The sequence below is a fragment of the Spea bombifrons genome, chromosome 3, assembly GCF_027358695.1.
Source record: "Spea bombifrons isolate aSpeBom1 chromosome 3, aSpeBom1.2.pri, whole genome shotgun sequence".
Taxonomy (NCBI): domain Eukaryota; kingdom Metazoa; phylum Chordata; class Amphibia; order Anura; family Pelobatidae; genus Spea; species Spea bombifrons.
The window spans coordinates 100,051,759-100,195,937 of record NC_071089.1 but is presented as its reverse complement, the minus strand read 5'-3'; the positions used below and the strand labels follow the sequence as shown (position 1 = coordinate 100,195,937).

The following is a 144,179-nucleotide window of genomic DNA, read 5'->3' as shown; positions in this document are numbered from 1 at the left end:
TACTTTCTGCTAGAGCTGTTCTTTATGTTTCTGTGTATAACTGGAATGTTTCCAAACTTGACTACTAAATCACGGTCACTCTATGACATTTGCTTCGAGAAGTGTTTGGAATACAGCACACAGCGTTCCATAGTTTACTATTTCATGTATTTTCCCTTGAGGTTTTGCTAACTGGAATTTCCCCCCATTTTTGTTTCCATTTTTTAAATCACTAAACTATTTTGTTACTCTTTGTTGTGTATGGTGTGGTATTGTAAAAAATAAAGCATTCTGTATATTTGTAGAGTTCAGTTATTTGCATTTCATGGCTTAAAAGACTCAGCATCTATACATTTCCAGATATTTGATATGTGGGACAAGCAAACAACATGAATATAAGTGGTAAGAATTAAGGCGCTTGCACCCAAAAACCTCCACTTTGTGTCAATTACAATATTTGAAAAACTTCGAGCCGCTCACTTATTCAATAAAAGTCTAAATGTATATATTAAATAACATAATATATTTATATTTATTTTCTATAAGGTATTAGACGTTATCATGGTGATTGATTGTGTTTAGGTTACTTTGTTAATACTAATCACTATTGATTTATATTAATTTATTCCACAAATCATGTAAGAAGGTAAAATTAATATTTCAGATATGAAATTACTTGATTGAATGAATTCATTATCATGCAGAGTATAATGGCAAAGTTCTTTAATAACTGGTTATTTAATAAAAACATGAAGACTATTTTATTGGATAATTGAGCAGCTCAACGTTTTTTTTTTCAAATACAACTGTGTTTAGATTACTTACATTTTTACAGGTATTCTATTTTTTTTTTCAAGGCTTAGTGATTTACTGACAGTCCTGTGATGAAATGCATTTTTATCAGCATTTAAAACGTCAATTCAAATTTAACTTTTTGTTAAAAAAAAAGGTATTTTGTGATTTTTACACTCTTCTGCTTGATCAAAAAACAAAGGTCCTGTGACAGACAGGAATACCCTACTACTAATCCCCCCCTCCGTTGCAGACACTTTACACTCATGGAGTAAATGCACTGAGAGCATGCGAGTGCTTGTTCCCAGTATCTACGCACAGCAGAACATGCCTATGGAGAGTCCAAGTAGTCGTGATGGGTAACCATGACTACGCCTTTAAAGAATACGGCATCTCCCTCACTCAAGAACAAAATAAAGTATCCGTTTTCTACCAGAAGACACAGGTGAGTGTGGCCACTACTACAAAATAATTCTGTGTCACCAGAAGTCAAGGTGTCACCATTCTCCAAGGCAAACCCCATTAAAAACCACTAACCACAATGTGAGCAGTAACTGTTGTTTTGCACCATAAGGTAAGCTTAGACAGAGATATTTGTTGAAGTCTTAATGCCAAGCCATCACAACCACAAAAGCAGTAATTTTATACATATTAGTATCTCTCCGAGATGAAAAACTCAATGATCTTGGGCATCTGTTCAATGTAATCAAGATAATGTTTGGATGATTGCCTTCATTTACAAGGAATACCTTTGCGTTTGTCAGTGAAGTGTTAGATAGAAAACGTGAATGTCACATATACTTTCATAAATGGTTAGGTATTAGCTTTCTGATGGCAAAGACTTAAGACGAATGTATAATTTATGTGACAGGCACAGGTACATTTCCAAACTCCCACACATTTCTATTAGTAAAGGTTTATAAATATAAATCTGGAAAGCACAATACTAAAATAGAACACTTTGCGGTAAGAGAGACAAACAAGTTGGTGACGACAGCATTCTACTGCCAGAACTTCTACCTGCAACCTTCCTTTGTACACTTTCTCGCAGCAGCTAAACTAATTGTTTACTTGTTGACTTTGGCAATGCTTTTTTTAATATAAATATATAAACTATAAAGACAAATTACAGAGCAATGAAGGTGCATATAAATTATTATGACATTATACATTTATTATACATCATATCATTTTTTCCATTTTCCTAATGGAGAAGAAGCCTAGAGTACAGTTAAGAAAGAAGAACAGAATAGTAGGGAGGGAAATGAGCTTAAAAATGTATGGTAGATAAGTCCTTAGAGTCCTGAACGACACCAACAATTGGCAAACGTTTTCATGTACATAATAAGAGAATTTTGTCCATAATAAGAGAATTGCGGAGCTCATGTTTCACTATATCAATACTGGGTTGCATGCAATGAACCAAATGCAAAAACCTGTCATAGTAATTTTAGCTAAAATCCTATTCTTGTAGCATCCCATGGAGTCCAGAATTGTAGACAATAGACATTAAAAATATGATATATACAAGTGAGATCAACCATTGTAATGAGTCCCAAACTCATATTACGTCACATAATTTCCTGTCGTGATTACATTTGTAACTAGTTAGGCCTAAAGTTCCATTCATACTTAAGATTCAACCTTCTTCATAGTAGGTACATGTCTTTTGTTGCTAACCTACATACTCTGAGGTCATCCAGCATAGTAATATAAAAAAAATAATTAATTATTATTATAAGTAGCCATTAGATTTCTAGTTCACATACAATTCTTTTAATATTATAGTGACATTCTAAGGATTTTACATTGGTGGCAAAATAGAGCGGGATCCAGAAATCCATGAAACTTAATTCCAGATAATACATTCCAACTGCAATGTTACACGTCAGATAAAAAATCTTAACATCTCACTTAACATCCATAATGAATATTATCGTCATGCCCTTAAGACTGTCAACTTTCAATATGTATTCTGAAGGATTATGAAGGTGCAATAACTCAATAAATATTATGGATAAAGCAAATGCCATCTTACTGTAGTGCAAAACACTATAACATATATCTAGTATAACCTGGCAGCCACTTGCCATATTAAATCTTAGATAGAACTTCTAGTAACCTCAGCACAAAAATATATGGCTCTACTTCATCCTTTGGAATCCAAATAAATTGTTAACTACAAATGTGCTTTTCTAAACCCCTATGAAGTCTCTCAAATTCTAGTACTACATACAGTATAAAGCAATGGTCCAGTATGTGACATTTAAATGGCAACATATTTTTGGCAGAAAGTGGTATCCAAAATAAGTGAATGAAAAGACATATTAACACGTAGGCTGCTAGCAGGTACAATGCATTCATGCGATCATTAACACAGCCACAGGTATGTTTAAAATGGTTACCTGTGGACATAAAGGCCATAAAGATATAGAACCATAGAATCTGACAGCAGATAATAACTATTCTGGCCATTTCGTCTGCCCATTCTTCCTGATGTAAAGTCTCAAACCTCAGACAATTTATTTAGACTCCGAAGGTGAGGTAGAGCTATACATTGATCTTGTCTTAGATTCAGGATAGCTTTATGCCTATCCAATTCGTGCTTACATTCCATAACTGTTTTACTCTCTACTTCTGATTCAAGGCTACTATCCTCTCTAAAAAGTAAAACCTCCTTACATTACATGTAAACCTCCGACCTTCTCGTTTTAGACTATAACCTGTTGTTATATATATATATATATATATATATATATATATATATATATATAGAAAACATGCACCGACTGGCGTTTCTATTGGCTAATGGTCTAGCTTAAGATGGCCCTACCACAACCGCAGTTGCCTAGGGTGCATTAGGGTGGTCTCCTACCTCGGCAAACAAGTTCATGCAGTAGGGGGCACCAAAAATACACCTCTCCTAGAGTGCCAGACAGCCTACGGCCAACCCTTGTAATAGTTAACATTCTGTGTCTCTGAGTGATTGCATTTTATTTATGCTACATATATTGATCTGCCAATCACGCCGAAACTATCATATCAATGCTGTATGCAATAAAAGTGAATGGACTTGTAACAAAAGGAGGATGTGACTCATACAGGCTCACCTGCCATTTAATATTATCCCATCAGCTGGCAGCTTTTTAACTACCAAATAATAAAAAATCAATATCACATTAAGTTAATATGTCTTGTTAGCTTCAAATTAAAAATTATTAAATCAATAATGCTCTGGCACCACTGACGAGATTAAATCTTTGTGCTGTTAAATCCTTTGTTCTAACTGTGTTCATGTTCTGTTAGCACCTCTATGTACTAATAGGATGAGCACACTGACCTTTAACGCCCTCACGTCTTTAACACATGGGACGTGACCAACGATGTCTCACAACAGCATGAAAAACTTTGCTATGTCTCCTTTCCATGTCTTGTAGCACACAGCATGGGGTCTATAATTAATATCTTAATTCACAGTTTATTGTATGCTTAGAGTACTAACAATATTTATGCGATTCTGGGTTCAGAATACCATCAATTTATCTCATACATGGTGACACTCTAACTCGTTCTCTAAGCGATCACTAAAAGCACTCGCTTAAATTACCTTTTAGTGTTTAATGCAAGACTTCAATTATTTTCATTCAGGTGTAGGCAGCAACATTGCTCATGGTGGACATTTACTGGGACTGTGGTGGACAACTGAATGATGTTCTATGGACCTTCACAAACCTTGCCATGGACACCGGTGTCCTCATACAGACACTTTGCCTGTCCCTCTTTTCATTTAAATGCAAAGGCTTCAGTAGAGGAAGGGGAAATTGTGTTCATTAATCAGTGACCCATAGGCGGCTTCTCTTAAATGTTAAAAAAAACCCTCCAATCCTTGCCTGTGGTTATCCATTAATATAATATAGTATATAGAAACAACAGCTTTGTGATTGCCATGGTAACAAATGAAGATACCTGTGTGCTAGCATCTTATCTTTCTTTTTTTTGTGGGTTTACGATTATATCGTGTGCATGCGTAGATGCACGGCTTCCCTTAAATTAGGCATCTATGAAATTCTTAACTTGTCCTGGAAAAAATGTGTCTGGGCCACTAGCAGTCAAAGTATTAAAGGATAACATTTTAGGGGCAGCTAGTATTTAATGCTAAAATTTTTATTCTGGTTCCTGAATCACATAGAGATTAAACTATCTGCCCAAACTCAGAAGCTCCTAAGAATAAACCAAGTCTTGAGAGTAAAGCTATTCCCTGTCTTTCCCTGTATAGAAACACATCTCTTTGCTACACACAGCTGTCTGATACCTACTCCATCTTCTAAAAGCCTTCATTCCTCCTAAACCCTGGCAGTTCCTAGTCCCTTCTGTATTCTCGATCATTCCCACCAGCAATCAGAGGCTGTATATTCACACGCTCATCCTACCCGTATTTTCAGCTCAAGGTACTAGACACAGCCTGGACAAGTATACCCTTTCAAATCTTGATGATATTAACCTTTAAATGCCAAAATAAATGGCATTAGCATGGAGATCTGATTAAATACAATATTATTTCTTGTTTCAAAATAATATTGAGACAATGTTGTGTGAATGTTGGGCTTTTTAATGATAGTGTCTGATATCATAGATTACCGTATAAACCCACCGTGTGTAAGCCGACCCTAAACACTTTAACCAAACTACCAACCATGATGAAAAATGTGTTTCCTGCAGATAAGCCAATTGTGGAAATGTAAACACACACCTAGAAACCCACACAATCAGACACTGACAGTAACACAACCAGACACACATGCATACACCCACTCTCACACACACTCACACTTACACATATACTAACATACACAGACACAGTAACATACACAGACACGCAAACACTAACACACCCAGGCACACATAGACACACATGCTATTCACTTACAATCTGAAGCCTATCTTCAATGCAACTCGATAGTAAACCTTTGTCTTTCCCATTGCCCACCCCACTGTAGTTTGTGTGTGAGGGCCCTCAGCGCACGTTTACAGTCTAGAGGTTTGTCACGTTTATTGAAGCCCTCATTTAGTCCGTTATGGAAACCTTGCTAAGGTAGTACTCTGTGAGTGCTTTAATATGAATTCATTTAAAACCCACAGAATTTGCTGCCATTCTACAAACTCTTGTTTCTTCCTCCAGTGGCAATATAGTACTTATAATAAAATCAGTGGGAGTATTCCTGTTGTCTGATGGACAGCTTAAGCAGCCAATCAATGGAAAGAAAGTGCTTCAGCGGAGCCAGTGAGAGAACTGACTGGAGGCGAAAACGTCATGTGCCAGGTATGTGCCAGTATTGAGCTGGAGGGTGGGGAAAGGGGCAAATGCATTTGGAGGGATTCTGCAGAATTCCCCAATGGATTTGCAAAATGGACTACATGAAAATTTAAAGAGACTACGAACTTATCATATGTAACAAAGCTGGAGTGTTACTTTAGGAATTAACTAATGAATACAGAGAAATGGAAGTTAAGATATTTTTGCCCATGGTTATACATATCAGAGGGGTTTATAATATGCATACTTATGTAGGTTTACCCCATTATATACTATGTAGGTGAACCCCAATATGTAAGATTTCGGAAAAATGGCAGATCCACTTGCAACAATAGCAATGCCACGTTAAAACCAACTGTTGCAGACTGTTTATTAATGAACCTATTAACGTTCATGTATGACAGCGACAACTCGGTCACGTGACTTCATGGTCCACAGATACATTTTGTGCTTCCCACGTATCTTGTCTGTGACAAGATTGTCCTCTGTAGTGCTTCTGGGATGACGCATTTGAATAGTGCACTGTTTACTAAATGCAAGGAAACAAGTGTTCTATTGAGACAGATGATGCAAACAGAATCTAAAACTATTGAACAATATGTCACCGAGTTAAAAATGAGGAGCAAATCCTGTATTTAAGATACATTTGGCATCTCATTAATAAAAGACCAGTGAGCCAAGGGCTAATTCCGATGACTCATAGGAAGACGGCTTGTAGAAGTCAGACTGCCAGACTGCAAAAAGGAAAGGCAGCAAATTTGTGAATGTTTAGCCATACTGAAGAAAGTGAACAGAATTAGTCAGAGCACAGCTACGCTAAGACACCACTAAAGGCTTGGTTAGAATATGAAATAAGAATGGCATTGATTAGAATGCAGCCCTATAGCATACATCTTGCATTTAAACTGGGTGTCTGATCGCCCCAGGAAAAAAAACAGTCAATGTAGGTATAGACTTTGGAGCTTGATCCCACTGATTGATAAATATACCGTTAAATTAAAGCCACAAAATGATTTCATGTCTCTATAGGCATTCCCTAGAGAACACAAAACGGAATAAATAATTAAGGAAATGGCACTATATAAATAACTCTAGCTTCTTTCCATCCATGAGCGGATGGCATGAGAGGTGTATCCATTGCTCTAAAAGAACACCTTAGAAACTAAGTTTAAAGAATGGACAACAAGTAATAAACAAAATCAAGGCTGTGCTGCTGATTGGAACAACAATTTTACCTTTAACTCTCTGTAGACCTGTACAGAAAAATATGTTGTTCTATACATCAACAAAGCCAAAAAGCTTGGAGCTACATGAAGACACTGAGTTCAGCAAAGTTGATGCAGATCCCATTACAAGAGGACATTAAAAAGCTTGTACTTTTTATGCTCATTAATGGAGGTATTCTGTACCAACTACAGATGATGTACCCATGGCACACAAGAGCAGACGCTGTCTATTGCAACCCTGCCCAACATATAACATATTGTGATGGAGCAGTGTTGCTTTATTTTCCAGAAGCCTTCTGCCACCCATCATTTGGTCTTTCATTGGCCTATCCACATTGCACAAGGATCATCAGAGCTTACAGCCACTGAGCATCCATGCAGAAACACATACACATTGTGCATTAAATCACCCTGTTCAGAAAGAAGCCATCTGCTCCACAGTAAAAATAAACATTATCTTTTTATATAGCTGTTTAATAATCATTACTGTGTGTTTCCTTCTCCAGAGGCTCAATGCCAGTATTGTGTTTACAGTATCAAAGTCTTGATTAACCACATTAATGCTGCATAAGAACAAAGGAAGCATTATGAGAATGGCATGGGGTCATAAAAGCTTATGGATATCCAAACACAGCTCCAAATCGAATAGATCAGTGAAGTATTAAAAATGTGATCATTTCGGAGCACTTGTTTGTTAAAAAAAAACCCTCATCACCAAATAAGTAAAAAAATCAAGATATCTCTGATAAAAATAAAAACACATATCCCCCAAAATGTATAAGAGGATCTGATGGTGAAGATGGACCATGATGTACAATATGTCAACTTGGGTTTTAAAATGAATATGGTTTCAAACCTGCATTTAGTGAATAAACCCCCAAAAGTAGGGAAAAGACAGAGGCAAAGAAAATAATTTATTAGGTGGATATTTTTATACCAGGTGACCCTGCCACTGAAGTGCGGCTAGCACAATTTGGTGGGATCTGCAGTCCAACAGCTTTCCATTTATTGTTGTGTCACCAGCTGGCACAAGCTGGCAACCCAGTCTCTTCGGGCAGATACTGTTGGAGGAGCCCCTGTGACACACAACAGGAGACAAGCCCAAGACGCGCAGCAAGAGGCAGGGCAGAGCAGGTGCCAGATTTTAAAATGTGGAACTGCTAAGCAACGGTACCCTAGTGCGGTCCTGCTGTGATTCCTGATATTCAGGTTTGGATCCTTGGCTTACCTGACTACCCTTCTGCCTAATTATTCTGTACCCGACTGTCCCGATTTGTGTACTATACCTGGCTTGCCTGACTACCTGCTCCATATACCAACCTTGGCTTGTATGGCTATCCATTTAGTGTACCGAATTCAGCTGTGTCTGACCATCTATTCTACATTGCTACCAGGCATCCAGTACTACCTGTCCTGGAATTCTACCTACAATGTTACCTATCCAGGTATCCAGCTATCCTTCAGTGCTTTGCCTTCAATACTCAGCGCCTTCTATACCTGCCTATACCTAAGCCTCCACACTGTTGGCATCATGCAAATACCTGTCCGCTTATCTTGGGGCTCAATTCCTTACTAGATAGTAGAAGACTTCATTGGTATGCGGGTCCTGCGGGTCCGGACGGTTTTTCAGGTGTTGCGGGCGGGAGCGAGCTCTCCCACAAGGCACTCCCGCAAGGCTGCCTTCGCATTGCTCCCTCACAGCATCTCTTATCTTGTTCCGCCCAGGAAACCAGCGGAGTCATGTGATTTTATGTCACTTCCCGTGACTCCGCTCAGTTCCTGGGCGGAACAAGAGAAGAGACGCTGTGAGGGAGCAACGCGAAGGCAGCCCTGCGGGACTGCATGGGAAATCTGCAGTTCAGGTAAGGGGGTGGTGGCATTGACCACATATGTGGCAGGAGCAGGCGGGATTGGACACATATGTTGCGGGATGGGCAGTATTGACCAGTTCATCTTCATTCAAGAATAAAATATGAAATTTAAATTCCTATTAAAATTGTGTTGACATTATGTGTTTTTTCCATTTTGTTTATGTATTGCTTTACTATAGTTTCAGTCATTACAATCAATCACAAGGACATGAAACAAAGTATCAACGTTTAAATATATTCAAAAATATTAATTTACAGAAAAGGTGGTATATACTTGAAAGAACTCTTCAGCAGAAGTGGAATTACCGTAAGTTAAAACTGATGAAAGGTTATTAATAAAGATCAATTCTGGGCAAATTGGTAAAAAAAATGTAAACATTATAGTAACCAATAGAACCCTCAGCCCCCCATATGTTTACATTAGGAAAAACAGGCAGACTAGATGGGTCACATTCTATGTTCCTATACTTTACAGAGAGCTGGGAAGCGGATGGGGAGTAGGCAGACGTGAGCAGAGCCTTGGCAGGTAGCGGCTGTGACCAAATGCCAGTCCCCAGCCAGCAGACTGAAGAAGCCGTTGAGCCCCACGCAAGCAATGTTTCATTGCAGGTTCTCAGTTCTGATTACCATACAGTATAATCCACTAGTACATGTGACATATGAGACATTCACTGTGCTGGCAATCATCGTCTCCTTTACACATCGATCTGACAGAGCACTGAAGCAGCAAAACACGGACAAATTGTATAAAAACGTGTGAGATATTTAAAGGAACAGTAAACATTAAACTGCAATGTGTCTTTTTATCTGCTTGTACATCTTGGTCAGCTACAAGGTCAAACAAACTTGTTTGGATCTTTGTAGACATGTGAAATTATATTGTGCAAATAAATGCAAAATTCTACGTTATAGAATAGATCTATAACAAACACTTTGCAGTGCCTGGTAATAAATAATTACAAAAGTAACTCGCAGTTGATGCCAATGGCGCTAGCCTCAAAAGGCCTATTTGTGCACCGAATAGCATTGAGAAGACCTTGCCTGTTTTACCCTGATTACGCCACTGTATACCAGTTACTACATTTTCAATGTGTTTTAATTAATAACATGAAGGTACATTTTTAAGAAAACCTTCAAAGTGTAATTGCTGATTTTTGTTAGGGATAATGTAATTAATTACAAGTAACAATTACTTGTATTGTGTTTCGGTTAATGCTTTCGCCAAAGATCAGCCAGCGTTATTACGCCTTCAAACAGCTCCTCATTGTGAGGTTGATAAGGTGTTAAGATGGATAAAAGGAAGGCATAGAACCTGCGTCAGCCGTCTCATATTAAAGTCCAGTCATTCGGAGGCACAGGCAATAACAGTATGACTAATGCCTGACTCATACACCGCAGCAAGCCAAATAGATTAGGAATAGGGTGGGGGAGAGTCGTTTACTCCAGTGTTGGTACTTAGGGGGTTGTTATTAAGGATGTCACTTACCATGCGTATATATATATATTCACTAATGGGTTTAGTTAGGGATTGAGAAATAATTGCAAAACCATGTATTTGTTGTTACACTGTTCTCCTTGAATACAATGGGTTAATACTCATGTTAAAGTTCAAGCCTTTGGAGAAGGAGAGAAAACATCAACTCTAAAGCTGTAGTGGACTATAATTCCTAACAACCTCCACCAATATCTACTCAGCACTATTTGGGGCTACAGGAAATTTTAGCTAGCCGTTTCATCCTTTGGCTGACTCCGCATGATGAGACTTGTAGTTCACAACAACAGAGGTGTCATAGTCTTCTTATCACTATTCAATTAAGATGATTTATTTATTTACCTGCTTAGTTAGTTACAGTGATACACTTTGATTTATGATTCTTTTCCCTTTAATTAAGCTCCCTGCAGTGGCCATTGAGTTTTGAAATTGAGTTTTATTTTAATGGATTTGACTCTTAATGAACAAAAATACATTAACTCTTTCCTTTTCCGTATAAAAGCCAATTCTCAACTCTTCTGTCCGCAATAGAACAGGGTAAAGTAACAAGTAAAATGTAATTTCCGTCCTATAGTCGTTGGTGTTTATTCACTAAACTGTAAGTTCTAGGTGAGCCGAAAAATTCGATCTTATCAATTTTGAACAGATGTAAATTTTTTTCAAATACTTTATTTTGTAGTTCAGTGCACTGAAATTAACCTATATTAACGATGTTTGGGAGCAGTCATGTCAACTTGTTTTTGGGGATTTGGATGATTATTCCTTCTCATTGTTACCTCGTTTTATTTAGTCACAGTATGTATTTAGTGGAATCCTATTTATTTTGGTACGCGGTATAAAATCATACTCATAAAGAGAACTGCATAGACATATTATGAGATAATAAACACAAAATTCCAAAAGCCATTGGCTTTCAAGTTAAACCAATAAACTTTAAGCTTTGCCCCTCTCCAATCCAAAAATATAAGTTCTAATATAAGCCCCATCAAATGTATGGTCTGCCTCTTAATAATAATATTAAGGGTAATATAAAGAAATATGTTTGTTTTTTTGCATGGCTATTAGTTGAGAATTCATAAATGATTGCCAGGATATGACCTGTAATTATACATATTTGCCTTAAGACACTCAGCATTCCATCTTCATATACGTCGATGAAGGTAGGAGAATGGACTTTCGACCATATCGCCACAGGAAATATCCCATAGGACGTCAGCCCATTTGGTCATCCTATTTTTGTTTAATCATAGCTCAGTAGTCTCCTAATTAGAGAATGTAAGACAATAGTCTTGTGCCAATTAGCCTGACATGACATAAGACCCAAAGGTCTTAGAATCATGTTGGAAGGATGTGTCGATCCTACGAACCCCTTTTTGTCCGCTTGTTGAAAAAGGGAACGATTCTTCACCCTTTTGGAAGGAGTGATGATTAAGAAAGGACTAATACTCACTAGGTTGAATATGTAAGTCATGCCTGTTTACCAACATCATTTATCCCAATCACTAGTTTATTTTTAACATGTGTTCTACCAGGATATATACACTTACATATTCAATGCTGGTGATAAAATGTTAATGGTTACCCATCTTCTGTTCCATTTAAACTCGTTTGAGCAGGGCCCTCCTCACCTGTTGTTTTTGTAAACCAAATTGATATGGAATATACTACTTGTTATGTTCTGTCTACCCATTGTACGGCGCAATGGAATATGATGGCACTGTATAAAACAAGAAATAATAATAAAGATGCAAGGGGCTCCTTATTTTCATCATGCACTTTTGCATATTCAAATGTCTTGTGATATTCACGCTACATTTTGGGGCATTTGGTCCAGTGCAGGTCCTAAAACCTTTGGCCACATTTCCCAGCGAGCAGAGACCCAGGGTCATGGATTCCCTGCGGCGGAAAATGCTAAATACCTCCATTCAGTGACTGAAGGGTGTTATACGCTCTGGAGAAGTATACTAGCTGTCAGGCCTTGCTCTTTAAAACCTTCTCACTTCTTGATGCTGCTGTCATAATTATTTGATATTTCATGTCCCAGATGTGTGCGTCTTGACAACAGCTTCTTCTTGGTTTGGTAACCATAGAAACAGGCAGAGTAAAGCTGCAAGCTTGTGTCTGTAATGCTTCCTTCATGTGGGTCTCTTGCACTTTGTCAATTTGTCACATTTCACATTTGATTTTACTTACTCCTGCAGAATATGTCAATTGTAAGGTAGTTTGAGAAATGAAATGAAAAACGAAAGCGTTAACACATTATAAAATGTAATATATATATATAACACAATAATCAATATTTAAATTGTGCCTTTACTATAAAATTTATTTTGCTGCTTGTTGGAAATTCTTGCGCAAAACTTGTTATGACCATCATTGACAGCTCTGCGGGTTTGGGGGAGATTTTTAATTGCAACGTATGTAGAAACTTCTCAGCTTCAAAGTCTGTACATCCATGATTTCATGCATATGTAACATGAATTAGCATTTCTAATTAAATAACCTTATTCATTTAATTTCCATATTAAGGCTGGTGAAACAGATGTAGTAATCAAAATAAGTAAATAAGGAAAATAAATAATTTTTATTCCTGTACCATGCTAATTTGTGTCCCTCTAATCTTAATACAGGAAGAGGATAACCTGGTATAGCCAGTGCACTGCCCAGGGGCTCAGGGGTTAATTGCAAAGGTATAGGCAATGGTACCATCTTGGACACAAGCCTACACATGAAGAAAGTATTAGTGCAAGCTACAGCTGAGCCAAGCAAGCCAACTCACTTGGATTTGACTCCTCATAAACAATAGGTTGAGTTTGGCTTGGCACAACAAGCTGACCCCAGCATCAGGCTTGACCCTGGTTTGATCTGTGCTGCACTGAGAAAACAGTTTAAAGGGTAAAATAGATGAAATTCCAGCTGATATCACCCCATGTGGTGTGGCAGATCAGGTAATACTGTATGCAACTGCTGCCTGGATAACATACGGCCACGAATATCCAGCTGGTGGCCACACATACATCAGTTGGCGGACATTGGCCTTAAAGTGCTAATGGGGGCCCAACCCTCCTTGCCTGCTTTTCCACTCAGTCAACAACAGTCGTGGCTAACTTTACTTAGCTATACTTTGGCTAACACTCATAAGCAGGCACTTCATTTACCTATTTTACCTTTTTGCTGTAAATTCAATAGTTGATGTTTTTCTTGTACGCTATAACAGGCAATTTTGTGAAATAATCTAGCATGCCACTGGCATATAACATTTCCAGCATTTTGTTTGATAAATACAGGCTGTGGAACACAAAACTATGATTAAGCAAATAGCAGTAAATAACAGTGTAGCGCGGTATTAGGTCTTAATACCATGTGCTGTCACAACAGCTGTCAAATGTCAGCGTATAGAGAGAATTATGTGTGCCACAGTAAAGCAACAGGGTTGAACAAGCCATGTATAACAATATTTGGGGGAAAGGGTTGTATCCATTTGTGGCATGGCATCCATTCTGCGGCATGCTATGCTGATTTGCAGGAATGCTGCTAGTACTTGCTTTACCAACCCAGCGTGAAATAATTAATCTTAGTGAGGTTACCGGTTTTATGACAGTTTTGCTACATATGAAGCGGACCCTTCAGGAATTTAAGCAGGTATCAAAAAATAAATGGTATGCATGGTCCTAGTTATGTTTCCATATTATTTACTAATTCATATAGAACCATCACATTTCACAGCACTGTATAATGGGTAAACAGGACCCTTATTTCACAGTTCCTCATCTTTTATAAGTATAATTAAGAGAGGAATCACTCGGATATAATGCCTTTGGTAGTAAGGATGGCGGCTGTGGAGGGGCCTGAATGTAGCTTGACAGCGCACAGCTGTGTCTAGGACCAGAAGATACACGTTCTTCTTCCTTGTTGCTAAGAAGAATCATGGAGACAATGCAGTGGAGCCGGAAGCCTACTCTTTGTGAAGGCTCCATCGTTAAGGATTGAAGTGGCTTCTTCACAGACACAGTCGCCATGGTAATAGCTGCTCCCTTAAGCCTCTGGCCTATGTTTCCAGGCATTTTTTATTGACATGTTAACTTGGCTGTACAGAGCATCTCCGAAAGGAACAATCCTGTGATGAAGAGGTGAATAGGATAGAACTGAAAGGAAAAGCCATTTAGTTTTTTAATTTAATTTTTTTAATTTACTCTGACATTGCTGTCTTAGATATTTTGCCTAAACCCATAAGAAGAGGCACACTACAGTGAGGGAGCTTAAACACACATGGGATAGGCATATGGCTATCCTGAAGCTAAGACGAGCCAAGAAACTGATTAAGGTTTGAGTCTTTAATGAATAGATACACTTTAGTTGCTTCACTATAATTTTGATACAAAACAGAATTTATGGTTCCTTAAGTCCCGATAGGTTTCCAGGTACTGATGCCGCAAAGTAACCCCAAACCATGGTTTTGCTACTACCCACTCTTGATCATTGATTTCAGGTTCTCATTGTAGAATGCAAAATTAGTTTTTTGCAAAATCTAATGGGACCTATGTCACCCTAAGAGTTCTACTTTTCACTCTTCTATCCTTAAGAAGGCTCCATTTGTGTGATTTTTCACAAACTTGAAAACAGGTCTGTTTACCAAGGTCTAATCTTTTAATCTAATTACACCAAAACTATAAAACTCCATCAATGGGCTTATTTTAATCATGGGGCAATGATTTTCTCATGTCTAAAGACCATGGTTGATTACCTAGCACATCAAACAAGAACCAACCTTGGTGCACTTTGTTCTCTCCGCTACTTTGACTCCTGCTACATATAACTACAAACCACAAAATGATCAGTGCAAAATCAACATAAAAAATCAAGAAACAAAATCATACAGGGGCAAATATTTATTTTTAAATGAGGGTATTAAGTAGCTGCCTATTGAGCATACACAGTAGAACCATCTATGCTGAAATATGAATCAATAGAAAAATTTAAGATCTACAGAAGAACAGATGATGTTGTGACAGACTGTTACATTGCTGCATTATGTATGGACGATTGGATGCTTTTTGGCAGCCACATCATATATTTCTATTATAAACTAGATAAATAAAATATTAACTACCATTCAAAAACAAGCAACTATAAAGAACAGTCCCGGGAATGAAGACAGGTGGCAGGAATACATAATGTGGTAAAAACAATTACTCTTCCAGGGTACTACGTTAAGATCATCTGTAGAGCATCTTGTTCCTTCTTAAAGGTAGCAGATAAGGAACATATTAGCGCACTGAAACCTTTTTTATTCTAAAGAACATTTAGCATCAATTTCCATTTATTTTTGTTTAGAATTACATTTTCTTTAAAAAAAAATGGAATGCAGACTCGTTTCCACAGTCCAAATGCTTGGTACACAGTTTTAGTGTACTAAGTATGGTCAATGTTTTAAAGGATAAAAACCATGTGTCCTTTTTTCATTTCAGGGGCAGATTAACAATACAGCAAATGAGGCAATTGCCCCAGAGCCCATGATGGCAAGGGACCCCCACTTGCTGCTTGCTTGCTGCAATGTAATTGAGGTATAAGTCCTCCAGTAAGTGGTGAATATTGTCACTATATATTTGCACCAAATGTATGCAGACAACACAGTCGCACTCATTGCTAAAAGGTCTATAAAGCCAGGCACATAGACAGCCATCTCCACAGACAAACACTGGCAGTAGACAGGGTCGTACTGAAGAGCTCAGTGACTTTAAACATGACACTTTTATAGGATACCACCTTTGGCACAAATTAGTTAAAATGTCTGCCCTGCTAGGCCTGTCACATTCACTGTTGTGAAGTGGAAGCATTTAGGAATAACAGAAGCTCAGCCAAAGTGGTAGACCTTGCGGCGCCTCTGTAGCATCATTAACTACAGAGTTTCAAACTGCCTCTGTAAGTAGCACAAGCACTTTATGAAAAGGGTGCACATGGCCGAGCAGCTACATACAAGCCAACATCACCATGTACGATGCCTGGTCGGCTAGAGAGGCTGAAAAGGCACAGATTCCCAGATACACTGTCCAAAATCGTATGTAAAGTCTCCCCAGAGTGAAGGCTCTTATAGCCACAAAGGGGAGGGGAATTTGGTCCATATTAATGCCTATGGTTTTGAAGTGGGGTGTCCAACAAGCTCATATAGGTGTGATGGTCAGGTGTCCACATACTTCTGGTCATTTATTGTGTATACATAATTATTCCGGAGGGGTTCCTTGTAACAGTATTGCCCCAGCGCCCCACCTCATCGTGATCCTCCACTGTTCCATCTTGTAGCTTGTCAGAACTGCTTGCATTGAGCTATGGAAATACTGTATTGTATAAAATAATAATAGTGCTTTCAGATTGTACTTTATTTATAATTTGATCAAGGTTATCTAGGTTTACCGCACAATTAGTCTAACAAAAACTCACTATGACAAACTAAAGTATATTTGATATTTTTCATAGATATTATGTTTATATAGTAAGGGAAGGCAAAAAGAGGATGTGCTCTGTATTGCTGTTTCCATAGTGACATCAATTATCTGTCAATTAGTATTCTCAAAGCCAACATAAAAAGGCAGTTTACTGTTCACAAGTAACCTGAAAGTTTTGGCTTAAAATTATAACAATTATTACTTTATATAATTACTATTGGACTTGGCGGTAGAACTGGATGGAAAAGAGAACCAAAACAAAGGGCCTTGGTTTCTGGGACAGGGATGTAGAAACGGGAGAACTGCTGCTGGGTGGTTCGAGTGTGCCCCTCGCCCTATAGCCTGATGGGCAGCTCCGCATGTTATGGCCCTGGATTGCTTAGATTTCCATTTTAAGTCAGCATGGTAGAATAACTGGGCCGTACCAGGTTCTGTAGAATTGTGCAGCTCTCTATCAGTGTTATTACTGAACTCATAGGAAGTGACGTGGTCTGTTTAAAGAGGAACTCCTAGCATTTTTGGGGAGCGTCTTTATTTTGTCAGCAGGGTACACAGCAGTGTTTGCAGCATGTACAGTTATTAGTATTACCTGATGTAGTAGAGCTATGCGAGTACTTACATATTTAGTGGACCATTTGTACATATACAAACTATATATACCTCACAGAAACATTGTGCTACTGGTGTATGCACATCCCATATACACAGCACAGCAGGGTCCTGTTTATCTGAGGGTTCTCTCATGTTCCATATCTACTTTTCCACTGTGATTCTGTATTTCCACTGTAAAATCTGTTTTAATTCCATATTAAAATAGGAGAAAAATGTATTATTTACAGATTGAAAACACTATTTTAGATTTTCTTTTTCTGCAACCAAAGCGATAAGCCCCTAATATTTTTAACTCACTTTGTGACCTGTTCTCACATTCTACAGCAGGAGTAATAATTTAATTTGCTTAACTCAATTAACCTGCTAGGCATGGATAGTCCGTCCAGCCACAAGCTAGAAGACCATTATGGGATCATCAGTCCAGAGCAGACAGAGGCAATAGTTGCATTTTCTTGCCATTAGGTGCCATTACATGAATAAGCGCATGAGATAAGACTAAACCTCTTATTTCCTTTGCGTCACCGTGTGTTTTGATTCCAGTCCATTAGTTGTGGCCTTGACTTTTAGTGTTGTTTGCAGCAGACTCTCCAGAGACTCTACAAATTCTTAGACCTCCCATATTATCAACAGCCAACGTGGGACCAGAGAGTGATAAATCACCTACTAATGCTTATACTTAACCCTCATTTTAATTCTCTCATGTATAAGGTAATAGGCAGGAAAAAACACATCCAAAGTATAATGGATTTATAGACTCAGATGTAGATGACACATGGATCCACTTAAACTGGTGCCTAGGGACAGCTCTAGAATCCCATTTATAGGAATGGACAGAAACTACAGGATGGGCCTGGACAGCTGTTGTGTTCACAGGTATTTTCCAATCCCATTCGTAATTAAGTGAACGGTCTAGTTCCCAAAATCACTTTTGTATTTTTTAATGCATGTTGGGGGTCTACAGTAGTGTGCACCCATGCAGGGTACTACTCTCTCCAGCAGGACAGGACACAGAGGGTTTAACATAAAGTCAGTTTTATTTTTACTCTGCAGCCAAGATCACGATCAAAAACACTTCTTTTCATACATAGGAGGGAATACAACTCACTTCTGTAAGTGTTCTATAGGCGATCCATCACGTAGCATCCAACCTGGAGACATCTTGCACCGGCCTCTCCCTTAGGCTCAAAACGGCAGCACCTTTTAAAACCCAAGCAAATTAAAACCCAGGCAAATTGGGAAATGGATCATTGATACCAAAATTAAACAGATACAATTGGAAACATATTTTGGTGCAAAATATATAATTCAATTAAATTTCTTCACGGTTACATCAGACGGCTGCTCAAAAAATTACAAATATTATAACACCCAACACAAGATTATAGTCATGGACAAAGTAGGGAGTGTTACCTATCAACTCTCCTTGGGAAGTCATTTCTAGAAAGTGAAGCAAAACTAAACCGCATTGCATGCAAGTGACTATTAGAATGTTCAAATAAATTTGTCCAATAAGTTCTATATTTCTATATTTTCTAATGCTTTTTATGAATTCAGAGCCTAAGTGGTGCCGCCAGCATATTCTGCACTTTTTGCATTGCACTGACCTCTAGTGTATAAAGAAAGTTATACGTAAAAGTAAATCCTATCTACATTGATATTAGTGCTAATAAGTACGTACCATTCAATGATATACCGTATATTATATATTTTCATTTTCTAAAGAGAAATAATATTTTGAAAGGGAAATTATGTTATGTCTCCTTCGAGGCAACTAATTCAGTATAGTAACACTATATTTGGAAAACAGTGAGCAATCTCCATTACAAAAAATTAAATTCTTCACAAAATTTGATCCATGCAAAATTTAAAGGGACACTGCAGCCATCACATGCACTTTAATGCATATACTAGGTGTGTGGTCCCTTTAAATTTATGCGTGACCGTTTTGCAAATGCATGGGGGGGATTCCCTTTCCCCATCCCCAGATACATCCCTGCACATGATCTGCTCAGCCCACTCTATTTCTGGCTCTGCTGAACACTCCAGACAGGGGTCTGTCCTGACCCCAGTGTGAATGTGTAAAGTCTTCAAATAAATTCAATTGGAAGCACATTTCTGCCACTGCTTACGCTGCCAATCAGTAACTGTCACATACTCCCATTAATGCTATTGGAATTACTTCCACTGATTGCCTACTTGGACAGTGGCAATAAAGATTGGATCATAGGGAAAAAGACCCTTCTTTCCAGAATGGCTGCAAATTTTGTTTGTGGTTTATTTACTTTCATTTTGGAAAAATGCATATTAACCCCATTCAGAACCAGGACTTTATTTGTTTACCATGTTTGTGCTAAAGGACCAGAGCAGTTTTTGTATTGTTTGCTATGCCTTTATTCAACTTTATTTTGGAAAACTCTCATATGCCTGGTATTTTCATTTGGTAGTCTCTAAACAAGTATTTTTTCATAGAGTTTGTAGGGTCATGTGCATTTCAATATTTAAACTTGGAATTTTGACCGTTTACTTTACTGGGTCCATGTCTCATTTGAGACGCACTAAGGTTCCCAAACACACCATACTTACCTTTCTAGGTGGCCCACTGCAACCACAAATCTAACAGGAGCACAGAATTTCAATGTTTTTGTTCTACTTTTTCACATGCCAGGCTTATTTGGGGATATATGCTTCACATTGGGTTACCTGGAATAAAGTAAGAAAACAGAAAACATAATCTCCTACCTGGCATGTAGATACCACATATGTGTGGTATGTCAGCATTACACACAAGAGACCGCGAAATAGTTTTCAGCATTTTTACATTTAAACCACGAAGATGCACCTCATGTTTTGGAAGGGGTTAATACTACACATAAGCAAAAAATAACCACAGAAATATATTTCCTGAAAGCACTTCTCTTGAGGATTTCAAAGACACACCACCTATCTTTGTATATTCACCACAAACACAAATATAATGGGAAAAGAGAATTTTGGACGGTTATCTGTACCTTTTCACATATCAGGTACATTTTTGGACAAAAGGTGCATGCTGAGATATCGGTAACTAGAAATAAGCACAAAAAATAATCCCCCGCTCCTCCCGAGAACGTAGGTATCAAATATGGTATGTCAGTGTTACACGACACCCCAAAGAGGTTTAATTCTATTTACAGCTGAACCAGGAAGGTGCACCTATTGATTTTGTGGGTAAAACTACCCCTCCCCAAACTATATATTCCCTGACGACACAAGGCCCTCAAAATCACCCCACTTACCAGTCTATGTATACTGGCATGACCACAAATTTCATGGGAATACAGGAGAATACAAGATTTTCCTTCTACCTTTTCACATTTCTTGTATGTATCTGGATCATGATTTTTCTTCATGCACATACAGCAAATGTTTTTTGTGTTGAAATTCATTCCCAGGGTTTTGGGGCAGTTTCTTATGTTTTTGGTGTCTCTCAGCTCCCTGGGTTTGGGGGTTATTGTGTCTCTCCTTCCCTTGGTTTGGGGACATTTTATAAATTCTGTTTTTGGTATCTCTGCTTCCTTGGGTTTAGGGCTAAATTTTCAACTGTATTTTTTAGTGCCTCAGAACCAACTAGCACACAAAAAGCTAACCTAATAGCTTAATGAACACCTAAGGGTTAGCTTAGCTGTTAGCGGATAGCATAATGGGTAACACCAGGGTTCTGTTAGTAGATAGTGATAGGTACAGTTACGGTATAGTGTTAGTTATAGGGATGATGATCAGAGTAGGTCACTGGCTATTGACCAAGAGTGATCAATGATTAGTGACCTAAATGATCATTAATATATAGAATTAATAGCATAGCATTTTATCAGGTTAAATAAACATTTACAAATAAATTGTAAAAAAAAAAAACATATTGCTATCAGATAACATGTAACTGAAAGGACCAAGAACAATTGGGTTGTGTTTCTTTAGAAGATCTCCATTTTTTAGGGTATCCCTAAAAAAATGTATGTTTAAGAACTTAGATATAGAGAATGAAGAACATTTATAATGTACAGATACCCATGCTTAAAAGGTAGATATACATGTCATCCCACAGATGCCGGCATGCACTGAAAGATCTACATTTACAATTTTTGTAGTACAAAGTTCCCATGGAAATGGCCTCCAACTCACATATGTCTAGATATATGTTGAAGGGCAGTATCTTCTTAACTCTTAAATTAACCTTAATTACATAAGTAGTAAGGATTTCAAAATTGCTATATTATGATATTGATATACGATACTTTAAAAAGCCAGCTAACGTACCTTCCAGTGATCACATCCATCAGCATGGAACTCAGATGTCTGGTAGCGGCCCTCACAAGCAGTTTAGACATCTACAATGTCTCTGTGCAATGGTGGATCCTTTGAAAATGAACATCGCAAGAAACTATTTTACTTTTAATATAAAGATTATATCCAGTAATATAAAGATTACTGTAAAGAGATTCCCTTTATAATTTTTGTTATATATTTGGAACATGGTTGAGGACACAGCTAGAGGCAGAGCTATTACTAAAACCGCAGATTTTTTATTGAACCCTTATCCTGAACGTTAAGGCTTAAAAACGTCTTCGAAATGTGACAAAATCAAATGGGATGACAGGTACATTTTCCATGTTGTTACTTCGTGTCGGTAACAAGGTTACTTTGGTCATAGTAATGTTGTAACATGCCACATTATGATCTAAATAAAAGCCATGTTGCCCTCACAAGTAAACTCCAAAGTGTCACTGTGCACTGCGAGTGTCTACAAACTACTGTGCTGAGTCCAAGGGACTTATGCTTTGAAAAATCACTATTATAGGCTGGATGAACTAAGAATACTAAGAATACTGTATTAGACACTACATACTACACAATGAGGATTTCTAATTTTTTTGTATTTAAGTGCTATGCAAAAAACCAAGAACTTGCAAGAAAAGTGTTGAGTTTAAACATGTATGCGCACCCTCATTTTCCCACTTGTTTTATTGAATATTATTTTAGTGTGTTTGGCGGGTACCCACACCAGATTTCATACCATGTCAATGGGCAGTTGTTTGACCAACGCCACTTACCATTTAGCATTAGAAGCCATCTAACTGCTATAAATCTGATGGCGTCTCCACTCCTCCGGTGTATTTCTCCATGACTTGGCTTGCACCTACCAATGAATTGCTTCACTAGTGATTAAGTGTATGGATATAAATACCCTATATAATCTGGGAAATTACATTATTATAGTTTATAAAAACATTTAAAATGTTTCCACTTAAACAATAATGCTTAAAGCTCATCCTAGCTAAACTCTATGGGGCAGGGACCTTCTTTGCAAATGTACTTGTATCCACTGGACCATGATGAAAGTTTCTGCACACTGCTGTGCTTATAAAATGACTGCAGTTATTGTACCTGGTGTTGATTTCTTACACTCCTCTCATACAGTAAAGCGTGTTCTTTAACTACCGTATTTGCTCGATTATAAGACGAGGTTTTTTCCAGAGCCAAAGCTCTGAAAAATACCCCTCGTCTTATAATCGGGGTCGTCTTCTAATGAGACCCCAAAAAAATGGCTGGGGCCATGCTGCTTACCGGTCGCGAGCAGCGTCTCTTCCGTTAGAAGCAGGAGGACAGGAAGCTTGTAGCTTCCTCACAGAACTCTATCTCCCCCTCCCTCCTCTGGGGGCGGGGCCAGAGAAGTTGCTGGTACAGCCGGTCCCCTGCAGAAGTCTTCGAGTGAGAGATCTGCAGTTCAGGTAAGGGGGTGGGGGAGGGTTTTTGGGTAAGTATGTGTGATTAATGTGTGAAGTATGTGTGATTAATGGAATGAATGAGTATTTAAATGTTTGTGAATGTGTGTTTGTGTGTGATAGCATGGATGTGTAAGGGGGGGTGGGGGTTGTAGCATGGCATAGGGAGGCTGTAATCCCACTACTATCATCCCCAGGTTCCAGCATGTACTGGCTGCCTTGGCTTGATAGGAGTGTGATTGCTGTTAGCAGCAATCACACTCCTATCAAGCCAAGGCAGCCAGTACATGCTGGGTTAAAAGGCATATCATGGGGCTGAGTGGCATATAGGGGGTTAAAATGCATTTCTGGACCTCCAGAAATGCATTTTAACCCCCTATATGCCACTCAGCCCCATGATATGCATATATACCTCCAGAAATGCATTTTAACCCCCTATATGCCACTCAGCCCCATGATATGCCTTTTAACCCCCTATATGCCAGAGTGGCATATAGGGGTATAAGGCATATCATGGGGCAGAGTGGCAAATAGGGGGGGTATAAAGCATTTCTGGGGGCAGAGTGGCATAACTGGGGGGGGGCAGGTTGGCAAATAAAAGGAAATTTAAAAAATATATTTACATGAATTAATATTTACTGGTAAAACTTTTTTTCCTATAGGGTCGTCTTATATTCAGGCTTTTTGTTTTTTTCCTAAATTAATATTTTGATTTTGGGGGGTCGCCTTATAATCGGGGTCATCTTATAATCGAGCAAATACGGTAGTTATCTTCTGCCATCAGTGTTATTTGTAAAATAGTAATCAATATAAATGTTTAAATTACTAAAATAAAGCCTTTATTATAAATAGATAAAGATAAACTATTAATATCATTTTTAATGTATATATTTGAATGAATTATAACAGTGTATATGATTGTGGAATATAATATTTCAAAATATTAAAATATATCTTAAAACAATGTATGCAAAAATTATGTACATATTTATGAATTTTTAGAATTATATTATTATAATTTAACATAAGTTATTAATTATTCAATGTTGCAAATGTATGTTACACCAACATAATAAAATCTTCTCTCATAATAACTTACCTAAAAACAATAGAAAGAGAGTACAAAATAGTTAAAATAATATTTATAAAAAGTGGACAGTTTTTATAAACATTATTTTAATTAATTTGTACTCTCTAGCTGTTTCACCTGTTCTGTTGAACATAACACTTTCTTAACTTAATTTGGCTTTAAAAAAATCACTAGTAGTTCAATTGAATTCCCAAACCCTACCCAAAAGTAATTCTTTTTTGCTTGTCATGTGGCACAAAAGCAGGAACAAATTGGCTCTTTTTTTGTATTTTTTTATATGGTTACACCATCAGAGGAAAGAATAAACAGGCAGATCTGCTAAGCTTTATTACCTTATAAGATTGAAGTGTTCAAATAATATTTTACACAAATTGAACAGCTCCATTAACTGCTTTATGAATGGGCTACCATTTTACCCCACAATTTCTTAGTAGTAGCAGCACAACCTCAACTTGCCTTTTTGTAATTTACTGTACCATGCATCTGATACATGGCTTGGCACACATTTTGATACATGTATAAATGTAATTTATCATTTAATCTGAATAAAACATAAAGCAAATGTAAGAAATCCAGAAAAATAAATGATTTTTTCCACAGTTTTTTTAGATACTAATTTCCACACATTAAGTAACTGAAATATTACCCCAAAGTATATTGAATAACTTATATGCATACAATTTCCATGTATTCTGGGAACAATAGTGAAAATACACACATCAGCCTTTTCAAGATATAAAGTTTTTTTAAATCTGGTATGCAGGTACTATAACCTCTAGAGTGCTTGCAGAATTTAAAAAGTTTTGAAGCTTTGCAGACCTTCCAATCGTGGGGGAGAGGACATCTCCAGAAGTTCCGCCATTTTGGAGGTTATTGTAGCGCAAATTGGCGGGGTTCTCCTTAAGAATGTACTTTCTTGATCTACCCGCATTTTTTTGCCAGAATGAGATCAAGGGAGTTAAAGCCCAAGAGGCTTCCGGATAATACTTTTCAATATTAGGCAAACCTAACCATTGCAGACTTGGGGGACTGCAGAATATCCACTCTCACCCTCACTTTACCCTGGATTATGACAAATTGGTGGAAAGTATTTTGAATTAATTGCAGGACTATACACTCAGTAGGGGAAGAGGACTTGTCTTAAATATATAGAGAAGCATTGGAAGTACAGGAATCTTAATAGCGGCCACCAAGCCAAGTTACGATAATTCGTACTTATCCCACTTATAAATCATTACATGATGTTGTGGGCCACAGTGATATGAACAACTGCATTTACATATGTATCTTATTGATGTTATTATTAACTTAATTTCTCTAAATATACTTTATAATGCATGGTTTCTCCCTATTCTGAATGGAAAAATGGTCTGGAACCCCACGCATGTGCTGTCTGCACACTAATGGCTGTTATTTTGTTTTTTTCCAGGGCCGGTTTTAATTCCCAGTCTGGTTTTGGGGCTGTGCAGGTGGCCCAGAATTGTTCTCTCAATGTGCATGTGTTTGAGAATTCCATAAACCCAGGTTCCATCTTCCTGTTAATTTCATGTGTTATCGATTAGTGCTAGACGGTTTCCCTCAAAGGAAATAGACAAAGAAACTTTGATTTTATATTAGATATTTATAAAAAAAAAACATATAACACACCCTATCTCATCACTAAAAACGTAAATGTTATGCAAACAGCCCAATGTTTTCTACTGAAGCCACTAGGAGGCAGTGACATACAATCCTTGAAGAGGACCAGTTACATTCCCAGACCTTTCATTCTACAGCTGACTATTTCTAACCATTTATGTTCCCATTGGTGGCCGGGCCAATTTTCATATTTTTGCTGTAGTTCCATTTCAGTGGTAACCATAGTAACAGCTTACACTATAACTAGGGAAACCAGTAAAACAGGACAAGTTATTCATAGATACGTAGTTTAATGTCACCAACAGGTTCACTAAAAAAGAATACATATTAAAGTATTCTGTGAGCACATTAATAGAAATTCTTCCAAAAGCCAGGGAGTTGTTGGGCATGTGACGATATGAACGTGTGAGGATGTCGTGTAACTGTAGGAGTGGAACTGCCGCAGAAATGCTGGCGTATGAGAGGGGGCACCTTATTAAAACAGCTCTTACCGGTTAATGAAGGTTGTCGAATGCTGTCCCGCTAGACGCTGAGGTGGACGTTTACTAGCCGTATGTGTTCACCATAGAGAAGGACTGAGCTCATCACAATATTGCTTTGACCTGAAGTCCTTAAAGAGAGGATGTGAGGAGATTAAGTAGATCAGGAAACATGTGGATACATGATTTTGTATTTACATGCCTAAAACTGGATGAGAAACTTATATTATATACATAAAACGGCTATGGATTACGGCTATATAATTTACTCCAGAGAAAGAAGGGTGGATAGCGGTACTGTGAGAACACCTATGGAGTCTTTCTACAGATTTTATTTATGTTTACTTGGGATCTCTAAAAATGATACGTATGATTTCTGACTCTTATATACATATGACTTCTGACTCTTATATAATAACTATAAGCTGCTTATTAGTTAGTTACTTATTATCTCTGTTTGCTGGACTTTGCATTAGGAATATCTAATTCTATCGAACTACTGGTATTGAACCATTGATCTGTTTATCGGTATTCCAACTTTCACATTTTTTTGTCTCTGCATTTTGATACATTGCGGCAGATGATACATAACTGCTTCACCTACTTTTATTGAAATCTTGTTTAGACGTGGTCATATGAAGAATATTCAAACTTTCGAGATTACTAATATTGCATGAGTATTGATTCTCCGTATGAATTTAATTACTCACTTTGAGTCTAATTAAATTAATTAAAAGCAATTGATTTTTCAATAACAATTCCCTTTTCCCTTTTGAGTTGATCTGAACAAAATATTAACTCATTTACTCCTTTAAAATGAAATGGAACAAATGAATTGACATTCTACTGATAAAATTGTTTATTTTCTTAAAACATAGAACTGTGTCTGCTTTAACATGGATATGGAAATTAATAATTAATTACACCTAATTACAATCACATGTCTATTTATGCCTGGAAAGGTAAATATAACCAAGTTGAATGATATCTGATAAATGATCATGCCCACGGATTTATTTATTTATTTATTTATGTGATCCGGAAGAAATAATGCATTTACTCATTTTGATTAATTTTCTTTGAACTGAACTCTTTATCTATCTTATTGAATATTGAATATCTTGAATATAGTGAATATCTATTGAATTGAGAAGATTGAATTAAATAATCTCATTACTACTTGTAACTAGTTGTTGAAGGAGTTGTTGAAATGATTTAAATGTATACCATGGACCCAACAAGATTCATTTACAACAAATATATTTATTCATACAAATACATGGGTTCTGATTTAAAACTTAATATTCTCATCATGCTTAAATGATCTAAAAGGTGAAATAAAAATTAGTTAAAAATACTGTATAAATAGTTGAATTATCGCAGAGGGGCCCCTTGTTAGTGCATAGACCTAAGGCCCCACCTGAATTTGATCCTCCCCTGTTCCATCACTTAGATTGTCAGAACAGCTTGCATTCAGCTATGGAAACACAGTATTGTTAATTATAACAATAACAACAATAATAATAGATAAGATTATCTAGATTTACAGCGCAATTAGTCTGGCAATAACTAACTGAAATAAACTAAAGTATATTTGTTAAATTATATTCCAGAGAGATTACGTTTATAAGGGAAGGCAAAATGAGAATGTGCTCTCTTGTCAAACGTTTCTTAATCTAGTATTGCTGTTTCCACAGTGACATCAATTATATGTCAATTATTATTATCAAAGACAACAAAACAAATCATCAGAAAAAGGCAGTTTACTGTTAACAAACTGAAAGTCTGAAAGTTAATTTATAGCAATCATTAGTTTGTATAATTACTCTTGGACTTGGCAGTAGAATTGAATGGATCAGAGATACTTAATTAAGGCTCTTGCCATCTTGGACAAGGATGGACATCATTTCCGCTTCCAGAACCTGAAGGAAGAAGAAGAAAATTCCTGTCACCATATAATTTACGGCCCTGGATGGTACTCTTCCAAATTCAGACCTTATTTGCATGCGGCTACCCAGAATACCTTGTGGTTGTGGCAGCACCATGAGATTTCCGTGTTTAATAATGCTTCTAAATTCAGAGGAGAGAGACCTAACACACTTAGCCCAGGTTCCATTGTACTATCAATACCATGTGTTATGTATTAATGCTATATGCTTGGCCTTCAAATGAAATAGACATAGAAATTATGATTTTGACATATATTTTTTAAAACAAATATATACCATATAGCAAGTAGCAACCACTATATCTTTAGAAAGCGTATGACACCACTAAAATGCCAACGTTATAGCAAACAATCCAATTTTTTCTACTGAAACCACCAGGAGGCAGTAACATATAATCCTTGGAATGGATCTGTTACGGCCAGGGACTGTTTAATTCCATGACAGCCCCACTTAAGAATAATGCATATTACAGTACTTTAGTATGCCTTCTTCCAAAGGGAAATAAAACATTTCCCTGCGGTCTGACACTTACTCCCACTGATTAGCATCTTCTGTTCCTAGTGATGTCATGGAGAATTTTTTTTAGCAAAAAGGAAATACCTTGTTTTCCCCTCATCTCACTCTAGCCTTTTCATAGCTTTGCATTTGCTGATTGAAACGTGTGTGATTAGCCATCAGAAAGAGCAATTAAAGATGCCACCAGGGTCTGGACAGTGACCTTCTGGAGGGTATCACCAGTGCTTCACACAGTAACCAGCAGTGGTGCTGAGTACCAGATTTGTCTCTGGTTGTTGAAAAGGCCTGGATGTACTGGTAGGTCCCAAGGACCATCTTGGCACCCTTTTTCAGACGTATCAGTTCATCTATAGAGATAGCAAAGTGTTAAACTAAACATCTTAAAAACTACCATATTTCCCCATGTATAAAATGTATTTGAAAATTGTGGGGTGTAAAAACTAGGTGTGTGTTATACAGTGGTTGTAGATTGCAGTTATGACTTCCCAGTCCCTCCCTGCAGTCACACTGACAATCGGCCCCGCCCCTTTCTGGTTAACAGTCCCTTCCTGCAGTCACACTGATGAGTGGCCCCGCCCCTTTCTGGTTAACAGTCCCTCCCTGCAGTCACACTGATGAGTGGCCCCGCCCCTTTCTTGATAGCATTCACCTGGCTAAGCAACTCATCTAACAGTAAGCAAAAAATTAATATTTGGGCTGTTGAAAGTTAGGGAAGGTGGGGGTTAATTGAGGGGCAGTTATGGTTGATGGGGTCTTAAAGGTTAATTTAGGGGCAGTTATGGTTAATGGGGTCTTTAGGGTTCATTTAGGGGCAGTTATGGTTGATGGGGTCTTTAGGTTTCATTTAGGGGCAGTTATGGTTGATGGGGTCTTTAGGGTTAATTTAGGGGTAGTTATGGTTGATGGGGTCTTTAGGGTTAATTTAGGGGCAGTTAATGGATGGGAGTGATAAGGATGATGAGTATGAATTTTATGATAAATAAAACTTGAGTTCAATAACTACGTAATACATTTTTTTTCAAATGTCGGGCCCCAAATTTAAGGTGCGTCTTATACATGGGAGCGTCTTATACATGGGCAAATACGGTATATTGATTGATAAACAAAACTCACATACTATATGTAGTCTAAATCCATTAGTTTACTTATTCAAAGAATTCTGACGATGATTGTTTCTCTTTAAACCTATGCATATGAACCCCATGACCACGAGGCAAAACAAAAAGCAGTAGGGACTGGTGTTTGGACAGACAATATAAGTAAGGATCATACTGTGGGCACTCCTCTTTTGGACAGCCCACAGCTTAGACGTACTGCACTCCCACCCTATGTGTGTTGGTCATTTTAAGACAGTGTTTTCTCTCTCTTTCGCCCACATGTAATTTGCAGAATCCCCCAAATGTATTTGCCCATCCCCACGATAAATGAACTGCAGGAGATGTATCTGGCCAAATGAATTTCCCTGAATGTGATGTACTGACATGTAGTCAGACACAGCTCTACCTGTTTAAACTGTCAATCAAGCACATGCATATTCCCCCATTGATTTCATTGGAATTACTTCCTGTCAGTGACTGACAACTTAAGAAGCCAATCAGTGGCAAGAACCTTTGGATCATAGAGAAAGGTCTTTGCTTAATGGCTGCAAATTCTGTGTCTAGATACTAGATACCACCTGTTTATGATTTTATAAAATGTTTCCAATAAGTTTATACTTGTGCAACTCTATTTATTGGCATTATCTAATTTGCCTGCACATGATGGCAAGGCTGGGAAATCTTTGTTATCCTTAAGGCTTTACATAAATTAGGCACATTAAAACAAAGAAATATGTCCTGATTGGAAAGCAAAGACTCTAATCTAATCAATTAACCATTGTGGTCCGAGTTTGAGTGCTTGGATAGTTAAAAATGAATCTGTCCAGAAGGAAAAAATACCGTATTGGCTCGGATATAGGCCGCCCCCGTATATAGGCCGCACCCTAAAAGTTTGGTGCTTTTTTAAAGAAAAAGTTTTTTTCTTTAAAAAAGCACCAAAAAAACATGCTGCCACTCTGTCCCCCCCCGAGATATGCTGCCACTGTCCTCCCCCCGAGATATGCTGCCACTGTCCTCCCCCCGAGATATGCTGCCACTGTCGTCCCCCCCGAGATATGCTGCCACTGTCCCCCCCCGAGATATGCTGCCACTGTCCTCCTCCCCCCCCCCCGAGATATGCTGCCACTGTCCTCCTCCTCCCCCCCGAGATATGCTGCCACTCTGCCCCCCCCCGACTTACCGGAGCAGACTCCCGGGTGTCTTGCGGGGCCGGCGGGGGACATCTACGCAATACGTGTATACAACTTCCGGAAGACACCCCGCAAGACACCCGGGAGTCTGCTCCGGTAAGTCTTGGGGGCAGAGGTAAAACGCATCGTGCGGACGGTCACCGGCTGCAGCGATGCGGGTAAACAACCCGGAGGCTGTTTACCCGCATCGCCGCAGCCGGTGACCGTCCGGACGATGCGCTTAGACAACCTCCCGTGCCAGCACCCGCCCCCGTGGAAAGTGCTGGCAGGGGAGGCTGTCTGATCGTATCGGAGAGTAGGATACAGGTCCCCTGCACCGCTGCGGGGGATCTGTATCCTAACCCCACTGCCTGCCCGGCGCCCGGGACTGCATGTCCCGGGCGTCGGGCGCTAGACCCCGAATATAGGCCGCACCCCCACTTTAAAGACTTAAAGTGGGGGGAAAAAGTGCGGCCTATATTCGAGCCAATACGGTATTAGTCTGTAATCGAGAAAGTGGGTTACAGGAATTATTGTCTTTAATGACTATGATACCCTTATTAACCCACTCACTGATGCTCAAGTACTCAATATCTAGCATTAAGAACTTTAATTTACTTAAAGCGATAAAAAATTTTCTATTTGAGTCTTCAATTTATACGAGTAGCCTATAATGTAGTAAATAATCTTTTATTTTATTTTGCTTTAGCCACAATAGGATAGTCAGGGGTGGAGAGGTTTTGGAGAGCTCCAATTCCAACAAGCACCAACCTTCTGTTATTGCTATTGTATTAAATCATAAAAAAATTATCTCGTCATCCGGACTAGAAATACAATATCTGAATAACAATAACAATTATACCCAGAACTTGCAGTATTAAATATTTTAGGAATTTAGGACACCTCCATTCAAATATTAACCCGACCAGAAGTCGATTATTCGGGATGTTCTGTTCTTTCTGAAAACCACAAGAGACAAAAATAGTTTTTCAGTCTCCTAGCAATAAACGTCCCACTGACAACTTCAGATTTATTACATTACATTAATCTTTGTTGTACATTCTTTGTAAGCTGTGAGGGCCTGGTAGTCCCATTTTTTTCTCATACATGTACAGTAAACATTTTATGAGGTTAATCATAGCAAGGAAACATAAGTATATCTCCCTTTCCAAAGTGAAACCAAGAAAGCTTCCAGCATCCCATGCACCAGAACCTATGTGCATTCCAGGCTTGTCTTTATTAATAATGAGGCCATTAAGACTCACTTGTTGGTGGTGCTGTCAGTGACTGGAGTATCCAACGGAGTAGACTCTTGTCTTATCTTTCTAGTTTTTATTTGGAATTTTGCTGTTTTCCCCTGTCTATTGGATTGTAACCGCTCAAATAAAGATCACCTGTTTTCTCGAAATTTTATGATGAATTCTTGAAGCGCAGCCCACATTCTTTCTAACTTGTTTCCGATTGACCAAATTCTAATTTTTTAAGCATCGCCTCCTTAACCCTTCTGACTTCCTTTACAGCTATTGTTTGATTGCTAAGGTTCTTCATAAGGGAGTAAAACTTAAAGACAGTGAATGTTGGGCACATGAGTAAGCCCTGTGAGCCATTAAGGAATGTATGGGTCGGGTCCTGAGCAGTTGGCTTCTTTGCAGTGCATTAAAGACAGCCCTGGTGGATTCTTAGTTGAATAGAATTCATGTGAATAGTGCACAATACATTTTAGTAGAATATTTTTAGTAGAACAGTAACAGATTTCCTGCACTTGATGATGATGGCTTGAAAAAAACCCATCACAAAATACTGGGAGCCAAATTTATAATGCTCCTTCGGACACACTAGAAGACCTTAGCAGACTGGGAAATCAAGGAGTCTCTTTATTAATGAATGTATGTAGAAACAGGACAGGTCCATATTGTGGTCTAGGTGCTTGTCTGGGGCACTAAGTTGGTAGGGGCATCACCATGAGCATTTCTTCTATCTTGATAAGTGCTTTAACAAGCAGGTACCAGATATGTTCTTCATCTAGGACACTAGCCAGAAACCTTGGAGCCAGCCTTGTGTATGAGGTAGATTTCACTGAGCTTATAACAAACTTTGTGAAAATGTTTTAATGGATTAAGACTGTGCAGAAGCGTTATACAGCTAGCCCTATAAGCAAATAAAGTAACGCAATTTATCTGCACTGTCATACCTTCCATTCCAATAGAGAGTGCATGCTCTATATACCAACAAAGATACCTGGAGTTATATAAGTATGAAGATAAACTAGATATATGTTTATATATTTGTAGAGATATGTACCAGACAAGGAAGGACATTTTAATTAATTCTACACTAACCAGGATTAGGCGAATAAAACTTTATTTCCTTTCCAGGAGCAACTCAAAATTGTTTTATTTTGCAGCTCGGCAGAAACATGGAAAACGTTTAACTTTTCAGTAAGATAATTTTTAATATAAGCTTGTTGCCGAGCAGAGAAACAACGAGAAGTCTTTGACTTAGTAAATACATTCAATAGCACTTAGTTAACTTTGCTAAAAGTCCTGCCATGGCTTTAGACTTTACGCCCTTGTCATTATATTGAGCGACCTTGTAGAGAATACGATTCTCCTTAGTCTGGGCATATGACAGAGTAAAAACATGCTATTGAGTCATACATTTGACGTTGTTGAAATCTGTGTTATGTGTCAACGAGTCATGAAGCAGGATAGACCTTTACTGCTAAAAGCATCCCTTATTTCCCTCATCACTGAAGTGAGTCCACTGTGCAGTTGTTGACAGAAGCTAAAATTATAAAGAAAATGACAGCGGGTTCTTAATGAGGCCAAGCAGCTGATGGTCGAAGACCTTGCACTAACCTTGCTTGGGTCCAAGTCTAAACTGATAAGATTTGGTTACCTGATTCAAGCATTAGAATTTCCTCTAAGCCCCTTCACTGCGATATGGTGAACAAATGTCCAATTTTTAGTGGACAATATCTTCTGATTGATGTTTCCAATCCAAAATGTCAGTTTATCTCAGGCATAGTTTCTTGAAATCCTGTTATGTCTAAATACAAACATAGATTTTTCTTTTATGTCTTTATTGATTTTACATTTTAAAGTAGCATGCACATATCATGAATGGACTTTGTATTAGCTAGTGCACAGACATTTGTGGAATTTTGACTAAATATCTCTAGAAGCATTGTACATCTAGTAAAATGCTGGTTTTGGACCAAAACTCTCATTACTCTCAGAGAAATCAGATATGAGGTTGGAACTATTGCAGTTGTAGTAAAAAAACCAAGTGGCACACACACATACACACACACACATATACACACACATATATACGCAGACATGCCCCTTTTTCTCCTGTGTTACGAGACAAAAGCTATATATAAATAGCTATATATAGATATTTCATATACATACATATGATTTATATTTGGAAAAAACACCAGTAGTGTTTACATTGTCAGTTTTTTATTACTATGAAGCAAGCTCAGAAAATTCCTTATGCTAAGCAACTCAGTTACTGAATGGAAATAATGAGCTGATCAAATATTACAGCAAAGTTTATATAATACGTATGTGTGTGTGTGTGTGTGTGTGTGTGTGTGTGTGTGTGTGTGTGTATATATATATATATATATATATATGTGATGATTGCTGATTGCCATTTCCAATTACAATAGCCATTTACAACATTAAATACGTCTACGCTGTGTTTCTGATCTATTTCATGTTATTTTAATGGACATAATTTGCTTTTCTTTTCAAAACAAGTGACTTTTAAGTGACCCCAACCTTTTAAACTGTAATGTGTGTGTGTATATACACTGGCTCTAACACTATACATATACACAAACACTCTGATAGTTGCGTAGAAACGTCCTTGCTTTTGAAAGAAAAGCACATTTTGTCCATTACATGTAAATGACTATTGTAGCTGGAAACGGCTGATCTTTTAATTGAATATCTTAATAGGTGAACAGAGGTCCTTTATCAGCAACCATCACTCCTGGGTTCCAATGGCACGTGGTGTTCGCTAATCCAAGTTTTAGTTTAAAAGGCTAATTGATCGTTAGCAAACCCTTTTGCAATTATGTTAGCACAGCTAGAAATTTTCTTGTTTTCCATGATGAACCCAAACTTTTGAACAGTAGTGTACACACACACACACACACACACACACTACTCCCCATCCCCTCACATTGCTGTCCCTCCACCTCTTCTTCCCCTTACCTCCCCATGTGAGCATCTCTGCTGTTGCCTCCCTGCTACCAAGCGCTCACGTAATGCACGTTACGTGACCCTTCTGGGCTCCTTGATTAGCTTCCCCTACTTTATTGTGATTCACGGACCTGGTCCCTCCACTCATCAGATCTTCACCTGTCCTCTGCTCTAAGCTGCATCTCATGCCCTTATTCAAGAGGTATCAAGGGCTACTCCTTTCCTATGGAATCTCTTACTCTATTTTCTGAGACTCTCTTCTAGTCTCCAGTCCAAAAATAAAATCTCTTAAAATGAACTTCTTAACTGCGAGGATCTGACTGCACGTTATGGACACACAAGCTTTGAGAGAAAAAAAAAGATAAACTCTTAAGTGGGTTAATCTGCAAATCTTACTTTTTAACAGAAGTTTTCTTATTTTCTGAAGTTTAATTGCAATTTAAAATTGTGTATAAAAAAATAGATAAAAGGTATATAAAGATGATATGGTGGGTGTATTCTAATTCTAAACCACTGCAGAAGAAAATGAACAGGGAATAAATTCCTATTAAGGAAATATTAAATATGGCAACGAAAGTTTCACCAATACGCAATCCCACAGATAATGCAGAATTTTTACAATAAAAGCAAAACTACTAATTTACTATCTGCATTGCAAATATATAAAAAAGTGAAATTATATGTATAAATATGGAATGTTCTTTTCTACTGTTAGTCGTAATTCAAACACAATGATGCAGAGCCTCCCAAAATCCAGGGGTGGAACCATCACTGCATTTTTAGAAATGGGTATTTAATACAGAGATCTAAAAATACATTGGCATATTATGGTCAGAAATACACAGTTTAATTACAAAGTGCAAAATCCTGATGGCTTGAATGCTTTCCCATGTAAATATTGTTACAATGTAGCAGGGAGTTTATTTCTGAGGAATGTAAAATAACGTTTTTGTTGAAAATATAATTTTTTGTGTTAGATTTTTTGTGTGGAATGTCTTCGATTGCCAGATGTTTATTTTTAGGGCATGTTGATAACTTTAAAGGCATGTTGATAGCTCAGAAATGAGAAGATATATATTGTAGGTCAAGAAGGTTAGGATTGCTTGCAGATATTCCTTTGCAGTAGAGCTCTGGAACAGGCAACATCAGACCTGGACTTCTCCAGCGGCACGCCAGCTGGATATGCCAGGCATAAAAACTTAACGTGTGTCCGCACTCTTGTGCCAGGGAACCCCTCGCCCTCCAGTCCGACTCTGGAAAACATGGTTTATTTTTTAAATTGAAGTAAAACATGTCATCTTAGTAAATTCATCTTGCTTTATAAAGCTTAGTTAGATCTGTAAGATTCATTGATTTTAATCTCACTGAAATAACACTTACAAGGGCCATGATTTCTCCCGGCAGGATCAACTCAGGCTGGCCCTTCATTATACATACAGTCATGTGAAAAAGAAAAAGATAGTTTTTTTAATTCTATGGTTTTACATATCAGGACATAATAACAATCACCAGTTTCTTAGCAGGTCTAAAAATATAAGGAAGCGAGTTACATCTCACTGGCTCATAAGTAAAATTGCTAAAGTCAATTAACAAGAGCTGGCTGGCTGAGAATGATAAGAGCTACAGCCAAAAGCAGCCAGAGATTGCTTATTGGAAATCTCCAGTTTATTATTACAGGGACACAGTGGATGTTTTTTAATGTTGGCTTTTGTACGTCAACTAAATTGAGAATTATACGCTTTAGGATTTTACATTTTTTAATACTGCAATCTGTTCCATGTTTATATTGCAAAAAAATATATAGTTTTCAACCTAACAGGTATTTATGTGGTTTTGTGAGTGACCTAGCGTTGAAAAAACTAACTGTCTGTCCTCTGGGTTAAGTCATAGTTATCTGGCCACATAAAAACTTGTGCTGCCAGTCTTTAAAAATATTAAGGTCTCACAAGTGAATCCAAAAGATTTATTGGAAAGGATCAGCCTTTTGGTCCCGGCTTGGACCTTTATCAAAGAACCCACAGCAATTTCCAAAATATTGAATTGCTTCCCATGTAATATACTAAAAACATAGTTCAAAAGTTAATTAAACCTAATACTGATGTAATTTTAAATTTATTACACGAGATCAACATATTGCTTGTGTCTTGGACCAAGAGTGTGCTCTGAAGCTGCTAGTAACATAGTAACAAATTATTTTGAGCGAATTACCTTAAAAATAATAACCGTGGTTGGTCTGATTACATACGTGGCTATTAAAAGGGTTTGGGCATTGTAGGATTATGTAGATTAAAGGAGATCACATGACTGTGTATATACTGGAAAGATGTGTTGAATATATAAGTAATTTGTAATAATTAGAAATAAATATCTGATCTCGGTGATAGTAAATGCATATTGACCGGTGTGATATTGCTTGAAATATGCATATTAAGGGAAACAGCAATTCTAGAGATATACGGATGGGACAATAATCAACATTTATTACTTGTTCTGATGAGAATTCAGATGATAAATAAATTATGAATATATAACTGGTATATAAAATATGATATACAATAACAGAATGTAAATATAATACACATAACCTGGGATATTGAAAGACGCTGTTCATCAGCATATGAATATGATGGAGGTCGTGCCTTTCAATGTGTGAACATATGATTTTGCTCCAACACCATTTGTACCCTGAAACTGATAAGATAGAAAAAGACATACATGCCATAAAGTGGTATATTTATGGTGTCCGGCCCCAGAGCAGCACCTCAGTCTCCCGTCTGGACTTACCATTGAGGAGGGTCTTTTCCTTGTGCCACTTGTCTTCTGTGCCGAGCTTGGGACATGAAGTCATATCTAAGAGCTTTCTTCCAGAATGACAAGCAGGGACCTCCATCGTGTTAATGAGAATGTTACAAGAAAGACCTCTAATACTAAGCAGGGCAATCTGCCCCAAAAACGTGGCACCGCAGCTGCCCCCCAAACCTCATGCCCTAAACCATAATAATCTATGAATGCTATTAGGACCTTTAAATACTTACCCTCTTCTAATCACAATGGAATCTAAGGAAACATTCGTGATTATTAATGCATCCAAATGAGTACAAGTAAAAAAAAAATGATTAAATTATATGTTCATCACTATCTCATCTAACGCAAGATGCTTATTGAAAAGCAAATAGTTGATCCTTGTAGCCGAGCATAAATAAAGCTATGCTAGGATAAATAAAAAGCTAGAGAGCTAGGATTAAAAAAATATCTGGTTTTGTATTTATTTTGGGGCAAGCAGAATGGAAAATTATATCCAAAACATTTTCCTTCAAAAAAGGTCAGTGGTAATGTGTACGGTTCAAAGCCCACACATCCACAGGCCCTTCATTCTTTCAAATGTATCATTTCCCACACTTTTGCCAGGAAAATGTTTTATAGCATACTACCCTTTTTTTTCCTCTCTTGCTATGTTTTTCACAAGATTAACTGAATTGAAACAATTTACAAAATGTGGTGAGCTTCGAAAAAGAAAAGGGTGTTTTCACACAATAGTGTAAGGAAACCATATAGTTATTGCAGGACAGGGCTGGCCTTAGCTGGCCTTAGTTGTTGTAGGTTTAGCTAACGACATATTCTAGAGTGGTATGTCCAGTGGGTTTATGCTGATTTTGAGTTAAAATACCCTTTATCCTGGTATAAATATATAAAATGGGTTTAAAATATGCATATGTGTTGTGTATTGTAATCTGTAAGCACCATTACATAGGTTTATTTAATGCCGTGAACATTAAAATGTGGGATCTGTCAAACGTTTTCTCAGAGTTAGTGGATCTGTCCTTCAGGCATTTATGATGTAATAAGTTGTGCTTTAAATACTAACATTGTTTACTTTAGCATCCACTAATGTTATTTGCTAGCTTCATGTTGTCATCAGTATTCGTTAGGTGACATTATAACAATCCTGTGCTATTAGTCCAAGGAAATGGGGCTGGTATCGTCCAGACTAGGTGCCTGTACAACTTCAGTAGCCCATACTTCAGACATTCTTTCAGAATGATCTCCTTGAGGTTATTATCATAGAGAATACCTGCTTACCGTTAGTTCTTTGGCAAATGATGAAGTGTACTGTTTTCTTCTCTGTTCCAGTAACAGTATTACATTTATGACCACTAGGCATGAGCTGGCAAAGCTCAAATATTGCAAAATTAACTTTGTGAAGGATCTGTGGTTTCTGGTGTAAAGCTTTATTCTTTACAATCAGTGCATTTTTTCTAGATTACAATCTTGACCCTTTCTGTTCCTTCCCAACACTTTGCCATAGAGCAGTTAACTAACAGGGTCGGACTGGGGATGACTTGACCAATGATGTAATTGTGGCCACCGGCTGGATACGCGTGGCCGCACATTACATTTTTATACCTTTGCGGTGTGTGGCCGGACGTATCCAGCCGGTGGCTGCACACTGAAGCTCTGTTGGTCAGTGTGCAAGATGGCCAGTCTAGGTTTGTTAACTAATATCTTAAAAAAAATTATTTGTGCATCTGATATTGTAAGTTCTTTTTTCTCACGAATTGTGACATATCTAAAGACCCAAAACATTTATTTCCATTATTCAAACTGCCTACAGGGACAGCCACTTAGATGGTTGTAAATCTGAGAAACATTAAATCAGTTTATTATGAATGAAAAATATTTAATTTGAAAGGACATTTATTATCTCTTAATAGATGTTTTAATTAGTAACATGGTAACATGCCTGTCATTGTTGTCATCATTATTATAATTGTTATCCCCATGGTTTCTTTAATCTCGTGGGGTAAAAAGCAACTGTCCAGGGTTTGCCGTGCCCCCAGGGATTGGCAGCTGCCCATTTTGCTGTTTATGCTACACAGAGGTACAAAGGTTGGTCACTCTGCGGTATCTAGTTGCCCAGTCTAGGTTAAATCATTTTTAAACCTCTCTAAAGCTTATGAAACCTAAAAATGATTTAAATGAAGGGACTAAGAAACACGTTTGTCAGCCACGCTGGGGATAAAATCTACTGATCAGTTTTATTACAATACAGCAACTTTATTTTTTCCTAATATATTTTGCGTATCAGTACATCTGCTTTATTTAAAGAGAGGTTACCATTTATGGGCTACATTTTACAATGGTATGCTAGTATGCTTTCCTAGTTGACCTCCCTAATCATCTTACACTTACTAGTGTGGACATCAGAACCATCTTTTATGCTAACAAAGTTCTGCACCAACTGGCTTGCTCATGTAAAGCAGGTACTGAGAAGGGGAATGTGATACCTGCATGTATCTCGTTACTAGTCTGCCAGGGATGTTTGTCCCTGTCAAGTAAAATCTGTACTGCAGAAAGTCTTTTGCTGTGTTAAAGCAGATCACCAGATGCAGAATTTAAAAGAATTTATGGCACCTAGTAATACTTCCCCCATAGGCTGAGACATTTACTGGCTGAGTGCTGCCCTAGGAGTCTAGGACTGACCAGGCCACCTACTACTCACTTCTGCCGCCATTGCTGGTTCCCAGATACTATGTCATATAATGGTGCGCTGCATGTACAGTGCAGAGAAGTCTCACAAGGCTGTGCTAGCTAGGCATACTGTTCTATAGTGTATATGGGCCAATCAGAGATCTCCCCAGCCTGATCAGTGATCACCAATTTGTCCCTGGTTATATGAGAACTGCTCTCCCCCTAGAACTGCCACCCTAAGCTTAGGCCTAACAAGCTTTGTCATGCTGGAACAGGAAATGGTCTTCTCCAAGCTGTTCCCACAAAGTTGGAAGCATAGCATTGGGTAAAATGCCTTTGTAATGTTGCTGCATTAACTTTACCACTCACTGGAACTAAGGAGCCCAAATGCAAAAAAACAGCCCCAAAGCTCCTCCACCAAACTATACATTTTAGTAGGTAGCATTCTTCCGGCATTCCCCAAACCCAGTCTGAGTTGAGTTGTTGGGGGAAGGTGCGTCTGGATTGATGTCTATATATATATAGGTTTATATACAGTATATAAAGGCTACAATGGTGTATTTTTTGTGTAAATGTCTGTGCAGCTTTTTGATATATGTATATTCAGTGTCGGATTAGGAACATCCTGGGCCCCTAGTCACTTACTCACACACATACATTCACATTAACACTTTACTTTACCGAGTGGTAGATAACTAAAACAGCCTCCCATCGAAAGCTGCAGAGGCTTATATAGTGTACAGAAATGTAAGCATACATGGGATAGGCATAAACCTGTGGTGAGAAAAGACCAAGAACTGATTAAGTCTTATTCTTTACATCAGGAAAAATGGGCAGACTAGATTGGTCAAACGGGTCTAATCTGCCATCAAATTCTTTGTTTCTGTGTTTCTTATTTCCCATGAGTGACTCCAGCTTTCCATGGTTTACTTACAGAGTCTTTAGTTGAAATTGTTACCTTTATTTATCTACTTAGAAAAAATATGTAATGTCATATAAACATTCAGGACCTCAAATCTCTCTTCTTCAGATGGAATCTTTGCAAAGACTACCAATAAAATCTACAGAGTGATTGAAATTTGATGAGTCCTACATCAGCTAATAAGTTCAAAACCACCTAAGCGTAATAGCTAAGGATATATTTTTCCTGCATCTCATCCTACCTTACAGTAATGTCTGGCGCTAGAGGAGCAGGCTCAGTTGGAGAGATCAAGGATCTCCCTCTTAAGACAATTAATGCAGACCTCCAATCCTGCTCTCTTGCGCTGCGCACGGCAACTGATGCTGTGCGTCGGAATTTGATGTCATATCCCGGCGCACAACACTGAAGCCGCGCCCACCGCCTTCTGTGCTCACTGCACTGGAAGGACAAGACACAGAACAAGAAGAGCGAAGAGGAGGAGGAAAAGGAGCTATAGCAGGAAAAAGTGGCAGTGACAGAGGAAAGGTAGGAAAACATTCAGTGAGAGTGGATTAGTAAATGTGGATTAGTAAATGTATATGAATGAGTGAATGAATGTATGCGAATGAATGGATGTGTGATAGCATGGATGTGTAGGTGGGGGGGATATCATGGCATAGGGAGGCTGTAATCACACTCCTATCAAGCCCACATATATGTATAGATATATATTAATATTGTTATTGAATTTTTTCTCTCCAATTTTGGTATGTTACTTTTTTTTTGTTTGTTTTTTAAAGTGTGTGGGGGTCATTTTCAGTTTTGGCCAAGTGAATGCTGAATTATAGATTTCGTCCAGAATTTTCATTTCAGTGCATCCCTACTATATACTAAGCCAGACACTGAAGTGGTAGGCCTATACCACATCAATGTTTGGCTTAGTATATAGTGATAGGGGTTTTGCGGCAGTATTGTCAATGTCTGGCTCAATTTACAGTTATAGGGATTATGCTGTACCACCATCATTGTGTGCCTCAGTATATAGTGATAGGTGTTATACTGTACCACCGTCAATGTCTGCCTCAGTATATAATGATAACAGTGATGCTGTACCCCCGTCAATGTGTGCCTCGGTATATAATGATAACGGTTATGATGTACCCCCGTCAATGTGTGCCTCAATATGCAACGATAGAAGCTATGCAGTTTTAACGTGTGTGTGGGGGTGTGCCACATACAGGATCCGCCCAGGTGCCAAATACTCTAGGTACGCCCCTGGCATTGCCACTAAGCAGCTCAAGTATCCCTTTACCTTGTGGCACCTGGGGTAGCTGCCCCTCTCGCCTCATTGTTGTGGCCTAAGTGGAGCTACTGCTATTCAGCCTATGGTAGATTATCCATTAAAGCACCAGGGTCCCCAGAGTCTAGGGGCCCATAAGCACATGCCTAATCTGCCATTGTGTATATAACAATATAAAATGTCTGCTGGCACACTGTACCTCCAATAAAAAGAAGAGAATTTAAACCGAGCAAATAGTAAAAATGCTAACACTTTTCTTTACCTTGGATTTTGCTTTCTCTCTTACTTCAAATTGTCTGTATTGTCTGTATTGTGTACACATTGGTAGACAAACTGTGGTACTCCGCCTGCCATCCACCACAAGTTCCTGTGTACCCATTTCACACAAAGCCTCTGACCTAAATTATTTTCCAGAAACACTTAATAAAGTGATTCAAGTTAAACAAATCATAAACTGTTGTACCGCTTCTGTACATTTCATAACAAATGTATCTGTTTGAACAACTTTTCACACATGCAGGCAGGTTATATAAAACAATAAACAATACTTCATAGAAATGTCACAAAGTTTATTTAAATAAACACATTGTTATATACAATTGCCTATGTCTCACACATATTATAGGATTTACCTTATAACTATGTAGCCACGGCTAAAACTTCACGAACAATGATTACCACACACCTACATTGTCACTGCTTTTCCAGATAACCCATTTTCTGGAGAATGGGAGAGTTTTGCTCCATCCTGCTCTTTGACCAACCCCTAATAAATCTACTCCAGGAAGAGTTTGGCTGTCCCTGTAACGTATAGTTAAATCAGCGAGGTTCTTGAAATTCTCCAGATTAAATGATGCATTATACAAGGCCAACTCAGCCCTTCTTGCAGAAGACATCTGCTAGTGTTGGCCCTTCATAACGAATAGTGACTTAAAGGAGTTGAATCCACAACCAGTTTAAAATGTTTGTTTGGGGGGATTATTTTCTATATAAATATACTTTTTAAGCTTTTGATAATATGCCAGACCCTTAAAAATATAAATTCTACAAGACAGGGCAGATTTTGTAAAAGATGGCCAATAGACCCCGCATGCCGAACAAGTTAATGTCATGCTGTTAGGATAGAGCTTTTTTTTTTTTTTTTTTACTTCTTTCTGAAAACGACATTAGGAGTAGTTACAGGCGTGTTTCTTTTGGCAGGTCCATTACGGCCTGTGTTTTAGAAGCTATGTAATCTGTGCTGGGGAAGAAACTTTCCATACTGTTTGTACTTAAATTACTGCCTTTTCAACCTTCAAGGGAGCTATCTGGAGAAGATTCACAGACTGTGGACTTTCTAGAGAAAGGCAAATGAACATTACTTTTGATAGCCTCATGCTATGTTTAGTACTGGTACAATGCACTATAGGTCATTTTATATGTACATATTTTTTTGGATTAGGATCGCCCAGGTCCTGCCTTAATCCCATTCCACACGCAGTAGTTTCCAAGTATTCATTCTAATGAATTACAAAGAACTAAGAATGTATGCCAGGGACCAGTTGTATATTGCTTTTTCCTATGTTCCAGCTCTAAGTAGATCAAAGCTTTTAAGTATTACCGAAATATTTTCTTGGATTTTATAGTCTGCACAAAGAGTTTTATCCCAAGAAACTAAAAATGTTTTGGACCATACTGTGTGATTTGAAATCATTTCACAGAATGGATATATAAGGTTATGCTGAACATAAAACAGAGCCAACACATGAGCAAGGAAGTTAGAAAGCTGACTGGAGCAAGCCGTTCTTATCTGACATTACTTTCCATGACTCTCTAGCGAGGCGTGCCAAATGTACAGCTGTTACTAAACTCTGACTCCCATAAGCCTTAGACAGGCATGACAGGCTTGGTTGAATATGATGAAAAACTACTTAAGAAAGATGAGGCATAAAGGCACTGATGCAGATGTTACAATATCTATATGTACAATGAGAATAAACATGTGCTATAAGCTATTATCACACCAGTAAGACTATACCAATTAAATTAGCCTATTTCACGTGATAACTTTGCTTGTTTCTAAGGAAGACAGACAGTTTCTACACTATCTAACACAAAAAAACAGTCCTTAAGAAACATTGTTTTATTTTTCCTATCTCAAATTCACATTAACAATTCCCAGTTCCGTTGTATGACATGCACATTCAGTTACAGCCACTGTGCCATGCTTTGGACCCTACATGGAGGGTCATCTGTCCCTTATCTTCTTGGGTCAAGTCCAAAAAGTGTTGTAAGGTCATATGCCTTTCGACTGTTCATTTCCGCACAGAAATACATATATAAACCTACACACACCCTTGCATGGTTGTGTACACTATGTAGTTGTACTCTACCTCAGCAGATGGAGCTTAGTGCACACCTTGGCCCTAAAAGACAGGGTTAGTATTTCATTTACAGATATCCTATGGATTTCTGAGCCACCTTGATTTCTGAATTTGAGTTCAAAATCGCTAGGAAATCTGTGCCTTGTCCTCATTGCCTTCATGCTCTGGCCCCTCTTGAAGGAGGTTCTCTGTTGCTTCCTCCTGTATGGTAAAGTGTACCTCAGAAGAGGAGGACTCTGAGCTCAGGCTACTGCCTTCCAAGTTGCAGGCTGTGCAGGAGAGAGCAGGACCTACACTTTCCTGGAGGACACTGAGTATATTGGTATTCTGTAAAGACCTAGGTACAGACAAGACAAAAGTGGTCTTCCTGTTCTCCATCCACTGCTTCTCCTCGTCCTTGTAGAGCAGCATTAGGTTGGATTCCTTCTCCCTCCTTTTAGATCTCATGTACACCAGCATGATTCCCAACAGGAATATACCGTAGAAAGACATCACGATCAGGATGTAGAGGTATTCATGGCTGTCCCCATTCTTTGCTAGAGGGGTTTGTCCGTGATTTGAGATGTCAGCTTGTATAGCCATAGTCTCATTAGCTACTTCCATCCTCAACATTGGAACAGTGGTTGCTTCTGTCCTGTTGGTGGATTTCAGTATTCTGGTTATAATTTACTGTTCTGAAAAGCAAAGCAAATTATTATATTATTTCATTCATAGACTCTTAAGATCATTTGTATTATATTTTAGATGAGTATTATGACATGTCATTGGAAATGACTAAGCAGAGGGCTTTTATTCAATAATACCGAAAAAGTTAAAAATTAAACATTCCCTGTAGTTCGGTAACCCTCTGAAGAAGGGCTCCAGTAACCTGGTTTTTGTATGGTGTTTGTAGGAGAACTGAATATTTCAGCTCACCAACTTCACACTGCATTATGAAGGACCAAGCCAAGTGATGTTCTCCTGCATAATGTGCAGTGGTGAGATTTAACAAAAGGTCATCTCACTGATTCAGTGGTGTAACAGAAAATCCTGGGTCCCGCTGGAAGCTATGTACCTTGTATGCATCCAGTTTTGGATTTATATAGCTTTGTTTTGGAACATGTTATTGGACATGAGACATCAGTGCTCATATAATGACTGCTAATAAAATGGAGCAATTTTGCCGTGAATACTTTTGCATGCTCAAAAATAATATACTACAGTCATTATTAACTGTAGAAATGGTCAATTTGTGCTCCAAGAAGCCTTGGGAGCCCCCTTAGCCTGTGTTATGCCCCTGCACTGATTTAAACCATGAATTATGCATGGCCATTAGCAGACTCTAGGGTTAGTCTGTAAACCCTGGAATATTCAGATTAGGTTTTTGAAAAATGATTTACTTGCAGAACTTTTATTACTGTTTGAAATTAATTTGGATCCAAATTATAGCGGCAAGTCAAATTGTAAAGCCACTTAACTCATCTCTGATTAAACATTGCTCTAATTCATGGATAATTTCCAAGATCTCCAGAAAATGTCCAAATCTCCATGGGATACAGAGAATTCAAATAGTTACTTATTGCTATACTGCTTTATCTATGTCATCTAATACCTTTTTTCTTTTACCCTTTAGGTGATGGATGCACATTCTTAATTAGAAAGAATTTATATGCTAGAATGTTCTCTTTATAAATATCATTCAAACTCATATCTCTCCTACTTTAAAGGAATGATATAAACCAGTTGAACTATTAGACCAGTATTTAGAAAATTTGGATAAGCTACCCTAAACGGAGAAATAGTGGTTATTAAAATCTATGGTGAGAAGCTGTTCAGCAAAAGTAAAACATTTTTTTACAAAATCAGTTTTCTTCGAAACAATTGGCATTATGTTAAAAAAAATCACAATAGTAACTTTTTAAACTTTGCACCAAAATCAAATTTTCATATAACATGGAATACGTCATAAAACATACACGTAATAAACCATTTGTGTTGTAGAAGGGCGTGAGATGCTAAAAGGTTCAAAACTTGGAATCAAACATCTTAGCCTGTGGAATGAATGCCTTAAAAACATATATATATTAAGTAAAATCATATCCCTAGACATGTTCTCACCAGAGCAAAGTCTAGAATATTTACCGTACTACTTCAACCTAGCATCTATTAAATATTTGGTATTATTTGTTTTTAGTTTTGTCTCAAGCAGCACTCATATGAAACAAAAAATACAGCTGTCAAATAATCAGAAAATCTTTAGATTGTTTCAAGTGCATAAACTGCCCCTTGGTTAACTGAGACTGAGTCCATTGATCATAGAATAGGAAAAATAATTCTGCAAGAGCAAACTTACTTGGGAGAAAGCGAAGGCGTACAGAAGTGGTCTTGGTCTAAGTGAAGAATCAAACCGGCTTCTGGCTGATGTTCTAGAATCTGGCTGGGCTGTACTGGGAATAAATAGGCAGCTGTGGACGTCTGTGTGACATGTTACACAAAGAGGAGGGTGCAGGCTAGGGCTTGAAGTAAGACAGGACATCCCACTGAACAGGAGAATGACACTAGAGGATGTGAGCAGACATTGCACGGGGAAAAGAGAACACAAGACAAAAAGGGGAGCCTGGGGAAGGGAAGAGGATTTCTTTCAATTATAAAGATTCCGGCCATGATATTTAGGGGGAAATAAAGAAAAAATCTTAAATCAAAAAAAGGAATTTTACCAAGTGTATGTTTTATGAATTTGTTGATACTTAATTTTTTGAACCTTTAATTTATGCAATAATCTAAGTTAGCCCGAAGCAGGCAGATATTTCAATAAATGTGATGACTTCTACATGCCTTGCCACCAGGGGAGAGCTGACACCATCTGCCCCTATCGGTCATTCAAAAAATCCCACTTCTTTAAGGACGCTTAGAACTTTGCACATTAACCCTCTTCCTCCCATATTCCTTTAGTTCAGCGATCATATTATTTTACCTATTGTGTCATACACCCTAACTCCCTCTAGATTGTAAGCATGGCCCTTCTCACCTGTTGTGCCTTGAAGTCAAATTGTTATGTTATTTACCACTTGTTATGTCCTGTCTACCCATTGTACAGCGCTACGGAATTTGATGACACTATATAAAACAATACATAATAATAGTAATAAGGCAAGGGCTGGCACTTTTTTGGCACGGGGCAAGTACGTCCAAGTGCTACCCAACCCGCCAACCCCATTTAAGCTGCATTTAGACGCACATTCTTTATTACTCATGCTCTCATCTAAACACTCATCCACTCAATTACTTCTTACCCTACCTTTCCCTTCTTCTTGCATGTGGTGCAAGCAGCAACCCTACTTCTGTGGACCTGCATAAAATCTTGTTACGTGACCCTGCTGAGCGTTTGCCTCCCAGAGCAGGCTGATTCAATGTTAGGGGTCATGCTTGGCTGGCCCTGCTTGAAGAATTTGGTCTGGCTAATGTCCAGCCTACCCCTGTTGGCTAATCTTGACAATAACAAGACTCTATTTTACTAAGGAAGATGGGGCTTACTGTATGCACACTGTATGCATACGGTTACTATTATCAGACAGTCAAAGTTCACTCTGTGAGGTGTCACTGGGTCAAATGAGACTGTGATAAAATCTCCTTGCAGAGTAGGATTTGGGTCCTTACAGTGTCTTTCTATGTCCATTTTACGATGTCACACTTTATTAAAAATAAATATCAATGTAGTAGGATAACTAAATTTATAAAACTACCGGTACATATAGTTTATTTTTTTTATTTGCCATTCTCTTTATTATTTGGATCATACCTTGAGATATAATGTCTTACGTACATGCTTACCCATTTGCTTATCCCTTCTCATAAAGGCTGCCTGAACCAATCAACATGGATCAGCAACTTAGCAGCTCAGAGATATTTTAATAATGATGGATAATAATGCAGATTTTCTTGAAAAGGAGATGAAATGAAGATAGCTGCTCGTATGGTAGGATGATATTATGGGTTTTTAATGAGCCCTTTATCTGAAGTATGTTCAGTCTGTTTCTTATGGTCTGAACTGTATCAGGGATATATAGTAACGCTGCTCCCCACCCAAGCCTCAACGGAAACTAATCTAGTAACTTCTCGTTTAATGCATTTATGTGTAACTAAAGGGAAAAAAAAGCTAAAGGCTGAAAAAGTTAATCCTTTGGGGAGAAATATGACTCCACCTCAAAAGTTTTCTGGTACCAAACTGGTTAATTCTTTATTTAGAAAGTTGTATATAACAGAGATACAGAGAATTGTATCTGCTAAATTTAGTTTTTGCAAATGAGCGATTCACTATATATATTTATAACAAAATGACATCTTTTATCTAGATATCTTTAAGTGGATCTGGTTAAAAACCATGGGTCTTTCCAGTGTAATGTAAAGTTGTTCTCAGTTCTAAGCAACTGTCATTGTATATACCACAATATACATTTCAGACATACAATATAGTGGAAAATCAATAAATCACATCCCATATCATTAAGCAAGTGCTTAAAATGTACACATAGATAAGTGTTCCAAGCGATGGAGTTTACTACAGTGTCTTTCAGCATATTACGCATATATTCTTCATTCAGACTACTGGGGGTAAGGATAATTCAATGATGTATGTATGTGTGTATGTAATCGCATATTTCATTAGAAAATAGATGTGTAACAGAGGCCCCTCACCCTGGGGGTTAAAAGGCATATCATGGGGCAGTGTGGCATATAGGAAGGTATAAGGCATTTCTGGAGGCAGAGTGGCAAGCCTGGGGGCAGATGTGCATAACTGGGGGGGGCAGGTTGGCAAATAAAAGGAAATAAAAACAAAAAATATATAAAATATATAAATATATAAACATTTTTACATGAATTAATATTTACTAGCAAAACTTTTTATGATCAGGCTTTTTCCTAAATTTCCTAAATTTTGGGGGGGGTCATCTTATAATCGAGCAAATACGGTACGTGTGTGTGTATATATATATGTATATATATATATATATATATATATATATATATATATATATATATATATATATATATATATATATAGTCCCGAAATAAATAAATAATGAAAAGGTAGAAATGTCCCAACGCGTTTCGCCCAGATCAGTAAGTCTGTAGTGGCTTCATCAGGAGGTATCAGTGTGCCACATGGCCAGTCTGGGCCTGGATGCAATATATCTTCTTCTCAAAAGAGACAAAAAATATTTGCAAAAACCCTTAATTGTATTGTAATAATTGATAGTGACAAATTGTTCAGGTAAGATGTCTGCTTTGGAAACTTCTTAACAATCTTAGTGTTCATGTTGTAAGAGGGCACCAGGCATTGCTCAATGCTTGGCCATGTACTAAAAGCAACAGAGCTAGATAATACCAGCTGACTCGAGCAACCAATGTTTATTGCAAATCTGTTCCTGGCCATGGAGTTGTTTTTTAGGATTCTTAATGTTCTTGACTAGTTAGGAATATGACGCTTCTCGTACAGACTCAGGCTCTCTCTTTATTTATATCAGGCTGGCTCGTGGCTATATCTTAAGGAATACAGCCTCTGTCATGGAAAATATGAGCTGTTTTCAACACAAAAGACCAGATGAAAGCAGCGTACGCAGTCTGAAACAATACGCACACGTCTTTATCCTTCACATTTAACCCTTCAAAGGAAAGAAAGAAGTAAAAATATGTCTGGGACTCACATCGGTTAAAAAAAATTAAAAAAAAGCACAGGCCTTTGGCAGCAAGTTCCCATAAAGCATAGGTCAAGTTAAAGTGGTAAACACAGGAAATATGCAACGTCGCTTACACACATATCCTAAATCCATACATACGTATAGAGGGCCGGCCTGCAGGAAAAGGGCCTTGTGCAGCCAACGTGAATGGATGTCTCTCATCAGCCAACTGCTTGCAAACACCAATGATTGGCTGCTGGAGAGGGGGGAAATCTCCTGCACAAAAAATAGGTGGGGAGCAGATTACTCCCCTGCATTTAAAAAGGGGGGTACGACGACATTTTAAGCAATAAAGTGCATATAGAAACATAGAAACATAGAAAGTGACGGCAGATAAGAGCCAGAAGGCCCATCCAGTCTGCCCAACCTCTGAGTACTCTCCTTTAGTACTTGCCCTTATCCTATATCTAGCTTGGCATTATGCCTATCCCATGCTTGCTTAAATGACTTTACTGTATTAACATCTACCACTTCCACTGGGAGGCTATTCCATGCGTCCACTACCCTTTCCGTAAAGTAATATTTTCTGATGTTACCATTAAACCTTTGCCCCTCTAGTTTATGCTTGTGTCCTCTTGTTGCGGTTTTATTTCTTCTTTTAAATAAACTTTCTTCCTTTACTTTGTTGATTCCCTTTAAGTATTTAAATGTTTCTATCATATCCCCCCTGTCCCGTCTTTTTTCCAGGCTAAGATCCTTTAACCTGTCCTGGTAAGGTTTATTTTGTAATCCATAAACCATTTTAGTAGCCCTTCTCTGCACTTTCTCCAACATATCTATATCCTTCTGGAGATATGGTCTCCAGTACTGTACACAATACTCCAAGTGAGGTCTCACCAGTGATCTGTACAGCGGCATGAGCACTTCCCTCTTCCTACTGCTAATACCTCTCCCTATACAACCAAGCATTCTGCTAGCATTACCTGCTGCTCTACTGCATTGTCTACCTACCTTTAAATCCTCAGAAATAATTACCCCTAAATCCCTTTCCTCACACGTTGAGGTTAGGACAGTACCAAATAGTCTATACTCTGCCCTTGGGTTTTTATGCCCCAGGTGCATTACTTTGCATTTATCCACGTTAAATGCCAATTGCCACAGCTCTGACCATTTTTCCAGCTTACCTAGATCGTTTGCCATTTGGCTTCTTCCTCCAGGAACATCAACCCTGTTGCAAATTTTTGTGTCGTCGGCAAATAAACATACCTTTCCATCAACACCATCTGCAATATCACTAATGAAAATATTAAAGAGAATGGGTCCAAGTACAGATCCCTGAGGTATCCCACTGGTAACAAGACCTTGTTCTGAATATACGCCATTGACTACAACCCTCTGTTTTCTGTCACTCAGCCACTCCTTAATCCATTCAACAACATTGGGATCTAAACCCAGAGATTGCAGTTTATTTATAAGTCTTCTATGTGGGACAGTGTCAAAGGCCTTACTGAAATCCAGATACGCAATGTCTACTGCACCACCTTGATCAATTACTTTAGTCACCCAATCAAAAAAATCAATAAGATTTGTTTGGCAAGATCTTCCTGAGGAAAACCCATGTTGTTTTTGATCTTGAAAGCCATGTGACTTCAGATGTTCAACAATCCTTTCCTTTAACATTGTTTCCATTAATTTTCCCACTACAGATGTAAGACTAACTGGCCTGTAGTTGCCCGACTCCTCCCTACTGCCTTTTTTGTGTATAGGCACAACATTCGCTACTTTCCAATCCCCAGGGACAACTCCCGTTACCAATGATTCGTTAAATATATCAGTTAACGGTTTTGCTAGTACACCCCCAAGCTCTTTTAATAACTTGGGGTGTATCCCATCAGGCCCCATCGACTTATTTGTCTTTACCTTAGACAACTGAAGTAAAACCTCCGCCTCGATAAACTCACATATTTCAAATGATTCAGTCTTTTTTCCCAACTGAGGTCCCATTCCATCATTCTCATCTGTAAAAACTGAACAGAAATATTCATTGAGACAGTCAGCTAAACCTTTATCCTCTTCTACATATATGCCTTTTGTTTTTAGTCTAACTAATCCTTGTTTAACTTTCCTTTTCTCATTTATATATCTAAAAAATGTTTTATCTTTACATATGATTGTAAGCTTGCGAGCCGGGCTCTCTCCACCTAATGTATCGGTTTGTCTTAGTCTGTCAATTCTCGTCGTGTCATACCCCTTCAATATATGTATTGTATAAAGCGCTGCGTGAACTGTTGGCGCTATAAAAATAAAAGATAATAATAATTATAATAATATGATAATTACTGGAGAATCCTTTTAAGTCGTTTGTTAACGCTAGTCTAATTTAATCTGTAGCTGAAGAAAGTCTGGTACACAGCATCTTGCCTGAAGGCTCTAAGTATATGGCCATGTTTTGGCCATGACTGAATCTTATTCATACTAATTCTAGAACTATTACACCTAGTAGTATCAGTAGAGCGTACGGCAGAGGTCTGGTTCTACATTTTTATAAGGGGAATGGTAGTCCAGATTTGTATCATCAGCACACATAGTTCATTTCCATTAACAACAAAATACTCCATTAATGTTTTTCATCAAGGAGGAAGAGAAATCTTTGACCGCCTCCTTCAAAAAGAAGAAAGATAAATCACAATTTTGAGCTTTACTTTGCGCCTGAAAACGTCATTGCCTCTAAATCGTTCTGCTTTGCACAGACCCAGGCGTGCCGGCACAGCCCATTGTTTCCACCGTTTGATGCAGAATCACAGTGCATAGCAGTATATACAGTGTCTACTCTAGCTACTATGAATAAAATCCCATCACCCTCAACCAATACGTTATTTACCATAATGGAAGTTACAAACCATAACAGCTATATTTATTACAGGAAGTGAAAATCCCTCCATTTACGGACCTTTTATAAACACCTTGAAAGTTAAACAAATCCTAGCAAAATAATTGAAAAAAAAATACACTGCCGTACTTTGCAATTGCTGTATTTGCTCGAGTATAAGACACTTTTTTCAGAGCAAATGCTCTGAAAAATACCCCTCATCTTATATTCGAGGTTGTCTTATAATCAGACCTCAAATAGAGGTCTGACTACAAGACTAAGATCCAGATCCCTGCAGCACTGCAAGGGACCCGGATCCTCCTCTCTGCGATGCGTGCAACCTCTACTTCTACAATGGATTTGTGATATAACCTTCTGGTGCTCAGCAGAGCTTGTCTACATGCATTGCGCAAAAGTTTTGGTTCTGGCGAATATTCGTGTGCATTGTTCGTGTTCGCTTTTTTCTTATTTTTCCCTGAAAGGGTTAATTCAGGGTTAACGTGGTACGGACTACGCAGCAGCTTTGGCGCCAGGAGTTTAAATGTCCGTACGAGCAACTCTATTGGTCGCCTGCAGTACACCTGTACTTCATTGGTTGATGGCAGACGAGCCTCTGCTGGCGACCAAGAGTCGCTCGTACAGACTTTTGAAACCCTGGCCCAGCAACTTGACCGGCAGAGACCACTGGTCTCACTGCTACAACAGTTAAAAGTCCGTACGAACGACCAATGAAGTCGCTTGTACAGACCTTTAACTCTTGGAGCAGGGAGACCAGTGGTTACCCCTATCAGCGAACCTACGGATTTCCCCTCTCGTTATCCCAGCAGCATCGCATGGAGCAGATATCCATAGGTTCGCGTCAGGATTTAAGAAGGCCGTGCGAGTGAGCCTATTGGTCACCTGCAGGTAGAGCCCTGCGTGGGACGGCTTTTTTTAATCCCGCTCCCGCTGTTTTTTTGCCCAATCCCACCCGCTCCCGCAATGTGGGTGTTCCGCTCCCGCCACATTTGTGGCCAATCCCGCCCGCTCCCGCCACATTTGTGGCCAATTACGCCCACCTCCTTACCTGAACTGCAGATTTACCGCGCAGTCCCGCAAGGCTGCCTTCTCGCTGCTCCCTCACAGCGTCTCTTCACTTGCTCCACCCAGGAACAAGGCGGAGTCACGGAAAGTGACGTCACATCACGTGACTCAGTTTTGTTCCTGGGCGGAGCAAGAGAGGAGACACTGTAAGGTAGCAGCGAGAAGGCAGCCTTGCGGGACTGTGCAGGATTACCGGGACCCACAGGTACGGTGCCTGACCGCCCGCAGCACCAGCAAGACCGCCTGCGCCCGCAAATTTTTTGGCGGGTCCCGTGGGACCCTCGGGACCCGCCTCCCAATGAAGTCCTCTACCTGCAGGGTCCTCCTCTGGCATCAACCAATTGGTCGTTCGTATGGCCCCTTGGTGAACCTACGAATTTCCACATCCGTCAACCCCTGAGATACTGTGGAGATAAGGTAGGCTAGATGGGGAAGGGAGCAGGGAGATTAGTAAACTTCATGTTGTGTGTCTTCGTCTTTGTGTACGTTTTACCGCCGATATCTTCGTTTCTTCGGGAAGAACATAAAAACGCACTCTTCGTGTTCATTTTCATGTTCGTCCGAAGAGGAACGCACAAGTCTAGTTTTTATTAAACTAGTTTTTTAATGTTGATTAATGGAATAAATTAACTGCAGCAATAGAGTCCAGAGACAGAAAGGGTTAATCTAGCTGATTATTAAAAGAGCCAGTCGGGATGCAGCGTGTCTGTTGCCATCACAAATCCAGCTAACATTTACTGCGCATGTTGTGGATACAAGCTGCAAATGAGCTGCTTTTAAATATTATCTCTAAATGTGACATGCCTCTTCAAAACTAATTTTCAGTTTAATAAATGCTCTTTGCGTCAGGATATAGAAAGCAGATGGCTTTGTTTTTATTTGACGGATATCCTATAGAGCCGCGGGCAGTTAAATCCTAGAGGTTGCTGATCTAGATGGCAGTTGCAAAAGTAACCAAACAGGCACATGATACATAGCAAACGGCACTGAAACCCGGCGGATACGTTTAAAGAAGTGATCCAAAAGCTAATATAATTATAATAAATTTGGATTATAAAAGTGGGTTCCCAACATTTCACTAAATGCAGGAAGCATACTTAAGTACATTTCTTGCAATGGGGAGCAAGAAGCTATATATGTTTTACTTGCAATTCCACATGTATCCTCTAGGTTGCCTAGACTAACACGGTCTTATGACCCCAGGCTGGATCATTTATGTGCTGCATTTATTGCAATTTTTGCAATGTGCGTTAATACCTTTCACAAATACTTATATATTTTGTCATTCGACTTAAAAAAATGTTTTGTTAGTAGTTAAGTGGTAGATCTGGAAGGATGATGAGGACGCTTGAGAAAATGCATGGCTGGGTAAGAGCATAAAGAACTGTGTAAAAACACATGGCAGCAGCTGTAAGAATGGTTGCACTGGGACTAGGCGGATGCAGGCGCTGATGCTGGTATGGACTTCATGTCTATAATCTGCCGTGCCTGGGAGGTGAAAGCTATACATTAGGGGAAGTAGAAGTAGAAGAGTTGATAGTGTAAACAGATAGTAATCAGAAGCCAGGGTATGATTTACTCAGGAGTGTCGTTGACCTGTTGCTGATGTGGGCCAAGCAGAGCACTGGGAACGTGGGGTTATGTGATGATAATCTAACTCTGGGGGCCATTAGGGAGAGTTGACAGGAGAGTTTGCAGAAGAGTTGTATTTTACAGTGCTGCGAAAAGGATTTTTCACAGCACCCCTTCTGATTTTTTTTTTTTTACTTCCTTGTAACATTTAATTATTTCAGATCATCAAACACAAAACACAGCTTTTACGTGATAATTTCATTTATTGAAGGTGAAGAGTTACTTGCGTGTGTGCTTTGGATCATTGTCCTGCTGCATAACCCAATTGTGCATGAGCTTTTGGTAATGAACATTCTCGTTCGGGATTTTCTGGTAGAAAGCTGAATTCATGGTTCCATTTATGGTTCCCAATTATGGGAAGCCACCCAGGTCCTAAAGCAGCCCCAGACCATCACACTACCACCACCGGAGGCAAGTGATGCCTGCAGTTCATTACATGTTAGTCTGGGTTATTTTGTGAACTCCTGGATGAATCGTCGACGCTCTCTTGGAAGGGCCGGTGACTTCAGGTTCGCTGCAGTTCCAAGTTTTCTGCATTTGTACATCATGGCTCTCTCGGAGTCCCAGAGCCTTAGAAATAGCTTTGTAACAATTTCCAGACTGATAGATATTAATAATTTTGTTTCTCATCTGATCTTGAATTTCTTTATTTAGAAGCATCTTGTGCTGCTTTTTGGGACCTTTAGCCTAATCCACTTTGCAAGACAGGTCCTACTAAATTGCTGTTTAGATTCAACAAGGCTGGCAGTAATCACGCCTGTGTCTGTCTAGTGGCATGAAAACCAATTCATTTGGTTAATCAACTGATTTAGTAACTAAGGGGGCAATTATATTTTTACATTGCGCCACAAAGTAGGACAAAAAAAAAATAAAAAAATAGCAAGTAATACTTTTTCTCAGCACTGTAGTTCCTTCACTTTGCTACACATTTTAAAGGGCAAACCCCAGAGAGCCTCTACTGCAGGACGAGCTTGGATGGCCCCTTCATAATGTATAGTGAAACCGGTGTGATTTATCCAAAGTCTCCTCACCCATTGAATTATGCATTATACAGGAACAGATGAGAACTTGTTGCTGGAGAAATTCGCTAGAGATAGCCCCTCATAATGAATAGAGGGAACTAAAATCGCAACTCTCCCTTTAGTGAATAAACCCCATTGGGTTTGCTGGCACCGTTATGAAGAAATGGTCAGGTCAACCCAACCAACAATAGTCCCATGTTTGCTTTGATACTGTGACATCAGAAACTCATCTTTTATGGAAGGATTTAATTCGTAGCATGATGTCCTAAAGACTACATATAGGATAACAAGGGTTAAGGATTCCTGTCCACGTCTTCCAAGAAGAATCACCAGGGACCTCCTCTGAGATTTTTGTAACTTATAGATTTCTGTGACGCCGTGTAGAAAGCCGGAGACGGAAGACTCCCAGCCAATTAAAGCACAATTAGCGCAGAACCTTAGTAACATGTTGGGATGGAAGCAAAAACAAAAAACAGCTCGTTTTTCCATTAGGTAATGTAATACATAAATGTGTGTGCACTACTCCGCATACTACAATGCAATTACTGCAAGGACTATATAATTATATTATATCTATGTACTTGTATGTATATATAACAAAGAATAAACATTGCTTCTATTTTGTAACTAAGGGTGTATGATACATTTCTGAATATCAGTTGTACCCTTCGAAAAATCAAAAGCGGACGGGGAAAAAAAATACAGACTAAAGTAGGATTGAGGGCATTACAATCAAAATGCAGGTAAGTGTCTATAAGCGGGAGTCCAGTCATGACTAGAACAGCACTAACAAAAAATCTTCCAAGATAGGCAACGAGCTCAAGCAGGAAATTAACATATCTGAGTGTCAAATCAAACTAAAAATTAACATTTTGCCAAGTAGAAATACAAGGTTACAGACTATGCGCACAATTTATATTATATATTACACAGTACTTCCATAAGAATATGAGAGCTGTGCCCATGTACAGTTGAAAATTCTAACTACAGCTGAAACAAATATACTCCAAATGTCAATTGCGATCAAATGCGCTGGACACCAAATGTATTCACATATCCAACCGGGCACAAACATTTGCTTTTGCTCCAAAATGTTGGATACGTGAATACATTTGGTGCATCTAATAGCAGTTGGTGTGCGGAGTTCCCCCCCCCCCCCCTGTGTCACATATAGAAGACATGCTCGCCAAGCATAGCTGAACGTGGTCTATGCTCAAGATGCACTCACCTAAGGTCCTCTAGAAGGAATTATTGAAATATCAAGAAATTGCTAATTTTAATATTTCATCATTGTTCTTCTATATGTCTAATAATAAGCAAAAAGTGCTTTAGTGCGTCTATTGAGGTCATATAATACACTTGTGTAGCTTTTCAGTATTTTCCAGATTTGTCTGTAGCTGGTACCCCGGGACACAGAGGCCGCATACAATGGTGCCAGCTACACATTCATGTCTCTCCCTTATAGACAAACGTTTGTATATGCAGGGTAACGTTTTTCTGACACAAGTTATTGATATAAAACAATGTTACACAACTATGCATTTTGAAAAGATGTGTATAGTGTTACGTTCTGTATTGCTGCATGAACATGCACATTAGTAGCAATATATGCTGAAACAAAACACGACAACATGATTCGCTCACTTAGTTTATTGGAAAACCACAAACCATTTAAAGTTACAAATAAATAAACTGAAAACCAGAGAACCCAAAAGTGACATTGACTTTCCTTTCATACCCATCACAGGCAGAGGTGATGACCGGCCATTAATGGTGCTAAACAGTCATCAAGTCTACTGGCGCAGAGGTCCAAATGAGAGAAGAAAAGAATCCACATTTAGAAACATTAAACAGACACACAGAGGGTTCAAAACGGTTCACATGTAAGCAGATTACAAATATAAGTCGGTACTCTATAAAACAGTTTTATTGGTTTCCTAGAAAGACGCACTGCAAAAATCACCCTCTTCATTTCCAAGTTAAAATGCCATTCCCTAAGCAATGTAAAGGAGCCACACGAAGCAATGTGGGACCTCGACACCAAAGCTGTTAAACGGCAATTTCAGAAACATGTAACGCAGGCAGTTCCACCAGCACAATAATAGCAGATGAATGCCAAGACCGTTTATCGGCCACGGAAGCATAGTTGCTTCATAGAAGCTCTAGAACATCACAGTATCAACAGGATATCATACAGGGAAGAGGATCACTTATACGCAGTATTGCAAATTCTGTCATGCTATACTTTTGTAAGGACACCAGATGTTTAGTCAGAGATATCGACTTCATTTTTATAACTGGAGGTACGGACTGATACAAGCATGTTACAAAGCTTATAATAAGCAGGTCATCGGAAGGCCAGTCAGCACACCCTGAAACCGGTCATTCTGTTATCTAGAACAAGAGGATTAATACGCGGAACATATTCTGCAGTACCAGCCCTCATTAGAGGTGTTTTCGGAACTGCTTAAGCTCCGTAGTACAGCAGAGGCCATAGAGCAGCTTCTGTATACGGATGATAACATATTGTGAACTATTATAGCGTATACATTGAATGCAGTTGGATTGGAGTTTATAAGGAGAGACATTAGGCTTTCTAAGTATTGTCTTACTTTGCCCAACAATTTGAGTTCAGCATATCAGTGATAGAGCAGCTATTCACGAAAAACACTGCACAATGATTTAACATTTTACATGCATGACCTCCAAATGAAGTAATTTAAAGGAACATTCTATTCTAGTCTCCGGCTATTCTAGTAAAATAACGTATAACGATTGCTAAGCCAGGTTGTAACGTGAAACAGATTATATTAAATAGCTTGCCTCATAGAGAATGATGTTCTAAGCGTGCACCTTCCTGATCTTGATAAGTTTGGTTTTGTGAACTGGAAATACATGTTTATGGGAGTTCTATGACTGCCTTATCACAAAACTGGCCTCCACTCTTTATATCCAGCTGAAAAAAATTTAGTGTCACACACCCCAACTTGAACAACCGCTACAAAGCAAGACTGAGGCTCAACCCATATCATGCAAGCATTAGTGAAGTTACACTAACATGCCTATCTTCCATAGTCATGAGCCCAAAGCAATTGGCAATATGAATAATCGAAAAAAAGAACTAAAGATAAAAAGATTCAAGCATGTGTGGAACCGAAGAGAACCAAGATCACAGATGGCCATTTATTCTCAAAGACCAGCCTTTCTAGGCCAGACAGGCTGCGATCTTTGTTCATTCATTCGCAATAGATTGCTTACAAAAATAATAAAAGCAGGCTGTTACTATATAGAATGGCATCAGATGTATTCATTCTAAAACTGGTTGTGTATATGGACGGGCTTATTTTTCAGTTCCCTGATGTAAACAAAGGTAGTTTCTTAAATTACACATATAGTAATGTACAAAGAAGCCTCAAGTAGCAAGAACATGTTTACATACTTTACACCTTTCAATTCTTGTTCAATTGGCCAAGAAAAAGAAGAAAAAAAGAAGATTAGGGATTCATGTGCAGTGATTCTGATATTATACACATGTACAGATTTTACACAAAGGCATCTGTTGCTAAGGAGTGAGCTGATTTTAGTGTATTTGTTAAAGTTCTTATTTGAAGAAGCAGTCCGTACTAATGGGAATATATGGGATCCCACGTAACAAAATGTGACTTATTCTACAATTTTATTTAAATAGGAAGAGTCACATTAAAAAAATATTACATGTCTTAAATTGAACAGCAACGCGGTTGCCATATTAATGCAATGGACCAGAACTCCCTTCTCTCTGCAGTTGATTGCAGTCTAACAGTACAGGAGCCCGCCATGTCCATAAAGCACTTTACTTGCCAAAAATCCTTAAATCTTCTGTATGACTTCTTGGATATGTTCCAGTCCCCACACCATTCAATATCTTCTCAGAGAAGCAAGTGTACCTCTAAAATATCTACTCTGAAGAAAATTTTAGCAAAGGGAGGATAAGGTGTATAATGTCAGTTAAAAAGAAATCATTTAGTAAATTTAAAATTGGGATTGGTCTTATTGTAACAGACTGCTGCTTCAAATTAAAAGATGTTCAGCTTCTCACCCACACGGACGTAACAGACAGATATCCTTAATGTGAACATCCTTCATGAACCAACAAACTGAGGTTTCACAAAAAGGATTGTAAAAGAACCTGGCCTGTGTGGTAGAGAATCTCTCATAGACTGATAAAGACAGCTATACAGAGAATAAAAAACCTTTATACTGAAAGTCAACAACAACGATGAAGAACAATGGTGTATCCTACATTTCACTAGACAGTTTTTTTTCCCCCTTATGGGGTTTGGGTATAATAATTCTGGGAATTTCAAGTTTTCAATCTCAGGTCCAGTGGGCTGTTTGAATGTTTCAAAGGCTACTGGACCCCACAGCTGCAAGAGAAGCCTGCAAAGAGAATAAGTTACTAATCATTCCAACTGCAAAATCCAAGATGCATCGGGAGGGCGTGTAGATCTCATTTCCCTCCGTACATCCTCTCTATATCATCTTGGTAATGGCTTTTGAGTTCTTTGCGTTTCAGCTTAAAGGCATCAGTCACCAGTCCTGTCTCTGGAGTCCAGGGTTCTGCTACTAGACGGATCTTTGCTGGAACTTCAAACTTTTCAAGGGTAGCTGGCGAGAAACGAAAGCAGAGAATTAAGACTCGACGCAGGAAACTTCACAGGAGGTGAAGTCTACTATAATCGCCTATAATATAGCTTCCTGTTGACACACTATACTGTGTGTGTAATATATAATTGAAATAATGCTATTATATATATTTATATTGTAGACTTTTTACTCAAGTCCATCCAGTACAACACAGACTTTAGTGAAGTGGCTAACTTTAATTGGTGCTAATTGATGAGCATGGTTGATTTAATAAATTCAATTGTAAAAACAAAAAAAAACCAAAAGCTCCCATAGTTTCAGGGAAGCCAGCTTTTAGTTTCTGCTTCCAGTAATGGGGAAATCTTCAGTTTGGTGGAACCTACAGGCCACGGCAATTTCCAACATTTTAAGTGACAAGCTTATAAAAAGTTAAGCTATTCAGAAACATACAAAGATTAAGCCAAACTGTATACCACTTGGTATAATGGTACTCCTCCCTTATACTAAAGCAAATAATCCAAGTGAAGTAAATAGATTTCTGGGGTTATATGCCATTATTATACATAAAACACAAATTGAACCCTTTCAGCGCATCTGGGGCGCCCACATTTCAGTTACAGCTCTTCTAGAACACAGGAGCACAGGTGGCCATTCTATTATTTTGAAGAAAGAAAAGAGAGCGAGCGAACATGAGAGTGAGAGACAGAACTTTAAGCTCTCACAAACTTACTTCTTGCAAAAGTAAAGGAACACATTTTCATTCATAAAATGCCCCACCAGAAGAGTTTTTATTGCCAGTTTCTCCTTAATGAAAATAGAATAGTATCTGGTAGATATACTTGAATACATGTTTAGGGTGGTCCATTACCTGCAGCAGGAGACTCTTTCAGAGCCTTTAGCACTTCCTTCTCCATGGCAGGGTTGTTACAGAGCGACTCAAAGCTTCCTTGCACTCCTATCTTCCCTGCCAGGCTCAACAATTCCTTTTGGTTCGGCACCACAAATCCGATCACATAGGACTGGTCGCTAAATGGATAAATATCGATTGTGACTATAAATGCAGCAGGAATATAAATCATCAAAATGTCTGGAATGGCAGAAAATCATGATTGTGCAGGACATGGCTAACTCTCAACATAGCAGCTGCTCCTTCATGAAGCAGATCATTAAGGTCGGTCGAAACTATTGCCCTTGGCGGAATCTTTTCATTGACTGTATTCTGCACTTCATATTCTTCATTTTTCCATCTTCCTGGTTACCTTAGACCCTGCGTGACATTATGTCTTACTCCTTCACCTTTTCTCAGCATTAGGTGGGAACTATGTCCATCACATGTTAAATGTCCCTCACTGTACCAGTCCTGCTAGCTGCTTATTCCACTTATTTACTTTCCTCCCAATGATAGACTGACAATAAAGCTTATCGTTACCTGTTTGCATATGCACATATGTTGTCCACGACAGGAAGGTTCTTCAGGGCAGCCTCCACTTTGCCAAGAGAGACATATTCTCCAGCCTGAAGCTTCACCAAGTCTTTCTTCCGATCTAGAGGAAGCAGGTTCACACAAGAGACACGATTTCTCACCAGCTCTACCAATCCGTTCTAAAAGCCATTCTACTCGTTACAGGTAATTATGCCTCCTATCAGGATATGTTACGGGCGCAGTGTTAACCTCTTAGACCCTGATGAGTTGCTCTTGTGGGAAACATTTAGGAGAGATTTTTACTACCCTGCGCACAACCCAGGGAATGAAACAAAAGCAAAGAACGTTCGGTAGAAACCTGAATGTTAATGTCAGACCAGATAAGGATTTGTTAATTTGTAATGTTTCCTTGTACATTTTTTATAGGTTTTATAGGTAATGTTATATAGCTTTTGTCTGTTCTATTCTTTCATTCATTTAAAGCAGACGTTTCCTGAGGTTTCTGTAAATTGACACATTTTTCTATAGTACTGGAACACAAGACAAAGCCAGTTGTCTCATTTCAACCGAGTTCATCTGCAGTTCAAACCATAGATTCTGCAGAAACGACTTCAAAGTTAAGCCAAAGTTTCACAAGAGTTGAAAACCCAGGGTCAAAGGTGTTAAGATTTTGTTAGTAAGAGCGGTTATATCCTATTCATTACACAACGCTGCTATGATTAGCAGGAGCGAAGGAGTTCAGGCAAGCTATGTCACATGAAGTACTGTCTTCATAAACAGACTACCGGACAATCAAAGATGTTATCAAGCTATAGAAGTGCTTTGTACCTTAAACCTTAAAAAGGTGTCAGCGTAAGAAGCAAAATACTTATTTGCTGGGTTTAATATTTCAAGCTAAAAACAAGAGAACATGGCCTTATTCAGTACAGGCATCCTCTCTTCACAATGAATAACAGGATCACATAAAGAATAAAGAGATAAAAGCAGTGACAGTGTTTATTCAAAAGCCGTCTAGGGTGGCAAATCTACTTTGCTGTATTTGGACAGTAAGCAGCTCGATGCCTTTCAGACCAACGCATGACTGGGGCTTCAAAGGCGATCATGCCGTGTGCGATATATATCGTCGTAAACCTCGGCATATCAATGACTGGAGAATGGATTTTCACTTTAAATTCTACAAAAGAACTGCTCAGTAGAAGCAATATTTTTTTGGAGTGAAGTAGATAAAATTTTGTCTTTTTTTTATCTTTGGTGCAGAAAAACAAAACAATCACATTATTTGTATTAAGGCTATTATAGTTAGTCTAACATATTTCTTTACAGACCGATATTTCTTTAAGGCTGAATGTGGAAGATTTTACCAGTTTCAAATGAAATAAAATTTCACTGAGATGCACCATCGCTCAGTCACTTCCCCAGATGCTGACCCAATAAAACAGCACTGCTTTGAAGACACAGCCCAGAGGCTTCCGCCATGCTGCTGCCTGACTAATGTAAAGCTGCAGAGCATTTCACATAGAAACTCTCTGCGAATACAGGACATTTGTTTTAAGCAAATGGAAATATGAGGACAAGCAGTTGGCCACCCAGACTCACCAATGATTTTCAGACAGCCATCTTCATGAAACTCCCCAATGTCTCCAGTGCAGAACCATCTTTGTCCATTTTGGTCAACGAAAAACTCTTCTTTGGACTTCTCCTCATTTTTGTAGTATCCCAGCGTGACATTAGAGCCGCCGATCAGAATCTCTCCGCGTGGACATGGTTGATCAGTGTTAAAATAGCCACCTATACCAGACAGAGTATTGTTTAATGCTTTATCTTTTCAGTTGCCAACTAAATATATATTTAGTAATTTAAGAACCAAAAGGCTGCATTGACCGTAGATCAGAAAATCTAGTGCTGGTGAAACTTACAGGTAAAATCTTCACTACCAGAGAATGTATTAATCAAGCTGAACAGTCGCGGGTTTCAGCTTTCCAGTATACAACATACATTGTTATTTGTTGGTAGGTATTAACAGTTACCACTACTTAGATGCCCTTAATATCCAACTGCTAAGTTATATTATGCAGTAATTATGGAAACATCAATAAAATTAGCAAATAAGAGTAGCCTCTTGGCGGGTGGAATAGAAAGATTTCACATCCTCAGACCCACACTACACTTTTATTTCACATTCTTTGAATCAGTTGGGTTTTCCCCCTCTTTTGTGTCATATTTATTTTACAATCCACAAGGAGGTGGAGGGCACATAACAATAGAGGTGAAACTGCAAATGTTTGAGGTGGATCAGCAGACCCAACTACCTTAGAGTAAATATCGTTTAAATAAATACATTTATTTACTGGGCATATGTACAGCCCGACGGCAGCAATAAGGCTAGGAAAGGTTTAGTGGTAGGTGGGCAAAGTGGATGGGGTAGGATAGGGGTTCTCTGCAAAAATGGGTCTTAAGGGACATTAGCCAAGGGGAGAGTCTGATTCCAAATGACAGGGGCAGCCCTTGAGAAGTCTTGGATACATGCATGAAAGGTAGAAATCAGAGCAGAGGACAGGAAAAGACCAGATGAGTGTTGGGAGCGAAAAGGTAGGAGGTAAAGAGACGAAGGTAGGGGAACAGCAGAAGATATTGATTGATATGTTTGGCTTCTTACCTTCTTCCCAGTTCTTGAGTCTTATTTCACAACAGACCAGTGGGGCTCCGACTCTGCCTGTACTGTAGTCCCACACTGTAATAATAAATAGCATACTCATTTTTTATTTGTCAATGTGATAGGAAGAACCTGCCTTTAGACCATGCACTTCTCTAACTCCTATCCCCCCATAAATAAACTGTTGTCTATTTGTTTTTAATACATGTTTTTTTCCCCCCAATTAAATAATGGACCAATTTGCTTCTGGGGGACAACAGCTCCCATTAGCGTAGAAGCAGGTACGCCAGAGATGCAGAAGGGTTGGCATGTGCATTTTCCATCTAGATTTTGTTTCTTTAGCTTTATTATCAATATATAGATAGGGTTCCGAGGCTAAATACAGCGAACTATAACTAAAGCAAAAATAGACCCGGCTTCCCACAGAGGAAAAAAAGTGCCTGACCCCTGGTTAACCAGAATGGCAATGAGATATTTAAAAAAAAAAGTCAATAGCTAATCCACACTTAAAACCAAACTCACAGAGAGTGCAATATTACGGAACTTAAAGTGATAAACACTGTAGCCAAACGTTCAGAATATCAAATTCTTTGAGAAAGCTGTGGTTACTCATGTGATATGGGCATCTTGGTACTTCTGGATAAAAAGGGTTTCAAACACCCATAGAACAGACAGTGTTATATATTGTACTCACTTTCTGCAATGGTACCGGCTCCGCAGGTCTCTGTCAGACCATAGCCCTGGCCCACTGGACAGCAGAAGCAAATGTTCATGAAGCGCTGGGTGGCAGCAGAAAGCGGCGCTCCGCCAGACAGCAAAACTCGCACCTTCCCCCCTAGTAACCTCCTCACCTTCCGAAACACAATCCTAGAAACAGTGATGGGGAAGGATTATGTTGACGTAATTTTTACAGCTTTGCAATAAAAACTTTTGGCTGTGCAGATACCCAAAGAATTTTCAATCTTCTTCCAAAGCGTCTGTCATTTTCATTTGGAATGGCATTTGGACAGAAACTAGAGGTTCTGTATCTTATTTACTCTCACACAAGCTTTCTGTGTATATTTCTAACATCTACCATCAACTACTAAACTAGCTTTTGTTTTACCATAAACTTTTTGGTGCATGACACAAAACAAACACACTACCAGTAGACCAGTCTTTAATGTATATGGAGTTCAGCCAAACTTAATAGGAGCCTCACCATGCCTTGTCTTACTAAACTTTTAAACTTATACCAATTAGATAAAAAAAAAACAACTTTATTTTGGTTAATTTATTTCCTCATTTTGCCTCCAATAAATCTCTCCAAAGGAAATTCCACTAGTATACAAATAGCACATTTACATAGCCAGAAGGAAAGCGGAACAGGAAGTACTTCCATGAAATGTCTGTCTGTAATGGATCCATCATATGAATATTGTATAAATGTTGGCCAGAAAGACAGTCATCACAGTCTTTGGCTACAGATGTCAAGATAGGGGATTCATACGTGCACCAAGAAGAAAGAATGAATAAATGAATGAATGAATGAAGCATGGTGATGTACCTATCACACAGCGGAGTGCTGTAGCCCTTGGAAATCTGCTTCATCTTGTAGTTGTAAGCCAAAGAGAAGAGACCTTTCTGTACCGGACTCATAGCAGCCACTTTGCTCATGACGTTCTTGTATATTCGGTCCATGATTTCCTGGAAATAAATGAAAAGGGATATTGCTGTGTTGGTATGTGTGTGGTAACTTAGCAGATGGCAAGTCAAATAGGACTTTAAATTCCCTTTACATACATTTTTATACAGGGACCTCTTAAAAACTTGCATGACCATACTGTCCCACCAATAATCTCATCTAATGTCTGGAGACAGATGAAAAGAACCAGCGATAGAAAAATACGATCTTAAAGGAATTGTTATCATATTCCTGACAAGGATTCAACTAAATGCAAACAAGCATGGTGACTCTTCAAAGCCATGGATCAGTCACAAAGAAAACATGCAGAATTTAAAATTTGAGTTTTTGCCATAAATAATCCCAGCTGAAGCTACATGGCTACCGGCAAAATGAAAAGTTCTGATCTAAGGGATGATTTGGCAACATCTCACTCCCACTGCTGAGAATATTGGGAATTGAAGTCCAACAGCTGTGAAGCCCCAAAAAAAAACACAACTATTACAATAACGTAGCTTTACCCTGAAACAAAAACGCAACCGGAAGTGGTTAGTGGTCTACATATTACTGTTAGCAGATTTTTTTCATTGTGAACCATATACTGATCATACCAATAACACTGATGAAATATCTGTACTATCAAGCGATTCTAATAATCTGAGAGAAGTGGGGACTGATCGTTGTATTGCTATGATCTGTTTATTGCACAGAGCACTTACAAACCCTTCACTCCTATGGATTTTTATTCCTACACAGCAAAAAAATTCTCAGAAACTGAGGAGAGCCATATGATGCATGTACCGCAGACAGAGCCTTCGTCCCAGGCACTTGAATCATATCAATGTAAATATTTGTACCTGCTTCTTTTCACGCTCTCTCCAGAGGCTGGGAACAGTGAGTAAAGCCAGCCTAACGTCAGCGCAATCTGGAGTCATTTACAGTAAGAAAGGGTAGGTCACCGGGCTTGGGGATACTTACAGGGACAGCTGCCATGAGGGTCGGCCGAAGTTCTGATGCATCACCCTTGCTGCCCCTCTTGATTTTTGTTGACTGTATTTGAGAAAGAAAGGAAAAAAAGTGCATATGTTACAATCAAAGCCCAAAATGCCAAAAATCCCACCACCGCTGTCAGAGTATGAGTAATGATACATAAAATAAGTCTAAGAAGACATGACGCACCAACCCAAAGACATTACCTGAACCCTGGACCATATTTAGACAGATAAAACCAGAACACGTGCTTGTTTATATGGCTCGCTGTTAATCATAATTCTTGGAGAGGTAGGAATTCAGCAAGAATACATCTTTCAATGACTAAATTTACAGAGTAACAGGAAAAGGGACATCTATTTATATATCGAGAGATCTCAATGTTCCTCCAGCTTTTCCATACATTTTATATGCCCAAAGTCAGACTGCAGACATCAAAAGGCTAACATTCTTTTTACGGTTGGGCCGCGGACGCTGCATAAGTGTATATAATAATCATGGAGCTCATAAGGAAGGGGATCCCACAGTGTTCAATAATACAAGAGCCTCCCATCAGAATTGTTTGTTAGAGAGGGAATATAAACTGCATAGGAATAAAGCTATTCCGAATCTAAGATTAAGGGCAGACTAGACGGGGGGAATGGCTCTACCATCAAATTCCATGTTTCTACAAATTCTCTCATAAAAGTGAAAAAAACAGTATATTTAAACATTGATATAATATTTGATTCTAAAGGACTGAAAGTCAAAAATCGGTAAGTTGGCATTTGTTTTGTTTTGGCAAAAAGTAATTAAAAAACTCCAATATATTGACTGCATAAATATTCAACCCCTAATATTCAGTAGAACCCCCTTTTGGTCTTTTGTAGCAAGTATCGGCTCTGCTCTATAGTCCCTATCTATAGTCCTCATCACACTGCAGTCCACATATAGCAATGGGACTATATGTCCTATAGAGGACAGACAGCAGCAGCGGTAAGTGGTGGGGGCAACTGGGGCTCTGTCTTGGGTCAGACCTAGGGCAATACCCAGCCAAGAAAAGCCAATGACCCTGGCCAGTTATTTGAAAGAAAGAGAATCCCGACTAAAAGTTGGCTGAAGCGGTATACTCCACCATCGTGAGACAAAAAGAAGCCTATAAAGTAACATTACAGGAGTATATGTCGTATGAGCCGTTCAAACCATGTTTACCTGATCTGAGAGAGTTTGTGGTGATGAGTACCCAACACGACAACCACGCGAAAGGCAGACAAGCTCTGCACTCAGCTCCAGCACATGGGCCAAGGGCAAATATCCAATGTATGTATCGGTTTCCCTGTAACAAAGAACAAAACGGTCTAAATCAACCTGGAAGACGTCATTTAGTGCAAAACAGCTATTACAATAACAGGAAAGGGTGATATTTAATTACAGCTCGTGTCTTTAGACAAAACTAAAACCTGAATAGGATAGAAGAAAAGAAATTAAGGACATCCCTCAGAATAAACACTTCTAATGCTGATGGAGATTCAGAGACTAAATCTTACAGAAACATTTAGCATTTGATTTATATTCATATCCAAGGTGGCTAGTATACAGATAGGGCATATGAAACAGATCTCTCTAACTTGGTCCCCTACAGGCATGCTGATAACCAGTACATTTTCTCATATCTGTTGAGTAAATACGGTGTACATTGATGGAATATACTTAAAACAATCATGTTAAATAAATTGTTATTGTATAAGTTTACCAAAATATGTAATTTGTTTTTACTGAAAGACATTCTGACATTTAATTTTATTTTCATTTTTTTGAAACCTGAATTTACAGAAAGTGGACAGAGGGCTTTTAAATTCAAGTAACCAGATGGACAGAGTTCAGACCCCTCTGGAAAACAGCTGCCACACGAAAGAACCTGGAAAACATCAATGTGACTCTTCGGCAATAGGATGATATATATACAAAACCAAAGTCAGAATAAACACCAAGTGCTGGGATGCCAATGCGTTACCAACAACTTTACCCCATTACATGTTTCTACTTGCTATTTACCCCAGCATGGTCCTGTTTGATAAGAAACCATTCTAAAGACTAGTTGTGTGCGGCCCCCATACCATCTGAAATAATGGGCGTTATATGAATGAAGGGGAGGTTTAGAACTAGTGAGAACAGTCACTGTGGGAATAAATACATACACACACTAGAGCTGAAACAACGAATCGATAAAATCGATAATAATCGATAACGGAAATCATCGATAACGATTTCCGTTATCGATTAATCGAGTGATCAATTCGTTGTTGGAGCACTCGGCTCCTTTTACTTACCTCCGCGAGCGTTCCCCGCTTCTGCTACACGCTCTGCAGTCTCCGCCTTCTTTTAGCTACGTGACGGATGTGACGCGTTCCGGAGGTAAGTATTCTTCATGTCTATGTGCACGGATCGCACAGAGCCACTCGCACAGAGCGAATCGCTCTGTGCGAATGGAGCCACTCGCACAGAGCGGTTCGCTCTGTGCGAGTGGCTCCACTCGCACAGAGCGGTTCGCTCTGTGCGAGTGGCTCCACTCGCACAGAGCGGTTCGCTCTGTGCGAGTGGCTCCATTCGCACAGAGCGGTTCGCTCTGTGCGAGTGGCTCCATTCGCACAGAGCGGTTCGCTCTGTGCGAGTGGCTCCATTCGCACAGAGCGGTTCGCTCTGTGCGAGTGGCTCCATTCGCACAGAGCGGTTCGCTCTGTGCGAGTGGCTCCATTCGCACAGAGCGGTTCGCTCTGTGCGAGTGGCTCCATTCGCACAGAGCGGTTCGTGAGTGTGGGTGCAGGGCAGAGTGGGGGTGGGGGTGCAGGGCAGAGTGGGGGTGGGGGTGCAGGGCAGAGTGGGGGTGGGGGGTGCAGGGCAGGAGACTGGGTGCAGGGCAGAGTGGGGGTGGGGATGCAGGGTGTGAGTGTGGGTGCAGAGCAGAGTGGGAGACTGGGTGCAGGGCAGAGTGGGGGTGGGGATGCAGGGCAGGGTGTGAGTGTGGGTGCAGGGCAGAGTGGGTGCAGGGCAGAGTGGGTGCAGGGCAGAGTGTGGGGGCAGGGCTGGGTGCAGGGCAGAGTTAGAGACTGGGTGCAGGGGCACAGTGCAAAGTGCTGGGTGCAAAGTGCCAGTGCTGGGTGCAAAGTGCTGGGTGCAAAGTGCCAGGGCTGGGTGCAAAGTGCAAAGTGCTGGTGCAAAGTGCTGAATGCTGGGTGCAAAGTGCTGGATGCAAAGTGCCAGGGCTGGGGCAAAGTGCTGGGTGCAAAGTGCTGGGTGCAAAGTGCCAGGGCTGGGTGCAAAGTGCTGGGTGCAAAGTGCTGGGTGCAAAGTGCAAAGTGCTGGGGCAAAGTTTCTTGAACAGTAATAGTCCACCTCTTTTCAGAATGTTTGGGGTTATTTTGTTTCATAAATATTGTGTTTGGGTTCTTGTACTTTGAAAATATTGTTTTTTATTACATCATAACAAAATAAGAATGTTAATGTAAATTTTAAGTTGTTTTTTAACATCCAGTTCATTAAATTCTTTTAAATAAACGAAAAATTTGCATATTGTTTTTTTTGTATCCGATTAATCGATTAATCGAAAAAATAATCGGCCAACTAATCGATTATTAAAATAATCGTTAGTTGCAGCCCTAACACACACACACACACATATATATATATACACACACACACATTTACAGAGGTGCATAAATTACAGCCCTCGGGAGGTGAAGGAACATTATTAATGTATCTACACATTAATAATATTGACATTAAATCATATTAACTCTATCCAGGCCCAGCCCTAGTTTATAGAATGAAACCTACCCCAGATTGTTGATCCTCTGAGCCATGCCTGTAATGCCAGCTATTAGGTTACTGTGGGAGATCATCACTCCTTTGGGAATGCCGGTGGAGCCACTCGTGTACATGATGACGGCAATGTCGTTCGGTAGCGGGGAGGACTGCCGCTGCTTTGCTGTAGAAAGATCTCAGAGTTTACCGAGCTATAGCAACAATCTGGTGTATTATCATCATCACCATATTTTATTTATATAGCGCCAACAATCTACGCAGAGCTTAATACAATACATATATTCAAGGGGTATGACAAGACGAGAATTGACGGACTAACACAAACCGATACATTAGGTGGAGAGAGCCCGGCTCCCAAGCTTACAGTGTGTATGAATCTATTCAATTTATACAAAAGCACTATTAGTTGAAGTTTTCCATTTACAAAGAGGATCTTCAATATAGCGTTTACAACGTTTACTATTATTAAACAGAGCACCGTTCAAAGATCTTTTTGATGCTTTTTTTTAAAGCTCTTCTAGAATAAAGTATCCCAGCATTTCAATGACCAATTGTTTTGGACAATTTTAGTAACCAGTAATCTGGGAAATTTTCAGGGGAAAATGCACATGCTGGGGTTACGCAGAACACGCCTTTTTTGTGAGGGGAACACCAAGATAAGTTGTCTAAGTCTTAAGCATCAGTTCTATTGGTATAATGAAAAGAGGGCACGGGATACGTGGGGGACTTTCCAGATAATGTTTCCGGGTCTTTCCGCTTCTAATAACTATTCCTACTTTATACAAGCAGTTTTCTGTAGCCATGCACACATATTAAATCATTCTGATATTTTAAGTGAAACGACTACCTAAACTGTTCACAATATGAACCACTGCCATACTTGACCCTGTGTGATAAGAGTCATGTCTCCATCGCTTGGAAAGTGGAGAATTTCCTAAGACCGTTGGAATCACACAAAAACCACAATATATTCTACCAGCGGGCTATTAGTAACTACTATGAAAATGGATCGTTGAAGCATATGGAGGAGCTATCCCTAAGACAGAGAGTGTGTTTAATAGTGCTTCTACTATATATTTATATTAGAAGCATTATTAAACACTCATCTACAGACACCAGACAATCCAGGAGGCTTGTTTTTCCCTCATACACACACATAGTATATACAATATAAAGTGTTAACATTGAAACACTATTACACACAACCTTTAATGTTAATTCTTAAGACAATGTTTTTTTTTACGTTTAACAGTAGAAGATGTCCATTAGATTCATTAAACTCTAGTATTCCCTAAATATAGCCCTGAGACTCTATGCGAAGGTAACCACATCCCATGTTATTTCTTTTTACATTTTTCTGTATATTTTTTAGGCAGTAAATGTATTTTACTTGTATCATTTGTGGCACTTTGGATTTATAGTAATGAAAGCGAGCGTACGGGACACCCAACCATCACATAGCGGTACAAGTGCCTCAAGTAGCAGCCGATGGTGGGAAAGAAAGCACTGTATAAAGTGATCAGGCTCATGTAATTTGCAGCAGATGTATTGGGCCTGAGAGTGAAGAGTCTCTCAGAAAACCTTCTAAGGCATCTGTTCACATGGAAAGAAAATCCCCCAACAATCTAATAAAACACAGGGGGGGATGGGTGAGATGCATCTAATTCATCATTATGCTCCAAGAACGCTAGATTTCCTGCTATGTGGGGAGGAGATTTCAATTGGGGATATCCTGGTTTTTAAACTACTGGGAATTAACCCCGCATTAACAGAGGATGAAGGGATAGATGAGTAAGCCACATGGATGATACGGAGACATAGAAATGTAATTACTGAACAGTGGTAAAAATAGACTCGTTACAACTGTAGGTTAAAAAAGAAAATCACAAGTTCATAGAACAAAAGTAAATGACAAGAGGCAAATCTAATCATTTGGGTGCTTTTAAAGTCAATTACATTATAGGTTATAAATTGGTAGACCCCATGAATAAAAAGGAAGGTCTTGTGTGGTAGATCTAATATGAATTAGGAGATAACGCGCAATAATACCTTAATATTCCTTCATGGCAATTGTTCTTTGCAGGAGAAAATGTGCAAACAGTACCACTGGGTGTCTGCTGCTTGCAGCCCAAATTATATTAAAATGTTCTATATAAAAGTTCTAAAAGAGGAGAAGGAGCATTCTATTGGTTACTATGGTGATAAGGCCACATTTCAAATAGTGAACCAGAATCATTATTTAAGATTGCCTCCCTTCCTCTCCATCATCATAACTCATAACAAAAATCACAGTTCTGGGTACCCAGTAATTGTTTTATTATTTATGTCTATTCACCGTGTGCCGATTATAATTTGTGACCCAGCCGATAAGTCGTTAGGTCCTACTACATAGAATATGGAGGTCTTCCCATACATCATCCTCTAGTATCCGTTACACTTGGGAAGCCATCCTGGATTGACCAGAAGCACAATACGTACAAACATTAAGGTGTGGCCACCATGATAAAACGGAATGGCTGAGACTTACATTGCTTTGCTCCCAGTGCCTGCACGGTAGCCATGCTGTTCAAAGTAATATTTTTTGTTAGATCTGCAGGCTGCGTGCTGGTGCCGTCCACAAGGATTATGTGTCTTAGAAGAGGGACTTGAGGAAGAATGCCCTAAAAAATAAAAATACGAATATGATATATACGGTTATATTTAACCCCAGCATCAACCATAGTATCAGGAACAGGCCAGTTTCTCTTAGAAATATTAAACAACTACACATCAGAAGTAAACAGAATAAGACACATGCTTTGATGCTGTGCAAGGTGTAAGACATGTAGGTTTAATTAATCATAGCTATGCATTTCTGTTTGGTCATTAATTCATTAATCAATCATGTTTGCGTCATAACCAATATTGGGGACATTTTAAATTTGAAAGTAATGTACCACTTCTTCATAGATGAGTAGATCTATCTTACATTTTCTCAGGTTCCACTCATGCAAAGGCTTCAAGAACCAATCAACAGCAACTCAACAATGGGAGAGAGAACCGGAAGCCAAGATGGCTGCTCCGTTGCTTTACAAACACGGTGGGCTCTTAATATACTTCCTATTATAAACTGGAAACACAGTAACATGACTTTATAAACTGAAAGGTTTGGGAAATTATACATACTTGCATCCAAACTCAATGATCTCACTATTCATCACGAGCCACCCTATAGGTGCCCATTTTCTAGTGCAGATTACATTTGCTCGGTTTAGTCCTGCTGTATATATAAATTGCTGGAACCCACGTTTGCTTATAAAAAGAAAGAGCCGTTTTCACTGTTGTTCATTTGAAGGCAACCTCAACTGTGTTTGACATCTTCCAGTAGAGAGTCTACTGTGATGGGACACGCCAAGTTACTCGTTGGACACAAGGTCAACAACATAGATTGTACACAAACAGAAGGGCCGCAAATGATAAGGAGAAGATTCTGCCAGAAACACAAAATCAGTCAGCATAAGATAGGATTGTATATATATGGGCTGCTAGAACATTCAAGTCACAAGTATATAAATACACAGCTAGCGCCTCCAGATCTGTACACAATAGCTGCATACATGGAGCCAGTTGATATTGGAGGCTGCACCGAGCACGTCTCATAATTTACCAACAGTTTAGCTTATGCAACTCTTTCGAAAGATGTCCTGTGTATCCAGAAAGTGTACTAGACGTAGTATTAATATCAATCCACGGCCTGAAATAGACACCTTAACTGCAAACCTCTTACAATAAACTGCACCAATCCCATCCAAAGAATAAAAGGAAAGTTTATTATGTGTGCAGTCAGTGTGATCCGCAGTCTCACCTACAGCAAGCCCATCACAGGTGAGAGTGCTCCCTGACCCAGACGCCTGAGAGAGGGGAACGTGCGTGCGTGCGTGTGCGTGTGTGTGTGTGTGTGTGTGTGTGTGTGAGAGAGAATACCGTGTGCTTTAGTGGGGCTGATGGTGCTTCATCAGGCTGTTCTCATAACATGCCCCCCTTCCCACTTGTAAACACAAGCTGGGGAATTCTCCCATGTAAAGAAAAATGAACCTCAGGCTCTGCAATGGTTATTAACCTAAAAGCGGACAGCAAGAACTGCCTGCATGCGGAGCAAGTCTGGACGCTGTCTGGAAGACTTAAAAGCAAACAATGAAACGGCAGCATACTCATCAATAAACTGACAGCATTTCAATAAATAAATATAGACTGTGAGACTGGCATCGCAGAAGTATCTGAAAAACTATTATCTTTTATTTATATGGGAGAAGTAGAAGCATTATTAAACACTTATCCACAGACACCAGACAAGCCAGAAGGCTTGTCTCCTGGTGCTGCCAAAACCACAAGGGATTCTGGGTATTCAACAATAATCACCTTTTTGCCTCTATGGCAGGGGCGTCCCGCCTCGAGGTGCTGCCCTGCTACTTACCTGTGGGAGGGTCTTCTGTACTGCATAGAGGAAGCGGAACCTAGCAGAGTTCACGTGACATCACATGACTCTGCTCCAGTCCTGCTTCCTCTGTGCCTTACCAGAGAACGCAGAGGGAGGCCGCGCCCTCGGCTGAAGTCTGTGAGCAGCATCGAGGAGCTGCAGTGCAGGTAAGGGGGTGGGGAGGGTGTTTGAATGAGTATGCGTGATTGAGGGAATTAATCTGTGAATGAATGAGCATATGAATGAATGAGTGTGTGTGTGATAGCATGGATGTGTAAATGCTGGAACCTAGGCATGATGGGACTGTGATTGCTGTTAGCAATCACACTCCTATCATGCCAAGTCAGCCAGTACATGCTGAAACCTAGCTAGCTACCCCCCTTGTGTATTGATGCTGCCAGCAGTATGGGGTCTGCACATCACTTACAGCCACCCTGTACCAGCATGTACTGGCTGACTTGGCATGATAGGAGTGTGATTGCTAACAGCAAGCACAGTCCCATCATGCCTAGGTACCAGCATTTACTGGTTGCCTGGGTATGACAGGAGTGTGATTGCTGTTAGCAATCACACTCCTATCATGCCAAGTCATATTGCTAATTTTTTTGTCCAATTGTGGTGTGTTACCTACTTTTATTAAAAATGTGAGTTTTTATTATTATTTATGAAGGTGGGGGGTCATTTTTGGTTTTGGCTAAGTGAACTGTGAATGTTTTGGTCCTAGAATAAATAGAAGTATTTCATTTTTAATTATCCTGAATTTGTAGTCACAAACCTTTCTAGGCCCAGAAATCAGTGAGAGGAAAAGTAAAGGTTTTGTGTAATTTACTTTATTTTAATCTGCATATTTTATTAAAAGGCCATATTTTCTCACAGTGAAAAATGAGTGCGGCCCTCGCACGTATACAATTCTGATGAAGTGGCCCACTGCAGAAAAAAACTTGGACACCCCTGCTCTATGGCCACTTTATACATGGATCCCTTCAAAGTAATCGCCCGTTGTACAAGACAGCCTTTAGACAAAATTCCGGTTAACGACAATTAACGCAGCGCTTAATACAATACATATATTGAAGGGGTATGACAAGACAAAAATTGACAGACTAAGACAAACCGATACATTAGGTGGAGAGAGCCCAGCTCGCAAGCTTACAATCTTGAGGGAATTACCTTCAGCTTGGTGTTGAGGAGCTCCTTACTGGTAATTATGTGAGTAACCTCTGTTTCTACAAGTCCATGGACGATGGCAGGTCCTCCTAGTGTTGAATACAGAGTGACAACTGCAAGGAAAGGAGAGGTGGAGTAAATAAATACAATTTTTGCGATGTTCGTAATTTACAAAACTAGTAAGCTGCAATCAAAATGAAAATTTCCACGAAGAACATGTTACAAAAGGTTCTTTCCTCCAAGAGTAATGCAGTGAAATTCAATTATTCATCACGCTGCAAATCACGTGTACAATTTGTGTTTAAGTTTACTTATAATTAGACATATTTCATTTGGCTGGAAAATACAAAACAGGTATTTTTAATAGACCTGTAGAGAGTACAGAAATCTACACATCTTTAGACGTAAGCAAACAACTAAGAACACAATTATGCAGGGAATGTGCGGACAAACGCTTGTACTTCACTGGATGATTTTTCAAGGCTGAAGTAGGAACGCGTCTTATAATGACATCCAATGACTTGTAACAGATTAGAACACATTCAGCAACATACTTAGAAGGGCAACCAACTAATTTATTATGGAATATTCCCTTTAGAGAAATTGGCTTGGACAGCAGAATGAGCTGGGTAACCTGGAATGGGCAAGAATAAAGAAAGACGCCATATAGGAGAGCATTAGGAACCAAATACTACACCTTCAGGCTCCCGTTACACTATTGTGCACTAGTAGTTTCTTAAGCAATCACAGACTTGTGCATGCGACTCCTGATGTGCATACGACTCCTGATGTGCATTCAGATGCCAGAGTTCCTTTATAAAAGTTTCCTTGATGACTAATTATCTTGGGGATCTAGAAATCCTTTTGCTCTGAAAAGAGAGGCCTCATAGGTAGGGTTTAAATAAGGTTTTTAATAAGCTACTGTAAATTGTACCATGAAGTTAAAGAAATATTCCTTCTCTGCCCAAGCGTGCAACACACACACACACACACACACACACAGGCTCCGTCTACCATTGTGTTTCGGACCTTTCAGCTCTAAAGCTTTGTACAACATTCAGCCATCTCTTAAAAATTACAAACCCCAAAAGAACAAAATACAAACATTGTTGTCTGGAAAAGTGCGTGTTCTGTGGTTAACAGATTTTCGTTTGCTGTACAAACGACAGAAAGTGTTCTTTTTAAACTCTGCCTTGTAAAACCTTGGGAACGAAGTGTCTGGGTGCTGTGGTGGAACATACTTGAGCTAATGCGGACCAGATGCTTAAGTTTCCATTCATGGATCAGAAGAAAGTAAAGGCCTTCTGGACTTTTCTCCAACAAACCGTGAGGCTGTGTTGGCTACTTTCCTGCTGCCCCACAGAGAGGAAAACTCCAGGGGACAGCAGCTGCGGATGAGAGCGGGAGAAGGAACAGCACACTCAGTGTTCCACCGCGCCGAGCACTCGGAGATGACAATTACCAGAACTGCTGCCAACTGCCAGAGATAGGTCCACATGCCACAAGTTGACGTATGGTAAACAAAACGTTACAGTAGCTATGCTTATAGTTAGTTGCATGCTCTAATTCTTGCACAGCCTACATATGAAGTACAAATTTTGGTACTATGGTACCTAGATTGTAAGCTTGTTGAGAAGGGCCCTTCTCGCATGTTTCTGTAAGTTGTATAGTTATGTTATACACTACTTGTTTTGTCCCGTCTACCCATTATACAGAACTGTGAAATATGATGGCGCTATATAAAACCTATTATATTAACATTATTAATATAATAATTTTGCCCCAAGGCTCGCTTCTATGTTAAAATGTGTATTAATAATCTTTCAGTTGGCATCGAAAGCTACAACTCAATCAGGGGATTTGATCAAACTGAATGACAGGACGGCAAAGCTGCAGAGGAGTTTTAATATTGATAAATACAAAGTCAAGCATTTTGGGGGAAAATAAATGCGCTTAAATGGCGCCGACTTAGGGAAAATCATTAAACGAGCAGGACACAGGAATCATTATAGACAATAAACTTAGCAGCAGCGTATGTCGGTAAGCTACCGCAAGGGCCAGTAACATATTGCTGCGGATAAAAGGGTGTATTGACTCATGGGAGGAAAATATCATTTTGCCTCTGTATAAAAGCCAACGGTAAGACCCCATCTTGATTATGCAGCACGGGTTATGTGTTGATAAGATATCAATATACAAATATATACAGGATAATACAACCTGTTCTATGATAACTTGTTTAATAAGTCCAGGAGGTCAGCCATACAGGCTTAAAGAAAAATAATATTCACCTAAAGCAGTCAGAAGAGTTCCTTACAGTAAGAACAATAAAGATGTGGAATTCACCAACCAAATAGGTTCCCCTATCAAATTCAACCGATGCCTTTAAACATGGGCTGGAATAAATAATATATTGAACGTTCCTAAATAATATAATATACAGGCATTTAGCAGTTATCAGAAACATGATGAATTACAGCTTGTTCATTAAGTAAGAAATTAGTCATGTTGGAGTTAGGATGGAATGTTCCCCTTTTTGAGGAACAGCTGTAAATCATTTAATTGTGGGGGTTGCCTTCTTCTGAATTGAAGGCAAGGTTGAACTCGGGACTTTATTTCCTGCCTACAGCATTCCAAGTTTTATAAGAGTTTGAGTTCAACATGCTAATAATGCCAAGCAGGTTTGGAAAACAAAGTGGTTTTGATTTGCCAGCCATATCCCGAGTCTCCCATTACCCATACTGTCAGGTATTCTAGAAGCCCAATGCTTTAGAACTTTATAGATGACTCAGTTTTAGAACTACCACATCTAAGGCCATATTCCTTTGCAGAAAAATTGCCTTTAACCATATTGTTGAGCCTACAAAGGCAATAACCAGCTCAAAGGGACCAGGCATCTTAACTGATCTTTCATGGGAAACCAAGTCTAGTCTAGTCAAAAAGGGAAGTGCCCGGGGCTTCTTCTCTCATTGTCTGCCCATATTTTACAATACGGTTTCAAGTGTTTCCCAATATTCCCAAGAAAACATTACAAGAACTCATGATGACATCTGTGAGCGTTAACCTATTTTAATTTAGATGACCAATACCTGAAGTTGCCATAATGCTTCACTAGGCTACATTACCAGAAGACATCCTGCAGATAAAGTAATCTACAACCCCTAAAGTCAGGGGAGTAATTGTTGGCAGACTCTGGTTACTATTTCACCAACTCCAGCACACACAATTCACTTTTATTTTATATTCCGAGTCCATCGCTACAGGCCAATTAAGATGGGAACATTTGGCAAATACTTATGCATAGCAATTTTCCTCCCTGCCTCGTTCTTTAGCTCATGGGATCAAGCACAGAATCAGCAAGTGCTTGGGACGCAGTTCCCACAAGCTGTCTTTAACTCCCTCCGCTGACCTCAGTTACATAAACAATTAAGCATTGAAGCAGGCTTTGCCCTGTTTTTTTTACAATTAACCCTATACCATGTGGATGCATCACCCAATTTATTAACACCACATCAGGACCCGGCTCGGGTTCTCGCAGAGAAAGGCTCCGAAGGATAAGACATCACTTAACGAAGAACAAAACTGTCACGACCAACGGTTTTTATTAAGCCTTGAGATAAACAGATCTTCATTCCAGCTGCCTTTATTACATTTTAAAAGGGAGATCGTGTTCTAGTGGACATATACATATTAGTGTAAAATAACTTTAATACGTGTAATAATATGCTCTGCGTGCATCCAGTATAAATGGCAAAATCAAGAAGTTTTAAGAAACTGATGTACCCGTAAAAAAAAAAAAAATGCATCAATGTACCAACAATGATTTTAGATGCCAAATACAGAAATAAAGATATTAATGTGATGGCACCTTCAATATCTTAAGAGCAAAGGAGGAAAGATTGAAAAGCAAGGAGGAACTTGGGTTCTATATTAAGTCAGTGATAATAAATCTCCCAAAGAATCATTTCAACCAAAGTATTTATTTTTTTAGTGCAGTGCGTGGTTTTTGTCCCAACAAGATTAATAAATTCCATGTGAAATGGAAGTGATTTAGACACTAGACCAAGACATAAAGTGATGACCAACTCGACATTGCTGGATAATATTTACCATTTGATTGTCATAAACACGCGTATTAGCTCATATTGCTTAAATTATTGAACTATTTAACTAGCATGGCTATGGCTATTAGATCTTCCAATAGAGTCGTAGGTTATAGTGACATGAGAAGGTATGTTCCTGGTGGTGGTCAATGCACTTTATGGGGGAATATCGCAATAAACACCATGCCTATTTACTAAAGCAGGTTGTTAGGGTATCCTGATAATCAAGACTGGGCAGATCTATTCTATAAGAACCCCAGCAGCCTAAACAGTGCCTGCTATAAGAGCTCAGGCGAGTTTGTGTTATCTACATATGGCTCTAAGCTAGAGGCGTAAATGGTGGCATTTCTTTAGGATGTGTTGGTCATGACATCTGATTAATGGGTCCTGGCAAACATTGAGAAATTAGAGGGGGCATTGGGGTTGAGAATGACCCAGATAAAAAAGGAGCCCAACAAACGTGAAGATAAAGTTAGACAATACACTACAAAATAATGATAGCGTGAGGACAGAGCTCTGCACCTCCCAGAGGTTCTAGAAATATAAATATAGGTTTGTGGCTTTGGGTGCTACATCTTTACAAAATTACAGCTATTAATGTGCAGCACTGGGCTGGTCTCTTCGGCACAGGCGAGGTTAAATGGTCCGACACGTTCATGGGCTTGCCAAACACATTACATTGACGTCAGGGGCTTGATGGGACGAGAGAGGAAGCAGCTGTAAGCACCAAACGCTGCAATCTGCTGAGCTCTTGCCTCTCGGCTGAGGTGCAGATATCTCATATTCTCAGGCCCGTGTTCGTGTGGGAGCGCATGCAGGGGACCCATTCTCCCCTAAGGGATAAACAAGCATGCTACAGACTTCACGGACAGCCTTGAACTTTCTAAGAAAAGGCTAGGACTCACCAGAAAAGGACAGCCTGCGTCTGGTCGTCGGTACTATCCACCTGGACTCGTTACAGAACCGTCAGAAGTACAGCCAGTAGAGTACCGACAAAATGCGTGCAGTAGTATGGAATAATATAGTTTCCTAATTGGCATTAAAGATTTTGTTTTTATATTCAAAGAGGGAATACAAAGATAAATGGCAATAGATATCTCAGTATCAGCACAGTAAAGTGCAAAGATAGACGGTATGTACATAGTAGGTATGTTAATGTACAAATCATATCTGGCAGAACATATTACCGCCCTTTGCGATGTATCGATGGTTACACATGGTCAGATATTTTTGCTTGGGTTATGTTAACAGTTAATATTACCCATAAGAATAAAGGAGACAGTCCGTGTTATGTTTGTCTCTTCAGCAGCATCCAATAATATCAGAAATATGCTTGAGGAGGCTGGTATCCATCTCTAGGTCCCCGTCTACCTGGTATCCAACTCTAGGTCCCCGTCTACCTGGTATCCATCTCTAGGTCCCCATCTACCTGGTATCCATCTCTAGGTCCCCGTCTACCTGGTATCCATCTCTAGGTCCCCGTCTACCTGATATCCATTTCTGGTTACTATTTCACCAACTCCAGCACACACAATTCACTTTTATTTTATATTCCGAGTCCATCGCTACAGGCCAATTAAGATGGGAACATCTGGCAAATACTTATGCATAGCAATTTTTCTACCTGGTATCCATCTCTAGGTCCCCTTCTACCCGGTATCCATCTCTAGGTCCCCTTCTACCCTGTATCCATCTCTAGGTCCACGTCTACCTGGTATCCATCTCTAGGTCCCAATCTACCTGGTATCCATCTCTAGGTCCCAATCTACCTGGTATCCATCTCTAGGTCCCCATCTAGGGATGGAGGGTCAGGCAGCAGGTGTTTACCTCTCAGCACCTTCATGTTGGAAGGCATCTCGGATGGAAATCCCAACTGCTCCATACAAAGGGGTTTTCGTTGAGGATTTCAACAACAAAATTAATATTTTCAGCTTCTCCATGGGAAAGTGAGATTATAGTGCACTCATCAACGTTTTGCAACGGGCCCTGAAGTACCTCTGTTAACTTAAGAACCCTTAATGCACTATTTGTGATGGCTGCCAAAAAGTTGCTACGCTTTTATACAAGCTTTGGGAGAGTGGATTAAACAGCAGAACAAATCCAATTGTACCAGATCAGATTTAAATGTGTATAGAAATCCAATGTAATAAGCAGTGGGCCATCCAACAGTGCTATTTGGCAAACAGCAGCAATTTTGTTTATTCCAGGTATAATAAATTATAATATATATATATATATAATACACATATATACACACACATACACATATCCAAGGGAATGTTCTTTTTTGAAGCTTTTTTTTTTCTAATTTGTAATAGGTTTTAAAAAATGTTTCATATGAATTCAAAATTCATACATATTGTATCATTTTGTACAATAATTTGTAATTTAATCCATGCATTATCCAATGATCATTCACTCCTTAAATTTTAATCTGTGCAGTGTGAAAAGATGATTCAAACAAACAACAAAAAAAAGTGTTCGTAACGGGGTACAGTAAAGTTAAATTATCCACGCTAAAGAGGTAGTTTGCACTGTAACATCGCCTGCAGAGTTGGCTTTGCAGATTATGCATTATACAGGGGCTGCCCAGTCCTTTCAGGAGAAGCCCACTGGGATTGCCCGTCACCATGTATAGTGATATCAAGGAGTTGGAATGTTCTGCTCTCCTGCAAACTTCCTTTGTAGGGAATAGGTTCCCATCCCAACAATTCAACACCCATATCATACAACAAAGTAGAATACACGCACGTCAACTGGTAACATGCATGGTATGCGATTATATATATATATATATAAATAAATAAAACACACACTCTACCGTCACTTAGGACATCTAGATATTTTCATGGGGAACACTTCTAACATAATTGCAAACAAAATTATCTAACAACGTACCATTGGAACACAGGAGTGATGGGAGTGACAAAGGACCTCTATATTTCATTAAAATCCATTTCATGTTATTTAATTGGACAAAAATTGCTTTCCATTCCAAGACAAGGACGTTCCTAAGTGACTCAAGGCTGGCTGTATAAAGTGCAAGAGCAGCAGTTGTGTGTTGGGGGAAAAGGCAGGAGTGAGACGCTGCACGTTTCAAATAGCCAGATCAGGCTCGAAGACCCCGTGTCCCGAGTACACGGCTCTCCCCCTCACATCCTGCTGCGGGGCATCAAGTTGATGGGAAAACTGGAGTGGGGGGTGAAGAGAGGACCGGCGGTTTGTTTACATTAGATAGTCAAGCTTCTGGATTTTGTAGTGGATTGGGGGAAGGGGGTCACGCTGAGGTTCCAGTTAACGGTAGGTAGGGAATTTACCGTATAAGCAGTAAGTGTAATGGGAACCCCTGTGACGTGCCAGCAGGTGATGGCTGATGCGTCACCCCAGAGCGACTTTACCGTACATGACGTCAAATCTTCAGAGGGTGCACACCAAACGAATTCTGGAAAGGATGCGAGTCAAAGGAATCTACAAACAGCCAAACATTTACTGCAAATACATGATTATCCAGTAACACCACGTGGAATGCTATGGGTGAAGCAATAGTCTCCAAGTGAATACACTAACCCTGGGCCTGGAGGTCTGTAATAATACCAGCAATGCTAGTTTGGATTATTTTTTTTCTAGTTTAAATTGAATGGAGAGACGGTGTAAAGACTCAATTAGGGGCAAATTAATAAGAAAAAACAGAAACAGAATTTGACAGCAGATACAAACCATTCAGTCCATCCCCTCCTGTAATAGATTATTTTATAAAGTAGAAATTAAAGAACTGAAAATTCACCAACAATATAAATGCTTTACTTTTTCCCCATAATGATTGCCTATAAATAGACCATGTACGATGATTCCAGTACATACCTTGGGGTGCACATCCGACTTTTTTTTCATTAAAAGATAACACGTGACACAAGCATGGCTCATACATGGCATGCAAATGTACAGATATACACAAGTTAACAGGGTTTCAAATCTTTCACGCCAAGACAAAGAACGTACTCGTCCGACCCGGCAGCGAGTGAAAACATGATGTTGGGTGAAGTGCATACGTGAGGAATGATGTGTGAGTGTTGGAATAATATGGGAGCGTATGAATTCGAGCTAGCCTCGTGGAGGATGTCATGTAAAAATGATGCATGCTCACCTTCTATTCTTACATATTATTTGTAACAAAGTAAGACATAGGCGGGTTGGTTATAGTCTAATGTCAAGTAGCTACTAGCAGCACAAAGGGCTAGGTCATAAGGCAGCTATAAATGGGCAGGCCCCTATATCAACACAAGAGGACAACAATCTGGTCCCGGGATCTAAACAAAACTAATAGTTACGCATACATTCATGCAGCGTACTAGTTTCCGAGAACGATCCATGTTTTGCTCTGCTAAGCGTTGACCAATAGTTCCAATGCCTGTTGTGATTAATTTCCTTTAAACGCGTGCAAAGTACTCACGTGGGAAGTTGTGCATGAAGCAGGCCTGCGCGGCCATCATCCACTCTGCTCGGGTCTCACAGAAAATCGCAATGTTCGCTTTGGGTTTCTGCCCGAGCGCAGCAAGTCCGTTTCCAAACTGAGACGCTAGCAAGTACACCTCCTCGTAGGTCGTCCAGTTGTATTTTCCTAAGATCACCTGGTGATATGTAAAGAGTAGCAAACGATCAGAGAAAACAACACTTTTTTCTCTTTTTCAAGGGGAAAAGCAGACTAGTCAATAGACGGCTCTGCCCGCGTGTAAATGGTGTGGGTGCTTTAGTGCGTATGCATATATCTCCTGTTTGTACATCTGTCTTCCTAGACCAAGAATGTCTAACATGCTATATCGAAACAAAGGCGTTAATACCGATATTAAACAATTAGTAAATAAAAACAGATGCAGCATGACAAGTAGTTTCTTGTAAGATTAAACACCTCTATTCAGAGCAATGTACTCCATGATGCATCAGAAAGGACACTACTGCCCCTTAGTGGTGAGACTTAAAACTGCAGACAGCGGCGGACTCTACTAACACTGACTGCACCACAGACCAAACCCACCGAGCTGGCCCTGTATAAAGGTATAGTTAAGCTCACACTGAGTTTACACATTGAATTAAAGATTATACAGGGCCACCTTAGCCCTTCATAATGAATACTGAACCACTGACTCTCCCGTCAGTGAATAAACCCCACAAACCAACCAATCGAGCAATCAGATGCTACACCATAAACTATTTTATCCACCCACATACATAGTAAGAAGCCACAAAGAAGAGAGTAATGAAGACACAGTATTCTCGGCCAAGGACTGTCTACCTCAATAAACAAGAAGATGCTTAAAGCTAAAACTCTAGATGGATGAGGACTGGGATGCAGTACAACGTATAAACAGAGATTTAAATCTCATTTTCAACCTAGTCTGCTGAATGGAACATTTTGTAACTAAATGCAGTATTAGAAGCGTCATTCTGGGCACTGTTGAATGTCGAAGACCATAAATAGCAGCTCTGGTTCAGCAAGGGTTGCTGAGGGGAACTAAGAAGACCCCCTATGCACAGAAAACACTTTCAATAGGAGTCCTTTTCTACCACTGATTGACTGATCATTGACTGAAACATCAGACCACAAAGGAGATGTTCTGCTGTGTACACAAAGTACCTTAACATTCATTCTTCGTTTCGTTGGCTGCCTGGGATATTAGACAGTCCTTTTAATCAAGTTTTTGCTGCAAACTCTAAAATTTACACTGAAACTGAAAAAAAGCTTCCCAAAATTTGTTTGTGACCTTCTAGGGAACAACAGATAGACCGATGAATGTTTTGTCTCCCAAACCCAAGCTGTACTCTCGAGACTCACCTTTTTAAAGACCTTTCCATTAGGCTGGACCTCATCCTCTTCACTCAGTACCTCTCTGGTTCCAAGGCAGCTCTTGTTCTGGAAAACGTCAGCAGCATGCTTGAAAACTTTCTCAAGAGTATCACAGCCCGGATACAAGGAGGATGCTAGACTATGGAAGCTGTCCACCGACCGGAAAGGACTACCGGGAGTGTCATTGATGGGCCTGGCCTTCACGCGGTTTGCACGTATCTGCCGCTGTCTAGCACCAGAGAGCAAGAACCACGGCACGAAGCTGATGACGTCGTACAGCCACATCAGGAAACGTAAAAGGTAGAGAAGAACCGGATTTATATCTTCCTTTATCTGCATTTTAAACGGTTGGGATCTGTAGATGGTGGTCACGAACAGGTAACTTTACCTAAGGAAGAAAACATAAATCGATATATTAAATAAAGCACTGTAACACAAATGGTATCCGTCCATTAAAGTATCATAAATAGCCACAAGAGATAATAAAAAGGCAACGTTATTAACAATGCTCAAACATTTCAATGGTTTTTATAGCCACACAAAATAATAAACTGTTTCTGTATGTCATTTTGTTATATACTAGTTGTTATGTCCTGCCTGCCCTTTGTACAGCGCTGCGGAATCTGATGGAGCTATAAAAAGAATAATAAATGATAGCTCTGAATATTACCAACTTTATTATATGATCCCATGTTTAGCCAGCTGGTGGTGCTGGGATGACATTTAACAGGAGTAAGTAAACGTACTACTGCACACACATAACACAATACCTAATCATTTCACGGTCTCACGTGATGACCCCGGGCTATCCAGTTTTAGGAATTCTTTAAAATTAGTCAGAGGCCAAGAACCGATTAAGGTCTGAATTTCTACATCAGGAAAAATGGGCACAATGAGCCATTTCTGCTGTCAAATTCTATGTTCTATCTGTATTACCCCAAGGTCCAAAGAAGATGCAAGACATTTAAAACATGAGGGTCTAGAGACAATGCTATGGACATCAATCCAATGTATTGTACGAGGAGTTATTCCATTTGGTACCCCTAGTAGAGAGCACCCTTGGGATGTGGCACTTACACCGGCACCATCATTTTGCACAAGCACACTTGTGTTTAATCACTATGGCAGGGAGCAGCCTCTTTCCTTCTGCTGCATACACGCCTAGTAGTAACACAAACACCACACTACACAATAAATAGGCAGAAGAAGCCATACAAAAGGCAAATGTCCTTCTGCCTGTGAAACGTGTCACTGCCGTTGAGTGACAGCAGATCTATCTGAAAGCTTTTGGACAATGGCTAAATGCAGATGACCCCCCCCCTGCTAAACCCAGAACTTCTTATTCCTAATCAGGATCTATTTGTCAAAGTCTCCCTCAAAGCTAGCCAGGGAATGAGGGGTTATATCAGGTTGCATAAAACCGGTTTCTGCCGGCAGATCAGTTGTAATTGTTTTAGCTTAGATCTGCAGGGGATGAGCGTCATCTACGGCCTATTCTCTTTGTACTTTACAATGTTTTTACAGTCTACTAGACAAATATTTCATTAATGGACCAACAATACTCATCAAAATTGCCATAACTTAAACAAACAGTCTAGTTACGCCAAATTGTATTTTTATTTTCAAAGCCTATTTGAGTGTTGTGTCCACTGAAGCCAGGAGCATACTTAAATACACCTACTCACACCCTGTAGCAACACTGAAGTCAATTGGAGCTCAATTCCCACTGAAGTCAGCGCGTCAGCCAACCGCATCACCAGCGAGCTCACATCTATCTCTCGCGTTCAGTTCCATTGACTTCAGCCGATTGCTTCTGCATAGGCGTAGAATGTACCGTATTTCCCCATGTATAAGACGTACCTGTTTTAGAAAATTGGGGGTCTAAAAACTGGGTGCGTCTTATACAGTGGAACCTGCTGCTTACCTCTGTGTTGCTCAGCAGCGTCTCAGTTCCGTCGAGAGAAACAGGGGCCCCCACAGAAGTCTGCGAACGGCACCAGAAGATCTGCAGTTCAGGTAAGAGTGGGGGAGTAAATGAATGAGTGTGTGTGTGTTAGTATGGATCCGTGTGTAGTGGGCACAGGGAGGCTGAAAGTGATGCTCAGGCAGCCAGTACATGTACATGATAGGAGTGTGATTGCTAACAATTTCTAGCAGCTAACATCAATCACACTCATATCATGCCCAGGCAGCCAGTACAATAACTTTATGTAATATAATTTTTTTCAAATTTCAGGCCCCAAAATCAAGGTGCGTCTTATACATGGGAGTGTCTTATACTTGGGGAAATACGGTATATGTAAATATGTTCCTTTATTTCTATTGAGCCCGTTGGGGTTCTATTTAAATCACTTAGGTTGTATGAGTGTCCAGTAGAAAATCTTTGTTTTTCTTATGCTGGTGCTCTACAAAAAGAGAAATCCTTTACAACTAGCAAAATCTCCAGAGAAACACATCAGTGAAATACAGCACCAGCAGATCCCTCAGCTGCAGACTGTTCTGTTTACCTCCCTGAAGGTGTCCTATATATACAGCGCTACTCTATGCCTGTCCCAGGGCAGCACCCACCTCCTAACAGACACGTGGCCCCTTTAGGCAGAGGCCCCATAGTGTAAAAGGGCCATATGGGGAGCCCAGTAGGGTAACTCCCCCTTTGTAATGAATCCCATAAACCATGGAGACATTACTGCTAAAATCATTTGGCCGAAAATAAAAAAAATGTACTCGTTTATGATCACTTCCGTTTAACTGGAGATACACTAGCTATAGATGTCCAGCTCTGCCCCATAATACTAATACTAAGGTTTCAATTGTTTGCCCTATACCGTATTTGCTCGATTATAAGACGACACCCCCACAATATGAATATTAATTTATGAAAAAAAGAAAAAGCCTGAATATAAGTTGATCCTATAGGAAAAAAGTTTTACCAGTAAATGTTAATTCATGTGAACTATTTTTTTTTTTTTTAATAAAAGCTATGAATGAGAAAAATATTTTGTTTTTATTTCCTTTTTTCCCCCCAACCTGCCTACCAGTTATGCACATCCCCAGGCTTGCCACTCTGCCCCAGAAATGCCTTATAGTACCCCCTATATGCCACTGTGCCCCATGATATGCCTTTTAACCCTCTAAATGCTACTGTTCCCCATGATATGCCTTTTAACCTTCTATATGCCACTGTGCCCAATGATATGCCTTTTGACCCCCTATGTGCCACTCTGCCTCCAGAAATGCCTTATACCCCTATATGCCACTCTGGCATTTAGGGGGTTAAAAGGCATATTATGAGGCAGAGTGGCATTTAGGGAGGTATAAGGCATTTCAGGAGACAGAGTGACATATAGAGGGTTAAAAGGCATTTCTGGAGGCAGAGTGGCATTAAGGGGGTTAAAAGGCATTTCATAGAGCACTCTGCCTACAGAACTGCCTTATGCCCCACATTTAACACCCCCCTCCCTCTCCCAAACTTACCGGTGCAGCGTGTAGAGGTCTACGCGATTCGCAGAGACAACTTCCGCTGCAGCCGGAAGGAGGTGCGGTTAGCAGTGGGGCTTGTCTGAGTCCATCGTGCAGACCTTCCCCCGGTAGTCAGTGATCAGAGTAGACGTCTACCCGCTGCCCGGACAACACACCAGGGAGTCACAAGCACCGGTAAGTTGGGGGGGGCATAAGACAGGAGGATCCGGGTCCCCTGCAGCGCTGCGGGGGATCTGGATCTTAGTCTCATAGTCAGACCTATTTGAGGTCTGATTATAAGACAAGGGGTATTTTTCAGAGCATTTGCTCTGGAAAAAACCTCGTCTTATAATCGATGCGGTAGTTATAGTGAGACCTAGAAGAGTATGGGGACATATGGGCATTTCGGTGCCGTGCACTGCATTCACAGGGTTAATGTGCTTTCACATAGCACTGCCACTTATATCCAAACCACAGTAAATGCTTCTTCTGTGCTTGGAAGGACACGGAGCCGTGCCATCTATTTAAAACTCGTTACACGATTCCCCATCACTAGGGGTATGTCATGGCTGTGCCATGAATAGAGAGGTTTGTTTCGACCGCTGATGAGTCCGCAAAGGGATGGCCTCCAGTAAACTTCCAGGTCTTTAGGGAGGTGGAAGCGAATCTCAGCGACTGGTCTGGTGCCTGAACGTAAACGTCACGGCCCCTGAATCCTGCAATGCACACAGACGCCTGTTACCCGAATCCATGTCAACACAATCACGGACCCGTCCCAGCCAACAGACGGAACGTCCATCTCTCCAGAGCCTGCATGGGCAGCGCAGAATCACCAAAATCACAAAGCTTCATCAGAATATGTTTTATTTATGTGAAACGAGTCAACTAAACACCATAGATCAGCACTCCTGCGGATCCTTTCAGACAAGCCATTCATTTTCCTGATAAGAGATCTGAGTGGCTGAAATACGAATCAAGTTCCCAAGTTGGAAAAGTTTTACCAGTTAATGTAATAGAAGCAATGGTATACCGCAAACTTCTCATATTAATGTGTATTATACATATATTACATAATACACTACAGCTCAAAAGTTTGGGGTCACTTAGAAAAGCACATTTTGTCCATTGAAAAACTATGAAATAGATCAGAAACAGCGCAGATGGTGTTCAGGCTATAAATGACTATTGTAGCTGGAAATGGAAATCTTCATAGGTGTACAGAGGCCTTTATCACTCCCATCACTCCTGTGTTCCAATGGCATGTTGTGTTCACTGATCCAAGTTTAAGTATAAAATCGCAATTGATCGTTAGAGAACCCGTCCGCAGCTAGAAGTGTCCTTGTTTCCTATTAAAAAAAGTTATTTGACCTATGCAGTATGCAGGGCCAGCTCAATCCATGTTTCAGGAAGAACATGGCAGGGTCGGCCCTTTATAATTTGTAGTCAAGCCTGTGAGGTGAAACCGCAGCACTCCTTTCATACTCGCCCACAAACTCACGCTTTACTGAATCGCCCAGAGTGACAACTGAAAGACTGAATAGAAGAACGTCACGGGATGGGCACTGTGACCGCTTTCTATTTGTTCCTACAAATAAACCAACAAAAACGATAAAATAATATCATCAGTGACAGAGTTACGGGAATTGAATACAACGTGATTAGCCTGGATCTGGATGTCAGCCCAGAAAAGGAACACAAAAGATAGCTTGCTTCTTATTACAGAGCTGCACACGCACCAAGACCGGAGCCCAGAAACCGGAGCAGGCCAACACATCCCATATTCTATACGTTTCCCAAGGGAGCCGCCAAGCGCGATTTAGAATTAGCTAAAGCACACAGGGCTTTTGCCTGAAAATCTCTCCTGGTCCTGCCAGAGCCACCGAGAGCAGACCGGTCACTTTTCTAGATATTGAAGAATGCATTTACAATACATGAGATGTTTCTATACGGAGAGTGCGGTGAGCTCCTTTATCGTACGTACAACAGACCCGCGGTAAAGGGGAGCTGCGGCCCTCATCCAGCAGAGTTTCAGTATAACTACAATGACATTTATCAGAAGCACCTATAGCTCATGCCATGATGTACTATAGATGTTTAGATTAAGAAGATGATATACACATTAGGTGGGTTTGTAACAGGTATACCTTATCACACAGAACTGTACAATAATACAGCACAAATCTGCTTTCTGCGGTATTGATGAGGCATGCAAGGAGAATCCAGGGAAGACTGTGAGGGGAAAAGTTGTAGTTTCATCATGAGGGGACAACATTGATAGATTTCTCCTGCAAGAATGGCTGGACTGGCCCTGTATAATGTATCATTTAAAGGGAGCGAAGAAATATTAACGGAGCTGGACCTTGAGAACATATAAACTGACTCATCAAGCTGAAACCACAACTCTCCCTATAGTGAATAAACCTATGTGCATACTCCAGATAACCCTGGGCACAAATTACGTTAACTGATGGAAGAGTGACCATTCCAACCACGCAGAATTGTTTTCAACTGGTATAATACCATGATATCCCTGGGCACAGGGACAGGCTCGCATTTGTCTGATCAGCAGATGTAAGGTGCTACCCTACAGTATGTATGATGAATATCAGAGGAACCAATTCCCTCCTGGGAGCTTATACATCACACATGCTACAGGGCAACGCCTTACATTTGGGAACTTGGGAATTTGTCTGTGTGTCAAGAGAAGCCATGGGTAAAACCGGCTGACACCCGCTACACCTGGCACTGCTGGATGCATGATGTTGTGGCGTTGACACAGTTTGAACTGTTTTGGGTAGCGCTGTACATGGAGAGAGAAATCAAAACACACTACACGGTCTCATTTTAATCTCCTTACGGTGCACAAGCAGCATCAAAGTTGTGACAGATGGCATTTTAAATCAGTTTAACCATTTTGCAGCTATACTGGAATAAAAAACATTAAATACCAGCTAATAATTTCACTTTATACAAAACACAACTTGATATAGATATCTACAATAGCAATGATGGGGAGACATTTCATGTATGCAGAAAGTTTCAAAGCCGGCATTGCTTAACAGCCCTATTCGTAGAGGTCGGTTATAAGAGTCCGCTCTTCCCTGTGACTCTGGTTTGATGTACACGACAGGCCACCAAGCAGATTTTCATATCCTCTGTGGAAGGACTAACCCAGTCAAAAGTGTGGCCTCCAGCAACATCACAATGTTCTGCAGCGATTGATCCCACGTGCAGGTTAGGTAAATACATCAAACAGTCATGCCTGGTTTATTAGACATACATGTGTATGATAGACTTGCCTAGACTGCTTCAGTAAATGATAAATTAATGGTTCCAGTTAGGGGACTGATGACCATTTCAGAAGCATTTGTTCCATCAATCTCACAGGAGAACACAATCATCCTTTCAGGACAGGCGACAAAGAGGCATTGTTTCTATAAGACTTCATCTGATAAAAGCCTCAGAACAGGAAGAGACAAAAGAAACCTAAAGACCACATAGGGGTCCCTCAACTGTAACCAGCGAGAGCATCTCATAGATTATTAAAACTAGGCCTTGTGGTGTATGTGATGGAGTGTGATGCTTTCCTGGTACCCAGCTGAGCTGCTGCAGCACAAGGGGGCTTTTAGGAGCACTAAAGGGGCAGAGATCGCTAGCCTTCAGCTCTGCTCCATGTGCTGGAGAAAGGAACACAATGAGGGCCTACAAGCCTTTGATGCATTTATCATACCAGTGATTAAGGCCTGAATAAAGTTAATTAATAACTTGCACTGAATAAGGATGAGATTCCAAAGCCACTTCACTCGCTATGTGAATCCACATGTGGAATATTACCGTACATTTTGGAACAAACCGCATCAAGGTGATTTTGAAATATGCATATCGCTACTCGGCTTAGCAATTCAAAATGTGGCCAACAAAAAGCAGTCTTTGGGAACTGTCTTTGTTGTTGTGATGTTTACATTAATATTTACAGAACAACCCAATTCAACTGTTGTGACTAGCCCCTTTGATATAACATGATTACTGTATATAATGATGGAGCTCGGTCCTTAAAAGAAGTGCGAGCCGGGCATTTAACGTATGTAGGAAGCCATTGGGCAATCCCGCCATCGTATCAGATTAAAATATGTTAAGATTGTGAGGAAAAAAGTACAAACTGAGAAACTTTTATTATATGACACACTATTTTTTATCCACTGTACTTCGCTGTATATGACGGCGCTATATAAGGGGGGATCTGACCAATGTTCACTTACTTGGAGGTAATGTTACAAGGTGAGGGGTTTTCCTAGCAAAATGGCCTTGGTGTTGGACCTAAACAAAAAAGTGATGCCACGCAACCCTCCAGTGGGCCAAGTCCACACCTCATTATCTAAACTTTGCTACATAAACCATATTGACATCCCGGGGAGGAGGCTTTAGTGGAACATGTTTGTGTAAGGCAGCCAATTGCTCTCCCATTGCCCAGGAGGCAGAGGAAATCTCGTGATTTACTACATAGGTATCCTCTGTATTGCGTACCAACGTATTAAAAAGAAATCCCTTGATACTGGCAGATAAACACGGTAGTAAATGCAGAACTTGGCACTAGCTAAACATTACACGTCAGGTTCTGGGCTGCAGGCACAAGGAGCAATACATCCGACTCCAGAATCACCATCACACATATTCTCTCATTTACAGAGCCCATTGAAACTCAGAGGATAAACTAAATGTGATGGGGAAGCAATAGAATGATGTATATCACTACCTTTAATCTAACTTCCTGGGATTCACTTTAAGTCGAGGCGGCAGGGCTCGTGACTCTTTGTACTGTTGCGTTAATACGTGGCTCTAAAGCTTAGAGACGCAACGAGTAGTGATCAAATTTGGCCCACATCTGAGCCAAGATTCCATATTTTACAACAGATGGCCATCTGTAGCATAACTAGAAGCTGTTATGGCTAAGAAAAGAAATTACTTGTGAAGAAAAGATGCAAACAAATCTAAAATAATACAAAATTGATATAACGGTCACCAATAAATCAGATCACATTAGGAAGCATTTTTTTTGTTTGTGGCAAAAATCATCCTAGACATGTTTGGTCTGGATCATGCCCATATGCCGCGTATGAATGACGCGGTGCATGTGTATGAATGACATGTAGCCCCAACGCTATCTCACCAGCTTCCACTTTAAAGAGGAGGACCTATCGCTTTCCAAAGCAACAGACTATTTAACGTGGTAAAGCAAAATCCTATGTACCGTAAAGTATCTTGGGCTGAGGATTGATCCAAACTGCTGATTACAGATTAAAAAATTAATGCAGCACATACATCCCACAGATATAGGGCTCAGGGCTACCTAACTAGGGATATTTTATATATGTTCTATAATATTTCATATACATCTATATTTATCACATACACAGTACTAACATAACATTCAATTTAATTCAATGTAACGAGCAGATCAGCAAAAGACAGATTAGTAAAGTGAAAGGCTTGAAAGCCTGATTGTACAAACATACAGCACCTATAGAAGATTATAGAAAGATAGATAAAATGAAAAGCTTTTTGCACATGCAAAGAGAACATCAGATAAGCCACTAGTCAAGTTTTTTACTCCTACAGTGTCTCTAAAATCCAACTGGTTTCCAGTTCACTTAACCCCCGACTCTCTGAACATACACCCACCGCACTTCTTACATGAAGATGAACCAATATGGCTTCTTCCCATTGACTGGATCACCATGGTAATTCTATTTCTATAGATAAAGCCGCTGAAGAAAACAGCCCTTTTATTGTTACGAAGCCGGTGAGAGCCATGTATACATAATAGCCAAGGACTGTAGACCTTCCAAGCGTGCGAACATTTGTTTACGTGCTTTAAAGTATCAGATTAAAAAAAAAGAAAGATCAGAAGTGATTATAATAGAATAAAGATGAATGTAGCATAAATATTTTCAAGCGTCAGCTGCAGTAAACACTCAGATCATGTTTAGTACTTTGTCTTGTCTTAGATTTGGGATAGCTTTATGCCTATCCCATGCATGCTTAAATTCAATCAGCCGATTAGCTTCTACCACTTCTGATGGGAGGCTGTTCCAGTTATCTACAACCCTCTGGTAGATAAATGCATTAATGTGCCATTTTTACATACACTTTGAGATGCGTTCTGAATTAAGCATCACAGTTTATCATCAAATATCCAAATGTAACAGAATACAATCATTCGAAGAAACTGGTTAATGAAACATATCAGGCCCTCTACTAACTGACAGAATTAGACTTGCTTACGAAACAATGAAGGCCATTACTGCGTGGGGATCACATGTCCTGATTTCTAGGACAGACTATAATTTCAAGACACAATAAAGTATTAAGGAGGGAGAAGCCATGGGGCGTCTTAAGGAGTTTTTTTTAATTATTATTGTTCAAGAATTGAAATCTTTATCATTGTTCAAAATTGTGTTCTGCGTCAATAGGTCCTTAAAGGAATAAGACACACGCGAACGCATCATATCTGGAAATATAACGCGTCAGATACAGAGCATGAATCTATATGCGCTGTGTGACGTCTTAAAAAAACGACGCTTGGTGTAGAGCGTCAAGAGCCAATGAGCTACAATAAGGCACCTAGGCAGACAATGGGGGCGGCCGCATCGACGAATGAAATAAGACGTAGACTTTAGCGCGTATGTATATAGAATTATGGAAAAGATAGCGTTAAAGCTGGTCAGGTGACGACCGGAAGGAGAGCAACTTACCGCGATGGCGGGAGGGCAAGGCGCCCCGGCTGCTGATAGCTGTTATAATGATGTACGCAGGACACACACGCACAAGGTGCTGGCCGCAGCCGGTGACACTGCCGTGAAATCGTACAGTCGAGCGTGACGCGCAACCACGCCTCCTCCAGCCAATCAGCCAGCAGCTTAGTAGAGGTGTGCCCCTTCCTTCCATTGGAACGCGCCCCGTATCGTTCTACTTCCTTCCTCCTCTGTCATTGAGACCAAGATAACCTGCGTTTGATTGGACGAGAGAGAGTGGCGCGTTGAGAGGCTAGCTTGTGACGTAACACCGGGGCGATCCAGGGGTTACTAGAGGTTACAGTCAGAGGAATGTTTCAGGAATACATTGTAGTGTTTGCGGGAGAATATTTGCACTTTGTTACGCAGGTCACGCGTGGACGGGATTGCACCTCAGCGGAATAAACTATGTCTTATGTGTCCGCACTTGTTTTGTTTGTTGTGTATTTTTTTTCTTTCATTCAAACCAGGACGCGTGCATTTAGCCGGGAATCAGGAAATTATGTAAATATTTGAACACTGGGTCTTTGAAAAGGATTTGAAAGTTTACTTCGCTTTTTTGGCTGAGATCAAATGCAAACTCATAAATCACGTGTGCATATATATATATATATATATATATGTGTGTGTGTGTGTGTGTTTTTATATGTCATTGTAGTTTATATTTATATACCTTTTTATAGTTATTTAACTAGGAGGTGTTAGCAGAGCTTTACAATTATTTGATGTTCTTCTGTTGCTTTAATTCCTATAATGCCGAACTTTTTAATGTTGCCAATTTTATGTGTTTGCCTGAGAAATCAAAAGCCTACAATTGAAAAAGGTGACTATATCATATGCCAGGCACTGGAACCATTTATAATAGGAAGCACACTGGGATCCCCGAATAATTAATGGTATCCACAGAGGGCCTGGCATTGCAGGAGAGTCTCACTGGGTTCACAGTAATGCGGCCCCACTGGTTAGTATTAACCCTTTGTAAGTGAGGTGAGGCCAGGGAGAGAGTTCAGTCTAGGTGCTGTCACCCTGTGGTTGCTGGAGCCTGGCTGCTTATAAAGTGACTTTATTGTGGAACCGTCAAGTTGTGCGTCTTTGTTACTTTATTTCCGATGTAGTTTGTTACTCCATCATATTTCACCTACACCCTAATAAACACTTTAATCGCTATCCACAATCATAGCCAAAGGTAAAATGATCAGAAGGAGATGCTGAAAACATAATGATCCAAATATGCATACGATAGCGGGGTGTGTCCTTATATATATATATATATATTTTTTAAATATTTTATATATTTAAGCGTGTAACTGCATATATGATCAATCAGAATTCTTTTTACTCATTTATCCATGTTCCCCACCCCTTGCCTTGCTGGAGATGTATGGCATCAGCTGCTGCGCGTGTTGGGATTCTCACTGCCACCCAGCCCATATTAGGCACACATGCGCAGAAAGCGCATTCATTTAATGACTCCTTTTAAACAAGTACAACACAAGCCAATACTATCTAGAACCAAAAACATTGTGTCCTTGAGACATTTGAAGGATATTGTTTATTTTGCTTCTCTTTCTGTAAGGATAAGTTAAATATATTTTGTGTACATTGTTATTTTTTCTCCATATTCATAATATATCTTGCCGTTTAACCTACATTCAACAGAACCACAGAAAAATGTTCATTAGTCACCGGTACGGAAGTCATGACCAAATACACACAAGAAGATATTTTTATTGTACACATTCTTACATTTTTATTGAGAAGCTCAATATATTAAACACATAACTTGGCAGGAGAATAATAAGACGGGATTACTCTTCTGTCGCCCGTTGGAAGACTTGCCGTTTCAAGGGGCAGGTTATTGCGGTTGTAGGATTGTTTGTTATCTAGGATTGTTTGTTATTCATAGCCCTGTTGGCCCTGTTATGAGGACACGGTATCTTGACAGATTCCTCCAGTAGAGATTACAATCTTTGTGCGCTGCACTGATATTTGCTCCATTGATCCGTCTCAGTAGCTTTCAAACCAGTATTAAAGATTCTTCTTGCCGCAGACCAAAACCTTGCTTGTGGGTATCAAAGAGCTCCTGCAGAGAGCTGACATACAGAGCGTGGTAGGTGTCAACCTGCTGCTCAGAGGGGTTTTCTATCTTAGGCACAGGGATGGGTTTTCCAACTGAAAGGCAATATAATGATTAAGAAATTAAGACACATCAGCCAACACTTCTCTCCGCCTTACCTGCTCAGTCATCCCAAAACACAACCGCCAACACTTCTCTCCGCCTTACCTGCTCAGTCATGACGTGGGGTACATAATATGTTTCCCCATTCAGCCCATCTTTTTCCTGCTATAAAACATTACTTGATCCTTGGTCTTGTCTGAGATTTAGGATAGGCTGCTGCCTATGTAATGCACATTGAAAATCTCACTGTATTAACCTGGACTACTTCTGCTGGAAAGCTGTTCAGTGTAACTACCACCCTCTACGGAACGTAAAACTTCCTTACATTACATCTTCCTCTGCGCTTGTTAGCATGTAGAAAGATCCCTCAGGCCTTGCAAACAAAAAAGCCACACATAGGAATTATGCACAGACTGAGACTTCTAGTTTGTATACAAGCAAATAAACAAAAATAGGGAAAACAGTGCTAGCTGAAAATGAAAATCACCCACCGAAAGGCTCCTGAAGAGGTCACCATACAAATGTATGAAATCAACAAATTTCCATGGTTGATTTTACCATATGATGCAGTTTTTTTAATTCTTTCTCCTAAATGTCCAATACACAAACACATCTACCTAAACCTACCACTAAATATATGGAAACAGCAACATCTATTGCAAATTGTTCTGCAGATCAGAACTACAATAAAAATTGCACAAAATGATTGTTATAAAAAAGCCTCCACTAGGCAGTAAGGTAAGTGTCCTAGGGGACCCACAGCTAAAAGGTACCACCAGATTCCTCAATGCTATAAGACAGAGGCCAACATCCCCTGTATGTGATCCGGCCCTCCTGCAGGCCTTCTGGCCAGGGAGGGAAGGAAGGGGTCGCATGCCCCTTGCGGAGTGTTACCCCCGAAGAAACAAACAAGGGGACCTGGTGTCCACCATGGCACCTGTCGCTTTTTTGAGTTTCTTCACAGTGAAGCCACTGACCTCAGGGCTTAATTACTAATAAAAAAGTGTATGGCACCCTAGTGGAACTAAGGATATTAATATGAAACCCCTTTAAATTTCAGAAAGACCCAATCGGGCTGTGGCAAAACTCTGAGAATTTTTTCTCATTGTTTATTAGATTGAGGAGCTGGAGATGAAATAACACTAACCCACTGTGTTGATGGCCCTACGTAACGGCATAATTCCTCTGGAACTGCTGGAGAAAATCCCTCTTCCAAAGAAGATGCAGGGAGCAAATCCCACAACGTGCAGGAATGATTCTTGAAGGCTTCTGATCCAACTTCCAGCTTCAAATTGGTATTGATGAAGCACCTCATTTTCTCCGAAAGAATACACAGGAACCAACGAGGAACTGTGGAGGAATGAATGAATAAGAACGTCTGAATGGGCCAACAGCGCATTCTTATTTGAAATGTTCTTTGAGAGAAATACACTTATATACAATATTCACAATATTGATGTCTTGTGTAAGAAATCATCCAGCTAGACTTTTGCATCATGCAACTAGGTCATATCCTATCCTACACGATAGAATTGTGATAGTGAATAAATTACAATTTATTTATAAGGCACCAGCATATTCCATTGCACTGGAGAGAAACTTTCCTTCTTTTAAGAAATCGCAAAAAGTGGAATAAAATGTATGTCTCCAGTGGCAAACAAAACGTATAGTGTTTTATTAAACGTTTAAAGACACTGAGGTCTTGTCATTTGGTATAGTTAAGTAATAGCAGATAGTAAAAATTAAACATTAAAATTGAAAATGTACAAGTCAACAATAACACACATTCTGGTACAGAAGACAGCACTGTAAGCTTACAATCTATTAGACACTGTCATACTGGAAACATTTGTGGTTTAACACTTTTAAAGCTTTTTACCCAGTAGTAAGCGCCTTCCTGATGAAACCCTTTCTGTTCTTCAGTGTGAGTATATGGTGGTGTTTGGAGCACTTTAAAGCCTCAGAGGCCCCTCCAACTACAATCACCACCGCATTGCCAAGGCCGTTGTGTGACAAGAGGTAGTCTATAGACGCATGGGCCACAGAGCACATTCCTGCAACAGAAAGCAACATTGTGACGAGTGACCATGACAAGCCCACACGTGGTTCATCCCAAGGCTAACAGACACTAATTATGTTTTGCTTACTGCTGCTCTCCAAACTCAACTATCTAAGTGACCCCATTAGATTTTTAAACATTGTCTTAGACAGTTGTTAGAACGTCCTTTGTTCCAGGCAAGGATATTAACAGGAGTTTTTAGACAGAAGGCTTGTGATTCAAAAGCAGGCATGTACCTCTTCTACCGATGAGGTAGAGAAATAGACTTTTACTGGCATTCAGACCATTTAGTGAAAATTCGGCAAGAAATTATGATTGAACTATTAATGTTTGATCGTGATATTCACTTCAGTGTATATATATATACATGGAATGGTATCACAACATCAACTCTTTCTCTGGAAGGTATGACGTACCAATGCATAGGTTGCCAAGGTTGGTTAATATTAAAGGAACACTACCCCCATGGTTTAACTAAAAATACACATTGGAGCCCATTATACATCTTTCTTCAGGCAAATTAGCGCATGTATTTATTTTTTTTAAATGCATTCCAAAATGAAACTTCTGTACATAGTTCAATACATATACACAGGGCTATAAAAAACATTAATATTTTAGAGCTTCTTGATCCAAGGAGAAATCTTATTGCCTCTTGGAGTCAAGAAGGAATTTTTTCCCCTGATGGCAGAATTCAAATTAGCTTAATTAGGGTTTTTTGCCTTCTTTTGGATCAAGAATAGAAAGGTTAGATAGAAGGGTTGAGCTTGATGAACTATGTAACTATGTAACATGTATGTATTATACATGTAAGTGTATAATAAGCATTATAGTAAGCATGCATGCATGTATGTATGTGTAAGTTGTGTGAGCATTGATGTGTAAGGTGATGTGAATGTATGTGTAACTGTATCACCAAGGGTGTGAATATGTAAGTGCATATTAGTGAGTATGTGTGTTGGCATGAGTGTGTAAGCCTTGTGCAAATAAGTGCGTGCAAAAATATGTGACACTGCTTATGCAAGCTACTGGGGGAGAGGCAATGGAAATATGGGGAAAAGATGCCAAATGTAATGAATAAGTGTAGACATAGGAAAGAAATGCATATGGGAACAAAGGGAGAGATGAATAAAAATGAGAGGTTAAGATAAAGAGGAGTAGAGTTATAATAAGAGATGGGGAGAAAGGGGAGAGAGGAAAGGAACTAGAAGGGATAACGAGAAGGGGAGAGAATTAAAAGTGGGGAAAGGTAAAGAGGAGAGATAATGAAATGGAGGAGAGATAAAGAGATTATAGAATTAACATTAGAGGTCTCAAGCAGATAGACTATATTTCACAGAGGTTGCTGGAAATTAATTTATAAATCTTTTGGAAATATTTTTGTGTGTATATATGTCCACAATGTCAGCACTCAGCTTAACAGTCTCAATAAATTCAAATATGCTCGTTATATATATATCTATATATATATCTATATACATATCTATATAGTGTACGCAGCGACCACTCCCAAAGCGCACTCCACTGCTATCCAATCTGCCGTGGGCTCTAGTCCCACATCTTTGGGAGACCTAGCAACACCCCTGGTTCTGTATAATATGAGTGTGTAAATCCACTGTACCCTTTCCGCCCAATGTATTTTATAGAATGTTTACCTATAGCCAGAAGATAATCTCTATAAAAAGGCACTTTAAAATTGCCCGCTAAAGTGGTTACATATGGCCTCAGTTTGGGGAAAAGCTGTGAAAAGCCTGTACTCTCTGTCAGAAAATTACAGAAGACCCCGACGCTCATGATCCCGTGTGGGTGGTATCCGAATATATAATTTTGATTTGGATCCAGATCAGCAGTTTTATGGAGCTGGGGAGGAAGAGAAGAAAAAAAATCTGTTATTGACTCAAACAAGTACATGTTTACTTATTACAGTTATATTTTGTTATTACTACATATTTAATCCAAGTTATTTGTTTCAATCCCTCATCTAGAATAACTGGTATATCATAATCATTAAAACCAATGTCACTGCAGTATAAACTGCATATATATATATATATTGAGGCACTCTGGAAATACTAGTGACACTGTAAATAAAAAGGGAAAATGTCATTTAATAACTACCTTAATGTGTAACATTCTGATTCCAATTCCAAAAAGAAAAGAATGTGATAAAAATCAGTTTTAATAGTTGTGAATTTTTTAAAGCATTTACACTATCATTACATCCAACGATTATATGTTTTTTTTAATAACAAGCAGTGTTGGTGTTGGAGTTCTATAATGGTTGAGAGGCTCACTGCACCAGTGGCCTTGGCTCTAAATGCACTTCTTTTTCTATATTGCCCTTGGTGATGCTCACTGATTTTTCACTGGGATAATGTTTACGTCAAAGAGTGAATGTGTTATGTATAGAACACCGGTTCTCAATGAGTATAAACAAACCTTTACTGGAAAATAATCTCTGAAATACTTCCAAATAGTCAACTGACTCATCCACTGGCATCTCCTTCCACCTGTAATGAAATGGAGGTCATTCTGAAGTCGGAACCACGCGAAAGAACAGAGAACACAATTTCAGAGGGAACGATTAAGTGGAAATGTGGTTTCGAGGGGGCTGGTTCAGAAGACAGGATTGGAAACCAGAATCAGGAGGCATATACACACAATTTAAAGGGAAGAGATTATAAACCGCTACAACCTGGTTCAGTATGGTGATGCCTGTAATATTACACGGAAATACAAGTTCCACCGAATACAGTTTATGATTATTAATGGATAACACGTTTAGAGCTGAAACAACGAATCGATAAAATCGATAATAATCGATAACGGAAATCATCGATAACGATTTCCGTTATCGATTAATCGAGTGATCAATTCGTTGTTGGAGCACTCGGCTCCTTTTACTTACCTCCGCGAGCGTTCCCCGCTTCTGCTACACGCTCTGCAGTCTCCGCCTTCTTCTAGCTACGTGACGGATGTGACGTGTTCCGGTTCGCTCTGTGCGAGTGGCTCCACTCGCACAGAGCGGTTCGCTCTGTGCGAGTGGCTCCACTCGCACAGAGCGGTTCGCTCTGTGCGAGTGGCTCCATTCGCACAGAGCGGTTCGCTCTGTGCGAGTGGCTCCATTCGCACAGAGCGGTTCGCTCTGTGCGAGTGGCTCCATTCGCACAGAGCGGTTCGCTCTGTGCGAGTTGCTCCATTCGCACAGAGCGGTTCGCTCTGTGCGAGTGGCTCCATTCGCACAGAGCGGTTCGCTCTGTGCGAGTGGCTCCATTCGCACAGAGCGATTCGCGGGGGTGGGGGTCCACGGCGGGGTGGGAGTGGGGTTTCAGGGGATGCAGGGCAGGGTGTGAGTGTGGGTGCAGGGCAGAGTGGGGGTGGGGGTGCAGGGCAGAGTGGGGGTGGGGGTGCAGGGCAGAGTGGGGGTGGGGGGTGCAGGGCAGGAGACTGGGTGCAGGGCAGAGTGGGGGTGGGGATGCAGGGTGTGAGTGTGGGTGCAGAGCAGAGTGGGAGACTGGGTGCAGGGCAGAGTGGGGGTGGGGATGCAGGGCAGGGTGTGAGTGTGGGTGCAGGGCAGAGTGGGTGCAGGGCAGAGTGGGTGCAGGGCAGAGTGTGAGTGTGGGGGCAGGGCAGAATGTGGGGGCAGGGCTGGGTGCAGGGCAGAGTTGGAGACTGGGTGCAGGGGCACAGTGCAAAGTGCTGGGTGCAAAGTGCCAGTGCTAGGTGCAAAGTGCCAGGGCTGGGTGCAAAGTGCTGGGTGCAAAGTGCCAGGGCTGGGGCAAAGTGCTGGGCGCAAAGTGCTGAGTGCTGGGTACAAAGTGCTGGGTGCAAAGTGCAAAGTGCTGGTGCAAAGTGCTGGGTGCAAAGTGCTGGATGCAAAGTGCCAGGGCTGGGGCAAAGTGCTGGGTGCTGAGTGCTGGGTACAAAGTGCTGGGTGCAAAGTGCCAGGGCTGGGTGCAAAGTGCTGGTGCAAAGTGCTGAATGCTGGGTGCAAAGTGCTGGATGCAAAGTGCCAGGGCTGGGGCAAAGTGCTGGGGGCAAAGTGCTGGGTGCAAAGTGCCAGGGCTGGGTGCAAAGTGCTGGGTGCAAAGTGCTGGGTGCAAAGTGCTGGGTGCAAAGTGCAAAGTGCTGGGGCAAAGTTTCTTGAACAGTAATAGTCCACCTCTTTTCAGAATGTTTGGGGTTATTTTGTTTCATAAATATTGTGTTTGGGTTCTTGTACTTTGAAAATATTGTTTTTTATTACATCATAACAAAATAAGAATGTTAATGTAAATTTTAAGTTGTTTTTTAACATCCAGTTCATTAAATTCTTTTAAATAAACGAAAAATTTGCATATTGTTTTTTTTATCCGATTAATCGATTAATCGAAAAAATAATCGGCCGATTAATCGATTATTAAAATAATCGTTAGTTGCAGCCCTAAACACGTTTTAAGCAAACAAGGTAGCATCAAACACACAAAGTGCAATATTTATCGGTATGGTAGACTACGTTTAACAATGCAGAAATATTCAGTAGGTGACCTAAGTTACCCTTTAACAAATAACATCCATGTCTGCCTATGGTTATTGCATACAGAATATTATTTTAAATGTAAAATATATTTAGAGATATAAAGCATTTAGTGTGTGTTGTAAAAAAACGAGCAGATGAAATCTGATGCAAGTAAAATCATGAAGTCGTCTAGATTTGTTATTAGACCGTGGCAGAGGCACACGTCAAAAACAAATCAGTTATCACTCTAAAGGGATTGACATTATACAAATGTTGCAGCCAGCGGTACCACCTGCCTCTTAAGAGGTCAGTAATAAAAGTAAATCACCAGAATCAGGAATCTGCACTCACTCCCCACAGGAACTCAGGTGCTTAAGTAATAAAAGTAAAATGACAAGTCTTTGTATCCCCGTGTAGGTAATTGTGCTATAAAGCGTGTTTGTGGCAATGTATATGAATGTACTCATTAATTTATGTGTGGGTTTTGCCTTACCTCTCTCTGGTGTATTCCATTCAGATATCATCCAGATGGTGTAGAGTGCAAGCAATGGCCACAGGGAGCTACATACAAGACAGATGATCAAGAGGACACAAACTGGACCTGGGAATCCAACAGGAAAGTCATTAGTGCTCACACTAGGGAATGCATGTAGTTTAGATATGCAATGAAACTAATCATTAAAACTAATAAGGTGATTTACTTTTCTCTATTTAAACAGAATGGTCACCATGCTTCAGAACACTTCCCAAATGCTTATGCAGAATGTCCACTGTAGGACTGCATGTCAATCAATGCAACCGTTCATTCTGCTCTCTTTATTGAAGTCCCGAGTTAAATAGGTCATGTGATCACAGTACAGTATGGACTCCCTCCATGCAGCCTGGGTGACCTACTAAAGGTATTATTAGTAGCAGTAATATTAGCTTTCATTATATAGAGCCAACAGATTCCAGAGAACTGCATGGCAAGGTTATATATAAAAACCTAAATGCAGATTGGTCATTATTATTATGGCAATCATATAAAACAAAATGGATTGTCTTATATAAATAAAATTAAAGTGGCATTTATTTACATTATCTCATTCAGGTGAGGATTCCATCTCTTTCTGGTGATTTAATATATTAAATGCACTTGAGTGCTTTTTATGTTACCTAAATTAGAATACTGATGGGACTGATCAATATGCGAATATGATTTAGATGGCCTTACCTTCATGGTCTTTAAAATAATAATAATAATAATAATATATATTTTTCAATAAACTGCCTTTTTCTGTTTCGTTGACAGGCAACAACTATTTTGTGGTTCTCAATTAAAAAGATTTTTTTATTCAAATCTGTTCCTTCATAAACTTTTATTAGGCAGAGTGCTCCGCTGGGTGATTAAGACCGAGTCATTTGATTGTTTACCATCAGCAATCTGAAAAGGAGTCAGGGTGTTTATATTGTAGATCAAGCAAACCGAGTTAGAACACATACAAATGAATAATAGGCAGCTACCTGAAAACATCATCTTGTGTAAAACAGGAACCGTGTAAGTGACTCATGTGTTGTTTTGTAAAATATGCTTTCCCTCCCTCCTTCAGTCCATACCTTACATTATTTTTTAAAGATTCAAAAAGATACAGGAGATACCCAGACCCAGCCAGACTGATTGTTGCCTCTAGAATATGCCACAGTAGTTGCACTATCCTGTAACAACAGTCCCCCATCTTTCTTCAAAAGTGAGGAATTTACTTTTTTCCTCAATGATATCTGCACATTAATTAGATCATGTTACTTAGTAAAAGCAACTGCCACATACATACATCCCACCGTAACCCACTGCAACATAATAAAAAGTTATCAACAGGTTGTCCTGGGTTTTGTTCTACAGTCCCTATGGATTTGGCTCCTTGGACCCAGTCAAGAATTCAACATTGTTAGGGTTGCCATAGTCACCATTTCCCGCGGACACATTTCATTTGTATATGTTGCTAAGCACCACCTGTAAAGTGCTTTTTGTATTATGGTGGATGTATAACATGATTAACAGATATTTTGTTTTCTTTTGTATACATACTGCCTACAGAGTAAGTCCATTGTTGGTGATCAGCAAATTAGAGGAGTCATTTATATGGTTATAGTTAGTATCCATACCCAGCAGCAGGATGGTCAGGATCCACTGCAATACGGCGAGAATTTGTAGGAGCTCAGAGAACATGTTGGTTTTTTCGGTCACTCCTGTCTACATAACACAACAGAAATAAATAAACTGGTATACACAGAGAAGCCCCACAGGTACAGTTAAATTAAGTGTTCTCTTTTGCAGACGTCGAAGCTAGGTTTATGCATAATCACTCTTTAAATTAAGCCAAGGATATAAAGTCTACACCTAAGTAGTAGTTCATAAACATAGTACATATAGTGGATCCATAACTATGCATATAAATGAAATATAAAAAACGAAAACAAAAAAACCTACACTTTTCTTGGTGCAACTATTGTACCCACCCAACATGTAGCCTCTTCATTTTGGGTGCACCCTCTTTTGAAGCCTTTTGTATTTTGGCTTCATGCTACCTAAACTTTTTTTGGGGTAGGTGTGGGAAACATCAGAAACGATAGAACCTTCAGAACCTCTGTGGAACGTTCTACCTTCTATGACTGATCCCAGAGGTCCAAAGGGTAAGGGCTGGATTTATTACCCCAGACACAAAGGCCACTGGGGCTCCAACTCAAAAAAAGTGACGTATGTCATGGTGGGGTAAAGGAGACAGAAAACCCCTCCACTTAAAATTAAGAGGGTAGCAGAGGCATTGTTAAACACTAATCTGCAACCAACAGACAAGCCCAGAGAGGCAAAAAGGTGATCGTTGTTAACCTAATTTGCACACGCCTACCCAGAATCCCTTGCAGTGGCGGCAGCGCTACAAGATTTCCATGGGAACAGCAAGTCTGTCTGGTGGTTGCAGATTAGTGTTTAATAATGCCTCTGCTATAGCATAAAAAGCAGAGCATGATGGCTAAATGGCCTGGCAAAGTAATTAGAGCAAGGGTGTCCAATCTACGGCCCTCCAGCTGCTGGAGGACTACATCTCCCATACTCCTTTGCCAGCCGTTGAGCTGAAAGAGCATTATGGGAGATATAGTCCTGCAGCAGCTGGAGGGCCGCAGGTTGGACACCCCTGAATTAGAGTATGAGCAGAGTGGGGGGGCCTTACAGTCCCTCCCCCTTGCTTTGCAAAACATGCTTAAAAAATAGGGCATTCTGGAGTTTGTGCTACATGCGCAATCCCCTCCGAAGCATTGCCGTGTCACAGTAAATGTACTTCAGGCATTTCCTTACATTAAATTAAATTAATAAATGGGATATGAACAAAGAACTGACTTCCAAACCAAAAAAAGGCAGGCCAAATGACAAGGCTGGATTAGAGGGTAACAGGCTCTAAAAATACACATTCCAGCTCATTGTACGTTGCCATGGTGATAAGACGACTTTTCAGATTTTGTACACATACCCCTCATTGCAGGGATAAGCACCTCCAAGCTTTGTAGGGGGCATTGGCTCCAATGACTTTTCCACACTGGTGCCCCCGCTTTTACCATATAAAAGAGAACAAATGCTTCACATGGTGTCTTAAAGACTTCTATAGATCTTACCTGCTGTACGGAATCCATGGGGTAATTGGGTGACGAAGGCTTGCCCATTACACTCAACTGCGGTCAACATTCAATTCCTGGAGTTATATCTTGAACATGCGCAGATTGACGACACCTTATAATTCTCTTGGATGGTCTCAAAATCAAGTGAACACTTGGAATGACCTACAAAATAGTATAGTACCATGTGTTTGGGTGTACAGTTATTAAACAGGGATCATAGAACTTTGTTGAGCAGCCCCGATCTCTGTGAACAATATGAACTACTTACATGTAATAATATGGCTGATAAGAATCAAAGGAGGTCATTTTACTCAAAATAAACAAGTCATGGTAAAAAAAAACACTTTGCACATATCAAAATCAGAAATCTTTAGCAGAAGGCATCATTAGCTTTACCCCAACATTTTAGGTGTCCTGAATGGGACATCTGCTTTTTGGGGGGTCATGGTTATAGGAACGCCAGGCAGGCCAGGGGCACCTACTTTACTTCTCACGAGGTAATAAAGCCGAACACTGGGATATGACAACATAGACCTGTGCACAAGTTCCCTACATCACGAGGAGACCATGTCTGAGCTGAGATCGAGGTCAATGCCGCAGAACACAGGGCTGAACGATCTCACAGCTCATCATAAGATCCTCAACCAGTGAAAATCGGGACTGTCTTGCAGAAAATGGGACACTTGAGATGTATGCGTTTGTATGCGTAAGTGATTTTTACTTAATCCCATACCTCCACTACCATAGCCGAGAAGGAAAATTCACACTAAAACTGACAATATTTAACAGATATTGCCACAGAAGGAGTACCAGCTTCATACAGCCAGCTTGTGCATAAAGAAGTGTAGGGGCTCCAACTTACGAAATACATTTTTTTAGCTTGAAACAAATCTGGATTCATTTTATTTTAATCTGACTCATTAGACTGGGGGCACAAGGTAAGGCCTGAGAGCGTGCAGCTGCAATAGGGATGACAGCGTGTATTTTAAGAGGAATGTGGCACATGATTATTTACTTTAACCAGAAATTCTTGGCCAAAAATAAAAACACCTTCAAAATCATTCTGTATAACAGAACACTTTGTAACATACACAGATCAACACGTAAACATGCTGTGGCTGGGGGCAGAGCTTCACCAAAACATCATGTGACATACGTGGCTTTGGAATTAAAATAATGAGGGGGCTTTAGTTACACAATCTAATCTAAACATATATATTCTGCTGTTTATATACACAAAGTTGAAGTAATAATTGGATCCTTAAACAGAGAGATCAGGCAGAAAGAGTTACTGCTGCCAACAGTCCCAAATTTGCCAGAAAAATCCAGATGATGGGATGACTTGGCTGTCCTGAGGTACATTATGTAAAGTAAGTATTAAAAATACCTTAAAAAATGGAGCTCAGGTTAAGTAACCCAGGAAGTGCTACTGCGCATGCTCAACTTAGGTTCTGCCTACTCCCAGTGCGCTGCTGCCTACTTCCACCTACTAAAGTCTAACTGGTGCTAGCCACAGCTCCTACGTTTAGGTAGCCAAACATGAAAAGTTCACAGGATACTTGTGTGAAGTATATGACCCAAAGTATGTGGACACCTGGCCATCACACCTATAGCTTGCTGGATATGCCATTCCAATCCATCCAGTGAACTTTGAATACATATGGAAGTACTTTTTATGTTCTTTCATTGGTATTCATTTAACCTAAAAAAAGGAAAATATAAACAGAAAGGGAAGAGATAGAAAGGAGAGATAAGAGAAAAATGAGGAGAGATAATGAGAGGGGAAATCAAAGAGAAGGGGGAGAGATAAAGAGAAATGGGGGAGATAGGGAAAAATGTAGAGATAAAGAGAAAGAAGGGGGGAGCTAAAAAGCAAAAGGAGAGCTGGGATAAAGAGAAATGGGAGAGATAATGAGAAAGGGGAGGATCGAGAGGAGAGCTGAGACTGAGAGGAGACCACTGAGTGTGCAAATCTCGTAGGTATCCAGTCGCTGGGGCAAGTCCTTGTGTACATATTATATTGAGTTAAAATTGGATGTCTTAAGCAGACAGACTTGGTTGCATATTTCACAGAGGTTGTTGGAAATTATTTTGTCTGTGTATATATATATATATATATATATATATATATATAGCGACCACTCCCAAAGCGGATTCCACTGCTATCAAATCTGCCGTGGGCTCTAGGTTTTGGAGACCTGGCAGTGCCCCTGCTGGCAAGATTATGTAACGATTGCTTTGCTGTCTCACATTTAACTCCTGTGCAAGTGACAACAGTGACCATAGGACAAGAATTTATTAAAGTGACCCCAAGGTTGCAGATAACCGGGACAGACTTGCCGTGGAAAGATGCTCACAGTAGAGCAATCTATTATGGAGCAGGATATATGATGGGGCAGAGAAGTGCATCCAAACGACCCATTACCAAGTGGGTAATAAATGCATCAGGCATGTAATATGTTCTGGGCTATTATTTTCTTATTGTTACATTTGCTGCAGGATTGGAATAGACAGCGTGTAATGCTTGTTAAATACTTAAAATTACTAATTTATCACAAACCTCCAAATGCATTTTCCAGAAAAATAATAGCAGCCCTTCCTAAGGAGTGTTCTGTGGCTTTCTCTAGGTGGTTCATCCCCGTCCACACATCCCTGTACAATGTATGAGGGTGACTCCAGAAAGGTTGTGGCGGCAGAAAGTACTTCACCACAGGCTGCTCTTTCCTTTCATGCTTATTCTTCTTCTGCAAAGCCTTTGATTTCTGTTGATTTTTCTCTCAACTTTAATGACCCTTTTGTAGTTATATTTTACATGGAATCTTTAAAACTAACAGAATACTCCATGTGGAGCCAAAGGAAACAGATCCCATGCCGTGTATCCATTTTTTATCATTGGATCACGACAGCAGCAGAAAGCAAAGCCAGTAGGATACTAGGTTGCATAGGAAGGTATTAGCAGCAAGAAGGAGAATGTACTAACGCCACTGTATACATTGTTGAGACCTCATTTAGAAGGACATAATTTAGAGAGAAGTCAAAGAATGGCCATTTGGCCTCTGGGGTGGGCTGTACCTTCTGACCCCACGGCCGGTAAAGCCAAGTAGCCCCTTGGCCTCTTGACCCATTTCCTTGGGCAACTAACATAGGAACTAGCACACACATTTACACACACTCTCACAAACACGCACTAACACAGACTCATGCTAGAACACACACACTCATACACACATGTACACCAGGGCTTGACAAATTTGTTGTGAATCTAGGCGCCAGGTAAAAAAGTTAGGAGCCAGGATTTTTTTAAACTAACAGTTGGTCAGGAGTGATCTGATCATCATCAGCCCACTTACTAAACTCACAGCGCTTGACCTGGAAGCACCCTGGACTTTCAGGTCAGTGCTGTTTTTTTTTAATTAATTTTTTAATTTTTTTTTTTAACTCTTTCGATGCTGATGTTCCATTGGAGCACAGCATTGATTGATATTTAGTCCCCACAAGCTTGTGGGGACAAATGTTAACCCCTGCAATGCCACGAATGTGTCATACACAATTGTGGCATTGAAGGGGTTAACGCTGCACTGTCGCTCTCATGGAGCGATCAGGCAGCAGGGGGGTGTTGGGGCTGCTCTCCACACTCATGTGGAGACCAAAGAACCCTCTCCCCTGTCCCTGAAGCTGCCTCTGGCAGCTGGGACTCAATTGCTGGTCTATAGACCAGCCACTGCAGGGAGGGGAGTCTTTGATGACTGCTGTAGGCTTCCATACCTACAGGGATCATCAAAGGGCTTGTGGGGGCTCGTTTTTGCTGTTGCTGGTCTGCCTGGGCTTCCAGGCAGACCACCAGCAGCAGAGCCCCGTACAAAACGGGAATTAACCCCTAAATGACGCGATCGCGGCACTGAAGGGGTTAACGCTGCACTGTCGCTCTCATGGAGCGATCAGGCAGCTGGGGGGTGTTGGATCCGGTCCCCACACTTGTGTGGGGACCCAATCAACACACAACCCCCTTCCCTGAAGCTGCCTGTGGCAGCTGAAAACACGATTGCTGGTTTTGCAGCAACCGCGTTTTCAGCCTACAGGCTCACTCCGTGGGAGTGATCTCAGGCTCGGGGGCGGGCTCTGAGTGGATGTGCTGTCTGCCCAGACTCCTGGGCAGACAGCAGCGCCCCCGTGTGGTGACTCAGCCTCTTACATCCACAATCTTTTCTGGATGTAAGAGGCTGACAAAACCTAGGCGCCAGGGCAAAATTCTCTGTCGCCATGGCGACCTGGCACCTGGGATTTGTCGAGCCCTGATGTACACTATATTGACAAAAGTATTGGGACACCTGAAGGGGACATCTATGATCTATGATCTAAGATCTATGCCTGTAATTTAGGGGGTTTATCTATACCTTTAATGCTGAGTTTTTTTATGTGAATTTCAACTGATATATAACTGTGTATATATATATGTTGATCCATATTGCTATGCTATGTTTCCATACATTATAAGGGCTCCAACAACTAATCGGTAAAATCGTCTGAAAAATACCCTCCGTCTTATAATTCAACCTCAAAGAGGTTGCACTATAACACTAAGACTCAGATCCTCCGCAGTGCTGCAGGGGACCTGGATCGTCCTCTTTGGCAGCCGGTGAACGTGTTTGGGATGCACGCAGACATCCTCCGCTACTGCCCTCCAGGAGCACCATCATAGAAGCCCCGGCGGAAGCACCAGCCAGCCGCAACGTTCGCCGGCTACCAGATTGGAGGATCCTCCTCTCTGGCACCCTGTGAACGTTGGTGCTATACGGGTAGACAAACCTCCGCTGCTGCCGACACTTCCGCATAAGGCATATATGGGGGCAGAGGGGCATATCTGGCCTACGAGGTTTTGGTAGCAGTATAAACTGCTTTGTGTGCCCACTATGTAGGAGGTGAGAGTAGGTTCTCACCCTACTGAGAGTGTGCCTTGACGTGGCGGGTGAGCTTAATTATGCTTTGGCCAATTCATATAACCAAAACCTCTCATTTATATTATGTTTATATATTTGTTGCCAACTTTATCAGGGTGAGAAGCGCAGACGATTTTTGTTTTTTTGTATACATTGTACAGCCAATACTCTGTATTTGCAGCATGCTTACACCTGTTTGGTAGGCCTCGCATTATACATTTGTATTACCGTATTTGGAGGTGCGGGATCTGGATCTTAGTCTCATAGTCAGATTATAAAACGACCCCGATTATAAGATGAGGGGTATTTTTCAGAGCATTTTCGAGCAAATAAGGTATTTGAGCCTGAGACTAGCTTAGCGCACCAAAATGTTAGGTGTTTATCACTTTTTGTGAGCTGTCATTTTTTTCCCCCCAAATGAGATATAGCGGGACTGCAACCTTAGTAGCGCCACAAAAGTACAAGCAAGGCTAATTCACAAGGATCTCTCCAACTTTTATGCAGCCATTTACCAAGATCTCTGTACAGCCCCTGACAGGAAGAAATGCCGACCTTTATTATTATTCTTTATTTTTATTTCTTGTTTTATAAAGCGCCATCAGATGCAGCAGCGCAGTACAAAAGGTAGACAGAACATAACAATTAGTCATTTGCTCACAGAGGGGAGATCAGGGGCATCAAGCAGTGGGAATCAATGAGGGAACAAAGAGGAGCGGGGCGGCTGAAGCAAAAAGGCTTCATCTCCTAGGTCAGGTAACTATTTTCCCCCGGTTCGAAGCGAGTACTTTAATAAGCATTCTGCTTTACTGGGGGTATCAGCGACATAAAGTGGCCCCTTTAAATAGCAGTTCTATCATCGCATCCTGCAGCCTGAAGGGGTTAATGTGGCCTTGCACCCGTCCATGGCGGACATTTACAGGGGTCAGTGGTGGGCGATTTAATGACATTCTATGGAGCTTCATAAACCGGTGTCCCCTCCCCGTAAGGACACTTCGCCTATCCCAGGGATAGTGTGAGAAAAAGCCACCTACAGCTAAATTACCAAATTTAACTCAGAAAGAGTAATATATATATATTATATATATATATATATATATAAAATACACAGTATATCATTAAAGATAATGAATCCACACTTCTTTTTTCATTAGTAGTATTTACCATCCTCTCTTCAGCCCAGCCCTCTGTGTAACAAAGGGGTACCCCTGGGGTACAGCCACTATAGGTTGGTTCATTGTCACAATGCCCCCCAAAAATACCAAAATGACTTACCTACCCCCAGGAGGGGGAGGCATTAAACCCCAGGCTCCCGGAGCTGTCATTCACAGAGGCCGCCCACAGCCAGAGCACGCAGCAGGAGATGCGCGCCCGCCTTCCGAATCAAGGCAGATGGAACCGTGACAACCGTCTTCTGGTCCTCCACATGGAGCTGGATGCAAGGCGCCTCCTGATTTGCCACTCTAGTCTGTTCTGATTGGCTGGGGGGTTTCATCCACTAGTCTTCATAATGCAGGGGGAATCGGTGGGGGCTTAACCTGTGCACCACCGACAAGTATGCTACGGCCTTCTTCTTTCCGATCGGCAATATTAGATTTTATTTTTATTTATAGCAACAATTTACCTGTAAATGATGTCACAGGAATACAGACAATTTTTATGTTTAAAACAAGGAATTCACATAAAAATGGCAACTGCCATGAAGTAGCCTATTAACAGGGACATACTAAAACGAATGACAAAATGGAATGCCCATAGACTATAATGGGGAGGAATGCCCATAGACTATAATGGGGAGGAATGCCCATAGACTATAATGGGGAGGAATGCCCATAGACTATAATGGGGAGGAATGCCCATAGACTATAATGGGGAGGAATGCCCATAGACTATAATAGAGGGGAAAAGAATAATTGATTTTTAAATAAAAGTTTAAGACATATCTAGATCTTTGGCACACATTCTCCCCTAGCACAGACACAGGATCTAAAACTCAGATTATGTGGGATTATAGCTGTTTTCTATGGAATGACAGGTGAATGACAGTTTTGAGTGAATGCCCATAGGATATAATGGGAGAAAAATTTAACTTGTTTTTTAGAGAAAACCCTCTGAAATATCATATAGAACTTTGGCACATATACTCCCCTAGTACACACACAGGATCTAATACTCATACTTTGTGGGATTATAGCTGTTTTCTATGGAATGACAGGTGAATGACAGTTTTGAGTGAATGCCCATAGGATAAAATGGGAGAAAAATTAAACTTGTTTTTAGAGAAGACCCTCTGACATATCTTATAGATCTTTGTCATGTATACTCCCCTAGTAGAGTTATAGGTTCTAAACCTCAGATTATGTGGGATTATAGCTACTTTCTATGGAATGACAGGTGAATGACAGTTTTGAGTGAATGCCCATAGGATATAATGGGAGACAAATTAAACTTGTTTTTTTAGAGCAAACCATCTGACATATCCTATAGATCTTTGGCACACATGCTCCCCTAGTACACACACAGGATCCCAAACTCAGATTTTGAGGGATTATAGCTGTTTTCTATGGAATGACAGGTGGATTACAGTATTGAGTGAATGCCCGTAGGATAGAATGGGAGAAAAATGTAACTTGTTTTGCAGAGAAAACCATCAGACATATGATGTAGATCTTTGGAACACATACTCCCCTGTTACAGACACAGGATCTAAGTGTCAGATTAGGTGGAATTATGGCTGTGAATTATGATAGTTGAATGACAGTGTTGAGGGAATGCCCATAGGAAATAATGGGAGAAAAAACAAACCTGTTTTTCAGAGAAATAGATAGATTTTTGTCATGTATACTCCCCTAGAACAGTTATAGGTTCTAAAACTCGGGTTATGTGAGATTATAGCGGTTTTCTAGGGAATGACAGGTGAATGACAGAATAGACTGAATGCCCATAGGATATAATGGGAGAAAAATCAAACAGTTTTTTCTGCAATAAAACCATCTGACATATCATATAGATCTTTGTCATTTTGAACACTGGTGACACTTGTATTATGTTGGCAGTTTTAAGGTGCTTTGTAAAAGGCATGCTGCATGATACCATTGGCGACAGAGGCAGCATAAAACCATGCAATCAGAGGGAGAAAATGTTCCTGGGCATGCATCCTCTGGACATGTGGACCATCTGCTACTCTCGTTTTGGAGAAGAGATGACAGATATGTAACCAATGGTCTTTCAAAGACAGCGACATTCATGTTCATTTTCAGAAGTGCTTTGTGCTTCTTACTATATGAACCACTGCTCCATTTTTTCCTGTTCTGCGTTTTCCATTTGCACTCTTTGTGTTGTGCTATGTTAACAGTAGGGCTGAAACAACTAATCGATAAAATCGATAATAATCGATAATGAAAATCATCAGAGATTTTCATTATCGATTAGTCAAATCGATTTTTATCGATTATAAAAAGAGGTTTTAGTCAGAGCAAATGCTCTGAAAAACTCCTCTCCTTATATAATCCGACCTCAAACAGAGATCGGATTATAACACTAGAATCCAGATCCCCCGCAACGCTGTCGGACGGTGGGTGTCCATGCGATACGCACAGACAACTTCCGCCTCTCCCCTCCACTTCCATACACCCCTCTGACTCCTCCCTCTCCCATACACCGCTCTGCCTCTCTCCCGACTCCCTGGTGTTTTGTGAACCTCCGTTGCTGACAGGCACTTTCACTGCAGCTTCATAGAAGCCTCAGCATAAGTGAAGGGCAGTAACAGAGGCTGTCTGTGCACATCGTGCAGACCCCCACCGGCTGACAGAGAATCGAGGTCTCCTGCAGAGAATCATCCTCTCTGTCAGCTGGTGAGGGTCTGCGCGATGCCACTCTGCCTCTTTACCCGGCTCCCTGGTGTCTTGTGAACCTCCGTTGCTGACAGGAGGCAGAGTGGAGTATGGGAGGGGGGAGGAGGCAGAGTGGAGTATGGGAGGGGGAAGGAGGCAGAGTGGAGTATGGGATGGGGGAGGAGGCAGAGTGGAGTATGGGAGGGAGAGGAGGCAGAGTGGAGTATGGGAGGGGGAGGAGGCAGAGTGGAGTATAGGAGGGGGGAGGAGGCAGAGGGGAGTATGGGAGGGGGAAGGAGGCAGAGTGGAGTATGGGATGGGGGAGGAGGCAGAGTGGAGTATGGGAGGGGGAAGGAGGCAGAGTGGAGTATGGGATGGGGAGGAGGCAGAGTGGAGTATGGGAGGGGGGGAGGCAGAGTAGTGTATAGGAGGGGAGGAGCCAGAGTGCTGTATGGGAGGGGGAGGAGTCAGAGTGGTGTATGGGATGGGGAGGGGCCAGAGTGGTGTATGGGAGGGGGAGGAGCCAGCATGGTGTATGGGAGGGGGAGGAGGCAGAGTTGAGTACGGGAAGGGGGAGGAGGCAGAGTGGAGTATGGGAGGGGGAGGAGGCAGAGTGGTGTATGGGAGAGGGGAGGAGGCAGAGTGGTGTATGGGTGAGTTATAGTGGTGTATGGGGGTATAATGAATTTCAGGGTAGCAGAGTGGTGTATGGGGGTGTAATGAATTTCAGGGAGGCAGAATGGCATATCTGGGGGAGTTAGAGTGGTGTATAGTGTATAGTGGGAGGTAGAGTGGTGTATGGGGGGTATAATGAATTTCAGAGTGACATATCTGGGGGAGGCAGAGTGGTGAATCAGGGAGTATAATGAATTTCAGCGTGGTGCAGGGCATTTATGGGGAGCGGAGTGGCATATCAGGGTGCACAGTGGCATATAGGGAGGTATAAGGCATAAATGGGGGCGAGTGGCATATTGGAAGTTATAAGGCATATAGGGGGTATAAGGCATATTGATATTAGGCATATCAGGGGGGCATAAGACATCTGGGGGTAAAAGGTATATCAGGGGGCTCAGTTGCATATCACTGGCATATAAGGAGTATAAGGCATATCAGGGGGCACAGTGGAATCTCTGGTATATAAGAGGTATAAGGCATATATGGGGGCAGAGTGGCAAGCTGGGGGTCAGATGTGCATAACTGGGGCAGTTTGGTAAATAAAAGAAAATATAAACAAGGCTTTTTTTCTCAGTTTTTATTAAGTATGAAAAATAGTTAACATATGAATTAATATTTACTAATAACTTTGTATTAAAACCTAGTTTGAGAAACACTGTGTTTGGGTTCTTGTAGCTTTTATTATTATATCAGTAAAATAAGAAGGTGAATAGAGAGAGACCATTACAATAAAGAGATGAAAGTGTAAATTGTACGTTTTTTATTACATTATTTTAAATTAAAAAAAATTGCATTTTTTATCCGATTAATCGAAAAAATAATCGGCCAACTAATCGATTATTAAAATAATCGTTAGTTGCAGCCCTAGTTAACAGCAATCCATTTCCGGACATGGTGACTCACAAAGTCATGGTATGGCTTCCCAAAAATAATACAGTGAGCATTTAGAATAGTAAAGACGCCACAGTCAAAACTGTTATTTTGTTGAATTGAGTCCTTGCACAAGTATCCATATTGAATGCGAGTTGCCACAGCTCTGACCATTTTTCCAGTTTACCTAAATCATTTGCCATTTGGCTTCTTCCTCCAGGAACATCAACCCTGTTGCAAATGTTTGTGTCGTCAGCAAATAGACATACCTTTTCATCAAGACCATCTGCATTATCACTAATAAAGATATTAAGAGATTCAAGTGTCACTATAGGAATATAATTATGTTATAACTTATAATAACCCAAAATCCAAACAAATCAGAAAAAAACCATTTCTAGAAGCATGCTTCTGATCTTTTCAGAAAGAAATCTTTCACTTTTTGTATGCAATGCATTCTCCAATCTCTTAGGGCATCTGGTACAAGGGTGTATACACCGATCAGCCATAACATTATGACCACTGACAGGTGAAGTGAATCACACTGATAATCTTGTTATCATGGCACATGTCAGTGGGTGGGATATAGTAGGTAGGAAGTGAACATTTCGTTCTCAAAGTTGATGTGATAGAAGCAGGAAAAATGGGCAAGCGTAGGGATCTGAGCGACTTTGACAAGGGCAAAATTGTGATGGCTAGTCAGAGCATCCCCAAAACTGCATTTCGAGCAGGGTGTTCCCGGTCTGCAGTGGTCAGTACCTATCAAAAGTGGTCCATGGAAGGAAAGTGGTCAACTGGCAGCAGGGTCATGAGCAGCCAAGGCTCATTGATGCATGTGGGCGTGAAGGCTGGCCCATGTGGTGAAATCCAACAGATGAGCTACTGTAGCTCAAATGGATGAAAAAGTTAATGCTGGTTCTGATAGGTGTCAGAACACAGAACACACAGTGCATGTGCGTTGCTTACTAGGAGACAGGACTTAAAGGATGTGCTGCTAACATCTTGATGCCAGATACCACAGCACACCTTCAGAGGTCTAGTGGAACCCATGCCTTGACGGGTCAAGGTTGTTTTGGTAACAAAAGAGGGACCTACACAATATTAGGCAGGTGGTCATAATGGTATGGCTGACTGGTGTATATAGTTTTAAAATTTTGAGGTGATTTTTTTAGAGTGTAGGGAAGGAATGCAATGGGATCCATGTCTTCCAGATGCTATCTTTATAAACTTTAGCTCTCCATTCCAGCACTGGGTGGTATATTTGGGGTTCATAATTTGGTTGATTTTATAACCCCCCATCCAACTGTTTACAGGTAAGAGAAACAGGGAGAGCTTTTAGGCAACTCATATGACCCCCCTCATTTGCTAATGCTGATACACTGAATATTCATAGTAGAAGGGACATTTATCTTTAAACCTAAAGTGCAAAATGTGCACTCCCAAACACATTAATAAACACACTCTCACATGTGTGTCTACATATATCTATAGACTAGCTCCGTTACACTTGCAGGAAGCCAAAACTATACCTTGTTGGTGTACCAGCTAGGGAATAAATATGCTAAATTTGCTAAGCTCAACGTATGATGATCCCTGAATGTGTTTAGAAATCATTGATCTGATTGTTGGTGTAGGAATCAGAGAGAACATCATCACCACCCGAGCTGGAATATAGAAAAAAATAGGCTGTTATCACATATAGACTATAAAGAGCAGTATTATCAACGTATGATTTGTAGTAGCTGGGTACTTAAGAAATAAACAGCACACATTCATTAATAAGAAAATACTTAAAGCTAAAGCAGTTATTTTTAAAAGGGTCCCATAGTAAAAAAATCTCCTTGAGCGTAAAATACAGTGCTATGTACAGCACATATGCAGACCTGGAGGCTGCCATTGTTGTTGGTCATGTAATATTTTGGGTGACTTTCGCTACTCAAACACCACACTAAGATGAGGAAAGCCTCTTTGTGAAGAAGTGCACCAGGAGGCCAGGTTCATAGAGAAGTGGATGAAGAAAAAACACAGGGAGAAGTGGCAAGAGAAGAGGCAAGACATAGAGCTGCGAGAAAAGAGACAGGGATAGAGAAGCAGTCAGTGGAAAAGGTAGGGAGACGTTGAGTATGAGAGTGTGAATGAATGTGTGAATTATAGCGTGAGAGCGTGAGTATGATAGAGTAGGAAAAAGTGAATTTATTAATCATGATGGGTGTGGGTTTAGTTTTGGTGGTGCTGGGGGGCAGCATTTCATACTCGGACCCAGGCAACACAATGTCTTGAGCCAACCCTGTTACTGCCTTAAAACATGATACTATGCAAAAACTAGAACTGTTTTGAAACAAGCAAACTGCAATATTTTTCAAAAGTTACATATATTAAATAAAAATATAATGGGAACCAGGAAGAAATATCCTTCATGTAGTCCAAATGTCTGAAGGTAGAAAAATGGAGCAGAATTTGGTTATACTAAGGAGGTAAGCCAAGAAAACCCTATGACAGATATTATGAACAATGTTCTACAAAATATTCTGCTAGTGTTAGAAAAGAGTGCAGGCTTTCCAAAGAAGCATCACATGTAATGTGTTACTTACCAATGTAATACATGTAAGTCCAGCGCACAAAGCCCATTATAAGTATCCCAGAGCTGAATGACAGCATTCCAATAATTATCAGGCTCATATCACTCAAACACTTGGAAAGAACAAAAACGCCCAAAAAGCTAGCGATATAAGTCATGTAGGTTGCAGCGTAACCATAACCAACTTCAACTGGACCCCAGCTTAAGGGCTTTTTTAGTACAACTACATTAATCACATCTTCTGTTGCAGTAAGAGCCACGTTAAATACGATTGCACTGGTAAACATGGTAATAAGCATCCATTTTGATGGTGACATGTTGCTTTGATTGTCAGGTACACGGACATCAGTGGACTTCTCAGTCAACAAACTGCCTTGTCCTGAGTTCATTTGATCATTTTGACTTTTTTTGATGATTTTGTCCTCATTGTTTGTTTCTTCGGCTTCAGTTTTTTCAGGTGGTCTTAAAACAAAAATGCTGTAAAGGACACACAATGCATAACAGGCAGTGCTGCAGTAAGCAAGGATGGCACCTTGATGATTTGTAAAGTATACATTGATAAATATGTGACCGGATATCAAACTGCCAACAAAGCCTGCCAATCCATACACCAGTTCAATGATGATGAGTCTAAGAGATGTTCTGCTCTCCGAGGAACACTGTGAGGCCCAGGCCATAACTCCAGCTCAATAGGATGTGAACCACCCAGTTAAACCATTTAAAGCAGCAGAACCAAACATCACCTCTATAGGCCAGTCCAAAAGAATGACAAGTAATAGAAAAGCCCTTGATACTAGGTATCCACCCAGCGGTATACATATTGGGATCTTGCTACTAATTTTGTCACCTATTTTTGCCAGAATATAGGAAGACAGAATTGGGGTTAAACCCATAATCACATTGTATGTTATGTAAAAATTAGAGATGCCTTTTTGTAATGCATCCTCCTCAGAAATGTTGGAAGCCGCAATAGTTCTATTATAATGATTTCTGACCACCATTAGCAATCCAGTGTCATAGAATGATGCAGTAACCTGGACTCCAGCAACCACCGGCTCAATCCAGGTCTTCATTATTAGGGTTATTGCTATATTAGTCAATAAAAATATCAATGGAAGTATGGATGAGACAATTTGTTATTATTATTGGTTATCCAATATCCAAATGTCAGTGTCGTGTAGGTTTCGACTCTCCATTGAAGGAGATGCTTTGTTTAGAATTTCTCAGGAAAGCTGGAGCTTTTGTCTCAACATTAGCTCTTAAAATGCCTGTAAACAAATGCCCAAACAGGTTACATACAAACTATTAGTTTAAAACCAAAGTGCATAAATATAAATAAATTCAATAACTTGCTCAAATTATCATAAACATCAACAGATTGTTAGGTATTGTGCTTCCTTAAAGGAAATTGATTGTGAATAACATTCCTATCTTAATTTGTTTTTTTTATTTTGACAGAAAACAGAAAAATATATAAACAAAATAAAGCATTTAAGTCAATAGTGTTTGCCTCTGTGATTTTGGGCCCTTCAGCCATGGTCATCCAAAGGATTTTTTCCAGGAGGAAAAATATCCTCCCTACTTTTCCTTTCTCCCACCTCAAATACCTCCTTACCTCATTTACATTGTCTACTTTTGTTCGCTCAGGAGAGGGGTTTCTTGGTGTATGGAAAATCATTAATGTGAAGAACCATGTCTGATCTTCACTGTTATTATTATTATATTTATGTGTACCCGGTTTGAATGTGGCTGCAGCACCAGCCTTCAAAGAGACGATTCTATAATCTGGCTGGGGCTCTTAATCAGCCAGCACAGCCCTGTCTGCCCAGACGGCACCCGCACTACAGGGGGGATAACACAGGTGGGGGAACCCATTGTATCCCTTAATCCCCTCACCTGAGACATCCCCTGTATACCGATGGGATTTGTGAGGGGATGTGGCTGATAGGATTTGTGATGGGATGTGGCTGATAGGATTTGTGATGGGATGTGGCTGATAGGATTGGGGGTTGGGTTCGGTGCACAGTGAATGGAGATTGTATATAAATTCTGTGTGTTTGTAATAAAGAGAGTTCTGTTTTAACCTCAAAGCATGAAGTCCTGTCTCATGATTGAGGGAAGTGCTGGTCTGTGACTGCCTTCTTCGGACAGCCACAGCGTGTCCGCTTACTGGGAGAAGGAAGGAGCCGACGGGCGGATGTGTCCAGTCTGGGGCACAGGACGATCCGTCACAATTAATATGAAAAATCATACGACCGTGGTAGTAGTAGCTAACAGACCAACATGATATTGTACAATAGTAAACAATATCTGGGGAGGTAAATATTAGACACAACTAACCCAGTCTACAATTCCAATTGTGTTCAGCCAGCAATGGCTGACTATACATCATGGGAGCTGAAGTTAGTGTGTAATGTAGGCCACCACAACCCCAGTCTCTAACTACAATTCTCATGAGGTCTAGGCAGCAATATGGCTGCTGAATATTTTTGCAGATGTAGTCAACAAAAGTTAGTGTTTGTACTGAATACTTATGGTAGCCCCCCAAAGCCCGATCTACAGTTACCAGCTACTATTCCTACTATTATTGGTTCTACATCATGGGAGTTAATGTGTAGCATGTGTATTACAAAAATAGGGGAGTAAAGTGCCTCTTATTGATGCTCAATTCGCCAAACTCAGGACAAGTTCAATCCCCTTAAGCACAACCCAAATTACTTAACTGGAAGAAACCCAGAAGAAATGGACGACACCATTGCCACTCAACAGACTGCACTACAGAATCAACAAACGTTAATACAATCTATTAATGATTAAATAAATGATCTTGTAAACAGATCAAGACACAACGATTTAAGATAATACGACAATGTATGAAAATACAACTACGTATAAAACACCCATGTAAGAGATGAAGGGTGCCTTTAAAATGGGACATTACATTTTATGCATAATGTTTTTGGGAAGATTTGGGTTTCTGTAAGGTGAGATGTCTGGTTTTACAATAAAAATAATGTAAGGTCATTTGCACTACAAAGGGTTTGGAACAAAGGTTCAAACAGAGGTGGGATACCCCCAGGGGGTCAAACAGCTGAAGCAGATGTATTATAACATAGCTGTGTGTATTTTGACATAGACTGTCTATCTCCTCCATAATTGGGTCATACAGGAAATCTCTGGAAAGAGGGGTTGGGTGAACCACTTTCTGGGAGGTACAAGAAATTCTGGGATGACTAGTGAGGGGCTGCAATAGTCAGAAGAGTCTGAGAGAAAGAAGAGTCTAAGAAAAGAGAGCGCAGTGAACAGAAGTGTTCTGGAGACTCAGAACGAAGCTGCACAAGATGGCGTTCGGGAGAAACCTGTGAGTTTCCCAAGAATGTGCTTGAGTATCCCTTTTGTTTTGTATCAATATCAAATGTTTTGTGTATGTTGTATGTTGTATGTAACAGTGACCTAATTCAATATAAATATCCATTTTTCTATATGCTTGTATTTGTGATTTATTTGTCACACATTCCCTAAAAGAATAACCCTGTAAGAAGGTCATCATTTCTTACATAATGGCAAGCCAGGTAGGAGGGATTTATCCATCAGCAGATACATCTGAACACGCATCAGTGAAACTCAGATATATATTCATATCTATAAAAAGGCTTATGTGATTCTCTAACTACAATAGCTAAACATATCCAGGCCCTTACGAAAAATTACTGCAGTTTTTCTGAAGTAATACTGCAGTTTTTTGGACATGAAAAAATTGCAATACTGCACTTTTACTGCAGTATTACTGCACATTTACTGCAGTTTTACTGCATTTGTACTTCACTGTACTGCAGTTTTACTGCACATTTACCGCACTTTTTTTTTTATATTGCAAATCTGCAGTTGTGCTTCAATGTACTGCAGCTTTATTGCATTTGTACTTCCATACAAAAATAACTGCAGTAAAACTGCAGTACAGTGAAGTACAAATGCAGTAAAACTGCAGTAAATGTGCAGTAACAGTGCAGTATTGCAGTTTTTCATGTCCATTAAACTGCAGTATTACTTCAGAAAAACTGCAGTAATTTTTTCGTAAGGGGGAGAATGCGTCTATGAATACATTTATAAAACCTACACTGACAGACAAACTCTCTGGCTTATTAATTAACACAATCCTTGTTCCTGACATTAATACACATTGATACAATTCTTTTTTACAGATATCATGCTCATATCTACCTGTCTTGAGATCTCCGAGTGGGTGATGTTTCTTTTCTCCTGTATGGTGATTACTGTTCTTATTATCTAAGCTGGCTGCCCCTTGACATGGGAAAAGATCCCCATTGGGTTTAATGGGGAGACATTTGATTGGTTGGTGTTGTTGCGTAATCTTTATACCCTTTGACGTTTCTTTCCTGTGGCTAAACAAAGCTTGATATCGCCCCCCTGTATTTGCTCGATTATAAGATGACCCCCCAAAATCTGTATATTAATTAATGAAAAAAAGAAAAAGCCTGAATATAAGACCACCCTATAGGAAAAAAGTTTTACCAGTAAATGTTAATTCATGTAAACGATGTGAACAATTGTTTGTTAATAAAAGCTATGATTGAGAAAAATATGTTGTTTTTGTTTTTATTTCCTTTTTTTCAACCTGCCCTCCCAGTTATGCACATCTGCCCCCAGGCTTGCCACTCTGCCCCAGAAATGCCTTATGCCCTCTAAATGCCACTGTGCCCCATGATACGCCTTTTAACCCTCTATATGCCACTGTGCCCCATGATATGCCTTTTGACCCCCCCTATGTGCCACTCTGCCTCCAGAATTGCCTTATACCCCTATACGCCACTCTGGCATTTAGGGGGTTAAAAGGCATATTATGGGGCAGAGTGGCATATAGGGAGGTATAGGGCATTTCAGGAGGCAGAGTGGCGCATAGAGGGTTTAAAGGCATTTCTGGAGGCAGAGTGGCATTAAGGGGGTTAAAAGGCATTTCACAGAGCAGTCTGCCTCCAGAAATGCCTTATGCCCCCCCCCCATTTAACACTCCCTCCCTCTCCCTCCTCCAAACTTACCGGTGCTTCTGAGTCCCCGGTGCTTAGTCCGGGCAGCATGTAGAGCTCTACGCGCTTGAGCGGATGTTGTCTACGTGAATCACGTAGAGCTCTACGCGCTGCCCGGACTAAGCACCGGGGACTCAGAAGCATCGGTAAATTGGGGGGGGTAACACAGGAGGATCCAGGTCCCCTGCATCTGAGTTCCCGGTGCTTCGTCCGGGGAGCGTGTAGAGCTCTACGCGATTGTATTATTAAACATGGAGGATGTTAAATAAAGTTAAAACAAAACAAAGCAAAAAAAACCCTGATGTTTTAATTTAAGTCCCAGGCAGGCGCCCCTGTTGCCATGGCGCCCTGTGCGGCCGCACAGGTCGCACACCCCTTAGGCCAGCCCTGTTGGGAGGGACACATAACCTACCTCCTCATCCTTGTACTGAGCGTAATCTTGGAGTACCAGGACATGACTTCACATAATAATGTCTCCAGAGGTCACACAGGTTGGCCAAAGGGGTATTAGGGAGGTCTGTGCCTGCTGTGATGTCAAATACACAGGAAAGCCTAGATCTAGATTTTACTTTGCAGTCTTATTTAGTGAGTGCTGATGTTGGTGTGATAAGGCTGTCAAGCGAGCATTGAGATTGTTCTTAATGTGTTTTTACTCAGCTCAACAGTTGAAAGGGTGATAGTAGGGTATTACGTCAAAGTTGATACTTTATTGGACCAAGATACAAAACGATCTAAAGTTACAAAGGTTTTCAGAAAGTCACGGGTCTCTCCTTCAGATGGAACATTTTCTGTGAATATCACTTGTCTAAATGGTTCTTTGTCCTTCGCACAGGCGTTGGGGTGGCTGTGACTCCTCTTACAAAGAGTACGCAGAAGAAACAGGAGTCTCAAGTGTCAACATGAATCGGAACACACATGGCAACATCTCCACAACTGACTTCAAAGGCCCGGTGCATGTAACTTATGTTACAGAGAAGGAGAAACCACGCTCGGAGATTCCCATCAGTAAGGTGAAGCTATCCAGAGATGCTCTTCTCTATATTTCTCTGATAACCTGTATGAACCTTCCCGATGACAGTGATTCAGAAGAAACTCTTTAAAGATGACAATGCATCAACATGATTCTAAGAATCATTCCTAGAGTCCTGACTTGGTATGGCCACTTTCACGTTCCCATGAAACCACCAAACTGTTTAAACATAATGAATTATATCATTAATTAGAGAGAGAAAAAACAATTGAAAAAAGTGAAATAAGTGCATTGATATTTAATAAATGAATAAGAAAGAGTTGAATTAAGAGTTCACACTAGAAAACTTGTTCAAGGCTCCACAATATAATAATATCTCCATTTGTCGGGCTTTTGTATTGGACCCACTTGCCAGATAAAATTGAAGATCTGTAACCAATGTGATGAAAACCAGGAATACATCGCTCATAACGGGTTTCAGATTGAATTAATTAATTTTTATTTATGTATATTTTGAAGAAGCCAGGTGTTGTATCTTTAAAACAATATCAACATGTTGTCAGTTCCATTGTACAGTTGTGTCTATGTTAAGTATCCATCGTGTATTTAAAATATTTGAAATAAAATTAAAAGTGTAGCAAAGTCTTGGTATTGTTCTTACTGAGCTCCACAAGCAAAATGGACACTTAACTGCATACGTTGTATGATTTCTATTGAAAGGTGTATGTTTGGACATCAGAGGTCTCTCCTACAGAAGAAATGGCGACGAAAAGACCTCTGAGGTCTAGAAAGCTTATGTGCTTATAGCATGGACCAGGTTAAAAAAGTATAAAGATCAGTGGGTGCAGGGTTATGTAGCAAGAAGGAAAAATAGGAAACTAGAAATGTATGTACCTTTGGTATCCAGGTAGATAATTCCGATACCAGCCTGGAGTTAATTTTGAATTTTTTTATATATATATATGACACCCCAGCCTAAAAAGCTTCCATCTTCCAATTGGTGTACCCAAAACAAAAGTGCTCTGTGAAGACATGTAGAGTATGTTCTCTCCTCCATACACAATGAAAGTTTGGTGCTGGTACATGTCAGAGGTAAGGGTGATGCACAGTTCCCAAAACCACAGTGCATTATCAATAACAATAAAACGTGGTGGGGTATACCTTTCTGATCAATGTCAACAGCCCTACCTAGTGTTAGGCAAAACCACAACATGGTATACAAAAGTTGTGATCTACCTGACCCAAGTTTCCGTGTTTAATACATAGGTACTTTAAGATAAATTTGGAACTGGAAAGAATTACACTTTTCTACAGTTCCAGCTAAAGATTTTGAGAAACATCCTCTGATCCAAAGACAAAAATGGCATTTTCTTTGTACAATCCCCCCACCAAACGCACAAAAAGTCTGCTATAAAAAAGGTATTAGGACAGACTCCTTAGGTACCACTGCCCTTCCTGTCCCTCTCTACCAGGTCTCTGTATCATACAAAAATAGGGAATTGGAAATGTTTTCAATAATATATATATATATATCGTTCTGCTTTTGCTTTAACAGTAGGATTGCAATGACATCCTGGAGTGTTTTGATTCTGTTTTAGTTATGTTTATTTTTTATTAATACTGCTGTATTTTTGTAATACTGTATTTTCTGACACGATCACAGTATGTTGATCTCCTCTCCGTATCTGGTCTTGTTCACTGTTCATTCCAGAGTCTTTCGGACCCTGGTATGCTTACCGATTTGTTTTAGCGGACCGTTGTTTTACTGTGCAAACGCGGGAGGTGTCTCTCATTCCTCTAATGTACACACTATAACTTGTCTTTACGCATACCTTGAATAAATGGAGATTTGAATTGAGATAAAAAAACAAAAAACCGTAGGATTGCTGCAACTTAATAAAACAAGATGAAAATGTAGGGTATTTTGATGGCACATGACCTACATAAAAACTCTACGCAGCTATCAAAAAGTTTGTTCCAGGCAAGTTAAAAACAAAATAATGTAAAACAACCTATGCATGTAGGGTATTTCCATAATCTAAAAAACACATACTGGATTTCTCTGCCATAACTCATAACCTGTGCCAAAAAAATTCTAAAAAACACAGAAGCGTTGGTGAAAAAAAATTCAACAAAGTATTTCTATAGCTAATTTCGGCAGTGATTGGTGGCCAAATGTCTGCTTGGACTGTGTCCTGAAACCACTAGTGACATATCCTAGATTGGGTGGTGTTCATGGCTTCTTTGTTTAAAATTTCCAGTTACAAACCCAACATACTAAATGTAAAAAAAACCAGTTCCAAAACAGCAATATACACCTTATAAGCCCAATTAAAATGCTCGAAATGCATAAACAATCTGGACACCTGAATTGTTGTTGGGGGTATGTTCTGTCAATTTAACTGATTTAGTGAGGGTTTAGATATATATGAAAAATATGGGGTTTTAGTATTTTGTATAACATTACTCATTCTAAATGTTTAACTATGATGTGTGTGAAGATGTAAGTGACGTCTAAACATGAGACGCACGGATGCAAATTTGTAACCTTTTAAATTCATACATTGTCCTTTTTGTACACTTGTGCATTGGTGTTTTTTAATAAAGCATGAAATACCTGGCAAAGGGCCCTGAGGAAGCCAGCCCTTCAGCTCTTTAGCATACACACTGGTTGGGCCCGAACCATTGGTCTGGATAAACTCCATTCATTTTTGTTATCACATATGGTTACAGCTACTTTTAGTCAATAGTATAAAAAACACAACAGAAACTGATGGTCATTTAATTTGTTTATTATTAATTACAAAATTAATAGTCCAATTAATTAGGCCTGAAAGCAATGATCATGGTGACAACTACCTCGAGACTCACGAAGAGTCACCTTTCAGCACGCAGGAGAGGAAAAACCACCCTAAGGGTGGAAACCTCTGGGGAACCATGGCTTGAAAGATTGTCCTTCCCTCTGGACACTAAGAGGTTAACTGTGTATTTATACCTGTAGAAAAGAAAAGGCAAAACGTAATTGACAACACGGAAGCACAAAGCTTCTGTGGATGATTATGCCTCCACCGCAAGCTCTTTCCCTGTAATAGACTGCGTAACATCATCAGTTCAATATAAACGGACATCGCATTAAAAATAGACATCGCATTAAAAATAGACATCGCATTAAAAATAGACATCGCATTACACATGGAGATAGCATTAAACATGGATGTAGACCTACTCACAGACATAGCATTAAACATGGACATAGCATTAAACATGGACAGAGCATTACACATGGAGATAATGATACACATGGACATTGCATTACACAATGACATAGCATTAAACATGGACATAGCATTTGTCACGGAGCTGGCTAGTCCGACCGACTACCTCCGCTGTCTTGTGCTCCCTTAGCCTGGGACAACACACTTTCCCCGGTTCCCCAGTCACTAGCCGAGACTCAGTGTAGGGTAAAACCAAACGAAGACTGATTTATTTTGGACACACAGGGCTGGATATATCCATCAAAACACACATTTACATAAAATAAGCTATTGAGACACAAACTGCCCCCCTTAATCTGCCTCCCAGAGACAACAGGGGCAGTAACTAGATTAACAATACAATGGGGGGGGCTGATTTATACAACATTAAACTGAAACAATGGCAGTCACTCCCTGGTTGCAGATCCTGGCTGTATGCTGGAGATAATCCCCTCAGCCAGTGATGAGATGGTACTGCTGGGGGTAGCCACAAAAGTCTTTACAAACCCAGGGCCCATAGTCAATAGGGAGGAGGCTACCAGTTAGGCCTCTCCAGTGGTCCCAGTGATTGAGGGCTCCGTCACAATTCTCCCCCCTCCAAATTGGACTGACACAGGAGGAAACCCCAAACGGGTTGACTCCGTAGTCAGTCAGTTCATTTGGCCCATCAATGCCCTCCCAAAATTGTTGCTCCTGCTGCTGCTGGGGAGATGGGCCGGCTGCGCCATCTTCCGGGTACCGCTGGGGAGTGATGTCTCCTGCATCCCCTCCCTGGTGCTCCTGCTGCCGCAAAGGAGGGAGGTCAGGTTCCTCCTGTCCCGGAATTAGGTTCTGCCGCTGGGGAGATGGACCGGCTGTTCCACCTCCCTGCTTCTGCTGCTGAGGCGGGTCGGCCGCTGTATCTCCCTGAATTCCTGCAGCTTTGGTATGTGCTGGGCAGAGGCCAGCGATGCTCTGCCCTGTTGCCAGCGCTTCAGCTGGGGTTAGGGCATTTTCTGAATCCGCCACTCCGCTGTACTTCCGAAGTCCGGATCCTCCTGAAGACTATCCCATAATAATCCTGGGCCACCAAAGTCATAGCCCTCTGGAGAACATTCTTTCACAGTTCCCCAATATGCTTGCTCTGTATACCACTGCAGAGCCCTATAGTAATTTTCCAGCTCTACCTCCTGTTGGACCAGCTTGTCCAATTTGGATACCCATTGCTCCTGGGGTTGCTGTCCCAGGAATGACATGCGTAGTTCCCGCTGGTCTCTAATCTTTTGTTCGGAGCTTGGAAGACACTGACCCCGGCATATAACAGCCCTCTGCCATAGTGACTGTCGAACCAGATGCCTCAGATTCTGGTATTGTTCTGTAGGCAGAGTAGTGGTGTAGCAAGAGAGGATGACCCACAGCAGCCCCTGGAATTCTGATACCACATCCATGTCCTCGTCAAGGCGACCGAACTCTGCCGTCCTGTTGGTTAATCCCGGTAGAAAGTGAGTGTCCCTCAGACTAAGAAGCAATCCCACTGCTTGCCACCAATGTCACGGAGCTGGCTAGTCCGACCGACTACCTCCGCTGTCTTGTGCTCCCTTAGCCTGGGACAACACACTTCCCCCGGTTCCCCAGGCACTAGCCGAGACTCGGTGTAGGGTAAAACCAAACGAAGACTGATTTATTTTGGACACACAGGGCTGGATATATCCATCAAAACACCCATTTGACTGAAGGGCAGGGCAGGTTCATAAAGGCAGGGTAATCACAGGTAACAAGGCCCAGCTGGATGTATTGGCTAGGGCTCAACCCAGGTAACAAGGCACACCTGAGTTCTGAGTGCTCCAGAGGGCGGAGGGCAGCCACTAGTGGTAGCAGATTTAAACACCACAGGTATAAAAAAAAGCCATGGTTCAGGCAGCGAAAAAGTGGTTCCTGACAGTACCCCCTCCCCAAGGAGCGGTCACTGAATGCGAACAGTCTGAACAAAATCTGTACACCTTTAATAAACTGAGCAGAAGGGTGTACTTAACGTGATTTCTTCTTTTTCTTTTTCGGTAAAGCTTGTTCACAGATCTCCAGGTCTTCATTTCTGATTATATTGCCATTAGAGGTAATAACACAATCAAAGGAAAGGTTATCTGTGGTGCAATCATAGGTCAAATTAGGACTGGATGCTGAAGAAGTTGATGAGAAGGTATGATTCAATGCTTTCTCTTTCCATGTACCAGGGGTCACATAGCTGCCCTGTACCCAGGGCACTACTGGGGGCAGGGGGGTAGTACCAGAACTGCACTGGTTCAAAACAGGAGAAGCAGACTTGGTGTGGGAAGCACTGATGGAAGGTCCCTTCCTCCTCAGAGATGGAATAGGGTCATGTATCTTTGCTATCAGTCCAGAGGAGATATTAGGGGCTATGGTAGTCTCTGGTGTATCACACTTTGCTGAGGTAAGAGTGATAGGAGTTGCAATCATGGCTGAACAGAAAGCAATAGGAAGTTCATCCATATGGGAGCAACCCACACTGCCACAGACTGTAGAATCACAGAAGCTGCATTCCATCACAGAACAGTCATCAGGCTTCAGGCTTCAGCTGGACATCCACTGGAGTTTGAGAAGCATTAGGAATCACCAGGGGTGGTATATACTCCATGGGTTCACTGTCCTGGGGAATAAAGCTACTTCCCCTTTTAGGAGAGCTCTGTGCTTGTGACGTAGACTGTTCAATCAGTACAGAGGGTTTGGGAGGTTTCAGAGGACATTGGGTGATCCAGTGTCCCTTTTTGCCACAGTAAAAGCAAGCCTCATCATCATGCCTTTGTTGCAATTCGGTTGTGGTAAGGGGTTCACGTTTCCTAGAAGATTCCTTTTTCATACTGGTAACAGGCTTGTTGGATTTCTCAGGTGATGTAACAGATGTAGGTGAATGGTCTTCATGAGGACACAAAGGAGGGAGTCTGCTTGGAAGGACACAAAGCAGGGAGTCCGCTTGGAAGGACGCAAAGCAGGGAGTCCGCTTGGAAGGACGCAAAGCAGGGAGTCCGTTTGGAAGGACGCATAGCAGGGAGTCCGTTTGGAAGGACGCATAGCAGGGAGTCCGTTTGGAAGGACGCATAGCAGGGAGTCCGCTTGGAAGGACGCATAGCAGGGAGTCCGTTTGGAAGGACGCATAGCAGGGAGTCCGTTTGGAAGGACGCATAGCAGGGAGTCCGCTTGGAAGGACGCATAGCAGGGAGTCCGCTTGGAAGGACGCATAGCAGGGAGTCCGCTTGGAAGGACGCAAAGCAGGGAGTCCGCTTGGAAGGACGCATAGCAGGGAGTCCGTTTGGAAGGACGCATAGCAGGGAGTCCGCTTGGAAGGACGCAAAGCAGGGAGTCCGCTTGGAAGGACGCAAAGCAGGGAGTCCGCTTGGAAGGACGCAAAGCAGGGAGTCCGCTTGGTAGGACGCAAAGCAGGGAGTCCGCTTGGTAGGACGCAAAGCAGGGAGTCCGCTTGGTAGGACGCAAAGCAGGGAGTCCGCTTGGTAGGACGCAAAGCAGGGAGTCCGCTTGGAAGGACGCAAAGCAGGGAGTCCGCTTGGAAGGACGCAAAGCAGCGAGTCCGCTTGGAAGGACGCAAAGCAGCGAGTCCGCTTGATCAGGACGCAAAGCAGCGAGTCCGCTTGATCAGGACGCAAAGCAGCGAGTCCGCTTGATCAGGACGCAAAGCAGCGAGTCCGCTTGATCAGGACGCAAAGCAGCGAGTCCGCTTGATCAGGACGCAAAGCAGCGAGTCCGCTTGATCAGGACGCAAAGCAGCGAGTCCGCTTGATCAGGACGCAAAGCAGCGAGTCCGCTTGATCAGGACGCAATGCAGCGAGTCCGCTTGATCAGGACGCAAAGCAGCGAGTCCGCTTGATCAGGACGCAAAGCAGCGAGTCCGCTTGATCAGGACGCAAAGCAGCGAGTCCGCTTGATCAGGACGCAAAGCAGCGAGTCCGCTTGATCAGGACGCAAAGCAGGGAGTCCGCTTGATCAGGACGCAAAGCAGGGAGCCCGCTTGATCAGGACACAAAGCAGGGAGTCCGCTTGATCAGGACACAAAGCAGGGAGTCCGATTGATCAGGACACAAAGCAGGGAGTCCGATTGATCAGGACACAAAGCAGGGAGTCCGATTGATCAGGACACAAAGCAGGGAACCAGGAACAGTACAGGTGCCGAGCCACAGCAGGAAGATCCATAGACTTCAATACAAAGGCCCTGACTGAAGGGCAGGGCAGGTTCATAAAGGCAGGGTAATCACAGGTAACAAGGGCCAGCTGGATGTATTGGCTAGGGCTCAACCCAGGTAACAAGGCACACCTGAGTTCTGAGTGCTACAGAGGGCGGCCACTAGTGGTAGCAGATTTAAACACCACAGGTATAAAAAAAGCCATGGTTCAGGCAGCGAAAAAGTGGTTCCTGACAATAGCATTAAACATGGACATAGCATTGCACATAGAGATAACATTAAACATGGAGATAGCATTAAACACTGACACTGCCTTACACATGGATAAAGCATTAAACATGGACATATCATTTGTGACAGTCTAAACCCCAGGGAGATGCTTAGTGAGGCATTTGGGTAAATATGGGTCCCTGGGGTGGAGCAATTGGAGAGCAGGGTGGGCCAATGCTCCGTTTCCCCATGCTGTGGAAATTCCATGCCGAGTTTTCCAGGAGGCAAGAAATCTGCAGGATCCGGTCCGGGATTCCTATGGGGCCGGCATCAGGCACAGGTGCTGGACATTAAAAGCCCCTGGAGCTTGATACTCAGAGAGACTGTTGGGGGAAGAGGAAGTTCCCTGTGCTCCTAGGGCAAGGAGAGGCCCTGAAGAAGACAATCCCTGAGCCAAGTGAGGCAATACCTGCCTGGACGTTTTGTGTGTTGTCTGGGGGAGGTTTTCCAGAGCCTGGCGTAGCTGGGTCTGGCTGGGAGGTTGAGGTAGTGGGTGATTAGGCTGGTCAGTCTGGACCAGCATAGTTCAGTTAGAGAGGGCTCCAATTGGGAGCTAGGTTTTCTTTTGCAGGTTTCACAGATATGCAATACTTTTATCCAGCAAAAAGATACTTCACGTCCGGATCATCAATAAGTCGTCACAAACACATCAAGGCCATCCTCCATAAGCATATGTATTTCAGCCAGCAATACACAAGGGCACATACCATGCAACAGTCAAACAGTGGTTTTTGGGGTTTAAGCGGTTAAAATAAAGCGAATTTTTCTCTTTTTTTTTGGTTCCTGCTTTCTGCCCACAGACCATAGCAGTGCTTTGCCCGCATCCTCCACCATATCTGACAAACCCTATAGCATGAGGGCCATACATGTCACTTTTAGGGGTCCTAAGCACCTAAGTCCTCCAGGGCAATTAGAGCCAGGAACAGCAGCTCATTTTTTTTTTGTTTTTTTTTTTTTGGTTCCTGCTTTCTGCCCACAGACCATAGCAGTGCTTTGCCCGCATCCTCCACCATATGTGACAAACCCTATAGCATGAGGGCCATACATGTCACTTTTAGGGGTCCTAAGCACCTAAGTCCTTTAGGGCAATTAGAGCCAGGAACAGCAGCTCATTTTTTTTGTTTTTTTTTTCTTTTTTTTCCTCCTTATTTTAACCGCTTAAACCCCAAAAACCACTGTTTGACTGTTGCATGGTATGTGCCCTTGTGTATTGCTGGCTGAAATACATATGCTTATGGAGGATGGCCTTGATGTGTTTGTGATGACTTATTGATGATCCGGACGTGAAGTTTCTTTTTGCTGGATAAAAGTATTGCATATCTGTGAAACCTGCAAAAGAAAACCTAGCTCCCAATTGGAGCCCTCTCTAACTGAACTATGCTGGTGCAGACTGACCAGCCTAATCACCCACTACCTCAACCTCCCAGCCAGACCCAGCTACGCCAGGCTCTGGAAAACCTCCCCCAGACAACACACAAAACGTCCAGGCAGGTATTGCCTCACTTGGCTCAGGGATTGTCTTCTTCGGGGCCTCTCCTTGCCCTGGGAGCACAGGGAACTTCCTCTTCCAGGGGTTTTTAATGTCCAGCACCTGTGCCTGATGCCGGCCCCATTGGCATCCCGGACTGGATCCTGCAGATTTCTTGCGTCCTGGAAAACTCGGCATGGAATTTCCACAGCATGGGGAAACGGAGCATTGGCCCACCCTGCTCTCCAATTGCTCCACCCTAGGGACCCATATTTACGATCTGGATAGCACCTGTACCCAAATGCCACACTAAGCATCTCCCTGGGGTTTACACTGTCACACATTACACATAGAGATAACATTAAATATGGAGATAGCATTAAACACTGACACTGCCTTACACATGGATAAAGCATTAAACATGGACATATCATTTGTGACAGTGTAAACCCCAGGGAGATGCTTAGTGTGGCATTTGGGTAAATATGGGTCCCTGGGGTGGAGCAATTGGAGAGCAGGGTGGGCCAATGCTCCGTTTCCCCATGCTGTGGAAATTCCATGCCGAGTTTTCCAGGAGGCAAGAAATCTGCAGGATCCGGTCCGGGATTCCTATGGGGCCGGCATCAGGCACAGGTGCTGGACATTAAAAGCCCCTGGAGCTTGATACTCAGAGAGACTGTTGGGGGAAGAGGAAGTTCCCTGTGCTCCTAGGGCAAGGAGAGGCCCTGAAGAAGACAATCCCTGAGCCAAGTGAGGCAATACCTGCCTGGACGTTTTGTGTGTTGTCTGGGGGAGGTTTTCCAGAGCCTGGCGTAGCTGGGTCTGGCTGGGAGGTTGAGGTAGTGGGTGATTAGGCTGGTCAGTCTGGACCAGCATAGTTCAGTTAGAGAGGGCTCCAATTGGGAGCTAGGTTTTCTTTTGCAGGTTTCACAGATATGCAATACTTTTATCCAGCAAAAAGATACTTCACGTCCGGATCATCAATAAGTCGTCACAAACACATCAAGGCCATCCTCCATAAGCATATGTATTTCAGCCAGCAATACACAAGGGCACATACCATGCAACAGTCAAACAGTGGTTTTTGGGGTTTAAGCGGTTAAAATAAAGCAAATTTTTCTCTTTTTTTTTTTTGGTTCCTGCTTTCTGCCCACAGACCATAGCAGTGCTTTGCCCGCATCCTCCACCATATGTGACAAACCCTATAGCATGAGGGCCATACATGTCACTTTTAGGGGTCCTAAGCACCTAAGTCCTCCAGGGCAATTAGAGCCAGGAACAGCAGCTCATTTTTTTTTTTGTTTTTTTTTTTTTTGGTTCCTGCTTTCTGCCCACAGACCATAGCAGTGCTTTGCCCGCATCCTCCACCATATGTGACAAACCCTATAGCATGAGGGCCATACATATCACTTTTAGGGGTCCTAAGCACCTAAGTCCTTTAGGGCAATTAGAGCCAGGAACTGCAGCTCATTTTTTTTGTTTTTTTTTTTCTTTTTTTTCCTCCTTATTTTAACCGCTTAAACCCCAAAAACCACTGTTTGACTGTTGCATGGTATGTGCCCTTGTGTATTGCTGGCTGAAATACATATGCTTATGGAGGATGGCCTTGATGTGTTTGTGATGACTTATTGATGATCCGGACGTGAAGTTTCTTTTTGCTGGATAAAAGTATTGCATATCTGTGAAACCTGCAAAAGAAAACCTAGCTCCCAATTGGAGCCCTCTCTAACTGAACTATGCTGGTGCAGACTGACCAGCCTAATCACCCACTACCTCAACCTCCCAGCCAGACCCAGCTACGCCAGGCTCTGGAAAACCTCCCCCAGACAACACACAAAACGTCCAGGCAGGTATTGCCTCACTTGGCTCAGGGATTGTCTTCTTCGGGGCCTCTCCTTGCCCTGGGAGCACAGGGAACTTCCTCTTCCCCCAACAGTCTCTCTGAGTATCAAGCTCCAGGGGTTTTTAATGTCCAGCACCTGTGCCTGATGCCGGCCCCATTGGCATCCCGGACTGGATCCTGCAGATTTCTTGCGTCCTGGAAAACTCGGCATGGAATTTCCACAGCATGGGGAAACGGAGCATTGGCCCACCCTGCTCTCCAATTGCTCCACCCTAGGGACCCATATTTACGATCTGGATAGCACCTGTACCCAAATGCCACACTAAGCATCTCCCTGGGGTTTACACTGTCACACATTACACATAGAGATAACATTAAATATGGACATAGCATTAAACATGGACATAACACTACTCATTGAGATAGCATTAAACATGGAGATAACATGCAACACATCGGAAGGATTTCATTTTGGAATGTATCGATTTTATTTTGAAATAAAACTATTTCTTGTTTGAACACCAGTTTTACCGTCATCTATGTGGGACAGCCATGGGTGCCAGGTTCGTGCCGAGTTACGCCAACCTTTTCGTAGCCGAATGGGAAGCAGAACAGATATGGCACAACAATCCATTTGAAGCAGACCTGGTGCTGTGGAAGAGATATATCGATGATGTGTTAATTATATGGAGGGGAACACTGGATAAATTACATCAATTTATAGAATACATCAACCAGAACCAATACAACCTAAAATGTACTTTCAACATACTAAAGCAAAGTGTTGAATTCTTGGATGTGGAACTATTCACAGAAGGCAATGCTCCAGAAATTATAAAAATGCTACCGATGCCAATGGTTTCATTGATTACACAAGCTGTCATCACCCAGCATGGTTAGATAACATCCCCACGGGCAGATGATGAGAATAAGGACGAACTGTACACGGGACCAGGACTTTATTAAACACACCACAGATATTAAAAGTAAATTTAGCGAGAAACACTATCCAATAGAGTTATTAGCGAGAAGTCAACAGAAAGTGGAACAAATGGACAGATCTCATCTACTAAAAGGAAAGCCCGAACATAATATGAACAAGAAAGGTTTCAGTTTTTCATTCATTAAGGAATATAATACTAAGGCTCACCACATTAAAAAGATATTGCGGAAACACTGGCATGTCCTGAAGAGCGATGACATTTTAGGTCCCCTCTTACCGGAAAAACCTCAAATCATATACAAAAAAAACCAAATAATTTGAAAAACATTTTCCTCCCAACAAAGAAAACAGAAATTAATTTTAATACCTTTCTGGGCAAGAAACCCATTGTTTTTTGCCCATGCGGTAGGTGCAAGTTGTGCACCTACCTACCAAGGAAAACAAACAGTTTTATCAGTAATAGGACAGGGACTACATACGAAATTAAGAAATTCATCACCTGCACCACCAAATCTGTAATTTATTTATTACAATGTCCATGTGGTGCACAGTATGGGGGAAGAACAACCAGACCACTTAAAGGAAGAATTTAGGAACATCTTGGGAACATTATGAATTCAAGCATTAAACACGGTGTCCCGCGATACTGTAATTCATGTCCTGTTTTCTCAATTAATCAATTTTGAATCATGGGAATAGACATTGTACCCCCAAATTGGAGAGGAGGGAATAGTGCAGAAAACATTTCAAGAAAGGAAACTAAGTGGATCTTTAAATTAGGAACATATAAAAAAAGGAGGCTTGAACATAAACTTGGATATTCACGCTTTCACCTAAGGGATCCTAACCCCCATTTGAAATAAATAGACACAGACTACTTATTCATTCATGGGTTCTTCAATATTACTTTTTACTATACACAATTCCAATATTTCGTATTTTGTATTATTGTTTGGCACTTTTCCACCCTTATTGCTCTCTTTTCTGTGGATTCATATAGACATTTATGTATGAACAAAACCCATAGTATGTTTAGTTATAGTTCATATATCCACGTTTAATGCAATCACATCCTTAAACGTTTACATCCTATAGCGTTTATACTTAGCGTTCATGTTAATCCGTCTTCAAATGTCATTTCTTAACATCTGCACTGCACAGCACAGCAGGACACTGGGACCTGATACAACACCAAGAAAAGAGACATCCCTACGGAGAAGGAGACGCCGTTTCTATGGGGACGCGTATAAACAGAATGACGGCAGTACGCACATCCAGCCTCCAATACGTCCTCACGTATTGTGGAATGACGTAACAGCGCCACCTAGTGTACATGTGCGTACAACACGTCCTCATGTTCTGGGAAACAACGTTACACCGCCATCTAGCGTATATAGAAGAAAATACAACGAATTAACACACATAAAAAGAGTGGAAGAAGCGATCAAATACTTTTTTCCTGAGGAAGCCATTAAAGCCGAAACGCGTTGAGGAAAGACTTTTTATTTCACTTAATCGTTTGACTTTTACATATTTATATTTTATATATCTTAAAGTACTTTTTTTTAAAATTTAAATAAAATTATTTTAAAGGCATATTCCCATAATAAACCTATATTTTAAAATATAAGCAACACGGACATAGCACTACACACAGAGACAGAGCCGGCCTTAAGTGTTCTGGCGCCCTGTGCGGACTACTCCTCTGGCGCCCCCCATCCCCCAAAAAAAGAAAGGAAAAAATCTCCCCCCTCTGCCCCTTCTCACTATCTACCACCTCTGCCCCTTCTCACTGCCGTCCCCCCTCTGCCCCTTTTCACTATCTACCCCCCTCTCCCTATCCTTACTTACCTTGTTGCCGGAGTCCTGCGATGGGAGCCATCTTCCCGCTCTTCCGCGGTGTGGCATAATTCCAGCGCTCAGCATGAAACGCTGGCACCCCGACGGAGTCTCGGAGAGTGAAGGGCGCCAAGCGGTCGCTGAAAACTTCACGAGCGACCCGGGACTTA

General features: G+C 40.6%; 3 protein-coding genes, 1 long non-coding RNA gene and 1 pseudogene across 4 annotated transcripts; all 5 read right to left on the bottom strand.

The window, feature by feature from the left end:
* Nucleotides 1–45,420: 45,420 nt before the first annotated feature.
* KCNE4 (potassium voltage-gated channel subfamily E regulatory subunit 4) lies at nt 45,421–46,343 on the bottom strand. Its single transcript, XM_053459073.1, has one exon. The coding sequence runs from the start codon at nt 46,286–46,288 to the stop codon at nt 45,803–45,805; it is 486 nt and encodes a 161-aa protein (XP_053315048.1). The 5' UTR covers nt 46,289–46,343; the 3' UTR covers nt 45,421–45,802.
* A 15,811-nt stretch (nt 46,344–62,154) lies between these two features.
* On the bottom strand, nt 62,155–99,014 carry ACSL3 (acyl-CoA synthetase long chain family member 3). The gene is made up of 15 exons (XM_053460221.1): nt 98,875–99,014; nt 88,652–89,051; nt 87,272–87,449; nt 78,722–78,831; nt 75,623–75,755; nt 73,108–73,258; nt 70,486–70,609; nt 69,283–69,354; nt 68,188–68,327; nt 67,336–67,508; nt 66,645–66,719; nt 65,585–65,776; nt 63,995–64,109; nt 63,434–63,591; nt 62,155–62,586 (listed from the first exon to the last, which is right to left on the bottom strand). Exons 2-15 carry the CDS (start codon nt 89,000–89,002, stop codon nt 62,429–62,431), a joined length of 2,130 nt encoding a protein of 709 aa, XP_053316196.1. The 5' UTR covers nt 89,003–89,051; nt 98,875–99,014; the 3' UTR covers nt 62,155–62,428.
* Nucleotides 99,015–100,534: 1,520 nt separating this feature from the next.
* On the bottom strand, nt 100,535–117,633 carry LOC128484325 (diacylglycerol O-acyltransferase 2-like). Its single transcript, XM_053460662.1, has 9 exons — nt 117,507–117,633; nt 111,295–111,459; nt 109,792–109,879; nt 108,143–108,250; nt 105,591–105,661; nt 104,807–105,011; nt 102,972–103,146; nt 102,240–102,442; nt 100,535–101,085 (listed from the first exon to the last, which is right to left on the bottom strand). Exons 2-9 carry the CDS (start codon nt 111,340–111,342, stop codon nt 100,931–100,933), a joined length of 1,053 nt encoding a protein of 350 aa, XP_053316637.1. The 5' UTR covers nt 111,343–111,459; nt 117,507–117,633; the 3' UTR covers nt 100,535–100,930.
* Nucleotides 117,634–123,154: 5,521 nt separating this feature from the next.
* On the bottom strand, nt 123,155–125,260 carry LOC128484104 (thymic stromal cotransporter homolog; annotated as a pseudogene).
* A 16,473-nt stretch (nt 125,261–141,733) lies between these two features.
* LOC128484622 (uncharacterized) lies at nt 141,734–143,340 on the bottom strand. The gene is made up of 3 exons (XR_008351180.1): nt 143,275–143,340; nt 142,378–142,456; nt 141,734–141,878 (listed from the first exon to the last, which is right to left on the bottom strand). It is a non-coding gene; the product is annotated as an uncharacterized LOC128484622 (long non-coding RNA).
* Nucleotides 143,341–144,179: the final 839 nt, after the last annotated feature.

Excerpts from the sequence above, each read along its gene's own strand:
- KCNE4 (XM_053459073.1), bottom strand. The coding sequence starts at position 46,288 with ATGTTGAGGATGGAAGTAGCTAATGAGACTATGGCTATACAAGCTGAC.
- ACSL3 (XM_053460221.1), bottom strand. The coding sequence starts at position 89,002 with ATGCAGATAAAGGAAGATATAAATCCGGTTCTTCTCTACCTTTTACGT. Across the intron at positions 64,110-65,584 it reads TGGCTGTCTGAAAATCATTG|ATCGGAAGAAAGACTTGGTG; the intron begins GTGAGTCTGGGT and ends TGCTTCCTCTAG. Across the intron at positions 63,592-63,994 it reads ATATGTGCATATGCAAACAG|CGACCAGTCCTATGTGATCG; the intron begins GTAACGATAAGC and ends TTATCCATTTAG.
- LOC128484325 (XM_053460662.1), bottom strand. The coding sequence starts at position 111,342 with ATGGGCAAGCCTTCGTCACCCAATTACCCCATGGATTCCGTACAGCAG. Across the intron at positions 108,251-109,791 it reads CCTGACCATCCTGCTGCTGG|GTCCAGTTTGTGTCCTCTTG; the intron begins GTATGGATACTA and ends TTGGATTCCCAG. Across the intron at positions 105,662-108,142 it reads ATGGAATACACCAGAGAGAG|GTGGAAGGAGATGCCAGTGG; the intron begins GTAAGGCAAAAC and ends ATTTCATTACAG.